General features: G+C 45.0%; 2 protein-coding genes across 5 annotated transcripts; one reads left to right on the top strand and one right to left on the bottom strand.

Moving 5' to 3' along the window:
• Window positions 1-3836: 3836 nt before the first annotated feature.
• LOC308647987 (adenosine deaminase-like) lies at window positions 3837-27302 on the top strand. The gene is given in 12 exon segments (XM_081292627.1): window positions 3837-4020; window positions 13936-13997; window positions 16941-17063; window positions 20850-20993; window positions 21666-21781; window positions 22975-23102; window positions 23661-23732; window positions 23819-23920; window positions 24349-24413; window positions 25786-25915; window positions 26473-26570; window positions 26572-27302. Coding segments are annotated over 12 exon segments (1137 nt in total). The 5' UTR covers window positions 3837-3987; the 3' UTR covers window positions 26636-27302.
• Window positions 27303-27727: 425 nt separating this feature from the next.
• On the bottom strand, window positions 27728-114765 carry PKIG (cAMP-dependent protein kinase inhibitor gamma). 4 transcript variants are annotated; one of them, XM_081292632.1, is made up of 5 exons: window positions 114676-114714; window positions 81009-81106; window positions 56011-56080; window positions 32758-32931; window positions 27728-28463 (listed from the first exon to the last, which is right to left on the bottom strand). In XM_081292632.1, the coding sequence occupies exons 4-5, from the start codon at window positions 32906-32908 to the stop codon at window positions 28384-28386; spliced, it is 231 nt and encodes a 76-aa protein (XP_081148758.1). In that variant the 5' UTR covers window positions 32909-32931; window positions 56011-56080; window positions 81009-81106; window positions 114676-114714; the 3' UTR covers window positions 27728-28383. The 4 variants fall into 4 exon arrangements, with proteins under 4 accessions (XP_081148758.1, XP_081148757.1, XP_081148756.1 ...); XM_081292631.1 differs by lacking the exon at window positions 81009-81106 and having other exon boundaries at window positions 114676-114765; XM_081292630.1 differs by lacking the exons at window positions 81009-81106; window positions 114676-114714 and adding an exon at window positions 65578-65705.
• Between the last annotated feature and the right edge of the window lie 18740 nt (window positions 114766-133505).

Genomic DNA, 133505 nt, shown 5'->3' on the forward strand with positions numbered 1-133505 from the left:
CCAGCTGTCTGTGGACATGTGCCCTCTGTGGGTGACAGAACTCAGTAACTCAGGGTCAGCTTGTCTCACCCAGGGTCCTGATAGGAGCCAGGTGATGCACTACAACAGAAAAAAAAAAAGGAATGTTTAAGGAATTATTTAAAAAGGTGTGGCCAGGGGTGGTGGGTGTGGTCAGTGTCCTACCCAGAGGCTCTCGTGCCCTTGGCATCACTGCTACATGGCAATGGCTACTTATGCTAATGCCTCAGCCTCAATATCTATCATCCACCTATTATCTATCTATCTATCTATCTATCTATCTATCTATCTATCTATCTATCCATCTCTCCCCTCAGGTGTTAACCAGCTATGGGAGTGAGCTTAGCCAGTTATGCTGATCTCACTGAAAGTGCCAGGAAGTTAGTGTCCTGGAAGCAGTCCTAGAAATACAGAGCAGGCCTGGGGGTGGAGCTCAAGGGTGGAGTCCTTGCCCAACATGTGGAGGTCCTGGGTTCAATCCCCAGCACTACACAAAGCAAATACCAGAGTGGGTGGATAAGCCCGCAGCTTCCTGGCCCCTCAGTTGGGGTGACTCAGACACATCGTCCATCATCTCCCAGACTGACCGGGGCCGGGAGCTCCAGGAGCAGAGGTAGTAACCTGCCCCCTGGCTATCCCTCCTGTGTGTCCTGGCATTTCTTCCCAGGTCAACTATTTGCATTCCAAAGTATCTCAGCCTCTGCTTCTGGGGAAACCCTACTCCAGAGAACAGAGTTTAGGGAAAGAACAGGTCATAGAGTAACTGGGGGCTGGTTTAGGAAGGAAGGAAGGAAGGAAGGAAGGAAAGAAGGAAGGAAGGAAGGAAGAAAGGAAGGAAGGAACAAACTAGCTAACTAACTTTACCCTTGGAGAAAGGGCAGGAGGGGACCTGGAGAGGGAGGGGACTGTATGGAGAGGAAGGCCAGCCATCAGCCAGAGCCATGGCAGAGCCATGACCACCCCCATGACTGCAGGGAGGGAGAGAGAATAAACACCTGGCTTCTGCCTCCCTCTCACCCAATCTGCCTGTGCCCATCATTGACCAAATAAAACCAGAAGCCAGAGGGCAAGGGGGCCTGTGGTGTTACCCACAGTGCAAGGCTGGGGCACAGAGCTGTGGCAAAAGGTAGAGTGTGCCTGGAGGACACACAGGGGACCTCAGCACACAGACTCTGCTTTCCTGGGTATCTAGTCTGCCCAGAAAGCAGAATTCCAGTAGCCTAGAATCTGGGACATTGAAATTGCCCCCCTCACCCCCAACATTCCAGCTCAAAAGAACAACCCTCTCTCTAGCTGTCACAATTGTGTAGGCCAGGAGTTGGGGCTGGGCTCAGCTGGGTACTTCTGTTACTTCTGGGTACGCACTGAGGGGAACAGCAAAGAACTCCCTTAACTAACTGCAAGTCATCCAGGTTGACCAGGGTTTCAGGAACATGCCGGGAAGCGCTGGGACTGATTTTGGAGAGATACTTGAATGTCACGACAGGATGAGGAGATGATGATCAGGTGGAGATTCTAGAGTTAAATTCAAATTCAAATCCCAGTTCTGCATTCTACTTACAATGTATGAGCCAGGCATGTTGTTCCCTCTGACTCAGTGTCCTTACCTGTAAAATGAAAACAGTTCCTGCTTTGCAGGGCATCTGGACAGATTAAATGGGATGGTTTGGATAAAGAACTGGGGCCAAGGACATTATCAGCATGGCAGCATGAATATTTATCCTGAATTATACCGAGAGATCTTCACAAAGTGACTCTGGAGCTTTGATAATATACTAGAAAGGATTACTTTAGACTCTCTCTCTCATTCCCATATACAATCCAGCCCCAGGTCCAGCTAATTTTTTTTTTTTTTTTTTTTTTGTACAGAAGATTGAACTCAGGGGCACTGGACTACTGAGCCACACCCCCAGCCCTATTTTGTATTTTATTTAAAGACAGGGTCTCGCTGAGATGCTTAGCACCTCACTTTTGCCGAGGCTGGCTTTGAACTCACTATCCTCCTGCCTCAGCCTCCCAAGGCGCTGAAATTATAGGTCTGCCCACCAAGTTTGGCCCAGGCCCAGCTAATTTTGCTTGAACATATGTAGCTTGAATCTGAGTCTCCCGTCTTCCCTACTGTCACCACCATCTTCCACCCAGACCACAGCTGTTGCTCCTTTCTGGTCTTGGCCTCTTAACTGAATTCCAACAATGAATTCTTCCCTTCATGGCAGGGCACTCAGTCTTCTCAACCTGTGATGTGGACTCAGAATGCCTGATAGTGGCTCCATAGATCTAGAATGGGGTCTGAGAATGTCCATTTCTTTTCTTTTTCTTCTTTTTCCCAGTACTGGGGATTGAACCCAGGAGCACTCTACCACTTAGTTGTATCCAACCCCTTTTTATTTGTTTATTTTGAGACAGGATCTAAGTTGCTGAAGCTGGCCTTCAATTTGCAGTCCTCCTGCCTCAGCCTTCCCATGCACTAACTATGCCTGACTCTGAGAGTGTCCCTTTCTACCCAGCTCCCCTGGGATGGTGATGCTGATGGTTCCCAGGCCATACTTTGAGCAGCTGGAGAATTCCCCCCCAAAAAATGAAAGCTTGATCCTGGCTTGCAAACACTTAAAAACCCTTCATGGATCCCTAGCACTCTCAGGGGAAAGACGAAACCTCACTGTGTCCCACAGGCCCCACATGATCTATTTTGCACCTGACTCTGTAGTCCTTACCCTCTCACGCTCTTTCCCCCTTATTTATGAATTCGTTAATTTATTTATCTATCATTTTGAAGCAAAACCAGCATCCCACCCCAGACTGGAATACTACCAATAACTTGAGCAGCCCTTTGTGCTCCACTCCTGAGATAGTGTTCTTCTAATATTTATGTTTATCTTTCCTTTGCTTTATATTTTTCCTTACTGATGAGTGTATCTAAATATGCATATTATGGGTTTTGCTTTTATTTATTCTAAGAATTGCACATTAGTGTGTGTAGTTTTCGGGATTTTTTTTTTAAACTCACATTATCTATCAGTAGATGTCTGTTTTTCTCTTGCTTTTGTTTTGTTTTTTAAACAGGGATTTGCCTAGACTAACCTCCAACTTGCAATCCTCCTGCCTCAGACTCCAGACTCACTGGAGTCATAGGTGAGCTCAACCACACCCAGCTACCAGATGCCCCTGGTGGGGTCTGTGGCTGAAATGCATTCAGTTTCACTGCTGTAAAGGAGGCCACGGTGTGGATATTTCAGTTGATTTGCTCATTCTCCTGTGAATGGGCCTCAGGGTGCCTCCATTACAGCCAGTGAGGGTGTGAACGTTTGGTTCAGGTCTCTGGGCAGGTTTATCCAGGTAATTGCTCAGACTTACTGTGTCCTGGTCCCCTGGAGGTCTCCAGCCACCCTGGGTTTTCTTTCATCCCCAGCGCCCTGGAGGCTTCTCCACCGTGACCCCTCCATTGGAGCTCTCTAATCACACAGTTCTGTCCAGTGATTCTGCAGCGAGCTTGGATCTAGCAAGTAGACCCAAACCTCCAAGGCTTCCGAAGCTCACGGGTCCCCTCACCCCACCGATCCCCCCCGCACCCCCGCAACCTGGCCGCCTCTAGCTCCAGCCTGCACACAGTAGGCGCCCAGGCAGCAGTGGAAGTGTGGTTTATTGTTGGAAGCGCCGGGGAGGAGGCAGAGCGGCCGAGCCCACAGGTGGCTCTGCACGAGTTTTCGGGTCGGTGACAGCCCTCCAGAACGCGGGGTCCGGATTACCAGGAAATGCGCGGGCCCGGAGGCGGCGAGGCTGGGGCTCCGGGGAGGGGCGGGGCGGGGCCTGGGAGCGGGGGGGCGGGGCGGGGCGGGGCCCGGCCCGGTAAAGAGCAGCGTGGCGGGGAGCCGGCTGTTAGGGCCACCGGGAACTGGACCTGCCACTGAGCCAGAGGAAACCCACCGGCCTTCGGCGGAAGGAGCAGCGCCGGGACGCACGCTTGGCACCATGACCCAGAGGCCCACCTTCGACAAGCCCAAAGTGAGCGCGGGCCGGGGCTCCGGGTTCGGGTCTGGCTCCCGATCTGTCGGGGTTTAGGGGGCCCAGCCGCGGGCGTGCTCGCCCCAGAAGCACCCCGGAGCTCCTGCGGGCGCTTTCTTCCCTAGGATCAAGTCTCGGCTCGCCTCCGGGTGTTCAGTGGGCGGCAATGAGGCAGGGAGCGTCCAGAACCCGCGGGCGTCCCTGGCCGGCCTGCGGTTCTGCTTCTGCCCCTGATTTGTTCTCTGGTCTCAGCCTCCCCGTCTGCCAAATGCGCGCCTCGCGTCGCAGCACTGAGCAGCTGTGTGAACCTAGGCAGGGGCTGGGCGTCTCTGAATCTCAGCGGTATCCTAGTCCTGAGGTCTACATCTGTAGGCACCTAGCTTTGAGCCAGGGCGCACTGAGGATCAAAGCAGCAGTGAACTTTATAATGGCTTTCCCCGCGCCAAGGAGCCCAGGTTTGTGGATGCCCCCATGGGATGAACCCTGAGCCAAGCCAGGAAGGGGAGGGAAGCGAGCGCGGCGCGCCCCTTCCTATGCTGAGGCCAAGGGACTGAGGAACCTGGGCTTCGGGCTGCAGTAGGATTCACTGGGGCCAGGACAGGGCCCCAGGCCCCAAGGGAGAGCCCCTGGTCTCTCCACCCACCAGCTGTGGAGTCTTTGTGGCATCTTGGGAACAGCGGGGAGTCAGGGTGGGTCCCAGTCCACTTGGCCTGCTTTGGAGCCCTACAGATTCTGTACAGGAGGGGCGGGTCCCAGGAGTCCACCAAGTCCTGCGAATCAGCCAATAGGGTGTTGAGACTGAGAGGCCTGGGGACCTAGTCAACTGCAGCTGGTCTCAACTTATCCAAGAGAGGACAGCGGATATCACAAAAATTTTAGTGAGAATCATGGGGGACAGAGTGGGGAGACAGGAGCAGGCAAGCCTGGACCCCATTATTGATGCCCCCACCACAGAAAAAATGCTCCGCTGCACCCTGTCAGAAGTAAGGAGTGTGGGGACAGCCCTCCTGCCCCAACCCAGGCCTCCATAGCGTCTTGTCTAGAAGCCCCAGCCCATCATTGCTGCTCATCAGTGCCTTTTTAAAAATTTATTTTTTATTTTTAAAATGTTTATGCTTTAGATTCCCTCCGCCCTTGGGCTGCGAACCACCATCCCCTGATGTGAATCTAAGGGAATAAGGGTGAAGCCCCTCGATTGGGTGTGAAGTGGAAATTATGGAGCCAATAACAGGTGACACTTCTATAGTGTTTGGTATGCGCACCAATTTGACTCTGGTCATACTTTTGTATCAGTCCTATAGGGAGGCCTCATACTGTGGTTCATGTTCTGGGGTCTCATCCAGTCTCCTCATCTGATTCCTATTGGCAGGTCATTTCTTCCCTCTGAGCCTCAGTTTCCACATCTGAGGAATAGGGCACCATTTGCTTGCATGGGTGTCTGGATGCTTGAGAGTAAAGATGGCATGTCACCTGCCATGTCTGAGATATGATAGATCTTGTGTCATTGAGCTGGCAAGAGGACAGGAAAGGAGCTGCTGTGACTGGGCCTTCCTGTGGGTGATCAGATAATAAGTATGACCACTCGTTATCACAGGAGACACTTACCGAGGGCTGGTTTTTCTGTGCCAGGCACCAGCCTAAACACAGTAACTACGAGAATTTATTGGATACTGGCAATGACCCTGTGAAGCAGCCAGACTCATCCCCATTTAGAGATGAAGAACAGGCACAGAGAACTTAACTAGGCCTGAGTTCAAAGCAGCTGAGTTGAGATCCGAGACCAGGGAAGGTGGCTTTGAAATTCTGTGCCCCTAACCACCTCTCCTGAGCTCTGTTTGTGGGAGCCTTGGGGATGGGGATGCTGGTATCTAGGTGCAGACATCTGGGAGAGGGGCATTTGCTGGGTTCTTTAGCTTCTCAAACCTGTCACTCACTGGGGCCCAGGACCTGGCCAGCTTTAAGAGGGCAGCATGGGTGGTACTTTTCAAACTTCATGTGCACCCAAATCAACTGGCTTTGGGTGTTTGAATATTTGGGCTTTGGTTGGGGACATCTGCCTCTGGTCTACAGACACCTTTAAGAAGCAAGTCCCTCGGATGTGGCTATCCCATTTGATGATCATTCCAAGAAATGCTTCCCAAGAACTTTCTGGGCACCAGAGAAGGAAGCAAGGGGGTAGATGTATGTCCCTTATCACTCTTTGTTCCCAGGAGGCAGGGTTAGAAAATCCTGTGGTCCTCAGGTGTTATTTATCCTGGAGGGCAGGGCTGACCACACACCCATTTTTGTAATTATAAAAATGGCTGTCCTGTGAGTGGCCTTGGGTACCCTCTGGCAATTTTTCCTCAGAATTCTGGATGACCCAACAAGGCAGATGTCTTCATCACCATTTATAGATGAAGAAACTGAGACCTATAGAGGTGAGGGAACTTGCCCAATGCTACACAAAATCTGAGCACCTTGAAGCTGTAGACTGGCATGTGAAGTGCCCAGGCTGGGGAGGGGCTGTGCTATCTCTTCCCCATGCAGAGGGATTGGGACCAAGCACCAGTGTGCTTTTTCTTTCACACACTTAAATATCTACCCTGTACCAGGCACAGTTCTAACTGCTTTGCATATATGTTAACTCATTACATGCTCACATAGCCTTACATATGAGGAAACTGACTCAGAGAGGGGAAGGAACTTGCCAAAGTCACACAGCCAGAAAGCAGCAAAGCTAGATTTGAACCCAGATGGACCTGAAACTCAAGTGAATGCTATTAACTGTTTTCTGTTTTGCTACATTGTCCTCCCCACTTTGTCGGTGGGGGTGGGGGGGTGGAAGGAGGAAGGAGGGTGTGGGCAGAGAAATTAGAATCAGGGTGGCAACTTGGCCTTGCACTTGAGATACACCATTACATCCTCAGATAGGCAAGTCCTGAACCTCAGCTACTTCTTCCATAAAGTGGATTGAAAAATACCAATGTCTTTCTGGGCTTGGGAGCACATACCTGTAATCTGGCTTTAGGAGGCTGAGGCAGGAGGAACATAAGTTTGAGGCCAGCCTGGGCAAGTTAGTTGAACCCCAGTACCAAAAACCAAAACCAAAACAACAACAACAACAAAAGCAAACAAACAAAAAATCCAAAACACAATGTCCTGGGGTTCTTGGGGAAAACTGAGGTGCCAGTGTTTCTTCTGCAGTGATTGGCAGGCCCTCGGGTGTGTGTGTCCTAGCTGTAGGGTCTTTGGAAAGCCTCCCCACCCACAGAATGGCACTCCTTTGTGTCCCTGTGACAAAGCCTCTGATTGCTCTTGTCCTGGCTCTCAGTGCCTTTTAGTAACCAGAGCCACCAGGACAGCCTGCCTACTATGGAGATGAATGAAGGAGACTGGGTTTCATTAAAACCTTTAGTTTGACAGAAAAGGACAAGGACCGGAGAATTGACCCGTGGGTACACAGGGAGCAAGGAGGCCAGCCAGCCTCATGATTCCACATCCAACCTCAGCATGGTGTGGTGGGGGGAGCTGGGAGGACTTGTCCTCCCGCCCAGGCATTCTGAGATGATTTCTATCTTGCCCCTCTCAGGATGCTTGGGTGGGAGGACAAGTCGGGGAAGGTGACAGTATGGTCTGACCTTGGACCACAGTGGTATGGGGGAGCCCGAGGTGAAGTTTGATGGTGCTGAGGGAGGTTCACCCTCACCCCTAAGTGCATCAAGGTCCCAGAGCAGCTGTGGGGGCAGATAGCCACTGTGGTTTTGGTGCCTGTAATCTGGCTTTAGGAGGCTGAGGGAGGTAGAAGAGCTGAGGATTTGATCTTGAGCCCTAGACAGGGCCTGGGTTGCCCAGGTCTGAGTCCTGATCTCCCATTTATTAGTGAGGGAGTTTGAACAAACTACTTCACCGTGCCTCCGTTTTCCCTGTAAAATGGAAATTTTACCCACATGCATCTCACAGACCTCAAGCCTGGGCTCAGCATGGACGCCAGGGCTAGCTGCTGTTGGTTAGTGAGCAGCAGCAGCAGCTGCAGCCTAGTTGTGAGTCGTGCTGCTTGACTTTCCCATGATATACCCAGCCCTGGCCTCACAGGGTGCAGGGGGCTTGTTGCTACAGTGAAAACTTTTGGATTTAGGGTCAAAACAATTTGTGGCCGTGGTATCCATTAGTCTCTAACACTCATCAGTCTTACGTTAATCTCTCTGAGGCTGAGTCTGGTCACCTAAAAAGTGGGAGTAACTGGATCATTTCTAGGCTATGGCCCCACATAGTATCCATTAAGCAGAAAGCACATCTTGCCATCCGGGAAACCTCTGGGGAGGCTCACGGCAGCAACAGAGAGCTCAGCCAGGCGCCAAGGGACTGCTCGGCCAGCACCTTCTACTCTGTATCTAGCAGCTGCAGAAGCCCAGAGTGGGCCGAGCATGAAGGGCTTCCTGGAGGAGGCAGGGCTGAAACTGTGTGGACCCAGGGCTGCTGTCTCCTGAACTGCCCCCCCTAAAAATTCAGTTGAGAGACCATGGGGGCATGAGGCACTGACCCCTGGCACCACCCAGCTGGTTGCCAAGAGCAGAGTTGGGAAGGAAGGGCTCATAGCTGGCAGTCGGCACCTGGGGCTCATCTGGGTTCTGGCTGCAGTGCTGAGGCCCCCAGGGTTGGTCAGGCCCTTTCTTACAGCAAAGGGACGTGGCGCAGGGGAGGAGATGGCAATCACTGGGTCATTTGAGCATGTTTTGTAGTGCCAGGTGCTGTGCCAGCACTGAGGGTGCAGCAAGATGACACAGACAAGGTCCCTGCCATGAGGAGGCGGGGGGGGGGGGGGGAGACAGATGTGTTATATAAATGAGCCAAAGGTCAGCAGATGAGAACAAGACAGAGTTGTTTTGGGATGGGGGAGGGCTCAGAGCCAAGGAGAAGACATCTGATTGCGGCCCGTCCTGCTGTCCCTGTGGTTGTCAGGAGCCTGAGTCAGACCTGGGAGTACCTGGGCAAGGGGTCCAAGACCTGGGTCCTCACTCTGGCTCTGCCATTGACAACTGGTGGCCTAGGGTGATGCAGGGTGGGAATGCTCCTCCCTGGGCCTCACCTGGCTGGCTCGCATGTCTTGAGACAGACATAGTAAGCATCTGCTGCTAACTGAGGCTGCTTCTCTCTGAGCTGAGGCTGCACCTCAGCCCAGGGAAGGTTTCCTGGGCCAGCTGTGGTGAGTGCAGAGGAAGGAGACAGACGTGTTATATAAATGAGCCAAAGGACAGAGGATGAGAACAAGGAAGGAGGGTGAGATTGCTCCCCAGAGAGGTCAGGAGGCCAGGCACAGGCTTGGCAGGAGGGCCAGGGAGGGACTGAGGCCTGTGGGTGGGACTCCAGCTCAGAGGCGGGAGGAGATAGGTTCCAACCTTGCTCTACCATCATCAATCAGTGTGACCCTGGCAAGGTCACTGTGGTCTCCAAGCTGAGCTTGGCCATCACCACGTTGAACATTGTCAGTTGCTGTACCCATTTGAAGAGAGCCCTGGCTCTCTCTTGCATTGACATTTAAACACTTTTCCCAGAAGTCATCTCATGTCTCCTTTCCTGTTCACTGCCCGAGTTCCCTGCTCTCAGAAGCTCTGAGGAAGTAGCCCAACTCCCTGTGGTGGCAGGAGCCCCATCTGGGTGGTCCTGCCTGGCAACATCCCCTGTCCCATGACCCCCTTCTCTGAACCTGAGCTTCAGTTCCTCCATCCGCCCCATTTTCTCTTGCTGCGTAGAATTTGCAGTGCTGTTCCCTGTGCCTGGAATGCTCTTCCTGCCCCTCCCTCTCCTGCGCTGCCTCACTGGCTCCTCTTCATCCTTCAGCATATTGCAGCTGGAGGCCTGCTTTCCTGGGAGGCCACCACTGGCCTCCAGCTGGGCTCAGTTCTTTGGCTGTTGCTCTCCATTTAGGGCTATGTTTGTATTTCCTGAGGGCCATCATGTTTTGAGCCTGCACATTTATCCATGTGACATTTGCCTGACCCCTGTCCCCTGTACTAGACGGCATGTGCCATGGGATCCCCTCCCCCAGCCTCATTTCTCAGCAGCCTCTTACAGCTCTCATCTCTCAGCCTCCATCATCCCCTCCAAGGTTTAGGACCAAATTCAAAGAAAACAAACTTCTCTTGAACCCACATCCACTTCCTGCCCTCTCGCAGTCCATTTGTTTCTCATTCAGGGATAAAATTTATGAAATAGTCAAAAATTTTCCATTTTTTTACTCACCCCCCCTCCCTGTTCAGTATGGATTTGGCCCTTGCTTAGGCCTCTCTAGGGCATTTATTCTCAACTTGACTGCATATTTAAAAAAAAAAAGAGTAGATCTTTAAAGACAGTAGGGCTGGGGTGTAGCTCAAAGGTACAGCACTTAACCTAGCAGGTGGAGGAGACCTGGGTTCAGTCTGCAGCTGAGCCTTTTGTTCACACACACATACACACACACACACACACACACACACACACACACACACACACACAAGCTAGGCCTGAGCCCACCCCCAGTATTGTGATATGAGTGATCTAGGGCCCGAGCATTTGTGACTTTCTAAAGGTCCCCTGGTGCTCCTAATGGGTTGAGAACTACTCCAGGGTCCCTAGTGCCTACATTCTTAAACCAAGGGGTGTTTTCCTGCCCGCGTACCCTTGACTTCTGGGAGGCCTGGCTGTATGTGTTTCCTGTAACAAATTACCACATACCAGGAAGCCTAAAACCACAGAAATTTATTCCCTTATAGTTCTAGAGGCCAGAAGTCCAAAATCAGGGTGGCAGCGGGGCTATTCACCCTCTAAGGACTCAGGGGAACGGAGTCCCATTCTGTATTTTCCAGCCTCAGGAGCACTGGTCTCTGGCTTGGTGATCACAGTGCTACTTCCTGTGGGGTGCATATCTCTGTCTCTGTGATAAGGATACAAGGTTTTATCAAGGCCCACCAGGTTGTCCAGAGAATGTACTTTCTCTCAAGATTTTTGAGAGTCTCATATTCTGACATATAAGGTCATATTTTACAGGTTCTGGGGATTGGGCTATAGACAGCTTTAGGGGAGTCAGCATCGAGATCCCACTATGCTGACCTGGTGGGCACTGCTCCCCCTTGACGTCCCATGGCCAGGCCCTGCTGCTCATCAGGCAACTCTGTCCCTCCTACTTCTGCCTCCCTGGCTCAGCCCTGGAGTGCTGGCCTGTCAAGGCCTGGGCCTAGGCCCAAGCCTCTCCTTCCTTAACATGCTGTCTCTGACTGCAGCTGCAGGTGCCATCTCCCGCCTGGGTCTCAGAGCGCCTCCTGACCCTGGTATCACTCTGTCTGTGAGACAGTTGACAGAGAAGGTGACCTCCCTTCCCTGAGCCTCTGCTTTCTCAAGTGTCTCAAAGGTGGCTCCGGCTGAACCAAGCCAGCCATGCCACTCTCTTCACATCCCTGTCCCCACCCTTAGGATCTGGCTGTCTTCCAGGCTCTCTGCCTTAGGCTGTGGGAATCACCACCCACCCAGGCCTACTCTGAAGTGTATGTTTCCTTTGACAGCTTTCTGTCCCCATTTTCCCCTGTCTACCTCGTGACAGGGGGTCCAACCCTCTCTGTCACCCTCTCCCTCTGGCCAGCTTTGAGCCCTGCATGGCTTCTCCATGGCCTCAGGAGAAAGCCCAGCTCCCTGTGGCTGCAGAGCCTGCCTGGCTGGTCCTGCCCTGCAGTGCCCCTCTCCCGGGACCTCCTTCTCTGAACCTGACCTTCAGTTCCTCCGTACATCCCATTTTCTCTTGTTCTGTCAGCCCAGAATGTTCTTCCTGCCTTCCTCCCCACTCTTGCCTAGTTAGCTCCTCCGTGTGGAGCTCAGGGCCTGTTTCCCTGGGAGGCCACCACCGCTGGCCTCTAGCTGGGCTCAGTTCTTTGGTTTGTTACTCTTGCAGGATTTATGCTTGTGTTTCCTGAGGGGCCGTCTTGGTTTGAGACTGCACATTTATGCACGTGACATTGGTTTGTTACCTCTGTCCCTTGCTGGACCGCATGTGACACAGGAACAAGACTTCATCCCTTTTGCTTTGGTCTGTACCCCTAGCACCCAGCAGTGCTACATGATTTTTATTAATTGATTGATTTTTCTGTTCTGGGGTGCTCTACAACCCAGCTGCATTCCCAGCCCTTTTTAATTTTTTTTAATTTTATTTTGAGACAGGGTCTTACTCTGTTACTCAGGCTGGCCTGGGACCTGTGATCCTCTTGCCTCAGCCTCCTGAGTTGTTGGGACTCCAGGTGTGGTCCACCTAACCTGGCACTGTTTTTTAGTGAAAGGTTGGCGGTGGACTCGTGTTTACATTTTGCTGTGTGTCGCTGTGTGTCAGGTGCTCCAGGTGCATTAATGTGGTTGATCTCATGAAGCCTTAGGAGGAAGGCATATTGTTCTTCCCATTTGACAGATGAGGTTATGGAGACACAGAGAGTGGTGACTTTCTTCAGGTCACACGGGAAGTGAACGGAGAAGCCAGGATGCCAGCTGTCACTGCGTGATGCTCTCAGAGTAGTATAACTGCCTCTGTTATATCTTCCCCATAGCCTTATGAGGGTTAAGGATAAGAAAGTAGAGATTCAGAGAGGGGAGGATACTTGCTCTAGGTCACACAGCTGCTTGGCAGATCTCTGGGCTACAGGGTCCTAATGCTGAGTGTGCTTTAGCCAGGGGTGGGAATTAAATTAGTTGGTCAGGGATCCAACAGCTAACTTGACCCCAAGTCTGGGTGTGAGGACTGCTGTTCCTCACAAGGTGGAAGACCTCAGGAGAGATCTGGGCACCCCGAGTCCTGCCTGTAGGAGGCTTGGCATCTCTGGTCCTTGCCAGTCCTGTGGGTCCCAGCCAAGTCTCCTCTGTAAGGGCCAGCTCCCTAATTGCTGCTTTTCCTCCCCAAGGCACCTCACTTTCTTATCTGGGCCTCCAAGTTCCAGAGGTGGTCCTTTTCTGTGGAGATGTCAGTGGGGATTTTTTTTTTTTTTTATTCTTCCCTGGCCTGAGAAGTTTCCTCTCTGACCTGGAATAGGCAAAGTCCCTTAGCCCACGGTCTCCCGGTGTGCCTCTTACCAGCTCACAGTGAATGCCCTGGTTGAAAGGCAGGGCTGTTCCCCTGGGGCCATACCTGAGTGCCACAATGTCTTTTATAAATCCTTATAATTTTTCTTAGACAAGGCAGTGTAAAGTCCCATTGTTTTTGAATTGAGGAAGCTGAGGCTTAGGAGATATCAAGCACCTTGTCTGAGGTCCCACAGCCAGAGAAGGAGCAGCACTAGAGTAAAGCCAGATGGGTGGTCTCCAAGCCCCTGCTGGTAGTCTTGGCTTTGTGTACAAGATGTGAGATGAGACTGAGTCCATGGGGAGTGATCGCCAAGACCACCAAGTATCCAGTACCCTACCTAGAGTACTAGAAAGACCTCGTGCTGCTGAATATCAGTTCCCCCAACTTGGAGCCTGAACTTTTAAATGTGTTGCAGGTTCTCACTGTGGTATCTGTAGTCCTTAACCCTCTCTGCTGAACTTGGATTTGGAGGTGGCTGAGAGTAGGAGCTATCTGAGAGGTGGCTGGGGCTCAAGGGTTCCCAGGGGACCCTGGCTGGCCTTGTGGTTAAGAGCACAATCTTGGGAATTGGCTCTGCCATTGCCTGGCTGGGTTAGGAGCAGGGCCCTGGGTCAGGTTCCTGTTGACGTTGCTTGCTCCATGGCCTCGGACAAGAAATTTAACCTCTCGGAATCTCAGTGTCCTCAGTTGTGAAAGAGAGATAGCAGCTGGGCCCACCCCATGGTGAGGGTTAAATCAAAGCATGTGGTCAGTGTCCAGGCAGTGGTGGCCAGTGGTCCTCATGGTTGACGTTAACAACCCCTGAAAGTTTCTTCAGGCACCCATGGGTGTTCCCTCTCTCTTCCCTCTGCCCCTTGCAGGTAGAACTGCATGTCCACCTGGATGGAGCCATCAAGCCCGAAACCATCTTATACTACGGCAGGTAAGTCCATAGCCAGGAGCTGCCTCCCCAGAAGTTGAGGGAGTCCATGGCTCCTCAAAATTTCCTAGAAAAGTCCAGGGTCACTGCTTCTTATGGATCTTTGTGGGAATCAAGCCAGCCCATGGGCAGAAAAAGGTGGTCTGTGGAGACATTTTCTCTCTGTGCACTTGGCCTCTATGGGTTGAGGTCAGCTAGGGCCTCCTTCTGGGGCTGTCTGGGAGATGCCCCCACCCCGCCACTCGTCTCTGCATCCTTCATGTGTTTGCTGCCGACTCTCTGTTTGGAGCTGGAAGGACTCAGTTCTCCCCCATGATCTTCAAAAGTTCAGCTCTGGATCTAGACTTGAACGTTCTATCCTGTAAACTAGAATCCTCTCAGGTGTCCAGGCACCTGCCCCTCAGGAGAGAACTAGTGGCCCTTGAGAGTTTGTCCCTGACTCGGGAGCACCTCTTCCACCTCCCCAAGACTGTTCTGGTGAGCCGCTCCCTCCACCTTGGTGCTCTTCCAGTGACCCTTGGCCCTGGGAGGCTGCTGGTGTGATTTCCTTAGCTGTGTAACACGGGCACACTGGCATTGCTGGTGCTCCACCCATTCCCCAGCGCTCTGCCTCATGCTCTCGTGAGGTGGGTACTCTGGTGCCCCACTTCATAGGTGAGGACACAGAGCCATGGCAGGTGCAATAGCTTGCCTGGTAAACACAGGGCAGAGGTTTGAGCAAGAGGTGGACCCAGTCCATGTCCCCCACCATTACACACGCAGCTGGAGGTTTTGGAGAGGTAGCACAGGAAACCCACTTAGCTCAGGGCCTCCCACCCATAAACAGCCCAGGACGATTGTGTTATCAATCAGCACCTCCTGGCTCCAGCGAATGGAGTGAATCATTGGGCTTATTCTGCCTTCCCTTTGCCCACTTGGTGCTGCCAACTATTGCCACAGAGCCCCAGCGAGGTCTTCGGGGTGGGACAATGGGGTTGAATCTGATCACCACTGCGAAGGGGTCAGATAGCGCTCATTAGCGAAAGCATGAAGGCCAGAGCGCAGGGGCAGGGTGTTGGGGAAACGGAGGGAGGAGTCAGTATGGCGGCTGGTCTGATGTCCCTTGTCTCCTGCCACCTCTGTGGACCCTGGAGAGAGGGTGGGCAGGTGCCAGCTGGAGTTTGGCCTGGAGTCAGCAGACAGGGGCCTGGACGTGGGTATGGAGTTCGGAGGGGGAGCCACTAGCCTGTGGCCTGCAGATCCAACCCACGGCGTCTCCTGTCTCGGTGACTCTCTTCTCACCCTTTCTTCTTCCTTCAGCTCCAGGACTCCTTCCGCCTTCTCCAGGGGCCTCTTTCACCTCTTCTCAGTCTCCTTCATGACCTGTCAGCTTTCTCCAAAGCACACTCCGAACCTGGCCACTCTCTCCTCCTGTTGGTGTCCTGCTCTGACTCCCTCCCTTGGCCCTGGGAATGACCTCCCGACTGTGCACAGATGCCTCCAGTGTCCACTCTGGCCTCCCCATCTCCTGAGCAGGGCCACCATCAAAGTCATTGTCTTCACACAGTCTTACGGCTCGTTCGCCCACAGGCTCTGCAGGGTCCAGTGACTGGACATGGACCTATGGAGGTGACCTTGGGGCAAGGTGGCCAGCAGTGGGAGACTCGACACTGGGGGTTATCATAGGGTGCCAGGCATCTGTCCTCTATATACCAGGACCACACAGGGTCACCTTGTCCCCTACAGTAAACAGCCATAGACAGCTGACTGGCAGCCTGGTGGGCACCCACAAGACCTGGGAAGTGCCTAGTGGGTCCCCATAGGGAACTAAGTCTACCAGATAGGAAGGGGCATATTCACAGGGCTTGGGGAATAGGCAGTTACATATGAAAAGACTTTAAAAAGTTCATCTTCAGTGCTGGGGATGCAAATGTGATAGGCAAGCACTCTACCACCGAGCCACCTCCCCAGCCCCTTGAGGTCCCTAAAAAAAAAAAATCTTGCTTCAAGGATGCAGCATCTTCTCAACTCCTTAAGGCCGTTCCCTCTAGATTTTTTTGTATGTCCTCTTCTCTGCTTTGTTCCCTGAGTGACTATTATCTGCTCTTGTTTTGTCTCTCGTGTTGGAAGCATTTCCTTGGTTGTCACTTCTCTCTCTCTCTCTCTCTCTCTCTCTCTCTCTCTCTCTCTCTTGTTCCTTTTATCTTAAAAGTGGGGAAACTGAGGCCTGTGTGCCAGGGTCTGGGTGGGACAGGAGAAGGAGGCAGGAGCACGTGCAGAAGGAGGCGGCCCTGAGCTGGCACCACCTTCCCATAGCCACAGGGGGGCAGGGACACCAGTGGGTAAAGGGGGCTCTGAGCAACAGGGGTATTCTCAGCAGGTTGCCAAGGTCCAGCCTGTGCCGGGAGCTGGGGAAAGGAGGGGACAGAGCTCTACGCTGGATGGCCAGCTCATTGAGCCCTCCCACCTCAGGAGCTGCCACGCACCCCCTCCTAGTGTGCTAGACCAGGCAGGCCACTCTGATGTGCCAGAGGAGGGTGGAGGGGGAAGTCGTGCCCCAATTTCTGCCTCAGGCATTGTGAGGCTGCAGTTATTGCCCCTGATAACCCCTGCCTGGGCACAGGACCAGCTGGCTCTAGTCACTCCTGGGGCTTGGGAAGAAGTCCTGGGCTGGTTCTGGCACTTGCAGATGCTGGCCCAGCAAGGACGTGGAGGGTATGTGACATGGAGACTTCAACCCCTGCTTGTCACTCTTGAGATCTGCTGACTTCCCCTGGCTTAGGGCCAGAAGGTCTGGGAAGAATTCCAGTCCTGGTTCTATAGGGGCTGGACCTCAGTTTTCCCATCCATCTGAGGGAAGGAGTTGGATGGAGAGTCCCTGGGTTTCCTGCTAGGCTCCGAGTGGAGACTTCCATCCCACCCTGTCAGGCCTGGCTGGATCCTCCACCCTCACTGTCTTCTTCTCAGGAAGCGAGGGATCGCCCTCCCAGCCAACACAGCAGAGGAGCTGCAGAACATCATTGGCATGGACAAGCCCCTGTCTCTGCCCGAGTTCTTGAGCAAGTTTGACTACTACATGCCTGCTATCGCGTGAGTGAGCCCAACCCACGGGACCCAGGGCAGGGTGCATCTCTGTGCCTAGCACCAGGTCTAGGCCTCAGCCTCTGGGAACCACAGAGGGGCCTTTTGGACACATCTCTCCAATGTCTTTGGGCCTTGGTTGTCCCTTCTGAAAAGTGGATGTGATGAATGGAAATGCCTGCCATGTCTACAAAAAAGTGGCAGAACATGGGAGTTAAGAACACTGATGCTAATCTCAGACTCTGGGGTGGAGTAACAGCAACACTGGGCAGTTACCTTCTTTGGGCCTCAGTTTTCCCATCTGTATAATAGGGCTGGCATTTGGAAGGGACCCAGCACTGTCCTCAGCAGATCCTTCTCACTTGGAAGATTAGAAGATAATTACTCCCTCTGTAGACACCAGGCACTGGGGCCTGTGTAGTGTAGCTCTCATTGCTTCCTTTTTTGTTTTTGTTTTTGCAGAACTAGTGGTAGAACCCAGAGGCACTCTACCACTGAGCTACATTCCCAACCTTTTTTAAATTTTGAGTCAGGATGTCACTGAATTGCCCAGGCTGATCTTGAACTTGTGATTTTCCTGCCTCAGTCTCCTGCGTAGCTGGGACCACAGGCGTGTGCCACTGTGCCTGACTTGCTTCCATTCTTAACAGCAGAAATCTCTTAGGCAAAGAAGAGTATAATACATGTACAGCTTACAGAATTGGATTTGACTTTGTAAATTGTCAGTAGTCCTGCAAGGTAAACATGGCCCTCATTTGCAGAGGCTCTGGGTGGTGAAGGAGCTTGTCAGGACCACAGAACTGGCCAGGGAGAAGCTACAATTCTTATCCTGGTCATGCCTCGATCCTCATTCTGGTCATGTCTCAGACCTCCTGGCCCGAGGAGAGGGCCCCACAGCAGGCAAGGATCTGCCTTAGCACTCGGTCCTGTAGACTCAGGAGACAAGAGACAGGGTGGGGTGGTCTGGGGAGGCTTCCTAGAGGTGGAAGTGTGGCCTGTTGTGAGGGACAGAGTTGTGGGACATCATGCTAGACTTGAGGAAAGTATTGCAAGATGGGCCAGAGAGGAGGGTGTGTGAGGTGGCCCAGACGGGCTGCTGAGAGACAAGACAGAGCGCAGAATCCGGGGAAGGACGAGGTGGGCCCAGGCTGCTGACTCCTTGCTGGAAGCCTCTGGGCTCAGTGTTGAAGGTACCTCTGCCCTTGCCCATGGCCTGGTGAGCAGACAGGCAGGGACAAGTGTCTCTTCTCCCCACAATACCCCTTTGCCGACCACACAGGTGCATAGGCAGAGCTCCGGCCCACACTGTGGTGCCTCATGAGGCCACCATCTCCCATGCCACTGGGCAGCTCCCATCTCACTAGGCAGAAGAGGCCCAAGTACCTGGAGGCCTGAGTTGGGCAGACCATTAGATACCATCTGTCCAGAGCTGCGTGGTCCCTGAAAGTCTGTCCTCCCTGACTCCCTGCCACCACCACAGATGACAGACAGGGAGCCCCATCTGCACCCTATCTAGACCCAGGGAAACAGGTCCAGAGAAGACATGGGGTCAAAGGCCAGCATGCCATGAATCCAGGGCTCTCTCCCTCAGTTCAGGGTCTTGTGTTGTGAGGCGGAGGCTGGCTTCCGGGGCCTGGGTTCGGGGAAGGGTTTGAGGCTCTTTTTTGCCTGTCTTGACTCAATGAGTGGGTGGGGACATTATTAAGCCATGAAAAGGGTCCAGAGGTGGGCATGGGACAGTGCCAGAGAAGTCTCATTAACCCTTTCGCATCTAAGCCCCTTCCCTGCCCCAGTTCCCTGTCTTCTGTGTCCTTTGGAGTAAAAGCCAAGGGCCCCTGTCAAGGGCACAGCCTGTGTGCTCTGGGTCCTTACCTCCTGACCCCCACCCACCATGTCCCCTGCTCACTCCTCCCCTGTCCTTGGACACCAGGCACACTGTGACCTGGGACTTCTGCCCTTGCTGATCCCTCTGCCTAGAACTCACCTTCTTCACATCTCAGCTCTGATGTCCCTTTCTCAGTGAGGCCTTCCCTGACTACAGTCTTGAGAGTCACAGTGCCTTTTCTGCTTTCTTGGTATCTGTAGAACTGGCAGCCGTGGGGCCTACTGCGCATCACACACTTGCTGGCTGGCCTCTTGCTAGATGGCGGCCTCTCCAGGGCAGGGACCTTCCTTCCTGCCCACAGCACACCCAGTGCCTAGGACCATGTGGCCACAGTGCTGGGACTCAACACCCTCTTGGGGAACGAATGAGTGACAGCTGTGGGGAGGGGCAGTGGCCAGGTGTGTGGGGGTGAGTGAGCAGCCTCCTCCCTAGGGCAGGTCTGAGGCCCAGGGCCCTGGCCTGTCCCCAGAGGAGCCAGCTTCCTGCCTCCTCTGCCTTCAGGACCCCTCCTCCCAGGCAGGGCACACCTTCCCACCTGGGCTCTCAGGCCCTGACCTTCCCTTACTAACCCTTATGTTCCATTCTTCTTGGTGAAAACTTCCAGGTAGGCACAGTTCTCTGGTGTTTGGTCAATGCTCACGAAGGCCCTTGCAGGTGGGTTTATGCCTCACTTCTGGAGCCAATACACGGCAGCAGCAACCAAAATACTTTTAGCATTTGTGGGCTCTGCTCCAAGCACTGGCCTAGGTGAGGTTTATGATGTTGAGCTCTGCCGCAGTCCGGCTGCAGCAAAATAACCGGGGGGTGATGAAAAACTTGTGTAGATTGATACAGCAGGAGTGGGAGCCGTTTATTGTAGGACATGAGGGGTATATATACATTCCACACAGCTTATCTTAATTAACATAAACTAGATACAGCAGTCAACCAATAAGGAATCTCCACACTTAATGGCTCACTGGCGCCACCTCACAAACCACTCCTCCTGGCAAAATGCCAGGCGCCATCCTGACTTGTTTACAGACTCTAGCAGAGCTCATCTGTCTTCATGATAACATTTGATGTGTCAGAGAGGGTGAATAACCAGAGTCACACAGCAGATAAGTCCATGACCGATTCTCTGTAGCTTATAGACTAGATTCTAGTAGGGGAGACAGGAGTGGTTTCTAAAAGCCGTGTGATAAGGGCCGTGGAGAAAAATGAAGGCCAGGGAAGGGGGTGAAGATTGACAGAGGACCCTCCTATAAGCAGGTGGTCAGGGAAGGCCACTGAGGTCAGGAAGCTATAAAAGGATGGAAGAATTACAGGATGGGCCAGGGCAGGGGACTTGCCCTCTGGTGGAGGGGGCTGCTACCCAAAGTCCTGAAGTGGAAATGACCAAGTTTGACTGCCCTTGGCCAGAAAGAAGATCTGGTGGCCTCAGAGAATGAGTGAGAAGCAAGACGCTGGGAAGTCTGGCGAGAGCCAATCGTGCCTGTGGGCTCGGCGTGAATTTGAAGTTCACTCAGGAGACGGAAGCCACCCTGGCTGGAGGAGAGGAGCAATATGCTTTGGTTCCCTTTTTGTCTTTGTGGTGCTGGGAATGGACCTAGGGCCTGGGGGAAGGTAGGCAGGTATTCCACCCCTGAGCTGCACCCCATCCCCGGCTCCATTTTCAAAAGCTTGCTCCAGAGGCTGTGTGGAGAGTGGGGTGCAAGGTAAGCATGGAGACAGGCCAGCCAGCGGCCACAGGTGAAACCAGGGTAGGCGTGGCTTGGAAGTAGAGCTGCAAGTCTGGGATCCTACCCAGCAGACGCCCAGAGCTTGTGGCTGGGGAATGAGGGATTGGGGAGCAGAAAAGGTTGGGGTCAGCCTCATTTGTTCCTGGAGCTCCCAGGGGGCTGGTCCCAACCCTGTTCTTCCCTTCCCAGAGGCTCCAGAGAAGCCATCAAAAGAATTGCCTATGAGTTTGTCGAGATGAAGGCGAAAGAGGGCGTGGTGTATGTGGAGGTGCGCTACAGCCCACACCTGCTGGCCAACTCCAAAGTGGAACCGATTCCCTGGAACCAGGCTGAGTGAGTGACAGCCCTGGAGAGGAGCTGGGATGAGGGGGTCTGTGCCACCAATCTGAGGTCAGAGGGCAGGACCACTGGGAGCTCCTGAACTTGATCTTGGTCTTGATCCATGGCCTCATGAAGATGGGCTTAACTTGGCCATAGAGATATGGTCCCCCTCCCTCAGCTGGAGGTTCATGATTTACCCTGGACAAAAGTGTTGGCTGTGTCTCACGCCCATGGCTCTGGATGCAGGCCTGCTGTCAGGGCAGGCTAACCCACTTAGCCAGCAGCTCTAAAGGTCCTGCTCAATCCCCTGGTAGGAATGAGTCTGGCCTGTTCTTCCCCCACACTGGGCCCCCATGGATTTAGAGTGACATCATGAAGCCCGCTTGCCCCACCTCCAGAGCCTCGATTCTGATCCCCGTGGAAGGCAATAATCCCCAGGCTGAGCTTCGTCATGCTCTCTCTCCACCCAGAGGTGGGGAGGGGTGGCCTACACCCCCACACCGGGATCTAGAAGTGCCCAGACTGCTCTAAGAAAGCTGGCAGGGGGTGCTGGGGCTCGGGGTCATCTCTGTGAGTCTTTCCTCAGAGGCAGTGGGCAGTGGGGGAGACTCCCCCCGACCCCTCAGTGGGGGCTATCCCAGGCCTTCCCTCTGCCTCAGGCTATCACTACTCCTCTCCACACAGAGGGGACCTCACCCCAGATGAAGTGGTGGACATAGTGGGCCAGGGCCTGAAGGAGGGGGAGCAAGCCTTCGGGGTCAAAGTGCGATCCATCCTGTGCTGCATGCGCCACCAGCCCAGTGAGTACCATCAGTGCCTGCCCAGCTGCCCACCTGACCCTGGCCCCAACCTTCTGCTTGGCCATGGGGCCGTACATGGCCTCCTCTGTGCCCCTACCCCATGGTATCCCCTGAGCACATCAGCAGGGTCCTGGAGCTCCCAAAGGCACCAGAGGCCTCCTAGGCTGGCTCCGGACTTCCTGGTGACACCGTCCTCCCAGGGAAAACCAGACCTTGACAACTAACTACATGACCTGCAGAAAGCTCAAAACCAGAGGAGTCTGAACAATTGATAAATAGCCCATAGTTCTCCCATGAGACCCTGTGGGCCCAGCCTCATCCTGTCCAGGCCACAGAACCCTTGCATGGGCCTGTGTTCTGGGATTGCTGAGAGGACGCCCTTGTCCCTGAACCTGATCAAATCTTTAGGGCTTTAGCTTCGTGGAGCAGAGCCCCATTGTGTGCCCTTAAGCAGGCAGGTCACGTCACCTCCCTGGGCCTCAGTGACATGTTATCACAAGAGGATCGTGCTCGTCTCATCCCTCCACCGTAAGAATCTGTGGGAACAAAGCCAAGGGTCAGTGCCAACCTGCAGGGCCCATCCTGGGCAGCAATTCACATGCCTTGTCTCTAGCCCTTGCAGCAGCTCTGAGATGGGACTACCATGGTTTATTCCCATCTGAGGCAGAGAAAGGCGAAGCCTCTTGTCCCCTCAGGAAGGCACAAAGCCCCGAGTTAAATCCAGAACTGTGTGGTTCTGAAGCTTGTGTTCATTTATTCTTTGTCAACAAAACGACGACAGCTGAGGGTACCACATGCATTCGTGGTATGGCTGGCAATACCAGTGTGAGTTGCATTGGAGATACAATGTTAAGCTCTGTGTCCTCCCCTTTAATTGGGGGGACTGGTTGGCACTGAGTGGGGGAACAGCTCAGACTCTGTCCCTGGTACTTTATACATGGCCTCGGCAAAGCCTCGCCAGATCCCTGTGTAGAGGTAGTGGGTTCTCTCTGGGAAGGGAGGAGTCCAAGGCGCGGAGCAGAGCAATTTGACAAAGGCCATGTGGTTGACTCAGCAGCCAGGATTTGAGACAAGACCCTGGGATCTTTGTCCTGTGCTGGCCTCCGATGGGTGCATAGGACAGCAGGTAGAAGGGCTGAGGGATCCCGCTCCACCATGCTGCTGATGGAGCCCTGGTGGGCGTCTCGCCACAGACTGGTCCCTGGAAGTGGTGGAGCTGTGTAAGAAGTACCAGCATCATACTGTGGTGGCCATCGACCTGGCTGGTGATGAGACCATCAAAGGAAGCAGCTACTTCCCGGGGCATGTGGAGGCCTACGAGGTGGGGCTGTGGAAGGGGAGGCTGGCCCTGGGTGAGCTTGTAGGAAGAACTCACACAGATGGGGAGTGTAGGGCCTGCTGCATCCCTGAATGTGTCTTGGCTGGGCTGGGGGCTTGGGATTGGGTATAAAGGAAAGTCCTATGTAGCACTGAAGTCCTGTGTTTAAACCTGCATCTGCCTATGATTTGCTGTGTGACTTTGGGGCAAGACTGTCTCTTCTCTGAGTCACTGTTTCCTTGGTTCCACACTTGCTGGTTGGCCTTCGTCCTTCTACTTAGCTCTTCTGAGCTTGTTTCCCTTGGTAAGATGGGTGTTATAATACTATGACTCTCAGATGGTGTACACAAACCATTTCAAACAGTTCCCGACACATGGTAACTGTGGAAGAACTGAGAGCCACAAGCACTTAGATGGTGATTGGGGGAGTCAAGACCAGGCTGCCCAGTGCTGTAGAAGCAGCCAAGCCTGGTGGTGGGGACAGTTCAACCTGCCCATACTCAAACCCAAAGGGCAGCGAAGGGTGGGCCTGTGGGTCCTGACTGGCTCTTCCCCTTCCAGGAGGCGGTAAGGAGCGGCATCCACCGCACCGTCCATGCCGGAGAGGTGGGATCTGCAGAGGTGGTCCGAGAGGTGAGAGCCACTGGCCCTGGAGTGGCCCTTGTTCCCTGCCTCCCTGTAGCCTCTCTCCCTACTCAGCCCCATCTGCTGCTCCACAGGCTGTGGACACACTCAAGACCGAGAGGGTGGGACATGGCTACCACACCCTGGAGGACGAGGCCCTCTACAACAGGCTGCGGCAGGAAAACATGCACTTTGAGGTGAGGGGGCCAGCAGGTAGGGGGAACCGGCCTTGGCTGTCCCATCCCCTCCTGGACAGAGCAATAGAAAGCCAGGAGAGTGGGTCTGGGGTTGTGGCTCAGTGGTAGAATGCTTGCCTAGCATGTGTGGGGCACTGGGTTCGATCCTCAGCACCACATTAAAAAAAATTAATTTAAATAAAATAAAGTTCTTAAAAAAAAAAACGCAAAACAAAAAGAAAAAGAAAGAAAGCCAGGAGGGTCCCAAGAGCTGAGGAGCAGACTAGCCGGCAGGAGTGGCCAGTGGGTGTTCCAGTGCTAGGCATGGAGGGTTTGTAGGGCTCAGCTACACGGAGGCCAGCAAGAATGGTGACCCTGGCTACCCCAGGGTGCAGGGACAGGGTGGCACAGCCTGGGACTGCCTGCCAGCCACGAACCTGCTCTTGCAGGTCTGCCCCTGGTCTAGCTACCTCACAGGCGCCTGGAATCCAAACACGGAGCACGCTGCCATTCGGTGAGGTCTGGTCCTGGGATCCATTTGATTTTGTTTCTGGGAAACCAAGGATGGGAAGGCAGTGCAGGGCTGGGGACCGGCCCACGCTGTGGGATCCCTTTGGGAAGCAGCTTAGCTGTCCTCACCTTCCACACGGGGAACCTGGAGCTCAGATGTGCTAGAACTTGGCTGAGGTCACCCACCTACCCTCTGGCAGAGCTGGGGCCCATAGCTCCCCCAGTCATGGCAGAAAACGCACAACCTGGAGGAAAACTTCCCCTCTCTTCTTCCTGGGCCTCCAAGGTCAGTCTTGCCTGTGTACGCTGCTCCTGGGGCCTCAGGGTGCTCTTTGGTTCCACTTTCCCGGCTCTCAGGCCAAAGCCCTTCTGTCCTGTGACTGAGTGCTGGGACGTGGTGTCAGACTCTGGGAGAGCCAAGCTGCCTTTTCCTGAGGAGGATGAGGACAGCCATAACTCAGAGTGACTATGGCGGCCAGTGCTGGCCTGCCTGCCACGCTTAGTGAAGGGAAGGAGTGTGTGATGGCGAGGGTCCCCAGCTGGCCTTGGGAATCTGGAGTCGAGGTGCCCCAGTGGGGGCTTTCCGGGGCATGTGGGCAGACAGCCCGCGGGCTACAAAGGCTCAGGAGCCATCTGCAGAGTCATGGTGCCTAAAGGGGAAGCAAAGACACCAGGAGATTGTGGGCCAGAGGCTATGTTCCAGGAGGCCAGGAACATTCAAGGGACAGGAAGAAGACATAGGTAGATGGAAAACCAAAAGTGTCAACAAAAATCTAGGGAAAGCACTTCAAGTAGTGTCAAATTCTGCTACGAAAGAGGGTCTGGGTTATGGCTCAGCAGTACGGCACTCGCCTAGCACCTGCGAGGTTCGATCCCCAGCACCACATAAAAAAATAAATACAACAAAGGTATTAAAAAACTAAAAATTAAAAAAAAAAAGTCAAACAAGGGAACAGCTAGGAAAACTCCATTACATTTAATAAGACAGGGGTCAGGTTAGGGATGCTGCCAAGAGGGGAGTGGAGGGAGGGGACTGAGGACTGGTTGGGGAAGGGTGTGGAGCACCGTCCCTGAGCATGGGCAGGAGGATGGTGGCTGGAGGGCCACTGCTTTCTCAGCGCCCCAGCCCCCACTCTCCCTGCTCTCCCATCAGGCCCCTCCTCTGCCTGGCTCTGGACTGATGGGATACATTAGGGTCTTAAGTTGCTAGTTAGGTGGCTTTGGACAAAGTCCCCTGAGCTCTGTGATGTGTTTCCTACTCTACCAGAATATGCTCCTTCAGGTCTAAGGCTGTGATGATCCATGGGGGCTGGGAACCAACATGCAGGGACCATTCACAGGAGAGTGAGGAGGCTCTTCTCCCTCCCTCACCCCAGGTTCAAGAACGACCAGGCCAACTACTCACTCAACTCAGATGACCCGCTCATCTTCAAGTCCACCCTGGACACTGACTATCACATGACCAAACAGGACATGGGCTTCACTGAGGAGGATTTTAAGCGACTGGTGAGTGATTGTGAGCTGTCACTCTTGCCCTGGGCCTCAGGGCTTTGTAAGGCCTGCAGGTCATGTCCAGGGCTTGGGACCCCCCAGTGGGTGGGAGTGGATTTGTTGATGGGAGTCCACAATAAGCCAAGCCTACTGCCAGCTGCCTTTTGCAGAGGGGACACCTTAGTGGTGGAGTCTTGGGTTTAGCCTCTGCTTGGGCAGAGCATCTTCAAAGACTCCCTTCCCTAGAATGGTGTGCCTAGCTGTAAAAATGTGTTCTTAGATCCCAGGCTGAGCCCGGGATCCTGGGGACATGATGCCATTACTCCCTGCAAGGGTCTCAGGCCCCACACTTCCAAGGATCTTCCAGTCTCCAACATTCTCCGCAGATCCCATATCATGTAGTGCCACTTTAAGAACACTCTGCTCTGGCACTTGCTGCCATGTGACCCAGGACAAGTCCTTCCCCTGAGCTCCCCTGCCGTGCTCTCAGGAGGATGGACTACCAGTAGGTTGCCAAGGGCTTCCTTCCTTGCTGTCTGGTTCTATGTGGTCTGTCACCCTGGCCCTTCTAGAACATCAATGCAGCGAAGTCCAGTTTCCTCCCAGAGGATGAGAAGAAGGAGCTCCTTGACCAGCTCTACAGAGCCTACAAGATGCTGCCAGCTGCCTCTGGTATGTTCCTATCTGGGCGACTGCCTTACCCTGGCTCCTACAACTTTCTGTGACTTCTACTAAGAACTCTTCTTCTCTCAGGCAATAACAAGAATGGGCAATGAGTGCCTGGCTCCTGGGCCAGGGTTGGTGACAGCTTCAACCAATGGGTTTATTTCTGTAGAGCCAGCCCAAGGGCAGACTTGTGAAGGCCAGTCCCAAACTCCAGGCATCTCTAAGGCTGTCTAAAGCCAAAGCCCAGGAGTTTTGGACCAGATCCTGGCTCATTCTGTTCCCTCCTTCCTGTGGCCTTGGAAAGGCATCTTATTCTCCTTGCCATCTACAGAAGGGAGCTCCTTCCTGGTTTTGGAGTTCTCTGAGTTTTACAGTATCCAGGGACTGTGAGTGTTGGCCTGATCTTTCTGCTTCTCTGACCTGACCAGCAGGGCAGAACCCCTGAAGACAGCATGGCCCCCTCTCCAAGCCCTCACCCTGTGGATGGAGTCTTCACAACTCTGGGATCAAGCAACATTCCTACCTGTATTCCTTCCAGGAAGACTGATTTTAAGAGCTACTGATGCTCTCAAGCCTGTATAAACACAGAACTCGGGATGGCTGCATCTCTCTTCTGATTATGTGCCTTGGCCAGGGACCAGGGCCCTTGCCGATGGCATGGATGATTCTGAAACCCTCCCCCTAAGGAAATACTTCTTGAAAATCTGGTGCTCAATAAAGCAGCTGGTGTCTGATATCACGCAGCCTATGGTGTGTGCTCCTGTGGTCTCAGGCGGGTGACCTGATGGTAGGAATGAAAGAAATTCCTGGGACAAGCAGCAGGGCCCAAGGGCCTCATGGAGGCCTCAAATGGGAAGCTGGGGCATCCAGTGCAGGAGCCCAGGTTCTTCCTCCAGAATACACAAGGCTCCCACACTCCCACTCTACTCTAGGATTCAAGGGGAACCATGCTTTCAGGTTCTTGAAGCCGTGAATGGGGTGAAAGAGGGTGAGGCAGAGGAGGACTCATCAGAGGTCACCACCTAGGAGTGTGCTGGCAGCCACATCTTCTCAGTAGCTCACTGGGAGCCTGGGTGGCAAGGGAGCCCAGCTGATTGCAAACCCTGGAAAACAAAGCTTGCTCCTGCTTTGCTGTTTAAAAAAGAGAGTACCTGAAACAAGTCACACAAATCATTATTTATTTCCTGGGGCCTAATTTTCACTTATCTTGGTAAAAAGGGCACAGAATTGCTCATTTAGTTTTGAGCCCAAATTTCTCTAAAACCAGATCTGCGAAGCTCCATGTGGGAAAGCGCAGAGCAACACAGATTGTCAATTGTGCTTAAGATGGCTTCCAGAAAATGTGCAATGATTGTCGGCTCCCTTTCTCTCTCCTGAAAAAAGGTTTGAAGTTTTTAAAAAGTTTAAAAGTATTTTTTAAAAAAGGGATAAGAAGGTCTTGCCTGAGAAGGCTGGGGTTGGAAAGGAGGGGTGCTGGGTAGGATATGGTCCCTGTCCAGGCCCCCCTGAAAGAAGTGTGCCCATGTCGGCTGCTCCCAGGTAGGCAGGATCTGGCCCATGCCCAGTGCCAGCTGAATAAATAACACCCCATGGGTACAGTGTCTCCAGATGTGCCTGGGCTCAGTGAGAAGGAGGGGGACAGGTTGGAGCCCAGGGGTGTGGGCAGAGGGCTTGTCCAGAATAGGGGCCTCTGAGGGGCCTCTCAGGCTAGCCTGTCTGGCCTGGGACATGGGCTCAGAGAAGAGGTTGGGCCAGTGCCAGGGTTCATTCCATAGGGGACAGCAGGCTTTCTCCAGCCTCCATGGATGAGGCTGGACTCAAGGTGAAGCGGTCCCATCGCTGCTTTCAGGTGGCTTGCCGGCCTCCTTGTCTGCGGTGCTGGCCTCTGCCTGACCTTCTGGAGGAGAGAAGAAAGAGTTCATTTTCTCAGGCACTTTTACACACATGGAAAGCACAGAAGGGAACGGCTGGCAAGCTGATAATGGCGGCTAGCCCGGTGGAGTAGGATGAGGATGATGGTGGCCAAAGGGGACTTCAGCCTGCACTGTAATATCTTACATCTCACCACATAAATGCAGTGTCACTAGTGAAATTAAAATTCAATTCGAGCCAGGTGCGTAGTGGCGCACCCAGTAGCTTGGGAGGCTGAGACAAGAGGATTGAGAGTTCAAAGCCAGCCTCAGCAGTGGTGAGGCACTAAGCAACTCAGTAAGACCCTGTCCCTAAATAAAATACAAAATAGGGCTGGAGATGTGGCTCAGTGGTCAATAGCCCCTGACTTCAATCCCTAGTACCACCCCTGACCCCAAAAGAAGAAGAAGAGAAGGTCAATTAGAGGTCAGGATTGTACACCAGTGCTAAGAGCACAAGACAAAAGGCTACTGAGGGTCAATGCACCTGCGCAGTTTCCCAGAGGGAGTAGGTGCCGGTACAGGTGCTCAGCAAATGGGAGCTGGTCCTGAAGGCACTGAACCAGGCCAGCTGAGGAGTGCCAGGGATGGCCTGCATCACGGATTGGGGGGTCTGATGGCACATCCTGGTGTGCATCACACTGCTGGTGACCTCCCCAATTCCCTCACCCCATCCAGCTAGAAACCTGGGCTGGGTGGGGATGAGGGCAGCAGCAGCCTAAGGAGCCACTTGTGCCATGAGGCGGATGTGAGCTGGGTCTCCTGACTCCCAGCTGCTTTTGTCCCACTGTAGAAAGTGGGAGGGGAAGGCCCTGCCAGCACCCCCTTCACCAGCAGCGGAGGTAAAGTACCATTCACTCCCAGTACCCCCAGTCTCTGTGTCCCCGCTAGCAGGGGCCCACATAGGGCTGGTGTGCATGCAAAGCTCAGTCAGTGGTGCAGTTTGTTCTTTTCAATATCAAATGAACCCAGGGCCTCCACGTGTTAGGCGAGTCCTCTACTACTTAGCTCTACCTCCAGCCCCAGTGACGAACTGTGAAAAGTCACCAGGTGCCCTCCAAGCTCACTAAGGGCCTGCACACAAATATAGTCCCATAGGACACACTTCCATCTAGGGCTCTCAGGCTAAGCCCCACCTGTGACTAAGGAGATCCCCCCCCCCTCCAACTCTATGCTAAGTTTTGGGCTCTGCAGGCCACAGGCCCTTCCCCACACGATCCACATGGCGACCTGCAGGTGCAATTACGGTTATGATGTGTGTGAAAAAATGTGGCTCAGAGAGGTGAGCTGCCCTGCCTGGATCAGGGTGGAGAGCACCTGCGTGCCACCAGAGCTGGTAAAATCCACCCTCTAAGAGCACAGTGCTCTGCAGTCCACCAAGGCCAAGGTCTGCATAACCTCACCCTGCCCTCAGGCAGCTTCAGGACAGGAGTGCTAGTTAGGTGGTGACTGTGTGGGCAGAAGGTGGCTGTCTGGCTCTCCAGCCAGTTCTGACCTCTGTCCCTAGGTTCCCTTGCATCCTGTGATGAGATCTAACAAGGGCCTGGCCCTTCAAGGCTCCTCTGGCCTCCAGAAGCCTGACCAACTAGATGGCACTTTAGGTGACATTTCTACCATGTGACGCCTTACTTGGCTCTGAGCTTCCTGCCCTGGTGAACAGGTCCCCCCTGTTCTCTGCTCTGCTATTCCTCTGCTGTGGGACCTCAGACAAGTCACTTGATCTCTTTACGCTCTGCCTCCTGAGCTATAAAGCAGGATGGCGACACTCCACTCAGACCACAGGGGCTGGGGCCGTCCACAGTCATCTGGCATGCGGGAGTGGAATAGGCTCAACCATTGGTGGCTTCATCTGTGCCAGCCTTGGGTCTCTGGCCAAGAGAAGGCTCTCCAGCACTTCCTGTTGCACTAGCACCCCTGGCCTCCCTCAGGAGCAGCTGCAGAGTGGGATCAGGAATGCTGACCATGGAGGGCAAGCATTGGCTTCTCCACGCCTGGCCTGCTGCTTCTCTCATTATTAGGCAAAATAAGGAAACATCTGTGCTCTCTACATAGGAAATACCAAGAAAGACGGAAGGTTTGTGCACAGCTGCTGCCTGGGCTAACATACATGAGCAGGCCCCAGACTTGGGGAGGCCGGGCAGCCCGTCCTAGAGCTTCTTCCCAGCCCTGGCTGCATATTAGCCTCCTGGAAGCTTTAAGCAGGAGAGGCTGCTCTGGGTCCCAGCATGGGCCCGTTGGGTCAGGACCTCTGGAGTAGTGCTTGGAGGCTCTGACTCAGTGAGTCCCAGGACTTAGCTCAGTCCAGACCCGCCTGATGACGCTGCTCACTGAGGCCTCCTGTGGGGGATCTTGGACAGTCACTCCTGCCTGGACTCCACTGTGAGTACTTCACATTCTTACAATGTTCTGTCCTCGTGTCTCCTTCCCAAAGGTCAGTCACTCTGGCAGACAAATGTCATATACTTAAGGACCCAGACACTTCAAGGATTCTGAGTCAGACAGTACAGACCATGTTAGAAGGACCTGGGTGCATGGCAGAGCAGCCACAAGGGCTGGAATGGGGGGGCAGACAAAGTTTACCAGAGCTGAGGGGGAGGACACAGAAGCCTTTAGGGAGCCCCTGGCAATGCGCCCAGCATGACAGTTGAGCATGCCGTCCGTTCAGCTGGCAGGGAGCAGCCACTGAGTAAGCATCTTCCACGTGCTGACCACTGCCAGGCACCGCGAGCACACTGGAGCAGCTTGGTGAAGGGGTGGGGGGCAGCTGTGGTAAGGGGTCTAAGGAGGTTGCCCACACAAGGGGGCCTCTCTCTGAGGGGGATGTGGTCAGGCAAGGCCTCTCAGCAGAGCAGGTGTCTTCACAAGTGAGAAGCAGCCAGGCAGGGGAGGAAGGAAGAGCCAGACAGAGGAGCTGACAGGGCAGTTTTGAAAACAAGCAGTACTTTCCTCTGGCTGGATAGGGAGGAAGTGAGAACTGAGGCTGGAGAGGAGAGCAGGATGGCAGCTGAGGTGGCGTCCACACCTGGGTAAGGCACTTGGGCCACATCACCAGGGAGAGCCTGCAGACCTTCAAACAGGAGGTGTGGGTGCGTGGGGTTCCTGCAGCAGGGGTCAGGGGCTCTTTCTCGAGGTATAAAGACTATCGGGATGACCCTGAGCAGGCCACCCAGCAAGTTAATATAGTTCTCTGGGCCTCAGTTTGTCCACCTATAACATGAGTTAGGTTCTGAAGTCTTCTGTTTTGTCCCTGTAGGTCATTTCTGGGCAGCAAGGACCAAGAACTCTAGGCTGGGGCTCTACAGAGCAAGGCAAGACTATGGCTTCCTCCTGGCCTCCTCGCACCCACTCCCACCCCTCCCCCAGCTTGTTACTGTAGCAAGCAGAGTTCCTTCTAACCATCCTATAAGCACTGCCCTGGAGAGGTGGGTGCAGATAGCCCAAAGCTCCAATGCCCTGTGGGAAGTGATGTGATAGTCATGACCTTGGCCTTGGAGGTGCTATGGAAGCCTTTCTCAGAGGAAAAGGCCCTAGCCAGGGCAGGGGCCAGGGAAGGCTTCCCAGAAGAGCCCAGAGCAGACAGGTTGGACCTGAGCCCAGCAGGGTTTTCTGGGAGGATGGAGGGAGACACAGAGGAAGTGGAGTGTCCCAGACAATACTTGAATGGTGCATGTGACCTTTCCTCTGGGCCTTTCTTGGCCTGTGGTCACCAAGCACCTGCTGTGTGCCAGGCAGAACAGGCCCCTGCTATTTCGGAGCTGCTACAACAAATGAGACCTTATCTGAGGGTGAGGAGAGTCACATGGCTGGGGAGGAGGCTTTAGCTGTTAGGGGCGCCTTTCAGAGCATCTGCCCTCTGAGCCTGGGACCAAGGACAAGAGGACAGCAGCCCCAGCTCCAGGAGAGGGGAGGGAGATGTTCTAAGCTGAAGATGGGTAGAAAGGACCCTGCTGGCTGTAGGGGTGGGCTGGAGAGTGGGGGAGTGGGTACAGGGAGGCCAGGAAGGTGGGTAGTGGCCAGCGCCCAGTGGAGGGAGCTGGATGTATCCTGGAGGAGAATGACAGAACCGGTGAGTGGACTGGGGAGAGGGAAGGGGAGTGCCCTGGATGCCTGGCCAGGGAGTCTCTGGGGCCTGAGATGTTGGCACTGCCAACCTAGAGACTGGCTGGTCTCTGCCACTGACTATCAGCAGGCCTAACTGGAGTGCAGCTGCTTCTCTGAGGAAGAGGGGTAATCTGGGATGGGGGTGCCAGCCTCTCCCCTGCCAGGACCACTGGATCTGACCTGCCCCCTCAAGTGCCAGCTCGCCCATGTCTGCAGCCAGCTTCCGCACGCTCACAGCCTCTGAGTCACCCTGGATGTCAGGGACGGCATTCCGACGGCCCGTCCGGTCACAGGAGATGAAGTCCGAGTAGGAGGACTCGACCTCCATCATGCTTGTTGCATCGCTCCTCGGGCCTGTGGGGACAGAGGACAGGAGGGCAGAGGTGAGGCAGAATGACAGCTACTGCCTTTTTTACTGCAGACAGAGCAGAAAGCACAGAAAATACAAAGAACAAAATCAGCCACCTGTAACCCCTGACACAGCCAACCACCACCACCATCTCAAAGAACACAGCCTTTATTCTAAGGAAACATTGACACACTTATCAGTATCATGTGCCAGGCACTGGCTAGGTGCTATAGATGTAGCAGAAAACAAGTTGGCCATGGTCCCTGCTCTCACAGGGCTTATGATCTACCAGAGGCGGCATCCAACTACCCGGCACCTACATCAGGACCACAGTGCGCAGCCCTGTGAGGGAGAATGCAGGGTGCTGAAGTGACTGGCAGGACCTGACCAAGGCTGGAGTTGGCAAAGTGACATGAACAGACATTTAGATGAAGAGTGAGAGGAAGAGCATCACAGAGAAGGAACATCTTCTCTGTGATGCACCTGTGAAGACTCTGAGGAGGGAGTGTATGGTGGGCTGAAAAGCAAAAGAGCCAGCAGTCTGGAGAATGGTGGGGCAGGGACACTGGGGACAGTGCTGAGGTGGGCAGGGGTCAGACCACATCTGAAACTTGGACTCTGAGGGGTGTCAGGCCAGGTTATGAATGATTAGCTGTGCGTTTCAAAGATGACTCAGGGTTCTAGCTGGAGCTGGGCCTGGAGGGAAGGAAGTCGGGAGACTTCCGCTCGGGTACAAGAAGACAGTGGTGGAGCAAGGCGGTGGCGAGGCCAACTTGAGATGTAATTTGGAGGACAAATCCATAATAGTTATTGTTTGTTGGGGAACTTAGGTTGCGCTTGAATAAATAGGTGGACAGCGGTGTGGCTTCCTCAACAGGGAATGTCAGCAGAGTATCTGGGGAGTGAAGGCGAGTTCTGAGGGTGAAGTTAAGAGTTCTAGTTAGTGATGCCAACCTTGTATGGCCTGTGAGCCCTCCCAGAGGACAGGGGGAGTAGATACAGGGACCAAAGGGGCTGGCGCTCAGAAGAAAGATGGGGTATAAAGGGAGGAAAGAGATGGAAGAAGAAATCATTACTATTGAGATGGGGACTAACAGCCCTCGAGGTTGAGGAACAGCCTAGGAGTGAGAAGAAGACAGCCACAGCTGTAAAGAAGAGCCATATACATTAAGAAGCATATGGCCCTGGGCTTGAAACACACCCAAAAAAAATTATCTGGGGATCATACTACACATTGTGTTTTATAGCCTATTCTTTGGAACAAAGACCTGACTCTCTCTGAGCCTCTTGTTTCCCATCTGTAAAACAAAAGCAGGGCCAAAATTCTGTGTAAGGCGATTTCCCCTTCTATCCAGAAGATGGCGCACCTTGCATATCTTTCTTTGCTGCCTGAGGGGTGGGGGTTCAGGCTCCTCCTCAGCTAAAGGAATTCCCAGAGGCAGTTCCTTCTGTAGGTCACAGTTTCACTTCAACCCTCTCCCTATGGGGAAAGTGCTCAAGTCTTCATATCAGGAGAATGGGCTGCTGTAATAATGGTAACAATAGCATAACCACCAGTCCAAATTATGAGGACAATGCTAATAATAGCAAAGGTAGTGTGACCAGGAATTTATGCTTTGTATACTTCACTTAATGGCTGGCACAGCGTCTGAGCTAAGTTTACAAGCCTGAATGGGAAAGGCCTCAGCAGACCCTCTGGGTCCTAGGCCTAGGCTCTGCTCCCCTTGTATCTGCTGCTCATGGGAAGGGTCTGACCCTGTCAAGCCACTCTGTCCCCTGAAGCCTTGGTTTCTTCAGCTCTTGTTCTCTGGTTAAAGTCAGCTCCATGAAAACAGGAAGCTTCTCACCATGCAAACAGGACCAATCCCAGCAGCTGTGATCTGGCTGCTCCATCCCTGCACACTCCGAGCAGCACCTGGGGGAGAGCAGCTGCTCTGTAACCGCTCCCAGGATCACATTTCATCTGTCTATCCATCCAGGCATCCATCCAGCCCCTCTGCCACCACCTCTCTAGGGATGATGGACTGTCTGCACCTCAGGACCTGGGAAAGGCCTGCATCCTGCAGAGTGCTGCTCTTCTTGTCTGGTATCTCCAGGAGAATACCTTGGGATGGAGTTACAAGCTCATCTAAAAGGCTAGCCTCACTCAGACACCCTGGGGCTTTGCCCCGCCTGACCCTACAAGCTTCCCAGGACAGAAAGCTGCCCAACCTGTCACAGAGAGGGCACTCTGACAAGCTCAAAGCCCAGTCCTGGAACACACCCACCAAGCCATCTGGAGCTCACTCAGCTGCCCCCTCCCCATCCCTGCAGGGCCCTGGGAGCCCTCTGTTCCAAAGCACCAGTGTATCAGATTCTCATTTCTCTTACACATTTGTGCTCGTATGTGCTCATATTCTGCTCTTTAAAGTTAAAAGCAAATGGGAAAATAAAAGAAAGAATCCTCAGAGTGGAATATTGTGCCAGCAAATGGTCACTCTCATTTTAGGGGTTTTGTTTTGTTGTTTGTTGCTAGGGTTGAAACTCAGGGCGTCACACAAAGAAAATGGTTCTTCTCAAATCCTGTCATTGAGAGTGTAAACTACCAAGGACTTCTTTAAAAATGGCTTAACAATAGGAAACAAGAAACCTCAACTTTCTTAATATCCTTGAGCCATTAAGTCAGTTTATAATAATTTATTACAAGAAAATAATCCCAGTTGTGCATGAAAATAAATGTACAAAGATGTTCATTGTAGTAATATTTAAAATTCCAGAACAACCAACTGTAAAATGGAGAAATATATAAATATGCTAATTTATATTCAAATGAAGTATCATTCAGGGATTATGATGTTTGTGAATTTTGGGGGGTGGGGTACCATGGATTAAACACAGGGGCACTTAACCACTGAGCCACATCCCCAGTCCTTTTTATTTTTTATTTTGAGACAGGGTCTCACTAAGTTGCTTAGGGCCTTGCTAAGTTGCTGAGGCAGGCCTTGAACTTTCGATCCTCCTACCTCAGCCTCTCAAGCTACTGGGATTACAGGTGTGTGCCACCATACCCAGCAATATTTTTTAAAGATATGAGGAAATCTTCATATATATTGTCAAATGGGAAAAAAAGCCTCAATTGTATAATCACATATTTAAATTGAGTAATTTTTAAATCTTTTATATTAAAAATTTTTTTACATAAAAGCACTCATATAATTCTTAATTAATTAATTAATTATTGTTGTTCTGGAAACTGAACCCGGGAGCTCACACATGCTGTCATTGAACTACCTCCTTGGCCCCCAAATAATTTTTGTCTATGTGTGAAAGTGGCATAAAGCTCAAAGGGTACAAGAGGAAAGACACAAGTATTCAGAACCCTCCCAGCCTACCCCAGACACCTTCCCCACGCAAGCCCTTTCTTAGATCCTTCCAGTCTATGACATCTCCAAATTCCCTCCTTCTTTCCTTCCCTTTTCTTTTATTGAAAACAATATTTTATTTTCCATCATTCTTTTTTTCAATTAAAAATATGTCTTAGAAACAATCTCCAATCACCTTGAAACCACTGTAGTGTGACTGTATCAAGACACTGGAAATAAATCCTAAGTCCTTATAGAGCTAGATTGTTCTTCCTATTGGCTACAGGGTATTTTGTTGTCTCTCTACTGTAGAATGATTTAATCTCTTTCCTACTGATGGACTTTTTAAGAAAAATTCCTCTTAGTTCATTTTGTGCCACTAAAACAAAATATCTGAGGCTGGACAATTTATAAGGAACAGGAATTTCTTTCTCTCAATTCTGAAGGCTGGGAAATCCAAGATTGAGGTGCGAGCATCCTCAATTTGGGGGTTTTGAGGTGAGGGTTGCTGTCTGCTTCCAAGGTGCTGCCTTGATTGTTGTGTCCTCCGGAGGGGAGGAACAGTGTACCTCACATGTAGGAGGCAGGTAGAAGTGACAAAAGAGGCAGCCCCCGAAAGCCTTTTATAGGGGCATCTAACTCACTCACAAGGAGGGGTCCTCAGGGCCTATCTGCCTCTCCACAGGATCACAGGGCAACACCTGGAAGGTGAACAGACAGGTGCAAAGCACAGCTTTCCCTTCACTGCTCTGTTTCATGGGTACCCTATCCATGACATTTTGTATGGGTTTGTTTGTGACATGAGGGTGACAAACAGGAGCTGGTTCCTGTAGTCTGGGCTGTTCTTGGGAGACTCTGGACAGCTCCCCTCACCTCAGCAACCTGGGAACAAAGCAACATTTAGGAGACAATGATGCTCCAGAGCCTGGTCAGGTGGGGGAGCGGAAGAAGCACGTGATTAATAGAACATTAGTCTGGTCCACTTGAGGGGGGAGAGACTGGGGAAACTGACCTTCTGATGCTTTTCCTCTGTGCTTAAAGGTGCCATTGAGACCAGAACCTATGGGTCCTTCTTCAGTGCCTCACTGAGACCCTTCCCCTTGCCCAGCTTCCTTCCCCACATCTGAATAAGGAAAACTGAAATGTGAGCTTTAAGTCCCTCCCAGCCTTGCCAACTCATTCATTCACTGACCACTAACATCCTCTTCATGCCTTGCCAGGTGTAGGACACACCGGAGCCCAAACAAGACATTTATAGCCTGCTGCTAGAAGAAGGTAAAGAACAAGTAAATTCCTCAATTGTAGCAGATTATGCACGAGCGATAGAAGGACAGGAGAGTGTTCTGCTGTGTGGATGGTTTGGTTAAAGGTGGCATGGTCAGGGAAGGCCTCCTTGAGGAGGTGACTTTGAGCTAAAATGACAGAAAAGGTAGAGTGAGCCAGGAGCCAATCCAGGCAGAGCCCAGAGTCAGTGAGGCTGACATCTCTCACCTCAGCTTGAGCCTCCCGGGCTGCTAAGGAAAGAAGCCTCCTTTTCCTCATCCCTAGTAGGCGGGGCCTTTGTGGGGTCTGAATGCTGGTGGGGCATATGACTGACCTTGGACGTCCAGGATGGAAGGGAAGGTACCCCTGCACTGTACCCCAGCTCTTAGGGTCCTGCAGGTGCTCACTCAGGCATGTCAGGTTTCTCCACAGGAAGCCACTGTTCCCTTGGTCCTACTATTCTCCGCAGCTTTGTAAACTAAAGAGACCCCGGACTCTGCCAAGAGCTACATGGTGTGTTCCAAGTCGGAGCTAGTAGCCCCCACTGCTCAGGCAGATTCCATGACACTTCCAAATTGTTTTCCAAATATACTTCAAAGGTCATTTCCTGTTTTTTTTTAAGTTAAATATTTTCAAAAAACACGCAAAAAGCAAGCAGACTTTTGCAGAGGACACAGCACAGGAGGGCGACTCGGTGCTGTGACGGAGGCCTCCTTGGGATGGGCCAACGCTCCGTGAGGCTTCTCTGAGAGAAGAACGGGCTGTGGACACCTGAGGGCAACACCAGGGTCTACTGAACCAGCCTTCCCCACATTCAAAGAGAGCAGCGGCTTCTCTCTGGGATGGGAGGCCAGAACCAAAGAGGCACTAAGATGGGCAGAAGAGGCAGGGCCCAAGCGCCACACGTTCTGAGGAGCCAGGGCAGGGCAGGGCTGCTGGCTGTTGCCATGTTCAGCCCGCTGGCGGCTGGCACCAAAGCTCTCTCTAGTGCCCTAGGGACACATCAGCACAGCTCCACCAGCACAGGGCCTGCTGCCCATTCAAAGAGTGGCCATGGGTAAGGCAGCCAGCTGGGCCCTGGCCTGCACACCTAGAAGGCCCAGAGCCCTGCAGAGAGGCAGAGCAGGGCAGGTAGCAGTGACAGCTGCTTTGGGAGGTGGCGTGGTGAGAAGGGGAGGCTGGGAGCTGGAGCCAAAGCTCTCAGTGACTTCCATGTTGCCAGTCCCCAAGTCAACTGTCTGTCCTCTTCTGACTGACTTCTTCTCAGACCTTGAGGGCCACCAGACACCACACCCTCTGGCTTCCCTCCAACCTCTCTGGCCACTACACAGTGGCCTCCTCCTCTGGGGACCTTTCTGTCAGAGCCCCTCCCCGAGGACCACAGTCTTATTCTCCATGTGGTCCCTGGGGTAGTTCTTAGCCTATCCCTTAAATAGTGTACATTGTGAACCCCGAGAACTCCAGACTCTCTTAAGACTCTGCATTTGTGACTAACGGCCTCTCTGTGTGGCACTTGGCTACGTCATCAGCACTGCAAGCTTCACCTGTCAAGCCCCAGCCTTCGCCCCTCCAGCCTCCCCAGCTCAGTGAAGGCACCGCCAGCCGCCCAGGCTGCTGGAGCTATAAACCTGGATCTGTTCTTGATCCTCCTCCTCCTTCACCACCCACATACAATTCAGTTTGTCACCAGGTCCTGTCATTCCTACTTGGAAAACAGAGCTTAGATCTGCCCAGCTTTCCCCTCCACGGGCACCACCTGGCTCCCATGACTTCTCACCTGGACCCCTGCAGAGCCCCTCACTGCAGTCCTGCTTCTCTCCCCCTCAGCCCCCGATGGATTCCTACACAGTGCCAGAACAATGTTCTCAAATAGAAACTGGGCCACGTGATACCCGTGCTTCATTCAACCTCTGATGCTTTTCTATTCCATACTGAGCAAACTCCAAACTCTTAAGCCAGCCCCGGAAGTCCCACAGTGATCTGGCCCTACCTCCCTTTGCACTCTTTCCTCTCATTTCCTCTCTAGGCCCATTTTGATCTGGCCATATGGGTCTCTCTTTAATTCCTCAAACATTATTATTTATTTAGGTAGGTAGGTAATAAATAGACTGAAACCAGGAACACTAAACCACTGAGCCACATTCCCAGCCCTTTTCATTCTTCATTTTGAAAAACGGACTTGGGGCTGGGGTTGTGGCTCAGTGGTAGAGCGCTTGCCTCGCACACGGGAGGCATGGGTTCGAACCTCAGCACCACATAAAATAAACATATAAAGATAAAGATGTCATATCCATCTACAATAAAAAATATTTAAAAAGGGAAAAAGGTCTCACTAAGTTGCTTGGGGCCTCACTTATTTGCTGAGGCTGGCCTCAAATAGGAGGCTCGCCTCCTGCCTCAGACTCCTGAGCTGCTCTGATTATAATGTGCAGCACCATACCCAGCTATATCTAATTCAATTCCTGACCTCAGGGCCTTCACTAGAGTAACCCCCATGCCTCCAGCATTCTCTACACCCTGCTCTCTACAGAGTCTGGTGGACACAGAGTACATAGGTGGAAATCTGGCTTTGGATTTTTCAAATGTTCCTGCTCTAGGACTGGCAGGGCCTGAGGTCTCCAGAGTTCCTCTGCCTATCACTATTGCAGGCCAAGGAGGCCCAGGCTCAGACACCTGGAGGCAAATAAGGTGGACACAGGAAGGGCTTTAGAGTCCCAACCTCTATCCCATAGCCCACGGCTGCTGGGAAACCCCCGGCACTGATGACAATTCTATGAAGGAGTGGGGGCGGGGGCCGACAGCTGCCTTAAATGTGACTGTGGGGATTAATCATAGCCCACCTTTAGGGAGGGCTACTCCATGCCAGGCTGTGCCAAGCATCTTACAGCCATTATCTCTTGTAATTTTACACTAACACAACAAAACAGAAAGTATCATTGCTGTTTTACAGAAGAGGCAGCCGAGGCTCAGAGAGCTTAGAAGCTTGCTTGAGGTTGTACACCCAGAGTGTGAAGCAGGATTGAGCCTGTCCTCTTATGTGACAAAGCATGGGACTGAGTTAGCATGTGTGTGGCATCCAGTAAGGGTTTGTTAAACATGCACATTCCTCTTCTGCCTTTCTTTCCCCTCAGTCACAGCCTCATAAGACATAGATGAAGAAAGGGCAAGAAAGCAAGGAAGTCCCCAGAAAACATTCTACTAAGTTGGCAAAAAGAAAAATCAAAACAAAGACAATAATAACAACAACAAAAACGCAGATGCATTTTGTCCACTGATGCAAAATTCTGCTTTGGATTTGCAGCTGGAGTAAAACCTTGTGATGCTGGGCTGAGCCGATGAATTCTGCCAACAAATTTTTGGAATCAAACTCCACAGCAATAGTAAAAACAATTATTTTGAGGTACACATTTGAAAACTCTCACCACAGCTATATCCTGTGGCAGGACAGATTATTGTTTTATATAGGGCTGGTGACTGGAACCATGGTGCAAACTTTCATCCATGACAGCCTGTGCTTCTGTGGAGTCTCGGGAATGAAGAACAGTTCCACTGGACTACTGCTTGGTGGCCAGGCACGCTGGGTCTCCTCAGGCCTGCTGCCATTTTACACATTATCTAAGGGACTCACCTACAAAGCAGAGTTCCCAGAGAGTGGCAGCCTTCATCTACTGTGAAGGGAGGGGCAGGAAGGGAATGTGAGATCACTTCCAAGTAGGCCTGCCAAAAGCCTAGGGGCATGCTGAGCTCCACTCAGCGGATGCCAGGCTGAGTGCCACAGGGTACAGGTCTTCCCCTCCAATCTCAGGGGTTCAAGTGTGAATGAAGGGTTAAACTGCCACTTCTGTGATAGGTTTGAAACATGTCTATAAATTCTTTGTTACTTCTCTGTCAAAAGAATGGAGACTGGGCTGGGGCTGTAGCTCAGTGGCAGAGTGCTTGCCTAGCACGTGAAAGACACTGGGTTCAATCCTCAGCACCACATAAAAATAAATAAAGAAAACAAAGGCATTCTGTCCATCTACAACTACAAAAATTAAAAAAAAAAAAAGAATGGAGGGCTGGGTTGTGGCTCAGAGGTAGAGCACTTGCCTAGCATGAGTAAGGCACTGGGTTCGAGCCACATAAAGTAAAAATAAAGACACTGTGTCCATCTATAATTTAAAAATAAATAAATAAATAAAGAGTGGAGACTAACTTGAATCTCTTTGAACGAGCCAGACTTGGTAACTAGCTTTTTCTTCTTTTTTTCCCTTGGGTACTAGGGACTGGACCCAGGGCTTTGAACATGCTAGGAAAATACTCTACCCCTGAACTGTACCTGCAGACTCTGAGTAATTTCTAACAAATAAAATGCAATGTGAGAGATGCTGTGTGACTTCGAAAATGAAGTTTCCACCTGGTTCTTCGGTGGGACACCTGCCTTTGAAGGTTCAGTTGCATGTTGGAAATCTGAGGCTGCCATGCTGTGAGGAAGCCCAAACTAGCCCCTGAGGTGACCACGTGGAGAAGGCCTGAGCTGGTATGGAGAGAGACTGGCCAGCCTGGCTACACAGGCCCCTCACTGCTCCAACCCTGGCTGCTATCTAACTGCAACTGCATGAGAGATTGAAGCCAGAATTACCTAGTCAATCTGTGCCAAACCCCTCATCCACAGAGACTGAGAGAGAGAATGAATTACTGCTATTGTTTTATACCATGGGGGTGATGTGTTATGCAGCAGTGGATAACTAGAGCAACCTCTATTTACTTCTGTCTCAGGGCTTCCTCTCTAATTTTTCTAGAATTCTATAAAGAGCATCCCCTAAATATACTGTGGATAATGAAAAGCAGATACTATTTCTATAATATTAATTCATTCAACAAAATTTTACTGATCACTCAATCAGTACCAGGCTTAGAACACCATGGATACAAAGCCAGGTCCTTGAGAGAAGTTCACAGCCTAAAAAGGGAGATCAGCTCAAAAATCCTTAACTCTTCACAGGTTGTGGTGATGGGACACTCCTTCCAGTTATTCTCCCAATGACAGGTGGGGATGGGTGTGTGTGTAACACTAGCTCAGGATCACGGCTCTTGTCAGCCTATTACTAAAGGGAGAGTAACAGCCCACAGAGCTGATGAGAAAGACCACTTCAGTATACTGTATATAAATCTTTAAAAACTTCAAAAAATCAGGGCTGAGGTTGTAGCTCAGTGGTAGAGTGCTTGCCTAGCACGTGTGAGGCACTGGGTTCGATCCTCAGCACCACATTAAAGAAATAAATAAAATAAAGGTATTGAATCCATCTACACAACATATATGGGGGCTCCAGGTGTAGGCATTCATATAATTTTAAGGAATTAAAATTCTCTTCCTTTATATTAATTGTTTGGCAGTGAACAAAACATACTCCACCTTCATGAAGTTCATATGCTGGCAGAGCAACTCATACCAACCAATAAACAAAATATTAGGCAGCAAGAGTATTATGGAGGGTATTATGGTTTAGGTATGAGGTGCCCCCCAAAAGTTCATGTATGAGACAATGCAAGAAAGTTTAGAGGTGAAATGATCGGTTATGAGAGCTTTAACCTAATCAATGTATTAATACACTGATATGGATTAATTGGTGGTAATGGCAGGCTGGAGAAGTTGGGTCACTGGGGGCATGCTATTGGGGTTTATTTTTTGTTATCTGTTGAGCAAAGTTCTCTCTCTGCTTCCTTATTGCTATGTCCTGAGCTGCTTTTCTCCACCATGCCCTTATGCCATGATGTTCTGCAGCACCTCCTGCCCAGAGCTATGGAGTTGGCTGTCTATGGACTAAGACCTCTGAAACTGTAAACCAAACTAAATGTTTCCTCCTCTATGCTATTCTTGTCAGGTCTTTTGATCACAGCGACAAAAAGCTGACTAAAACGGAAACTGGTACTGAGAAGTGAGATTGTTGCTATTACTAAATTGACCATGTGGTTCAGAAGCTTTTGGAGCTTTTTGTAATTTGGGGGAGGAATTTTGAAAAGTTTAGAGATGTAAGCTGGAAAAACTGTAGAATGTTGTCAGTGGAGTTTAAGGGGAGATTCTGGTGGAAGCTCAGAAGACCAGAAGGCTGAGAGAACTGTGGAAGTGAAGACTGAGTTCATGAGGTTTCAGAAGAGAAGGAGGACTCTACTGGAAATTGGACTAGTGGCTTTTCATATTACATTCTAGCAAAAAAAAAAAAAAAACTGTCCACATTTTGTCTGTGTCCTGAGACTTCTATGAGGTTGAATTTAAAGGTGATGGAGAAATTATTCTGGCAAAAAAAAATTTCAAGGCAGCACAGAATTCACACAGTGGCAGAGCTTTTAGCTAAGTTTACTGTGAAAATCAAGAGTAGAAAGCAGGGCAGAAAGATCTGAAAACTTGCAGTCTGGCTAAAAATGTGCATGTAAAGCCAGGAGCGGTGGCACACATTTGTAATCCCAGCAACTCGGGAGGCTGAGGCAGGAGGAATACAAGTTCAAGAAAAGCCTCAGCAACTTGGCAAGGCCCTAAGCAAATTAGTGAGACCTTATCTCAAGATAAAAAAATAAAATAAAAAGGGCTAGGTATTTAGCTCAGTGGTAAAGTATCCCTGGGTTCCAAAAACAGTATAAACTGTGGCTAAAAAGCTGTGGTTGTTAAAGAGATCTCAGCCACTAAAGAAAAAAGGAAAGCAAAAGGGCATCTCAGGAATTGGCAAGACCATACCCATCTTAGGCTCAAGGATGTAAAAGTAACTTGAGAAGAGACAGCGGGGCACTCTGCCTGCACAAGGGGGCCTGGGAAGTTGTCTCACCACGCCCAGCCGCCCAGGCATTCAGGGGCTGCTGCAGCCATGGTTCCAGGAGGCTTGGCTACTTCTTGAGATGGTGGCAGACCTTGGTGCCAACCACATGATGCTGGTCCTGCAGGAATGCAGATTGCTGGATTTAGGTGATCATGGAGGCTTCCACTGAGATTTCAAAGGAAGGCCTGGAAGGCCAGGCAAAGTAGAGCAGTGCAGGAGTCCCTGTGGGCAGCACCTGAGAGGGTAATACATGTGAAAGGAAGCTGAAGCTGCAATGGAGACCCCTGAAATTAAGAGATGCCAGTACCATCGGATGTCAATTGAGGAAAACTGCAAGAAACTGAGCAGGAAACAAGCAAAGAGAGAGGTCACATGGGCTACAAACAGCAAGGACATGGGGGTGGGGCCACACTGGTGGAATGGAAATGTTTACTCTGTGCCAATATATATTGGATACATGTAACTTGCTTTTGATTTTTACAGGGACTCTTGCTTAGAGTTTGCCTTGAGTCCCTGGAGACTCTGCACTTGGACTTCTGGGTAATACTGGAAGTGTTAAAGACTGTGGGGACTCCTAGAAATGAATGAGATTTGTATTTTGAATTGTGAGATAGGCATGAGCTTTTGGGGAGCAGGGGTGGAATATTATGGTTTGGATATGTGGTTTCCCCAGAAAGCTCATGTATGAGACAAAGCAAGAATTTTCAGAGGTGAAATTATTAGATTATGAAAGTTGTAACCTAATCAATGGACTGATCCACTAACAAGGATTAATTAGGTGGTAACTATAGGCAGGTAGGGTGTGGCCAGAGGAGCTAGATCACTGGAGGCATGTCTTTGGGGTTTTATTTTGTCACTGGTGAGTGGAGCTCTCTCACTGCTTCCTGATTGCCATGTCCTGAGCTGCTTTCCTTCACCATGCCCTTCTGCCACGATGTTCTGCATCACCTCAGGCCCGGAGTTATCAGCCATCTATGGACCGAGACTTCTGAAACAGTGAGCCAAAAAACTTCTCCACTTCTACACTGTTCTTGTCAAGTCTTTTGGTGAGTGATGAAAAGATGACTAAAACAGAGGATAAGGCAGGAGAGTGAGATTTTCCACTGAGGACAGAGAGTCTCTCTAATAGATCATGGTGACACTGGTGCAGGGCCCTGAAGGAAGTGAGTGGGGAGCCATGCCGGGCATGCCTGGCATTCATAAGATGAACAAGGAGGCCACAGGACTGGAGAAGAGTGAGCAGGAGAGAGAATGAGAGGACTGACCATGGCTGGGGATCTTTCGGGGACCTGGAGAACAAGGGCACACTCCGGATTTTGCTCTCATTTTGATTTACCCTCACTGACATTTCCAACGGAATCCTTCAATGCTTCCTTCCATTGCCAGTTCTCAGAGGCTGCTCTCTAGTGTAAAGTGTGTGACACCTTAGAGGCAATGAGGGGGTCTCATAGGCACAAACATTGTGTGCCCAAGGGCAATGCCAGAAAGGGTTGGGATCTTTCTGTTAAGTTGAAGAAGAACCCAAATTCTCCTTTTCTTTCTACTTCCAGGCAGAAGTAAGGTTCAGAATCCTAAAAACACCATATCAGTAAATAATTAAATAATCACCTCCCTTGGATTTTGGAATAGCAATGTTTGCAAGTCAAGAACTGTTACTACTCAAGCAGACCAGAGACGTCACCTGCACCTTTGGCCCACGTTTAACACAGTTTACATAAGATTCCTGAGTCCTTGGTTCAGCCACCACCCTCCTGATACTGAGTCTTCATGGAACTGCCAGGCAACGGTTCTCCTAGTTCAACAGAAATAAGTCTATGAATGAATTAATGAATAACAAACTGGCCAAGAAAATAAGAATTTAAGAACTATAGCACTCTCTCAATGACTAAAATAACCATCTGAGGGCCAGGGGTGTAGCTCAGTGGTAGAGCATTTGCCTAACATGAATGAGGCCCTGGGTTTGATCCTCAGCACTACAAGAAAACAAAACACACACACACACACACACACACACACACACACACACACACACACACGAGCGCGCGCATGCATGCCCCCAAAAAGAAAAAAAAAAAAACTGAGTTCTGGCTCCTGACCATACAAATAGCAATGACAGTAATAAAATAATTACTATAAATTATTTAAAATTTTAGAAAAACAAATTAAGTAGAAATGGCTTCATTTATATGATTGATATATACATATACTTAATATGGTGACAAATGCTTTTCATGTATCACCTTATTTAAGTTTCACAGTGGTCTTGTAGAATTAGACCCACTTTATACCTAGGTAGAATGAACTGGAACCTAGATTCAAAGTGAAGGAGTGGCTGGCTACTAGGCCCAAGGCCCCCAAGGCAATACTCTCTTGGTACAATCAGAGGAAGTGGAAGCCCTTGAAAAAGGTGAGCTCAAAGTGGCTGAAGTGGCAGGAAGGTCCTGACTGGGGAAAAAAGAGAAGGTCTAGTAGGCTGGCCTGCTAGAGTTATGCTCTACCACTGAAAATTACAAACTTTTCCTTCATTCTGTCAGTCATTCTTTCCACTTTACTAAGTAGGTACTGTTTTCAGCCATGACCTTGAAGGTACTTTTTAGAGGCACTGCATTATTTAATCCTCAAAGTGGAGAGTCCAGGGCTCAGAAGGTGGTTTGGACCACCCACAATCCTCTAATTGGTTAATGCTTGAATCAAGATTTGAACTTGCATTTCCTCAATCCTAATTCACTATCCATTCTTTAGGGTGGTGTGTTCTAACAATGGCTTTGCCCTGAAGTGGATGACACTGCCTCTGTCGCATCTTTGTCCCTCCCGCTGTGGCTTTTCTCATCTTGGCTATTCTGACCTTAACTACCTGGAAGATGACCTTTCAGAGCCCCTCTGGAGCACCTGCACGCTGCTCGGTGTGTAGTGCCCAGGAAGTGTTTTCTAAAAGAATAAAAAAATCGATGAGCCAGGTGAACATACAGTGGGTCTGCCAACGTGAAAGGGCTCAAGAGAGGGTGCAGTTTCATGTCCCCCAGGTGCCTCACAGGATCCTCCCTGTGCTGTTGCCTGAATTTCAAAGAGTGTTGGGCGGGTGCCCTTCACATCAACACAGGGCAAGAACCTGAGCCAGGGATTCAGATGACAGAAAGAAGAGCCTGTGCTGAACCACCACTGGTTCTGATGCCAGTGAAGAAAGATGGCCCCACAAAACTGGCATCACCTTACAGCTGCTCGCTGAGCAGAGCCAGCTTGACGGGAGACGTTAACAGGTAGAAATTACTCTGAAAAAAACTTGCCTCCTGCCTGTGTCAACCCCAAAATAAGGCATATCAGAGACACACTTATAGTTTCTTGGCTAATAAATCCATTTATAAAATACATTAGAGTCAAATTCCATTTGTCTAATTATGCCCTGGGGAACGAGGCACTTGAGCACCAAGATTCCCACCCATCACTCCTGTGGGTATCAAAGCCTCATCTGGAGACAGACAGTAGACTGGTGGCTGCCTAGGACTGGGGCTGGTGGGGTTTAGGGGCTGGCAAAGGAGGCGGGTTTCTTTGTGGGTGAGGACAACATGCTGAAGTCAACTGTGGCAATGACACAGTGAAGCCACTGAACTGCAACATGAGTTCTACCTCAATAAAGCTGTAAGAAATGCTTCCCTGAGAGGCAATGGAGAAACATTCTTCTCATGTCCTGCACTGGGTGTGTTAATGTATTACCCACTAACCCTCCTCAGTGATTTCACCCATGAGTTTTTGTGCCAACTGTGACACCAGGCAATGCTCTTGATGTCACGATACAGGGCTGTATGCCCTACACCAGCCAACTCCATACTTTTTCTGCTTTAGTTTTTCTTAAAATTGCCCTTGACTTTCATCCCAAAGCTTGGAAGTTAAGCTCCTGTGCTTGAGCCAGACACCACTGAATGACTCAGTGGCTGTGTGATCTCTGGAGAGTCACTCAAGCTCTCCATGCCTCGGTTTCCCCATGTGTAAAATAACAGCCTCAGGCATACAGGGGCACATGAGGATTAAAAGAGACAGCATGCACAGGGTGCTGAGTGGGGCCTGGCAAAGCAAGCCATGCTGGCTTGCAGCTCTCAGCACCACTCTCGCTGCCTAGGACTGGGGCCAGTGGGGTTTAGGGGCTGGCGAAGGAGGCGGCCCCTCTGGAAAAAACCAGAAAGCTCATTTGTTCAGGTAGATGAAACGGGCTACATGGTGCAATTTCATGGCTGGACTTTGGGACATCCCATGAGACTACTGTAAGCTTCAATAATATTAGGTAATTTATCTCAGTTCACCACTAAACAGAAAGATCCAGAGGCCTTGTGTGGTCTCCCAAGAGCCCGGCATCTGGGAGGCTAGTGTGCAAGAGGACATAGTAGCCTACGACACTTGGGTTCTCTCTGATTCTGAAAAGTCGGAGGTTACAGGCATATTGGAGACTCTGAGAAAAGTTAGGGACACTTTGCCTAGAAAGTATATATATGTACATACAAAGCTGTGCCCATAATTACAGGGAGCCCTTGAATCCTTAATGCTTACCCATAAACCTCTGCTTAAAACCCCAGTTCTAGGCCACACATGACCAGCGCACTCTCCCACAGAAGATGGAACAGGTTTGCCCTCCTACACTGGCCTTGGCCAGGAAAACAGTCCTAGAGCTGATGGCTGCATCCTAGTCACCGTGAACATCTGCATCCAGGGGATTCCCAGGGGCCCTGAGTCAGAACAGCATGCGAGCCTGGTGGCTTGGGAAGCTACCATAGGGCAAGGCCCAAAGGCTTTACTGATAAGCAGCAGGAGAGTTCCAACCTCAAGGCAGCTTCCTGCCAGTGAGACCTTGCTCTGCCAACAGAGGAGAGGAATCTTAGCCGAGGGGCCGGAGGCAGGGTAGACCAGAAGAGGGAAATTCAAGAGCTGAAAATGCCTTCCACATCCTGGGACTACTAGAGACAGAAATAAGGCTGGAGATTCTACCCCAACTGCAAGGAGGTGGTGCTGAGAGTGTGTGGGAGCACAGTGAACTGTGAATCAGAGGCTGCCTGCACCACGGCTCCATCGGATACTGATTGGGTGATGCTCAGCAAACCATTGAACCTGTCTGGGGCTTGGTTTCTTCATTTGTAAAACAGTTACCAGTAATCCCCAACTCAAGGGGCCTTTGTGAGATTGAAGAAAATACTGCCTTTTTTTTTTTTTTTTTAGACATTTCCTTCTAAGAACCTGGAGAGGTAAGGAATAGAGGAAGTAGAGAGGAAGAATTGAAAGCCCATTCTTGTCTCATGAGACAGTGGAAATCCAGGCTTCATTACTTAGTTAAGGCAAGATTCCTGAGCTCTCAGAACCTCAAGTTCTTCATCTGTGGAATGGGAAGAATAATTCTATGCAAGGTTGTAACAGAATTTGAAATAATAAATACATAACGTTGGGCTGGGGTTGTAGCTCAGTGGCAGAGTGCTTGCCTCCCATGTGTGAGGCACTGGGTTCAATCCTCAGCACCACACAAAAGCAAATAAAATACTGTGTTCATTTACAGTTAAAATAATAATAATAATAACAACAACAACTCCTGGCTCAGAAAAGATGCACAATAAAAGGTGGTAGTACCTTGAGAAGTACCTTGGGTGTTGTTGAAAAAATAAAAGTTGTGGAGCTAAAAAAAAAAAAAAAAAAAAAGACTAGAATGAAAACTTGGTTGTGCCCCTTCCTTTCCAGCTTTGTTTGGCCAAATGATGTCATTTCCAAGAGCCTTCCTTTTCTACTTTACTTATTTAGACACTGCATATAAAAGTCCAGCCCTGGGTTTGGCATAAGAGCACTTAGCACTTATTTACATGCTAAAAGAATAACCGTATCCTTTGGGCTGACACAACAGCTCAGGGTTTGATTAATGGCTTCCAGTGAATCAGGCAGATTTTAATTTTTTTCAGCTTTATTAAGGTATAATTTACAAGTAAAAATTTTATATATTCAAAGCACGATGTTTTGATATGTGTACACACTGTGAAATGATTACCACAATCAAGTTAATTACCATATCTATCATCTCACATCTACCTTTTTTTAATGTGAGAATACTTAAGATCTATACTTTCAGCAAATATCAAGTACACAATATATTATTATTTTTAAAATATTTATTCTTAAGTTTTAGATGGACACAACATCTTTATTTTACATTTATGTGGTGCTGAGGATCGAACCCAGTGCCTCGTGTATGGTAGGCGAGCACTCTACCACTGAGCCACAATCCCAGCTCCACGATATATTATTATTAACTATGGTTACCACACTGTATATTAGGTATCCAGAATTCACTCATCTTATAACTGTAAGTTTAAACATTTTTTAAAAATAATTTTTTAGTTGTAGATGGACACAATACCTTTATATGTTTATTTTTATGTGATGCCATGATCAAACCCAGTGCCTCAGGCATGCTAGGCAAGCACTCTACCACTGAGCCACAACTCTGGCCCCAAGTTTAACATTTTGATCACTATCATCCATGTCACCCTTACCCAGCCCCTGGAACTACCCTTCTACCTCTGTTTCTATGAGTGTCTTCTTTAGATTCTATATAGAAATGAAATCTTGCAGTATTTCTCTTTCTAGCTTATTTCATTAGGATAATGCCCTCCATGTCCATCCATGTTGGTACAAATGGCAGGGTTTCCTTCTTTTTTAAAACAACATTTTCTATGACCATTCATCTGTTGATGGACACTTAGGTTGTAGTTTCCACATTCTGATTATTGTGAGTGACACTGCAGTGAAATGGGAGTGCAGGTGTCTCTTCAGGGTTTTGTTTTGTTTTTCTTTGTGGTAGTGCTGGGATTGAACCCAGAGTCTCACAAATGCTGGGCAAGTGTTCCACCACTGGGCTGTATCCACAGTGATATGGCTTTAAGACAGTGATTTTTATTTCCTTTAGATAAATACCCAGAAGTAGAATTTGTAAATCACAGGTTGAAATTTTAATTTTTCGAGGGAACTCAATCCTATTTTCCATGATGGCTGTATTCATTTACATTTCCACCAACAATGTATATGTGTGCTCTTTCCTCTTTCTTCCTCAATATTTAGCTTTTGATTTTTTTTTTGGGGGGGGATATGGGGATTAAACCCAGGAACACTCAACCACTGAGCCACCTCCCCAGCTCTTTTATTTGTATTTCATTTAGAGACAGGGTCTTACTGTGTTACTTAGGGCCTTGCTAAGGCTGGCTTTGAATTTGCAATCCTCCTGCCTCAGCAGCCTCCTGAGCTGCTGGGATTATAGGCATGCACCACCACTCACTCATAGCCTAGCTTTTGATGTTTTAAAGATAACAGTCTCTAACAGGTATGAGGTGACACCTCACTGTACTTTTAGTTTGCATTTCCCTGATGATTAGTGATGTTGAGTGCCTCTTCATATACCTGCTGTTTTCCTTAGAAAAACATTTACTTAAGTCCTTTCCCATTTTTTAACTGAGTTACTTTTGCTATTGAATTATATAAGTTCCTTATATATATTTGGATATTAAACACATTTGGATATATTGTTTGCAAATATTTTTTTCTCAGTCCAGTTGCCCTTCATTTCTTGCATAAAAACTTTCCAGTTTGGTGGAGTCACACTTGCTTTGGTTTTGTTTTGTTTTTTGGTTTTTTTTTTTCCTGTGCTTTTGGTGTCATGTCCAAAAAATCATAGTCAAAACAAGGCCATGGAGATTTCCCCTATGTTTTCTCCTAGGAATTTTATGGTTCCAGATCTTAAATTTAAAATTCTAATTCATTTTCAGTTAATTTTTTGTGTATGGCGTAAGATCAGGATTTAATGTGGGTTTTTTGTGTGTGGGGATATCCAGTATTCTCAATTATTGAAGGGACTTTCCTTCCTCCCATTGTGTATTTTTGACACCTTTGTCAAATATTTCGTTGATTGTACATGCATGAGTTTATTTCTGAACTTTCTATTCTGTTCCATTGGATTGTATGTTTGTTTTTATGCTGATACCCCATTATTTTGATTACTAGTTTCCTTATCACCCTAATTTAAAATCAGAATGCCTCCAACTTTGCTCGTCTTGCTCAAGACTATTTTATTATTCAGTGTCTATTATGGTTCCATATGAATTTTAGGATTTTTTCTACTTCTGCGAAAAATGCCACTGGAATTTTGATAGGGATTATGTTAAATCTGTAGACTGCCATGGGTAAACACAGACATTCTGATCACATTGATTCTACTGAGAAGATTCTTTAATGGCTTGCTGTGAACACAGTCTCAGTCCTTTCAAGATCTGGGCCTGGGAAGAACGTTCAGTCCAGCAGGTTCTCACCTCCGCTCTCTCCACTCGTTTCACTAGCTCCTCTCAAAGGAGCCCTCCTCATGGCCCTGGCTCCTCGGGGAGATGAGGAGCACCCTCATGTGCAGGCCAGGTTAGAACAGGTGGCAGCAGGCTCAGGGAGGGACTCTCAACAGGCTTCCCCTGTGTGCATGGCCTACTCTCTCTGCTCAGGTGAGAAGGAAAATGACCAGGGACATGAGCAAGCCCATTCCTTGCTGCCAGGCAGTTAGCCCACAGATGGGAAGGTAGAATCCTTTATTTAATGCACTTGGAGAAAAGGGCTGACTGCAGAAACGCTACATGGACATGCTGCCTCCATAACTGTTCCAGATCAGTAGTGGCCAGTGGCCCTGCACAGAATTTTCAAGTTTTGGAAGAGAACAGAGGAGCTGTCCCCCATTTCTCTGTGGCCTCCACAATGTCTGAAAGGTCTGCAGGAGGCCAGCAGAATAGCAAGCTCTATGCACAGGGGTCAGAGCACAGGATCCAGACTCCAGCTCTTCCACGTCCTCCTAACTGTGTCACCATGAGCAAGTGGTCTCATGTCTTTGAGTCTCAGTTTCCTTGTCTATAAAATACATCTATAAAATAATATATATGTACTTCATAAGACTAAACTAAAGGAGATTTTTTTTTTTTTAGAGAGAGAGAGAGGATTTTTTAAATATTTATTTTTTTTTTTAGTTTTCGGCGGACACAACATCTTTCTTTGTTTGTATGTGGTGCTGAGGATCGAACCCGGGCCGCACGCATGCCAGACGAGCGCACTACCGCTTGAGCTACATCCCCAGCCCTAAAGGAGATTTTAAAGTATTTAAGTATTTATCATAATATTTGGCATATGGTTTAAACAAATAGTAGTTCTAGAAGCTCTTCTGCCTGTGAGTGTGGCTGAGTATACACCTGATCCTCATTCAGTGTTTCCTTCCTCCCACCTGCAGTCTAATCACTGCAGGCTGTAGGAAGGAAGAGCTGTGTACTGATTCAAGGCCAAAGCTTCCTCATCACCTTGTCACAGGACAAAGTTACAGCTATAGGACCCCAGTATCTTCTTGAGAGTTTCAACAAATAATTTCATGGCAAGAAAGGCAGAGAGATTCCTCTGGAAGCCCCAGTTGGACATGTAAAGTAACTACTATAAAAGGCAAGAGGAGGAGGTAATACTTCCTCTGCTCTTCAACAGATGATGCTCACACTGTGAAATGACTGTCCAAGGCCACCAGTAATCTTTGCTTTACATTGGATGCCTCTCCCCACCCACCTACCATCACCCCCTTGCTCATCTGCAAGGAGAGACACTATCTGCTCTCAGGCCCTGATCTTTGCCTTTTTTTTTTTTAAAGAGAGAGTGAGAGAGGAGAGAGAGAGAGAGAGAGAGAGAGAGAGAGAGAGAGAGAGAGAGAGAGAGAGAATTTTTAATATTTATTTTTCAGTTCTCGGTGGACACAACATCTTTGTTGGTATGTGGTGCTGAGGATTGAACCCGGGCCGCACGCATGCCAGGCGAGCGCGCTACCGCTTGAGCCACATCCCCAGCCCATGATCTTTGCCTTCTTGAAGGTCCAAGAAAAGGAGTGACAGAGACACTGAGAAGAGAGGTAACAAGAGTAGTCAGGGAAGAGGCTGGGACTCCACTTAGCCTATTACCCAGAGAGTTTCCTTTCTAAGCCCTACTCACTCACACCTCTCTCCTCTAAAAATATCCAGTGACTTTCACACTTAGAGCTATCAAGATAAAGCCCAGGGGCTGGGGATGTGGCTCAAGCGGTAGCGCGCTCGCCTGGCATGCGTGCGCCCGGGTTCGATCCTCAGCACCACATACCAACAAAGATGTTGTGTCTGCTGAGAACTAGAAATAAATATTGAAAATTCTCTCTCTCTCTCTCTCTCTCTCTCTCTCTCTCTCTCTCTCTGTCTCTCTCTCTCCTCTCTCACTCTCTCTTAAAAAAAAAAAAGATTAAAAAAAAAAAAAAAAAGATAAAGCCCAGACTCATTCGTAGCCACCTGAATACTCAACTCTAGCCATGGCCTCTGTTCTGCACTGTGAAGCCCCGAGAAGCACGTGTGGTTCCTGGGGAGTGTGTGCCCTTTCCAGCCCCCAGGCTGTTCCCTTGCTGCCACTAGGCCCGCAGCCTTGCTCTGGCCCACTCCAATCCAGGCCATCTCTAGCATGCCTTTTGGTCTCAGTCCCCTCTGCACCTAGGCAACTGTCACTCATCTACTGACCATTAGCTTCGTGGGTAAAGACTGTGTCTGCCACTTTGCTCTGGTTTGCAGAGTCCGGTTCCCAGGAGATGCTCTATAAACACTGCTGAATAAATGCACAAATGAGAAGCACTTCTCTAGGCCACAGCAGGAATCTACACCAAGCTGCACACCAGACAGAGCTTCACTGTTCTGACCCAGTGCTGAAGACAGAAAACGTCAAGTCCGCTCTCCACACACACTCCTTAATTTAGGCACAAAAGCACAATGGGCTGACAAGCTCTTCAGAGAAAAACTCATCCCCAGGCTTGCTGGCATATTTGTGACGATTCTAGCTATGGAAAAGACCCAGGCAGGTGTAGGCTAGCTGTGTGGCCTTTGGTTCTGATGTCCTTAATGGTTACATCCATGAATGCCTGGGTGGGTGAGAAGACCTCCGTGGACCCTGGACCCTGTACTCCCAACATGACAAGACAGAGATTTACCAGATTCACAGAAGTGCTTTAGATGAAAAGCTAGATATCATGTTACCTTGGATTTAAAATTACTAACTTATGCCAGAAGCATTTAGATAGCATAAAACTATGAACACTGACCCAAGGTGGCCATACTTCCTGGCAGCTGGATGAACTGTTCCAGATGGAACTGTTTCCACATGGAAAGGACCTGCACCATCCCTCCTCACCATACTGCTGGGTCGTGCTCATTTCTTTGGGCTGGGTTTTGTTGCTTTGGTTCCTCTAACACAGCCTTACAATGAAAATTCCTATCATTTGTCCTGGTCTTTGTAAAAATAGCTTTATAACAAATATTAGGTAGAGAAAAAAATCTGGCGTCACACCCAAAGTTGCTCATAACTCTTGTGTATGACTCCATCTGCTCATGTACATGGCTGAAGAAACCCATCAGGCCAGAGGTAGTCTTTCTGATGCTATAAAGAAACTGCCTGTAAATGGAACCATGCCTGTGAAATTGCGGCATGATGTTATATAACTTCTGAAAAGAGCCATCCTGCCTTTTCTTCGTGAGACCAAAATTCTTCTCTAATTTCATTTGAAACCTATTTGTTTTCTTTCTTGAAAAAGAAAAAAGGCACCCAGGCAAAAATTGTGAAGCTATGGTAGAGTGGCATGAACAGTGTGACTACCCACCTGGTTTAGTTTCTTTTTCTTGCTTGCATCTCTTCAGATGTTCCACTCTCGGTTAATCAGTGTGAAAATTCTAAAGAACCAGAAGAAAAGGAGAGATTAGATCCAGACACACTCTGAGCTGTAAACTGAAATAATCTTTCTGGGAGGACAAGTTTGCATTATTGATTTACATATTAAATATGCACATCCTCTGAGACAGCCAAATGTCCAGGATATACCATAGATATAGTCAGAAGACTCTAAAGGAATTCAGCAAAACATTTGTAGTAGCAAACAACAGGTGAAATGACTTAGACAGTTGTTAATAAAGAAAGTTAAGTTGCAGTTAATTGCAGTACAATAAGAAACCATACAGCTATTTCAAAGGAGAAAGATTTCACTGTATTGACATGGAAAGATGTTCATGCTTGATTGTTGAAAAGATATTGTAAGGGCTAGGATTGTGGCTTAGCAGTAGAGCACTCGCCTAGCACGCGCAGGGCCTTGGGTTCATTCCTCAGTACCACATAAAAATAAATGAATGGAATAAAGGTATTGTGTCCAACTAAAAAAATTAATATTAAAAAAAAGTATATTATAAAATTGCATGTATTACTGCTTTTTAATAAAAATATAAATGATTATTATGTTTAGTAAAAGTGAAGCATTTGTGTATATTCACATTTTTAAAAGTATACACACTTGGGGCTGGGGATGTGGCTCAAGCGGTAGCGCGCTCGCCTGGCATGCGTGCGGCCCGGGTTCGATCCTCAGCACCACATACAAACAAAGATGTTGTGACCGCCAAAAACTGAAAAATAAATATCAAAAGTTTCTCTCCTCTCTCTCTCCCTCCCTCCCTCCCTCTCTCTCTCTCTCTCTCTCTCTCTCTCCTCTCTCTTAAAAAAAAAAAAAAGTATACACACTTTATACTTTAAGTTTTAAAATAGGGGATGGGGTTGTGGCTCAGTTGGTAGAGTGCTTGCCTGGCATGTGTGAGACACTGGGTTTGATTCTCAGCACCACATATAAGTAAATAAATAAAGGTCAATCACAACTAAAAAAAAAAAAAAAATTTTTTTTTAAGTTTTAAAATAAACAGCCAGGCATGGTGGTGTATGCCTCTAATCCCTGAGTCACTGGGATTTAAAGTTCCTAATGATTCAGGATAAACATAGAAATATCATTTTACTTTAGATAAATTAATCTAATAATAAATATTAAAATTTTAAAGATAAAAACAAAAAACAGAAATAAAATGCATAGGTGCCAAGTCAGTAGAAAGTTCTTGTCTAGAAAAGGTAATTATCAGGCTAGAGATGTGACTTAGTGGAAGAACACTTACTAGCATGTGCAAGGCCCTGGATTTGAGCCCAGAATAATAAAAAATGGAAAAGACTAATTATGAAAAAAATGTCAATCTTTTCCAAATGACTACATCATTTTTATTAGATTTCAGTCAGAATATCAATACATTTTGGGGAGGGTAACATTAAAGTTCATGTGGAAAAATAAGGATCTCAGAAGACTGGCCAAGAAATAGTCAAGAAAAATGGAGGATTTGTCTTCTGAGACAGTAAAAATTTATTATAAAGACATTAGAATACAAGATCATATATTGACATAAGTATAGACAAACAGAAGTGTGAACTAGAAAAACAGGTCCAGAAATAGATACAATAAAGAAACTTATTTATAAAAATCATAAAATTTTAATGCAAAAGAGAAAAGATGATTTATTTAAGAAATGGTGCTGGCATAACTAGAACAAGCTGGACCACTTCCTCTTACTATATAAACACAAATTCCAAAAAGACTAAAAGTTCTGGATTAAATTAATTATAATGATGAAGGCATTAGAATACAGAGAATAATACTTATTTAACTTTGAGGTTGAAAAGTTTTTCCTAAACAGGCAGATATCATGAAGAGAAAAACATAAAGCTCACATATTTTATAATAAAAATTCAACCCTTTATAATAAAATATGCAAATGAATCAGTTAAAAAATATCTGTGGCACAATGGCATCATCATTAATGAACAAATATATAAAGCAATTTTACAAGTTATTGAGAAAAAGGCAAATAATTCATACAAACAGGTGAAGGGAATTCACAGAAGAGAAAGATGAAGCAGTCAATTAACGTGAAACAACGTTCAACCTCACTAGACGATAAGCAACTATGGGACACCATTTCCCCCCATCAGCCTTGCCATAAAATAAAACAACAGAGATAGAGGAAGAGAGAGGGAGAGAGAGTAGAAGGAAGAAACTAGAAGGAAGAAGGAAGAGAGCATTTAACATTTAACATTAGAAAACTGGAAGTACTCATATACTAGAGAATATAAATTACCATGACTCTTTACAAAGTAGGATGGTATTATCTATTCAATGTCAAATAATACTAGTTTTAAAAAATGCAATCTTTAGAAATAATATTATCAATAAAGTACGATATGAATATAAAGATATTTAGGGCTGGGGTTGTGGCTCGGTGGTAGAGCACTTGCCTAGCACATATGAGGCCCTGGGTTCAATCCTCAGCACCACATAAAAAATTAATTAAATAAATAAAATAATGATTAAATTCTTTAGGAAAAAAGATATTTAATACAACAATATTTTTTAGTGGCAAAAACAGTGTCTTAGTCTGTTTTCTCCTACTATAACAGAATTCCTGAGACTGAATAATTTATAAAGATAAGAGGTCTGATTTGGCACACAGTTCTGAGTCTTCTTGGTTTCTAGTCAGGGCCTCATGGTAGAGAGCAGAAGGGGAGAAGATATATGCAGAAGACAAGGAGGGGACAAAGGAGCTGACCTGCTTTATTACAACCTGCTCTAGAAAGAACTAATCCATTCCCATGAGAACCCAGCCTCTGGAGAAAGACATTAATTCCTCTGAAAGGTTCCACTGGCAAACAGATTTCAACAGAGTTCTGGCAAGACAGAGCACATCCAGACCACAGCAGCCAGGTACATAAATATCTGTCAAAAAAGAAACGGTTGAATATACTGTAGTGTACTCTTCCTTCTATAGCCTAAAGCTATTTAAAGAGTGAACCATTATTATTTAGTGCGAAAAATAAGTTACAAAGTAATGAACAAAGTATGATCCCACTTCTGACAAAACAAATTGCCACATATACATTCAAACCCTATGTCTATTTAAAAAGGAGCTCGGGAAAGTTATGGAAAGATACACACCAAACAAATTACCATCACTGGCTATCGCAGATGAATGGAAATGGAAATGGGGGAAGAGAGCTTGTAAGTTTTTCTTTGAACATCTTCAAATTGTTTAGCGAGGGACAAGAAACACAAAGATTACTTGAAGGAAAATAAAGAAATAAAAACAAACAATAATAAAGAAACAAATAAACCTGTTAGAGCAGAGAAAGAACAGTGGCCAACTATCATCATTACCTGTTTATCTTCATATGGGACAGTAAATTACATTTATTGTCACTTTCTTTTTTGGCCAAAATGGAACAGATCTTCTGCTATTTTGAAAGTTGGAAGCAAAATTAAAAAAAAAAAAAATCCAGGTTAAAGTATACTTTACTGCTAAGCATTTGTGACTTTAAAAGGGGAAAGAATTCTATACTTAAAAAAAAAAAAGAAAAAGAAAAAGAAGTTTCCCTTTAATGTCTAAAAGAAAATCTAAACTGTAAGGTTCCCCCCTCCTCCACCCTGGGAGGGCTGTGTGCTGGAACAGGAGTGTGCACACCAGATGCTCTGGCTTTATGGCAGGGGCAGGAACCCCGATAAGAGAAATGGGATGTTTTGCAAATTATTTGGATGAAAAGAAAAAGGAAAGGAAATGATGAAATAAGGTGGGGGTGGGGAGAGAGGAGGAGGAGGAGGAGGAGGAGGAGGAGGAGGAGGAGGAAGCAGCACAGGCAGAACAGAATGCACTGCAGGCTCCTGAAGGGCTGTGGAACCTGGCATTTTAGTTACCTCGGCTTTGCGTCTCACTTTGCATCTCACTTTTATTTCATGGATAACAAATGTCTCACTGAAATAATAACAATCCCCCCATCTCTACAGGCCTTCTTCTTTCACAAAGCATATTTGCAGCAGGCGCCTCCTCCGCTCCGCTCTTGGCCTTCCAATCCATTCTCAACAGCAGATGTCCATGTCTGTCTGAGGGCCTTGCCTATCCTCAGGCTGCCCGACCCTCATCCACCTCACTCCCCTCCCCTCTCTGGCTCCCTCTCCCTGCTGTGTCATTCTTCCTCATGCCACACCCCCCCTCCCACCTTAGCTCCTGGCATCACTGCCTACTCCACATGTTTAAGCACGAGGAAGCCCCTTAGCCACACCCTATTTATGGGTCCTCTGTCACCCTGTTTATGGGTCCTAACATGGCCATTGGTCCTAGTGAACATCACGTAGGGAGGGGTCATGAAGGACCAGGCCTATTTTATTTCACACCATCCACCTATCATCTTGCCCATACCCTGGCACATGTCAGGTACTCAATTGATACTGGCTGACCACATGAAAAATTTAGTCAAGTAAACTGAAGGCCCGGCTCAAACGCGATGCTTCTCGGCTTTAGCAGGCTCTCCGAGTTCTCAGTGCCGCTACTGGGGCACATTATCACTTGTGTTAAGACTCTTCTTTTTTCTATCAGACTGTGAGCAACTTAGAAGTCTTATTTACCTTGATAATGCACACCTTGCATAAGCCCTAAAGCACAAGGTTTCTTGTTTGTTTTATAGTTCTGGAGACTGAACCCAGGACCTTGTACGTGCTAGACAAACGCATTAAGCTACATTACATGTAGCTACCATTAAGCTGCACCCGCCTCTTAACAGCAGATGAACTCACACACTGCAGGGAAGTACAAGTGGAGGCTGCAGCCTCTAACCAATCACAGATGGCATTTTTTTCTTGCCCAGTGGACCGCAGCACAGAACATGAGCACCTTGGGGATATGCAAATACATATAAGACTCTGCCCATGGAGAAATTAAAATTAGAGCTAAACTTGAAATGTAGCAGTAGTGTGTGGGTGAGGGGACGTGAGGCGGGCCCTTATTCAGAAACCAGAGAAGTGAAATTACTGAGTGGTGATTTATTTTAAGTATGTTTTTCTGTACTGTCTAGCTTTCCTTCCTTGAGTATGTTCTAATTTTATAATCAGGAAAAACAACAATAAGTGTTATAAAAACAAACCAACAGAAAACCCAGCAGGGATTTTAGACTACCAAAATCACCCGTTCCTATGTTTCCTTGCCATGGTTAGGCATTCTGAATTCAGGACCCTCCCAGATGGGGGCCTTGCATTTTTTGAGGAACAGTTCCTTCCATTCCTCTGAAGCATGAGGGACAGGAAGGTGCTAGAAGTGGGCACTTTCTGCTGCTGCAGTAGCTTGCAGTCATTCCCAGTGCAAACAAGGGCAAATCTCAGAGCTCCAGGAACTGGAGGAGTGTGGAAGCGATGACCCAGCTTAAGACCAGCCTCTGCCAGATGTGAGCCACTGTCTGGCATTCTGTAGCCCCTCTGCATATTTCTTCTGTGCTACTTTTCACATTGGGGTTCACTCACCACCTGTCTTCCTGATGCACGGATGAGAGGCTGCATCTGTAATCCTTGCTCCCCTAGCCCAGGGCTTAGTACTAGGAAGCCCTCAAGACACATTCATGGAACAGTGGAGACCACACCTATGAAGTACCAACCACCTATGAAGTACTAAACATAACCAGCCCCAGACCCTGGGACATAAGACTGCATTAACCACAGATACTTCATGTCTTTTGTGCCCTGAAGGTCCATCATTCAGTCCTGAAGAGCAGAGTGGAAGCCAGTCATTTCTTGGAAGATTAATAAGGCTGCTTTTACGTTTGGGAAATCTGGCTTCCTCCAGTAAGAGCAGATTATCTAGTCTGCAGTTTAGAATCATAGCTGACTGCGACTTCCAAAGACACCCCTTCTTGAAGGAGTGAAAGCCTTGCTGAGGGATCTGCAGGAGACAGTGAGCTGGGCCTCAGGTCAGGGTTAATAAAGTGCTTCCAGAAAACTCCAGATTTTCTACTGTCTGCACTCAGGAATCACATCTGACCTCTTGTGAGCTCAACTTGGGGTTCACTGCATGAACTCAATTTCTTGCCACTCACAGCACCTGTTACCAGCCTCTTCCTTAGGTGGCTGGGCCAGGGCCCGCTGGTCCAGGAGAACAGTACCCACTTCTGCTTTCGACCTCTGCGCTGGCTGGCTGATTTGAAATTCAGCATCATCGGAGTAGGTGACAGTAAGCAGCCCAGAGGATGGATATGAAGAGCCAACACAGCCGCTCCAGGCACCCTCACAGGGGTTTTAGAATTGGTGAGTTCGGGGATAACCACAGGTTCCTCACAGAAATGCCACCTTCTGACTGAGCACAGACGCATGCGTACACTGCTAGCACTCTTTCTGAACGTTGTAAAACAATAGTTCAGAGTATGAAGTTTTGTACCTTAGAACTAAGTGCTAATTTGTGAGCTTTATTCCATTTCATCCACACAGTATACTTTGGAGCAGGTATGACTGTGACCCCCCGACTTTACCAAGAGAGGCAGGTTCTGTGTGGCAAGCAGAGCTGTCCAGGATCTGTAAGGCAGGAGGTGATGAGGACAGAGCTTCTACTTGTTCTCCTACCCAGGAGAACCCTCATTGAAGAAACTGACACATACTGCCACCAGTTAATCCCAGGGTCACAAAGACCCACAGGGTTCAGAGGCCCACAGCAAGCCAGGCAGCACAACAGACCAGGCGGGAATGACACACAGGTGATGAGCCGGGAACACACCCGCCTGAGACAGCTGAAATAAGACCCAAACCAAGTTCAACCTTCTTCCTGTAACAGAGACAAGCTGAGATCCAGGGAGCTGATGGAGACAAGGCAGCACAGTGTGGTGGAAAGTTCAAGGGTGACAGGGACAGCCAGTTCTCATTTGGTTCTCCAGCTCTATCAGCTGCCAGACAGTAGACAGGGCGCTTCGTCTCTGTGCGCCTCTTTTCATGTCAAATGGAGCCAATCTCTGTCTCACATAACTACTATTAAGATTTAAAGGAGTCAGTAAATGCAAGATGCCCAGTCTTGTGTGTGACAGTTTTCACAAAGGTATAAAAGTCAAGTAAGAGCTCAGGACACAGTGGTCCCTTTTACAACCTGTCTCCACTCCCAAGATGCCCCAAACTCACTGCTCACTAAGAGGCCAGTGCCTAGTAGAAAGCCTGGCACATGGGTGCAAAGGAGACACAGCTCAGTTTTAATCTAACTCTAGATTTAATCCTAGATCTTAATCCTAGATTTTAGTTTGGTAAGAGAGAAGAAGGGGAACTTTGGTTTGTCCTCGTCCCCTCCTTTAACCTAGACATGCCAAATGCTGCTGGGGAAGGACAAACAAAAGTAAAGGTCGTCTTGGACTTTGACTCTCCGAGTTCCAGGTCTTGTGGATTTAAGGACTCTTTTATCTTGTTGGGTTTTTTGGTTTGTTTGTTTTGTGGTGTTGGGGATGGAACCCAGGGCCTGCACTCAACTACTGAGCTACTCCCAAGCCAGGGCTCTTTATCTTTAAGGCCTTCCCAGACCCTACTCTTGGGAGGATGTGTTATTTAGAAACTATTTGTTCCAATAAGGTCTTGGTTAGCAGGAGGGGGCTCATGGCCCTGTAGCAGGCATATCTTAGAGCTGTGGTCTTCCCCAGTAACAAAGCCCACTGAAGGTAGACTGTTGCTACCATGGAACCAGCCATGGTCCTGGGTAGCCAGAGGCTGGAGCCACCCAGCTCCCTAGGATTGATCTTGAGACTGAATAATCTGGTCATCCTTCTTCCTCAGGTCATGGTGAGGAGGTGATGCCTGAAGGACAGTACCTGGCCTTTGTGATCTCTGCCAGAGGCCAGGTGTGGACAGATGAGGGTGGCCTTAGTTTCTTGTTTTATGCTGTCTTATGTCAGTGCTATTAAAGTATGCTTTTCCAACACACACAACACACACACACACACACACACACACACACACACACACACACCAATGAAACTTTTCCCCCTCTTTATTTGGGAACCCCAAACCCGAATAAAATCATCAAAACTCAGTAGTAACTTCATACTGCCTGTTTCATGTCCTCTAATTGTCCTACAAGTGTCAATTTTAGTCATTCTGGATTACTGAAAACCTAGGGCACTTTGCTTCTAAGGCCATAAGGATCTGCCTCAAAGGGAAAGAAATATGGATGGTTCATTCTAAGCTGCATTTGGAAATATCAAGATCTAGTTCTGTCCCCTCATTTGGCACATGAGGAAAAGGAGGTCCAGAGAGTGCAAAATGCTTGCCCAAGGTCACACAGTTCTAATATGTGCCTGCCTGCCTGCTTGCTCTCCCTCCTCTTTTTAATGGTGATGGGGATCAAACCAGGGTCCTGGCTCATGCTAGGCAATTGCCCTACCACCAACCTATGCCCACAGCCCTTATTTTTATTATTCAAAGCTGACATTCTTCCCCTTTAAGTACAGCTTATTAAGTATATTTAATATAACAGGGGAGAGGGGCCACAGCACCCCATAAGCCATCTCAAGCCGCCCAGCTCCCTAGGATTGATCCTGAGACTGAATAATCTAATCATCCTTCTTCCTCAAGTCATGGTGAGGAGGTGATGCCTGAGGGACAGTACCTGGCCTTTGTGGTCTCTGCCAGAGGCCAGTGTGGACAAATTGAAAACCCTCAGCTCAGGAAGGGAGCTTGGGGCTATAGGGCTCCTTCACTTCCTCTTTGCACAGAGTTGCTTGCTTAGTTTAAAACCCTAAAAACAGATACCAACAAATGGAACGCCTAAGGGCTTACATGTTCTGTTTATTTTCTAAGCATAAACAGCAAATTTAAAAAAGGAAGCAATAAAAAGATCACAAAGGGGGCTGGGGCTGTGGCTCAGTGGTAGTGCACTTGCCTGTATGTGTGAGGCACTGGGTTCGATTCTCAGCACCATGTATAAATAAATAAAAACCTAAAGATCTATCAACAACTAAAAAATATTTTTAAAAAATCACAAAGCCAAAGTTAAAGATTTCCCCTCCTTTCAATCTTGGGAGTCTCCCCATGCCCCCAAAAGTTTCTGCGGTAAGTGATGACTTCAGAAGTTTAACATGTCTGTGTATAAAATTTAACTTATTAATTTTATATTTGTGAGGGGAAGAGTCTAGGGAATTTTCACTTTCAGAGACATTTATTTCTAGAAGGTGTACAATGTTTTGTAACACCTTTGTAATCAGAAAAAAAAATAAAGTTTTCAAATACTAGTTTCAGGATTTACTTTGTCCCCTGTATTTGGGGCAAACTGCTGCTTTTAAAGCTAGGGATACTGTCAAAAGTTCTTTGGGTGAAAAAGTAAACCAGGATCTGAACAGAGCCCTGGGAGGCTCGGGGCTCTGACTCCAGCCCCAGGCAGTTTCAGAGAAAACTGCAATTTTCAGAGCAAGCTCACATATATCAGGACATAAAAATAGACCCTTTGTGACCAATGAGCTAGAAAGCAAGCTCTCCAGAGAGCTCCGCTTCTCCCTGGAGGTGGGGGTGAGGAGGGAGTACAACTCTACTTACGGGAGCAAAGTTCCTCAAACTGCAGAGGTTCCCGGTCAGAAGTGAAGGTGGAATTAAGAAACCAGGTTTGAGAAGGAGCAATCCAGACCCAAGGTTCAGGCAGAAGTCTCTCGGCCCTCTCCCTAAATGAAAAAGCACTTCGAGGTTTTAGTGGGTGTTTCCCACGTCTCCGGCCAACTAAGTCCCCATTTGCTGTAATCCAATGCTCAGGCTGATGATGTCAACCACTTCACTCACTTGCTCAGTTTCTACCTCTCAGTCCACGGGGGAGATCCATTTCCTCTGGACAATGAACTGGGGGGCTGTAACCGCATCCCAGGCTGGTCACATTGGCCTAACATCCTTCCTTCAATTTTCAACCCTGAGGCCCTAGTGACAAAAGGCTTCCTATCTACTCACTCAGCCGGGGCTCCTAGCGTAAATCCTCTGCTTGTTAGTCACTGCCAACTGGGGGCCATCTAGTCTGCTGGGTTGTGTTTTAATTCATTTCTTTGGTGTATAATGTGTCAGGGAGGAAGCCTTCACCCACGCCACAGCTCTCTGCTCAATTCTTCAAGTCACTGAATTTCTCCAGAGTTGCCCAGGTACATAATGGGCACAGTGTCCCTTTGTAGCGAGATGACAGGTCTCTAGGAAAGCACTGGTGTTTTGCCTGGGGAACTCATTTGGGTCTTGGCCACTCCCCCAGCTGTATGAATGGCCTCAAGCAAATCTTCTCCCTATCTGGGCCTCAGTTTCCTCATCAGTAAAATGATGGCATGGGTGTCCTCCCATTTTGAAATTCCATGACTGAAAACCAGTGACTGCTGAGCTTATCAACAAATGCATCCCAAGGCATTTTAACCTCAAGCTAACCAGCCCAGTTGCCTGGCTCTGCTGGCTCCTTTAAGCCCCCTCATGACGAAGTTGACAGGTTTGTCAAGGAGAAAAGCCTAAAGAAGTCACTGAGTGAAGCCAGTCCGGAGGCTGGGGCAGAAGTATTCTAAGTTCTAGGCTAGCCTTGGAAATTCAGCAAGACCTTGTTTCAAAATAAAAAATTAAAAAGGACTAGGGATATAGCTCGGTGGTAAAGCGCCCCTGGGTTCAATCCCCAGTACCAAAGGGGAGGGAAAAAAGAATTCACTGAATGAGTCCCAGGGGAAATTAAAAAAAAGAGGCAGCATAAACTACTAGATAAGATAAACAAGAACAAGTAAGGGAACTCAAATGTCCTTGGGGATCAACAAGAAACAGCAGTGGATAGAGATAACAATAATGCCTTGCATTTGCTGAGTGCTGGACAGTGGAGATATGTAAACCCTCTTTCTCAGATGAAGGAGAAGCAATGATTCTGAGCACTATTCAGGGGAGCCAGAGATGTGTACCTGGGTCCTTTGTGACTTACCACCCTAAATTTTCTGTTCTCTTAACTGTGCTGCCATTCTAGGATTGTGAGAATTAAAAAAATACATGTAAGGGGAATGAAAGTAGTTGGTACATACTTAGTATTAAACCGATGTTAGCTCTCATTTGCGCACATAATCTCATCTGATTCTCATAATACCCCCAGGAGAATTAGGGGCCCAGGGGCTGCATTATTCATCTCTGTTTCCTGGACAGGAAAATGAAACACAGTGAAGCTAAATGACATGCTCAAGGTTGCACAACTCAAAACCAAAAAGTTGGCATTAAAAATGGAGATTCTTCATTCCTGGCTATGTCCGAACACATGCCCCACACCTGCCCCACACCTGCCGATGCTATTTCTCCAAATAACTACTCTATCCAGCCTGGTAAAGGAAACACTTCAGGCCACCAGGTCAGACCGGGGGCTTACTTGTTTTGCTACCAAAACAATGAGTGGCCTAAGGCAAGTCTGGCTGCAACTGCTTCACCCCAAAGGGACAGATCTGATCGGGCTTAATGCTATTTGGATGGGGGCAGGGGTTAGGACTTGAACTCCACTGGGAAAGCAGCTCTTTATCAGCAGGGGCAAGGCTATGGCACTTTGTAACTTAATAAGAATTTTAATTATTTCCCAGAAAACCTTGATGATTATCAGGAAAGGTCCAAGCAAACAGACTCTATTAGGAGGGTGCTTTCCAATCTGAAGGCTTTGAAACAAGGTGGTGGACTGTGGTGTAACAAAACCACCAGCCTGCAAAACCCCAGGGAGCAGCAGTTAGCAGCCCCCAAAGAGCTGAGTTCCTCCTAGCCCTGGACCTCCTCTAGCTGGGCAAGTAGTTCAATGTCTTTATGTCTTGGCTGACAATGTAAGATGAGAATAACAGCATTTACCATTGAAGGTTCTGAATGGGTTAAGTGCCCAGAACATACTTTAAGTTCAAAAACACTTGTAAAAATAAACTACAATAACTTATTGGTAAAACATTATTTTCTAATTCTGACTCAGTTTCGCCATCCTCTGCCCTGATGATGATGTGACACAATAACAAAGTCAAGGATGCTGGAAAGTCAGAAAAAAGGCCTGTATTTCTGCAGAATGTCAGGCTGAGTAATGAACAAAAGCCTACTTCAGAACTGTCAGGCCTGTTCTCAGCAGCAACACTCAGCCTGGAGGGACTGGAGGCTGGGGCCTTTATTCCAGAAGCCTGAGTGGGTGTCAGGAAATGAAGCTGGGCTCTTGAGATGGGTCAGTTAGCTGACATCACCATCGGTGCTTTGAATCATGTTTTGTTAGATGAGCAAAAATAATAGTAAGGAGCTCATTCATAAAACACCATTATTTCTTCGTCTACTTTGCAATACTTGCCTAATAATTCTATATCTATCTGTGTCAGAATCCATGAGGAGAGGGCCCTAAGCACCTCATCCACCACTAACAACCATGGGCACAGTCATTTTGTATCACAACTGAAGACAGTGGATACGGTATATGCACTGGAGCCTTCCTCTGCTCAGCCCTTTGCATACGCCATTTCATGTAATCCCCATGGCGATCAGGTACAGCAGGCATAAATGATACTCACATCTTAACAGCAGTGGGAACAGATACAGGGAGCATGTTTCTGAGCTGTGCAAAGCCCACAGGATAGTGGCAGGGCTGCACTCCAACTCAGGGCAGTTTGGGGCCAGGCCTGGAAACCCCACCCCCCTGGGTAGCACCTCTTACAGGGCCTCCCAGCAGGGAAACCTGGATTGCTCCACAGTAGGCTCCATCTGAAAACTGGAGGAAATGGAGGCAACTTTGGCTGCTGACCTGTGCAGAACTGGCCTGAGGGCTCAGACGCCCCTCCACCATAAATTCCCATACCTACCCCCCACCTAGTCTGAAAGAGCTCTCTCCCTCCTCTGAATTTCCTCAGTTTCTCCTCTGAATTTCTTGGTATCTGCTTCTCTCTTAGGAAAGAATTCTTTAAACTTTTCATCAAGATTCTTTTATTATTTTTTAAAAAATTCTTTTCACTGTTTAATTGTGATTTCAATGGTACATGAATATTTATATAGTTTCCTTTTTTTTTTTTTTCTCCTCATCTCTAGCATTTTTGAAGCCAGTTATTTTACATAGATTAGTTTTTTGGGAACTAGGATGTTTGATTAGTGTATTTTAGTTTTGTTTTATATTCCTTTATTTTTAATTTTTTTAATTTAAATTTAAACTTTATATATATTTTTTCTCCTATTTTCCTTGATTCTCTCTTTTTTTCTAACAGCCAATCTCTATTGTTCTCTTTCAGTCTTCCTTTAATCTTTTACTTCTATCTTCTCTCCTCTTCCCTCATAATCATCACCTCCTATATCACTTCTGTTCTCTCTCCACCATTTTTATCCACATTTTTATCCACATATATGAATACAAATGTGAATATATATGTAAAAATGTAAAATATATAAGTAAAAATGTCCACCATTTGAAAATGTAAACCCTTTTGCAAACTTTCTGTTTTTATTATAGGCAATAACTGATCATATTGTTTCTGTTTATTGCAATAATTAACATTGTAGGTGTCATAGTAGGAACTATTTGGTTTAATGCTGTATATTGTTTGCATTGGCGGTTGTTATTATTTGTCTCCCCCTAAACAGAGAGGTACTGAAAACCTGCAGGGACACTATAAGTCCATAGGGAATAATCTCTACTGCCTCAGATCTAAACTATTAGATGGGTAGACACACAAACAACATGAAAAAGCAAGGGAACAAATCGCCTCAAGCAAACCAAGGAACTCCAGTAACAGAATCCATCAGCACCACACTGGAAGAAATGTCAGAGCAGGAGTTTAGAATGTACATAGTTAAATTGACCTGTAAAGTAAAGGATGGGTGTAAGAGAGCAAACACAGGTAGCAAAAGATCACTTCAATAAAGAGAGAGAGATTCTGGGGGGGAAAAAAAACAAAACAGAAATCCTTGAAATGAAGCAAACAATAAACTAAATTAGGAATTCAACAGAATACATCGCTAACAGACTAGATCACTTGGAAGACTAACCTCAGGCAATGAAGACAAAATATATAATCCTGAAAATAAAGTTGACCACAGAGAGAAGATGTTAAGAAACCACGAACAGACTTTCTAAAAATTATGGGATAACATGAAACTACCAAATTTAGGATTTATCAGGATAGATGAAGGCCCAGATATACAAATCAAAGAACTGCACAATCTTTTCAATGAAATAATATCAGAAAATCTCCCAAATCTAACAAATGAAATGGGAAATCAAATCAAGAGGCCTACAGGACCCTAGTTGTGCAAAAATACAACAGAACCACATCAAGGCACATTATAATAAAAATGCCTAGCATACAGAATAAGAATAGAATTTTAAAGTCTGCAAGATAAAAACATCAGATTACATATAGAGGGAAACAAATATGGATCTCAGCTGATTTCTCAACCCAGGTCCTCAAAGCTAGGAGGTCCTGGAATAACATATTCCGAATTCTGAAAGACAATGGATGCCAACCAAGAATCCAATATCCAGCAAAATTAACCTTCAGATTTGAAGATGAAATAAAAACCTTCCATGATAAACAAAAATTAAAAGAATTTGCTACCAGAAAGGTTGCACTTCAGAATATTCTCAACAAAATATTCCATGAAGATGAAGTGGAAAAAAAAAAGTGAAAATCAGAGAAAGGAGGAACTACACTAAAGAAATAATCAATTAAAGGAGAAACTAATTCAAATTAAAAACTAAACCAAAATGACTGGGAACACAAATCATATCTCAATATTAACCTTGAACATTAATGTCCTAAAATCATCAATCAAAACACAGTTTGGCAGACTGGATTAAGAAATAAGATCCAACAATATGCTATCTCCAAGACTTACCTCGTAGGCAAAGCATTCACATAATAAAGGTAGAAGGATGGGAAAAAACATATCACTCACATGGACTGCATAAACAAGTAGGGGTTTCTATCCTCACATCAGATAAAGTGGACTTCAAGCCAAAGTTAACCAGAAGAAACAAAAGAATGACATTTCATGCCGCCTAAGGAATTGTACATCAACAAGACATAACAATCACAAATACTTATGCCCCAAACAACAGAGTATCTATGTACATCAAACACACCCTTCTCATCTTCAAGAATCAAATAGACCACAACACAATAACACTGGGCTTAAACATTTTTATCCACATATATGAATACAAATGTGAATATATATGTAAAAATATACATGAAAATATTTAAATGGATATGGATTTGCATATAGTTATTTTTATTCTGAGATAGATATTTACAATTTTGGTAAGATATAGGATACAATTATGTAACTGAATACATATGAAAATTTATGGGTAGAATTTTGGTTGCCATTAGGATACATACATATATATGAATGTATACAAATATATATGAAATATATATGGGAAAATATATAGAGATATTCAAAATAATATTTATAATTCTTATTTAAAAGGCTCACAATTATGGACAGAGTTAGGTGTAGTTCTGAGTTATGGTTTTGGTTTAGAAACGGGTTACCATAGGGCTGGGGTTGTGGCTCAGCGGTAAAGCGCTCGCCTCGCACATGTGAGACCTGAGTTCGATCCTCAGCACCACATAAAAATAAACAAAATATAGAAACGGGTTACCTTTGGAACATATATATCAATATATATGAATATAAATATAGAGGTAATATTATATATCAAAACATATATATACTTTTATCTATGGATATTTTTAAGGTAAGCAATATTGTTATATTACGTGTGAAATCTGGGTTATGCCTATGGAAATGAGTATATTTACATTTTGTTTTAGTTATAGTTTATGATTATGTAACTGATATATTTGAAAATGTATGAGTAGGAATTTGGTTGTGTTAGGGGTATATTCATATACATATATGAATATATATAAACATATAAAGGAATATATATGTGAGATATTTTTTAAAAATGAAGAATAACATTTCAATCCAACAGTATATGTTTATTGTAGAAAACATGTTTACTCCTGGGCAGGTCTTATTCCTACACTAGACTGAGCTTCTTAAGGAAAGGATCTATGCCTAAATTTAGTCACATTTGTACATGAGGCACTTAGTAAGGAAATACATAAATGAAAATAAAAACCTTTTACTGAATGCTTACCACATACCAGGTAACTGTCCTACTGCCTTATATAAATCACCTCACTTTAATCTCCACAGGCTCCCCTAAGAGAGATCCCATGGTTAGTCCAGGCACAGATCAGCTGAATCACCTGGTCAGCTAGGAACTGGTGCAATCTCTTGAAAGGAATGGATGAGTGAGTTCTAGCTACAGCTCCCCACTCTCCTAGTCCACACAGCCTCTGTAAAATGCAGTCAGCTCTTCTCGCTATCAAAGGCAAGTTATAGTTGTTGTGACATTTCAAACTCTCTAGCCACTATGCCAGAAAGCCTGGAAGCCCATGCTTTTCCTAGACAATTGAGAACCATGTTGATATTTATAAATAAAAGTAGATTTTGTTATCTTTTCTGATTATTTTTCCATTTGCAATCATAATTTCTGATTGTTAAAAAAAAAAAAGGAAACTACAGAAGAATAGTAAAAAAGGGAGAAAAATCATCCATCATTTTACCACCCACATAAATCGGGGCACCTCCTAGTGTGCAGCCCCAGAGAAGGACCCACACTTACACTCAAAATATTGTTTTGAAACCAGAAACTTAAAGTCATTTGGAGTGGGGAGGGAGGCAGTTTACCCCACCAAAGATAACAAAGACACGTTTAATATGTTCGTTTGGGTTTTTAGAGTTTACGTGGCTGTTTTTTCTTTGGGGTTTGATGTTTAAGGCTCCACTTCCTGGCCCCCTCTGGACTGCTAATGCAGTGTGTCCAAATGGTAGCAGATGAGGTAAGTAGGAGGCACAGCTGGAAGGAGAAGGGAAGCCTGACCCAGTGAGCATGCTCTTAGAAAATGGATTCCACACTGCTCCCACCCAGCCCCTCTTAGCCTTGGGTGGAACTGCTTCCCTCCAGCTAGAGACAGGTTTCAGATTGGGGCAATTACTGGAGAGACAGACTGCCACTTGAGCTAATTCTTCACAATGTGAGAGTCATTGATTTGTACAACTAAAAGAGCATGTAGTCTCCTTTTAGAGTGAGGAATGACAGCCCAGAAGGCGAGGGACTTTCCTGATGCTACATAGCCTGGTCCCATAAGAGTTGGAAGCAGTTCTATTGGTTTGAGGTTCTCATTTGCCACTGCACTTTGAAATTCTAATCTGATCAGCCCTTCCCTCTTGTTTTGGTTACTCAGATCTCAGATCAGGTGTCACTTAGTGAGGCCTCTCTGATCCTTGTTAGTTCCCCATGCTCTTCTGGTCTCCTGGCACCTTCTGGGTCGCCTCTTGCAACCTCAGCATGTTACTATAGGTACGAGCTCACCAGACATGAGCTCCACAAGGTCAATCTTTCTCCCGGTCCTCTGATATGTCTAGTCTAAGTGCCTAGAATAATGCCTGGCACAGAATAGGAATCTCAATAATTATCTTCTAAACATGCATACACTTGGCACACGCAGACATCCTAGAAGTCCAAGCTTGAGGTAAAATAATAGTATATTTAAGAAAAAAAAAAAGCACCACTTCTTCTAAATACAAATCAGGTCTTCCCTCTAGGGGATGATCATTAGAGAAGGGATTTCATTTCAAATAATTTTCTAAAAAATAGAAGAAGTTCATATAGCAGCACGATGATGGAAGCTGAGGTGCTCAGCACTGGGTCAAGAAAGCACCACTGGGGGCTGGGGATGTGGCTCAAGCGGTAGCGCGCTCGCCTGGCATGCGTGCGGCCCGGGTTCGATCCTCAGCACCACATACAAACAAAGATGTTGTGTCCGCCGAAAACTAAAAAATAAATAAATATTTAAAAAAAAAGAAAGAAAGAAAGCACCACTGGAAATGGGAAAGAAGCAGCTGTGTGGAAACCTGGGGAGACTCTGAGCCAGGAGATGGCAGAAATGGAGAAGAGGATTGAGAACCAGGGTGAAAATCAACGCATCCACAGAAGGTCCTGTGCCAGCCAGCTCCTCCCCACTCGGCCTGCAGCTCACAAAAGGCTGACTGCTATACTGAACCACAGGTAAAGGCAGAAGGCTCTTTAAATAAACTGAATGAGGAGCTTGGGGTGAGCTGAGGCTTCCAGGGAGAGACAGGCCTCCTTACTGTGACATCTGAAGGACCCTCAGTCTAACTGCTGGTCCTGCTCACGTCCACTACCATTGGGTATAGAGAGCTTCCAGCAGCTTTCCAGGGCAGAGGCCTGTGGAGTAGACAACCAATTCCAGAGGAAACCAAGTCTATCATTAGTAACTCTTTCATTATTGATTATGAGTGGCCAGAAGAATGTACCACGGGGCATCTGAAAAAACCAACAGCATGGCAAAGACTGAAATAAGAGAATACAAACTCTATAAAGGAAAAGAAAATTTAGACAAATGAGAAGCTTAAAAACATCTCATGTCTTTAGAAATTCTGAAGATATTATCTCCTAACCATGCAGATTTCAAAAGGGAAAAAAAAAAATCCTAAATTTCCAGAGAGGCAAACAGATTGTTTCAAAAGTAAAAAAAATCAGAATGGTCAGCTTCTTCCTAGCAATACTGGTCCCTGAAGACCATGGAGCAATGCTTTCTTTCCATGAGGAAAGCTCAAAAGAAAATGTGTGGAACTCAGAATTCTATACCAAGCAGGCGTGGTAACACATACCTGTATGCCCAGTGGTTTGGGAGGCTGACGCAAGAAGATGGCAAGTTCAAAGTCAGCCTCAGAAACTGTAAGATCCTGTCCCAAAACAAAATATAAAAAGGTGCTGAGTATGTGGTTCAGTGGTTAAGTGCCCTGGGTTCAATCCTCGGTACCAAGAAAAAAAAAAAAAAAAGAATTCTACACTCAACTAGGCAAGAGAAAGACATTTTGGACGTGCCAGGCACTGTTCTCTCAGGGTTCAGTCTCAGAAGGCAGGTCTGAAAAAACAAGGGTGCAACCAGAGGGAGATGGAGGGAATGCAGGGAGTGCAGAACGGCTCTAGGGGCTGAGCTGCGCCACAGGCCTGGAAAGCACCACAGTAACTGGAACAGGAGGACAAGAAGGCTCCAGGGAGGAAGAACTGACTGACTCTCTCTCCCAGGTTTGATGAAAACACTACGGAAAGTCTAAGAGAAAGAGTGAACAGACTGAGCAGCAGGGAGAAAGAAAGCCACGCTTGTCAGAATAAGCACTGTGAAGGCCAAGAAAACAGGCACAGAGAACCGAAAAATAACTAGTGTGTACTGAGTGCACAGTAAACAATAGTTGCGATGTCATAACACGGAAAACACTGCCTCCTAGTTCAACCTGAAACTGTGAAATTGGGAGAAAAGGGGAAGGAAAAGCACAGTGAGTGTAGCTGTAAGTTTATAGAAAAGCTAAAGCCTCACATGTCACAGGTGACACCTGAAACTGACAAGTGAAGAAAGAGCAATATCACCAGGTCTGATGGCACACGCCTGTTATCCCAGCTACTCTGGAGGCTGAGGCAGGAGGGGCACAGTTTGAGGCCAGCTTGGGATATTTAGTGAGACCCTGTCTCAAAAAACAAACAACAACAACAACAAAAAAAAAAAAAAACAAGAGAGAGAGAGAAGAAAACAGAAAGAAAAATGAGTACAAAAATTTGTAGCTTTGATTGCCTCTAACTGGAACAAAACAATATTTAGGTTAATCGGAGATCTTTGCTAATAATAAAGAATTTTTTTTTTTTAGAAAGAAAGAAAGAGAGAGAGGGAGAGAGAATTTTTTAATATTTATTCTTCAGTTTTCGGTGGATACAACATCTTTATTTTTATGTGGTGCTGAGGATCGAACCCAGCGCCCTGTGCATGCCAGGCAAGCGCGCTACCACTTGAGCCACATCCCCAGCCCATAATAAAGAAATTTTAATTATCTTATATGTGATGACAGTAGTATAGTTAATGTAAAGAAAAAAATTGGGGGGAATTGGGTTGTAGCACTGGTCTGCCACATGTGAGCCCCAGGGTGCTATCTGCAGCACTGCAAACAAAAGGAGGTAATATAGTATAGAGAAAGGGAAGAACCAGGGAAGAAGTAAAAGCAGACACACAAACCCGTGGCCTCGGGGCGGGGAGGGTAAGGAGACTCATGCCTGGAGTTGGAACCAACTTTTTTTTAAGTTTTGATTAGAAATCATGTCCGTGTATTTCTTGGATTTTTAAAGTTTTCCTATTATTATCAGGTATTGCAATCAGCTTTTAGAAGGCCTTTTTTGCTATTCCAACATTTATAATCTGAATGTTTCTTCAGAATCCTACATCATCCTAAGTGAGTATCTCCACGTTAAGTTTAGTAATTGCTGCTACTGCCTTTTAACTGTTGTGTGTCCTATCAGTATTTACATGTTATTTCTAGTCCTTTGTTAACACTCTTGCAGAGCCAGTATATGATATTCCCACTTTACAGATATAAAGACTGAGGCTGAGGGACATCAGCATGTGTTTACTTTACAGAGTAGGTGGCCAGGCCCGGAGACCAGCTCCCAAGCCCTTTCCACTACCACTTCTCCTTCACATGCCACTAGCTTGGTGTAATCCACAAAGTACTTTTAAATTTTCTCATCAATCCCATGAAACAGGAGAAATAGGACTATGCTCACTTGACAAATAAAGAAACCAAAGAAAAGTCAGGTAACTTGCCCAATCCAGGCTTCCTGATCCTCAATCCAGTATTCCGTCTACTGTCCCTCAGCATCTGTCCCCTTAACAACATAATATCCAATCATTCACTGCCTCCTTCAGACCTTTGACACAAGAGTCACTATAAATGAATAAAGTTGAAGCAGGAATGGGGGGGGGGGCACTCACACACATTGAGAGTTATTTTTTCCAAAGGAAATCCAATAATAAACCATGTAATGTCCTCAGTTGCTCCGTCAGCATGTTGCCCAAGTGCTCAAAGGGGCTCTGGAAATGCCAGCAGCCGGCCGCCTGGCATCCAGCTCATCAGCTGTTGGCACAGGCAGCCCACAGCAGTTCCCACAACCAGTACCGCTCTTTTTGGCTTCAAAAGAAAGAAACGAGCCATGCGTGCTTCTGCCCTGAAAAGACAACGTCTGTGCCTCCTGAATCTACTTTAGTCAACAGCCATGTGGCCCCAGGCTTTTAACGGTTGCCAGGAATCTCAGCTCGGTACTGCTCAGCTCAGAGGTAAATACATGAAGCTCTACAACAGGCTGGGCAGGAGGGGGAGTCAAAAATGGGAAAAAAGGGTGAACACCTGACCCCCAGTCAACTCAAGTCCTAGCTAGCTGGCTGCTCTGCCGGGAAGAGAATCGGCCCAAGATTTGGGCACAAGCACTTTGGTCTGGTGTGGGATGCTGCTCCAGCCTGTTCTGCATGTGCACAGCCAAGCAGCAGCCAGGGGAAGAGGCTGTTTACTTGAGTTCAAACTATTTATAGCACCAGCAATCTGCACATATTTGGATGACAAATCTCTGGGCTTCAAGTGAGCCGTGCTTTGCTCCTGGACAATTTCACCGAACACATTCCCTCCCCACGCCACCCCCAGGCCCCTTGCTAACACATGTTGCCCTCGGGATGTTTTATTTAAGCTGCTGAGTTTTAAAAGATTATAAAAAGAAATCACATTTTAAAAACATGTGACTTTCAATCCATTTACCTATGAGTTTGAACTGCATATTATTTTAAGATTTCAACCAGAAATTAAATTCTGATATATGTATATTCCTTAAAAATATACAACTATTCCATAAATGAACCAAACAGTACCTGAGTGGTGTCTGGAATTCAACATGTACTGAGCTGTGACGCTGCCGTGCCTGCTCAGGACCTACACTCAGAACGTTTCTCATGGCACAGGATGATAAAAGACTCTCAAAATTGAGATACACACACAATATGTAATTACGTACACATTCCACACGTACAACACAAGTCTTATCACCCACCAATTCCAGGGCAGAAGCAGTTGGAGTACATGGGTGGGACAGTGTCCTGTGCCCTCACTGTATGCCACACAGAAGAGCTGGACGAGGACCAACAGATGGGCAGAGTCTATTTGGTTTTAATTCCCAAAAGGTGGTAGAATCTTGCCAATCAATTTTTTGGAAAAACCAGCCTACCTCTAAAAGCTGTCTTGTTTTTATAGCAAAGCAATATTAGGCCAACTCAGGCACGTACTAATTCTGAAGAAGAGAAAGTGGTTGTTAACCAGCACATCAGTGGGCTACAATGTTGAGGCTTGCAGCCCTGGCACACAATGCAGGCAGAGGCTAGCACAGAGAACAAGGCCAGGGAGCGAGGAGAAAAGTGTACAGTGTCACAGTGATGCCAGAGATGCTGGGCAACCGTTTAGGGAGAGGGAACAGAAGGATTTCTCAGAAGCACTTCCTTGCTTCCTGATCTTTCGCCTTACATTATAATGAAGACAAATGGAAAGGTCCCTAAGACAATCTTTCCACCACCTTCCTTTTTAAAGAATAGTACTAGTGAGAATCAAGAAAAGCAGCAGGTCTACACATACATAGAGGGAACGGAAATGATTTAAAAATCTTTTGCAGGTCAATTTGCCTCTACTATACTGACCAAAATAAATAAATAATAAATAAATAAATAAAAGGAGGGGTAGTCTGGGGATTGAACCCAAGGCCTTGGACACACTGGGCACACGGTCTACCATGTTTTAGGTAGGAATTCAGGGTCCCCAAGATGGCAGAAGCAGAGAACATGCCACTTAAGGACAAGACGGGGAGATGAGTCATCTGTCCCTGTTTACAAAAAGTCTCATTACCATGACAACTCCCACTACTGAGGACTCCTGGCCCATGATAACTCTCTCAACAGGTTCAGTTTTCTGAAATAACCAATGGGAGAAAGTGGACAGTATTCTAATTAAGTTCCTAGAGTAACAAATGGGGGGAGATTGGACACTATTCTAATCAGCATGGGAGCCAATGGGGTAAGATCCCTGATCAGTCTGTTTAGGGAAAGAGAATGCCTCCAGGCTCCGGCTCCATAGAAAACACTAATTTCCAGACGTGGAGTTCTTGAGCGCCCTACCCCCCCCACACACACACACAGAGTGCTACTTTCACCTTCAACTTCAAGAAATCTGTACTCTGCCTGCGGCTTTTATGCATCTTGCTGAATTCTTTGTTAGGACACCAAGGACCTGGACCCCAACTCGACACCCTGACTATAACACAGTGAACTATATTTCCCAGTAACCAAAATTATTATCTCATTTGGTCCTGAGGAAGGAACCCAGGGCCTCACACATGGTAGCAAATGCTCAGGCCTGAGCTACATCCCCAGCCCAGTATGGAATGTTTGATCTCATGATTCTATTTCCAGAAATTCTAGGAATGCAAGAATATCCTTATCATTCAGACCTTAGCTAAAATGTCAATTCTTCAGAAGGACTTCCTCAGCCCACCTAAACTAAGATGAGCACCCAGCCACCTGTCACATCACTTTGTCGGAGTAACACTGCCAGTTTTCTTGTTCATTCATTTACTGCCAGTATCTCACCACTACCTCCCTATTCCATATTAAAATGTCAGTTCTGTAAGGAGTATGGTGTTGTTCTTAGGTACTGGACACTAGCCAAGGAGGCTGCATGCATCATCTCATTTAATCCTTGTGGCCACACCAGGTTTCTGTTATCATCCCATTTCGTTTCATTTTTCATTGGTACTGGGGATTGACTGAACTCAGGGGTACTCTACCATTAAGCTACACCCCCAGCCATTTTAAAATGTATTTTGAGACAGGGTCTCACTAAATTGCCAAGGTTGGCCTCGAGAGCGATCTTCCTGCCTATGCCTCCTGAGTTGCTGGTATTACAGGTGTGTACCACTGTGCCCAGCTGCCATCCCATTTTAGAGATGGGCAAACTGAGGCACAGTTTAAGTCTAGTTAGGCCATTGAAACGCAGAGGGGTGCATTACCACTGAGCTACATCCCAAGCCCTTTTTATTTTTTTGTTTTGAGACAAGGTCTCACTAAATTGCCAAAGATGGCCTTGAAGTTGTGATACTCCTGCCTTAGGCTCCTGAATCACTGGGATTACAGGTGCTTACCACTACACCAGGCTGGCTCCTGTTAATTTTGCATATATGAGAGAATGGAAGAATCAGTCAATGGAAGAATGGAAGAATCTCTAGAGTGATCACTCTCTTAGTTATTTTTCATTTTCTTATTGATACCTCAAATTTTGTTACAAAGCATTATTTTTTTTAAAGAGAGAGTGAGAGAGGAGAGAGAGAGAGAGAGGGAGAGAGAGAGAGAGAGAGAGAATTTTTTAATATTTATTTTTAGTTCTCAGCGGACACAACATCTTTGTTGGTATGTGGTGCTGAGGATCGAACCCGGGCCGCACGCATGCCAGGCGAGCGCGCTACCTCTTGAGCCACATCCCCAGCCCCATTACAAAGCATTATTAAGAATTTTTTTTCAGTTGTAGATACGCACAATACCTTTATTTTATTTATTTTTTATATGGTGCTAAGGATCAAACCCAGTGCCTCACACGTGCTCCACCACTGAGCTCAATCCCAGACCCATAAAGCATTATTTTTATAGTGTAGTATTTACTTCTACAAAAGGAAAAAAATATCAAGAGTTATTTTTAAGTTCTTGGACAATACACATCAAGCACTACAAATATGTGGACACTCTGACTTGTATATGAGGGAAACATTTATAGCAGAACTATTTATAATCGAGAAAAAAAATGAAAACAATTGAAATATCAAACACATTGCCTGGCCCATCAGGCAAGAAGGTTTCCAGGGTCCTCCTCCTCTGCCAGTCTTCAGGGCCGGCCCAGAGGTGTGCTGTTGCTGCCCCCACACGTGCCTGACTTGGGAAGGTGCACAAGCAGCACACACTGGACAAAGACCTCCAAGGGAGTGAATGGGAAGCCCTTGAAGCTGCATCTAAAAATGGGAGGAAATGAGCTCTGACCTCTGCTCAGGTACCTCAGCCCTGAGGCAAGCTTCTTGATGGCAGGAATGACCAAGACAGGCATGAGGACCAAGGAAGGGAAAGGAGCAAAGTAGATCCTGCAAGAAGAAAAGAAAAAGAAAACAGAAAGAAGAAAAAGTTATGAATTTTAGAAAAGCAAGATGCAGATGGTACAGAGTGTGAGACAGGATTCTGTAAGCAGGAAATTCCCTGAGCAGCCTCTGAGCTCCTGAGCCAGAAGAACTCTCCTTCTGAAAGCTCTGATGAGACAATCACAGAACTGGAGAAACCCCAGAATTTTCTTTTCATTTCCTGCTGCTAAGTGTATTGCTCCTGGCAGCTTGATGATCCCTATATACCCAGTGGATTTCAGTACCACGAAATAAAACTTGGAAAACAAGGCTATCAGTCCATGAAAAAAACTAAAGGTAACTTGGAGCTAAATGTTACCAATACTGTGATTTACAACAGAGATCACTTACTAAAAAACTGCCAAGAGGCTACTGTGTCCACAGATGAAAACCCAGAGCCAGGAAAAACTCCAAGCCTAAAGCAGGGATGTCTAAATCAGACTGGCAAAAGATAAAAGGGACCCTCCCCTTCCCCTTGCAGAGAACAAAACCTGCTGGCCCAGAGATAAGAAGACCCCACAGATACTTAAGTCAAAATCTTAAAAAGTCCCCAAAAGGAAAGCAAAAAGAAAAGATGATACACTTGAAGATAAATTTAACCGCACAAATAAGAAACAGCAGGGGCAGCTGGATCACTCCACTTAGGAGACGAGGAGAAGCTGCCAGAACATTCATTAATAGCGGTTTCAAAGAAGGAAATCAGATGGGACAGTAACTTCTTCCTGCACATGCCCTCAGAGGAGAAGCTTGTAAGAGGGGAATAACAATGAGAAGACTTCTGTGTGGGCTGGATATGTTGCCCATGTTCCAAGAAGAGAAGAGGAATAAAGTTCTGCCCGAATTATGGTGCCTACAATTTTTAGTGCCCAACTACAAATTCTATATTTACAAATATTAGCTGGATAATTCCAATTTTGTTGACTCAACTTACAGAGAAGGCTGTGATCTTTCAGTATCCATTAGTTTCTGGCCATATTTCAAGATTATCCACATGCATGGCTAAGAGCTTACTGGATTCCTTCCTTCCTTTCTCTCTTGAATTTATTTATTTATTTATTCATTTGGTACTGGGAATCGAACCCAGTGGCACTGAGCTATATCCCCAGTCCTTTTTATTTTTTGTTTTGAGACAGGGCAAGTTAACAAATACAGGCTTACACCTCACATCAAAAATAGCTGCAGGTGACTCTATCTACAGACACAAATATGAAACCATGTAAGTACCAGAAAAACACACAGCACACTTTATAACCACACAATGGGGAAAGCCTTTCCAAGTATGAGAGAAAATATTGACAAAGTCAATCACATATAATTAAAAATATTCTGCATGGCAAAAATCATCAGGAAAAGTAAAAATCAAAAGTTAACCTGGGGAAAATTGTATTCTATCTCAACAAATAGCTTACTTCCTTAATCTATAAAGAAATTCTGAGAAATTGATGAAGACCCACAATCAAAAAGCTTGATTCCAAGCCCTCTATGAGTCACCCCAGCTGGCAGCACAGACAACACTGGAACAGAGGAGCCATTCTCATTGTGCCTGGTCCAAATTCCCAACCCACAGAACTCCTGGAATTAAAAATGGCTGTTTTAAGCCACAAAATCTTGGTTTATTCTACTATAGTAAGTAGAATATTGGATATTGCATTGCTAATACATAATTTAGAATTTTTCATACTCATAAGTAAAATGGTGCCTGTGAATTTTTCTTCCTCATAAAGTCACTGCTGAATACTAAAATTTTTCTACCTCTTTTTCTGTTCTCAGGAAGTATGTGTGTAATATTAATTCTTTCTCTTTTAAATGCCTGGTATAGGGCTGGGGATGTAGCTTTGATAAGAGAACTTGTCTAGCATGTGTAAGACCCTGGATTCAATCTCCATACCACACAAAAAAAAAATCATAATATTAAGATAATATAAAATAAAAGCTTGGTATAACTTTCTAATGAAGCCACTTGGTCTAGACTTTTCTTCCCTAAGGGAAGATTTTAACTGCTGATTAAATTTTGTTAATAATTGTATTACTAACAAATTTATCTATTCACCTAAATTTTCAAAAATTTTGGTTTAAAATCATTCACATTATCTTATTAATCTTATTATTTTGTTAATGACTATGTACTCTTTTTCACTCTGTGTGTGTGTGTGTGTGTGTGTGTGTGTGTGAGAGAGAGAGAGAGAGAGATAATGGGGATCGAACCCAGGGGTGCCCTTTCACTGAACTACATCCCCAGCTCTTTTTTATTTTTTATTTTGATACAGGGTCTCAATAAATTGTGGAGAATGGCCTCAAACTTCCTCCTGCCTCAGGCTTCCAAATAGATTAGATTACAGGTGTGCACCAGTGCACCAGTGCACCAGTGCGTCCGGCCTTCTCACCCTTGATATAAGTCATCCATGTTCCTCCTTTTCTTCCTTCCTTTTTTTTGATCAACACCATCAGAGAATTACCATTTTTGTTAATTTTTTTTTTCCAAGAACAAACCATTGGCTTCACCAATATTCTGTATTTTACATTTGCTTTATTTATATTTATACTTCACTAATTACTACTCTTCTTATTACTTTCCCTTTATTTTCTTTAGAAGTATTTTGTTGAGTTTTTTTAGACTTCTTAAGATGAGTGCTTGTTCAGTTCTTAGTCTTCCTTCTTTTCTAATATATGCACTTAATTGAGGCTATACATATTTGAATTTGTGAATTCATGTCTTTCAACTGTTCTGGGAAATCTTGAGCTATCACTCTCCACACATTGCTTCTGTGCCATTCTTGCTCCTCTCCTCCTATAATTCCATTATACACAGATTAGACCTTCTCACGGGGTCCTCTTACTTCTCTTACCATCGTTTCTGCATTTTACACATTTTAATCTCCTGGTAGTATAATCTAAATAATTTTCTTCTAATCTTATCTTTTGTTTACTATTTCTTTCTTCAGCTATAAAATCTGCTTTTAAACCTTCCACTGTGTTCTCATTCTTAGTTATGTTGTGGTTACTTTTCTAGAATGTGTATTTTTGTCATTTTTAAAATGTCACTTTTGACAGTATCTACTTTTCTTTCAAAATAAAAAATAATCTTAGCTCCCATTTCTTTCTTTCTTGTCTGACAGTACTGGGGATTGAATACCTGGACGGTCTCGAATTTGTGATCCTCCTGCCTCAGCCTCCCAGTCACTAGGATTAATAGGCATGCACCAACACACCTGGTTTGGCTTCTATTGCTTCTTGAAAATAAATGTAGTTGTTTTATAGTCTAAAATTCCTAAATCTCATGACTTTAAGAATGCTTTTGTTATGTATTGTTTGTGCTAATTCTTTTTTTTTTTTAAACGACATACATTTTTTTTTAATATTTATTTTTCAGTTCTCAGCAGACACAACATCTTTGTTTGTATGTGGTGCTGAGGATCGAACCCAGGCCGCACGCATGCCAGGCAAGCGTGCTACCGCCTGAGCCACATTCCCCAGCCCCTGTGCTAATTCTTTTCATAGTGTTTTATTTCCTTGTAAACCTTTTTTTTCCTATTAAAAAAAAAAGGAGAAAAAAAATACTCAGAAGACAAGCACAATGGCCCACATCTGTAATCCCAGCTCAGGAGGCTGAGACAGAGGATCATAAATTTGAAACCAACTTCAGCAACATAGCAAGACCCTGCTCAAAATAAAAAATTAAATGAGGGCTGTGGATGTGGCTCTCACTGGCAGAGGACCTCTGGGTTCAGTATCCAATACAAACAAACAAAGTAAACAAACAACAACAATAACAACAAAAAAAAAGACCCTTAGAAGATTATTTTGATGCCCAGGATGTAACCTCTTCCTCCAGAGAGAATTCTCACTTGCTGACTGATAGTACTTTGTGCAAGTTCTATCACTTTCTTTCTGTTTAAGAGAAAAGTGCAGAGTGCTCTGCTCACTCTGACCCACCCAAATAAAGATTTCTCCAAGCAGAAAGGCCCGTTCCTAAGCACTAATAAAGACATTTCAACTTTTAAGAGAAGGATTTGATTAGCTAATTACATTTTTCCATAAAGAAACCAATGTGTTCATCAATACTCAAAGATGTTTCCTATAGATGTTCTATGAGATATAAAAGGTAAATCAATTTCCCATTTCTTTCTTTCTCCTTACTATATCTCTATTTTCCTCAATACTGTATCTCTTCACCATTCTACTACTTATCTCTTCAAAATGTGATGTATTTATTTGAACAGGTCATACCACTCCATGGTACAAAATTCACAAAATTGCTAAATGGTATATGGTAGAATTCTAGTTCCAGTGATGGTGGACTAGGTAGCCTGAGTCAGTCAATATGCTAAAGACAAAGACGTTTTCATAAGAGATTCAAAAAGTACATTTTAAAGTAACCAATAGTTCTTATGCTTATGTTCAAATATGTATAATTTTTATAGAATAATCTAGGAAATAGTTAGTAATAGTTACTTCTATAAAGTGAGGATGAGGAAATGGGAGAATAAAGTTTACTTACAATATTCTTTATTTTAAAAAATTATTTTTCTTTTTAAAAACAATTTATTTTTAAAAGGGGTCTTACTGTATTGCTCAGTGGTAGAGTGCTTGTTTTGTTTGTATACATGAAGGCTGCAAAACAACAAAAAACTAAGTCTCTTGTAAATGTTAATTACTGGGGTTGGGTTTGTGTCTCAGTGGTGGAGTGCTTACTTAGCAATGTGTAAGGCACTGGGTTCAATTCTCAGCACTGAAAACAAGATCCATTGGAAAAAAAATTTTAAAAATGTTAATTACTAATGGTACTATCATTATATATATATAAAATGATAGTACCATTAGTAATATATATATAATATAATATATATATATAATATACTACCATGATAATATACTATTACTACAATGAAGTGTATTGCAAAAAGAATCAAGTAATATCTTAAGTAGTCTATCTTTCAGAAACACAGTTTATGGGAAGTGGTAGCAAAAAGTATATATTTTTATTCTCCTATATTAGAATATTGTGGTCATTTAAGAAATGGCAGCTTTGCTCCTAATGGCTCATTAGTTTACAGGAGTGACCTTGCAGTTAACTTTGGGAAAACATCCTTCTGCTGTGCAGTGACTCCTTCCTGAGTTCTCCATCTTGAAAAGGTCTTTGGAATCTAAAAGAACACCACATCTCATGTTTGTACCCCATGTGCCATCATAGATCTTTTATATAGTTTTAGGGTAGAGTTTCCCTTTTTGTGTGTGTGATGGTACTAGGAATTGAATCCCAGTGGTGCTCTACCACTGAGCTACATCTCCAATCCTTTTTATTTGAGACAAGGTCTCTCTAAATTGTCCAAGTTGATCTTGAACTTGCAATCTTCCTACCTCAGCCTTCTGAGTTAGCTGGGATTACAGGTGTGTACCATCATTCCTGGCTCTTTTAATAGAGCTTCTTTCAAACACATATTATTGGGGAAAGGGTGTGGAATTGATTGGTAAAATAGTATAAAGAAATGAAAAGTGCCAGTCCCTTTCACTAAGTATAGATTACTCTAAATATACTGAGCGTTCCAATAAAATCATTTGACCTTAACAGTGTAGGTGAAGATTCACGGTCTCCTCCTTAATTTTAATGAAGCATTCATCGTGCAAGATATATACAACCCAGCAGTTATTCTGGAACTGCAAACAATTCTGGAAGGCTTAAAGAAGAATGAGATTGCCAAATTTTTGATTCCACTATTATATAAATAATGAGCATAAAGTAGGGCATATTCCAAAGACTTAGCAAAAAGGAAACCATACCCAGGAGTCTTAAACCACACATCTAGTATGATTTCATACACCAATTACGAAAACTAGTAAAAAACAAACAAGTACCTCTGAAGTCTCTGCTCTGCTATAAATAAAAATGATTTACTTGAAATCGAAATTTAGTACAGGTCTTCATAAACTTAGTATTATTGTTACTTGTTAGTTTTCTGTCACTATAACAAATATCCAAGATAATCAACTGCTGAGAGCCATAGCCAAGTAGGAATGAGTCATGGCATTTTGGGTTGAAAGGTGACCCTGCTCAGGGATTAGGGTGGCTCCCGTTTAGGGTGGATCCTTCTGGGAATAGGGCGGCTCCAGGTTTAGGGTGGATCCTGCTGGGAATAGGGCGGCTCCAGGATTAGGGCAGATCCTACTGGGATTAGGGCGTATCCTGCTGCCTCAGGCACCCGCTCCTTTGGAGTTCCCATTGAGTTCTCTCAAAGGGTTCTGAGAATTGGTGTGTGGAGCCGGGTGGAGGCAGGGTGTTCACGGAAGTGTGGGTAGAGTGTCGGTGAGAGTTCGGGAATAAAGAGTTGCTGTTTGAATCTACAAGGCTTTGTGGTGGCTCGGTTATTTTGTGCCCAGACTGCGGCAATCAACTTATAAAACAAAAGGTTTATTTTGGCTCACAGTTATAGAGGTTTTAGTCCATGATCAGTTGACCTGGTTGCTTTGGGCTTGTGGTGGCACATCATGGCAGGAACATGTGACAGAGCAAAACTGCAGGCCAGCAAGCAAAGGAAAGAGAAGGAAGGTCTGGGTTCTCTGGATCCCATTCAAGGGCACACCTGCAATGACCTTAATGGCTCCACCTCTTAATGGTTCCAAAACTTCCCAACAGCCCAAGTTGGGGGTCAAGCCCGTAACACATGGGCCTCTGGGGGATTCTCAAGTCCACAACTGTAGGGTGTGGGGTGCAGCTCATGCTTCATATACTTGAGGCCCTGGGTTCAATCCATCAGCACCACCAAAAAGAAAGTCTGGGGGTTGCGGGGCTGGGGATGAAGCTCAGTGGTAGAGTACTTGCCTAGCCTACACAAGGGCCTAGGTCTGATCCCCAGAACCACAGAAGGAAAAAAAAAAAAAATCTAATCCATAACATTAGCCAAAAGACATTACGATGGCTAGCAATTAAGTTTCAGTGTGACATATGGGAGATAAAGCATTATCAACAGAGATACATAAGCAAAACATTTTTTAATGCTTTAGTTATTCACAGTAATAAACTGGCAATAAACTTTATAATTTAAAGTCTCCAATATACCTTCCAACTCTTGCGTTCTATGACTTTATCATGCAACAAGTATTTCCTTTTTAGAAAAAAACATAAGAGGAATAATATCTACATGTACTCACACAATGGGTGGGAGTACGAAAATGAAAGAAATATTTTCAGAGTATAAATAGAATATTTTCAGATGAAATCCTCAAGTATCACTGAAGAATTGTGGCTGAGCTTAAATCACATGGGCTTAAACTACTCCATAATTTATCTAAAACCAACAGGATGGTATCTCTGAATTTAAATGCAGAAAGATACAAGGCAGTTTAGTTAGATTTAGTTTGAGGCCAATGTGTACAAAAATATTTATATACTTATATAAAACCTATGGAGTTTGGCAAACTTTGGGAAACAAACATAAATAAATCTGCTGAGAAATGAACTTTTTGTAAATATATTTCAGAGTGTTTTGGCAGGAAACTACTTTTAAACACTATTCTTTAAAGTTCTTTTTTAAAAGGAAGAAAAGAACTGAAAGCTATAGTGAAGGCTATAATTTCAGCTACTCAGAAGGCTAAGACAGGAGTATCTCAAGTTGGAGGCCAGCCTGAACAATTTAGCAAGACCCCGTCTCAAAAATATTAAAGGGCTTGGGGATGTAACTCAGTGGTAGAGCACTTACCTAGCATGTGTGAGACCCTGGATTCAATCCCAGCATCAAAAAATAATAATAATAATAATTAGTCCTAGATCTCGCAATACATTTTTACATTTGCTTATTTGTTTTTAAAACAGAAATTAAAATATTTCCTAGTTAAAAACACCAAGAATAGTTCTTTTTTTTTTTTTAATACTGGGGATTGAACCCAGAGACACTTAAACACTGAGCCACACCCCCAATTGTTTTTTTTAAATATTTTTAGTTGTAGATGGACACAATATCTTTATTTGTTTTTTTTTGTTTGTTTGTTTGTTTGTTTTTATGTGGTGCTAAGGATCAAACCCAGTGCCTCACACATGCTAGGCAAGCGCTCTACCACTAAGCCACAACACCAACCCCCCAATTCTTTTTTATTTTGAAACAAAGTCTTACTAAGTTGCTTAGGGCTTCACTAAGTCACTAAAGCTAGCTTCAAAATTGTAATCCTCCTGCCTCCCAAATCACTGGGATTATAGGCATATGCCATGGTGCCCAGTGAAATACTGAGGATAATTCTATCTATAATACCTTTCTTTCAACCTTTCTTTGAGAATAACAATGTCAATAAAAACATGATTTCTGAACCACATCAAAAATCCAGATATTAAAATAGAACACTTAAGTGATACTAAGTTTGAGAAAATCCCTAAAACCCCAATTGCAACTCTCTCTATTGCATATACTCCATCCCCTGTCATGGTTGTCTGGGGATTAAATGCAGGGCCTCATGAATGCTAGGCCATCATTCTACCACCAAGCTACATGCCCAGTCCTTTATATATTATTTTAAGGCAGGGTCTCACTAAATTGCCCAAGCTGCCTTCGAATTTTTCAATCCTCCTGCCTCAGCACCCCCAATTCCTGTCTGAACTGGGATTACAGGTATATGTCACCACACCTAGCCTGCAACAATATTTTTAATACCCTATTCACAGAAAAGTAAAAAAGCTGCATATGATGTAGGTGACAAAAATAAATCAGTGATTCTTGTTCTGTTTCATCAATTAAATTGGAAGAAGTCCTGTTTCTGTAGCTCTCTCACCACCCGCTGTTTGGGAGACTCTAAAATGCAGGCAGCCTGGAAGTCTTCCCATGGAGAGCTTGAGAAACCAGTCTACGGTGCTCTACTAGGCACTCAGGATCCTACAAAGCACTTAGGGGTTTGTCCTGGAAACATCATAGGACACCACGACCCTGGTGTATTCTTAAGCTGGGTGGCCCTACCCACCAGTGAATTATACCTATTCCAGCCCTGTCCCTCCTAATGCCCCCACTCCTAGTTTGTGGCTAACAATTAGTATTGAATCTGAATCCCTCCCTCCTGTTGCTTTTAGAATCAAGTTAAAAGTCCTTATTCTCACTAGAATGTGATTACATGAATGTGTACATTTGTCATGAGCATTTCATTCAATGTAAAATCTACCTGGGTTAATAAAATTTTGTTTAAATAGTGAGCTGGTCTACAATGCTCTGCATGATCTGGCCCTGCTAGCTTCTCCAATGTATCTTGATCCTGATTTACTCCCCACCGTCCTTTGGTCACACCGGTATTCTTTCAGTTCCTCTAAGAAAAAGCTCTTTCCCTACCTCAAGGTCACCAAAATCAAGGCTTTTTCAGCCTTGAACACTCTTCAGCCAACCCTGCTCAACCCTAACCCCTCTCTCCTAGTTAACCCTACTCACTCCACTAGCCTCAACTTGTGTGCCTTTTCCTCCAGGAAGCCTTCCTTCCTCCCCTCAATCAAGTGCAAAAGCACATGCTCGAATGTGCAGACTAAGGCACCTCTACCTCATTTCTCTTATTGTTGTAGCCCCTGGCACTTGGCAAACCAAAGATGATCTGAAGATACTCATTTAATAAATGACAAATGAAGGCACAGGTATTAGTCATTCTGATCTAATAAGCCTTCCCACTTTGCTGAATCTTGTACACTGTGGGGTTCAGTGTCTGCCACCTCAACTCCACCTGCAAAGGCCTCACAGCCCTGGCTCGGATTCTGCTTGAGTTTCCTATCTCAGAAGAAATCATCAAGGTTCAACAGAGTTTTAGTAAACAACAAGTTTCAAAGAGCAAGACAGGTTTACTCTCAACATGTATTCTATAGGCTCCTGTCTGACCTCTCAGCCAACAGAACTGGTGCGGCTGAAAGTTCTATGTGCGATGTTCAGCTCATGGCACTGGTCATACTGGCCACTCTAGGGCAGCACCAACTTAAGCCTCTCCTGAGATTAAATCAATGCTGTGACACCTTCAAGCTTTCAACTTTGGAAAGTTAAAAAAAAAAATAAGTAAGCAAGCCAAATGAATTCCCCCTAAATTTTTTCCCTTGCAAGGTTGCTATGAGGCGGTGGGAAGGAAAATGAGAAGATGAGTCAGTGTGAGTCAGTGTGAAGAAAAAAGCTCCGCTTCTGGTAAACACTTTGCTCTTTTGCAGACAGGATTAGGATTACCCGACTCCCGCTCTAAAAATACACAAATAACAGGTGGTATACATTATATAAGTAGTTCCAAAACAGAGTCGGATCACTGACTCTAAAGAAGGGAACAGTTAATCAGCCTTGGGCCAGACCTTCCCCAGAGCCTACTCTTCTTGGAGCAGCCTCAAAACCAAATAAATGTTTCCTTTAAAACAATTAAGACCCTAAGTGCTCCCACTGCTCTCTCAAGTGACCTGAAGGAACGACTGAGCCTCCTTTATGTTAACTACCACTTCATGAGCCCTGGTCATGTGACAATAACTCCAGCACTTCATACAATTCTTCTCTAAACGTCACAAAAATTCTGTAAGATATGTGTTATTGGAAACATTTCATAGATAAGGAACCTGGAGCTCACAAGGCTAAGTGATTTTCCAAGGCTGTCTGGTGGTGGTGCCAGCATCTGAACTCTGATCTGATATGGAAATGCTTGTTTCACTCTATTCCAACTGAATTTGGATATACCACATGCAAGGCAGCGTACCCAGAACCACAGGGGATACTAGAAAGAAGAGGTCATTCTAATCATCAAGAAAATAAGAGGATGATTAGACGATTTAGGAGAGATCCATCTATTTCCCCCCTTGAACAAGGCATATCACATGGAACTGCCTGGGAAATGATTACTGAAATATATGTGGCAGAGAAACACACAATCAAAAGAAACCCAGGGTAGTCTCGGGTTACATTCACAAGAGACAATGTACTGAGGAGCCTCTGGGGAAAGTTCACTAACAGCTGGCATTAGAGCTAAATTTGACAAATGCATTTTGATAGGCAATAGTGAAAAGTAAAGGGATCAGTGGAATACAGGGAGCAGCACAATTGGAACAAAACTTTCAGTACCCTAGCAAACCAGGGAGAGAAAACAAGTCAATACTGTGAGCCCTGAGTCGGCTTCAAGTCCCTTTACATGAAAAAGCATAGGAATTATAAACATTTCCTAGTCAGTTCGGATACATGGAAGCCACATTTAATGGTTACGTGGATCAAGATCTGCCATACAGCAGGTAGTGATTGGGTGTAATGAAATAAATAATGTATATAATCAAATCTAAAACATATGTGGTTGTGTAACAAAAGAAGCATTACAGGTAAGTTCTACCACCTTCATTACCTCAATACAAATCATTATACTAAGGTTTCTGTGAGCATTTCTTCTATTTTAGCCTATAGCTCCTTATTGAGGGGATTTATTAAGTCAATGGCACCCAACAGGTACAGTCTACTAGAGGGTTTTCTGGAAACATGGGGGAAAAGGATAATTGTTGGTTTTGGTACTGGAGATTGAACCCAGGGATGCTTTACCACTGAGCTACCTCCATAGCCCTTTTTATTTTTTATTTTGAGGCAGGGTCTAAATTGCTGAGGCTAGTCTCAAACTTGTCATCCTCCTATCTCGGCCTCCCAAATTGCTGGGATTACAAGCTAACACCTGGCTTCAGGAGGGAATTTTTGGTTGTTATGATATTTGATTGCCTCCTCAGTCAAATGGGCACTGAGTAGGTGAGGACCAGGAGGTTGAACATCCAGCAACTTGTAGGGCAGACTTAGGGAAACAAAAATTGTTCCTACCCTGCTTAATTCTCAAATACCAAGAAACTGATGTAAGTGAAAACCTCATCTCTGAGACAAGAACTCTTTTTAAATATGTAAAAAGTACCTGGGCATGGCTTTAGAGGCAATGCATTTTACAAGAATGTACCTGCTATGTACAAGAAAGATGAATCTTTGTATTTATTTGTTTGTTTGTTTGTTTGTTTATTTATTTATTTATTGGTGCTGGAAATCAAACCTAGGGCCTTACACATAATAGGCAAGGACTCTTTCTTTCACTGAGTTATATCGCCTTTTTTGCTTTTAGGGGTGAATTATCATATCTGTAACATATTTTCAAATAGTCCAGCAAAAAGTTGGAACAGATAAATCTATACATAGTAAATGCTAAAACTATACATAGTAAATGTTTTATACAGATGTTAATAGAGAGGCTTATTGTGCTTAATTTCTGTATATTTGAAATTATTCATCATAAAAAGCCAGGGAAGGGGGCTGGAGTTCTGGCTCAGTGGTAGAGTGCTTGCCTAGAACATGTGAGGCACTGGGTTCGATCCTCAGCACCACATAAAAATAAATAAATAAAGTGAAAATATTGTGTACATCTACAAAACAAAAAAGAAGCCAGGGGAGGGGGACCCCACCTGACCCTAATGAAGTATAACCTCATTAAGAGGTCACAATAGAGGTTCTACGCACTGACTCAAGAACTCATGACCTTGTGCAGGTTGTTTCCTTCCCCATGCATCAGTTCCCCCTTCTATAACTCAAGGATAATAGTAGTATGAACCTCATAGGGCTGTTAGAGGAATGAATAAATGGAAGTTAATAAATTGAAGCTGCTTAGAGCACAGCCTGGCACAGACAAGGCACTACTGAAGTCACAGCTGCTCTCATCAGATCTCAGTAAATAGTAACTCACACCCCTGCCCCTCTTCCCACTTAGTTATCTGTACAAGTAGAAAGGTTGGAAATTATGGGTCAGGAGGCATTTCACAGTTTCCTTCCAAAAAGATCCTTTCCAGTTGTCCTCCTTTTTTGACTATGCTCCAGCTGGAGAGATCTTAGCTAATACCTCCAACACTAGGTGCATCTTTCTTTTTTCCCCCTCTAATAGCTCATGACCGTCTCTCCCCATCCCACTAGAACACCTCTCCTTCTCCATTGCTCCTAATTCTTATTCATCCTTCAGGATGCTGGCCGAGCACCAGTTCCTCTGTGAGCCTTGCCAGACTCAGCCATCAGTTGGCTGCGCTCTTCTGGAGCCCTTCTCCTGGGAACTTGACCCAGGACTGCCTCCAAGTGTCAATTACTGTCCAATTTGTAGAACTTATTAAGCAGACTTTAAACTCTGAGGACAAGGGCTGTGGTCTTGTATATTTCCCTAGACTTCTGACGGCCTCTCACAAAAGATAGATAAAGAAATTTTTCTCTGATCTAGGCTGCTGCATATGCTCTCTAAAGAAGTTGCTTGTGTTTTTAATGCTCCCTCAGATAAAATCTGATCCAAAGGCTTTGCCCCCAACACAGTGCTTCAGTTGGGACCACAAGGGTGGTCCCAACGAATTCCCAGCTGCATATGCTACATGATCGCCAGAAGCCAGGACATGCAGAAGGACTGACTGATCCTCATGGTGCTTCTCCCAAACATATCCACAGGTCAGCACATGCTATGTCTTCCTTTCCCTCCCAGCAAATCCATCATTCTTCCTAAATTTCCTATCGGAAGGACTAATGTGATGTGATCTTATGTATGTGTTTTGAAAGTAACAGAACCAGCATCCTTTGCCTGAAATAGTTTCCACATGAAATGTATACAGAGGGCTGAGGGTGTAGCTCAGTGGTAGAGCATTTGCCTAGCATGTGTGAGGCCCTGGGTTCCACACCAGCACCACACACACACACACACACACACACACACACACACACACATATGAAGGAAAAGAAAAGCATTGTTCCAGACTGAGATTTTGGCCCCAGCACCAAAGGAGAGTCTCAGAGAGGTCAGCAGGTCCACGTTGTTCACGGCATCCCCATGCTTACAGCCTGCCAATCCTACCCAATGTGCTTAGAACGAGGCCCGCACTCCTCGTCAAGGACTACAAGGCCTAATGCAACATAGGCATTGACCATGTCTTTAGTCTGAATCATGCCATTTTCCCTCTCATAGTCTGTTCCCTACCTCATGGACCTCTCTGTTCTCTGAAAAGGTCAAATTTAACTACCTTAGGACCTTTGTGCCTGGGGTACTCAGCTGTGGCTCTGAGACTTACCAGTCATGTGACCTGTGAGTGAATCACTTGGAAGCTCAGCTTCCTCACTCATTCATTCATTCAAGAAATATTTATCCAGTACATGCCATGTCCTGCTCTAGGCACTGGAGATACATCAATGCCCACCCAGACAAGGTACCCACTCTTCAGCTTACCTTCCACTGGACAAAGAGCAATTGAGCGAATAAATAAGTAGCAAGCTTTGTGAAGAGACATAACAGAGTAACAGACAGGTGAATTAAAGAGGGTAGGGAGCTGCCTTAGAGTGGCCAGAGGCTGCTTTCAAAAGGTGACATTTAAGGGCTGGAGTTGTAGCTCAGTGGTACAGCGTTTGCCTCACACAGGTGAGGCCCTGGGTTCTATCCTCAGCACCACAAAAGCAAATAAAAATAAAGATATTGTGTCCATCTACAACTTTAAAAATATTTTTAAAAAAAAGAAGAAGAAGAAGAAGACAGCAGCAGGTGAAACGCTAGGCAGGGTTCCCAGGCAGACAGAAAGGAGCTCAACTGCCCTGAGGCTCAAGCCAGGGTGGAAGTTCTGGGAGAAGGACTGGGGGCTGGCTGGAAGCTAGTGAGCAAGGAGAGCAATGCAGCCCAGAGGCAGGTAGGAGGTGGTCCCACAGGGCTGAGAGAGCCAGGTGAAATTTGGATTTTAATCCACATGCAATGGAAAGCCACTGAAGTGCTTTAAACTGGAATGGCATGATCAAATTGGTTTTTCAAACATTATCTTGTGGAAAATTTCAAAATCCTGCTTGTGAAAACTGGATTATAGCTTTACAAGATGATATTATTAAGGGAAACTAAGTAAAGGATACCCAGGTTCTTCCAGTATGATTTCTTAAAACTGCATGTGGTCAGTCATGGTAGTATATACCTATAATCCCAGCAACTCAGGGTTACTGTTTGAGGCCAGTAACCTCAGCAACTTAGAGACCCTCTCTCAAAATGAAAAATTAAAAGGGCTAGCGATATAGCTTATTTGTAAAAAGTCCGTGGGTTCAGTCCTCTAGTACTAAAATTAAGTTAAACTGAATTAAAAACAATTACCTCAAATAGATTTTTTTTCAAACATACATTTTAAAAAAGTCACCCTCGCTTCTATGAGAACAGACATATATGCACATAACGACCTGTCTGTATGTGTGTCTATATATAAATCTTAAAAGGAAGGCAACAAAGAGGATCAGGAGGTCAGTGAGGAGGCTGCTACCACTATCTGATGACTGGCCAGTCAGCACAGGATTTGTTTTGCTGCTAAGACAATGTCATCAACTGGACTGAATGTTGATAGGAGAGAGATTAAGGGTAAAATTGAGTTTTTTAGCTTAAAACAACTGGGTAATCATATCTTACCTAACAAAGTTCTTGTGAGAAGTAAATTAACTCATGTATGTCAAACACAATATAATGCTAAGCACACTGATGCTCAGTATTTGTTTATTTACCTCTTTATTTATTTGAACACTTTCTAAAAACTTTTTTGGCACAGTCTCCCTGTGTTGCTTAGGTTTGCCTTGAACTTGCAATCCTCCTGCTTCACCTCTAGAAACTAAAACTACTTCTCAATTCCACTTCCCAGTGATAAATGAGGGACATCAGGAGTACATTCGGACCCCCTTTAACTTCTTTATCACTGAAAGAGGCATACAATGTATCAGAGAAAAGTACAAGCCTCCCATAACTATGAAAATTCAGAGTTGCCAGGCCCAGTGGTGCATGCCTATAATCCCAGCAATTTGGGAGGCTGAGGCAGAAAGATTGCAAGTCCAGGCCAGCCTCGGAAACTCAACAAGATCCTGTCTCAAATTTTTTTAAAAAACAGTGGCTGGAGGACTGGGGCTTGCCTGGCATGCGTGAGGCACACGGTTCAAACCTTAGCACCACATAAAAATAAATAAAATAAAGGCATTCTATCCATCTACAAGTCAGATAAGTAAATAAATAAATAAGTGGCTGGAAATGTAGCTTAGTGTTTGGAGATGAAGCTCAGTGTTAGAGTGTCCCTGGGTTCAATCTCTAGTACCAAAAAAAAAAAAAAGTTTTTCAAAGTTTTCCTGGCAACCTTTTCAAATGAAAGTTTAAATTAGAAGTAACACATCATCTAATACAACACTGGCTAGATGACTATTAGAGATGATTTGTGCCAAATCCTTTAAAAAGAAATTAACAACAAAAATCTAGTGAAATTAATGAAAAATAATTTAAAAAGGAGAGACTACATAATAAAATATTTAAATAGAACAGTCTATGGGAAAAAAATTAAGAGTTCACATGTCATTGGTGCTAAATGGCAGCATTAGGACATTGGTCTTTTTGAGATAAAACTTACTTTAAACTTGTTGTGTTACTTGGGGGAACAAAGTTGGGGTTTAGCTTGTTTGAAGAAGTTTATAAAAGTACAAGATGCTCTAAATCATGATTATTAGGAAGACAGAAATTTACTATCTAAAACAACAAAAAAATCAAATGTTTAAAAGTCAAACCTAAATGGCAAGAGGTGGTTTTACAGAGAAATTTTTTAAAGTTTAAAAATTTCCTGAGAATTTAAGTCTAGGGCATTGGCTTTTTGACCTGGGTTTATGTAACTCAAACCCAGGGGACGTGAGAGCTGACTGTCCCGCCTGAACAAACACTGCAAAAGTTTATTATAGCTATCAGGGATACTCCATTTCTCTTCCCACAGATCTAATTCTTATCTCAGACAGATAAGTCTGTGCATGGTTTGGATGAATGGTCCACATACTTAGAATTCTTTGCAGTCCTGAGGATAAGGCAAAAATGTTTAAAACTTAAGTCTTCATAGTCTTCATTTAAAAGAAAAGAAAACTGATTTTCTAGAGAAATTCTGACTTTGGGAAAGTGGCTAAATAATGTAGATTAAAGCACTATCTTTAATTAGGAGTTGAACAAATTGTGATAAAAATCTAAATAAATAAAGATACTGTTTATGTTTCAAAGATGGTAAAGATTCTGCTAAAAAAAATTTCCAACAGTAATCCTCAGCCAAGGACTCTTTAGGAAAACTATTTTTATCCCTTTATCAACTTGGTTGGTAAGTATTTCAGCTCCAGTTCATATATGGAAAAGCTATATAAAGGGAAATTGTTTTCATGCCTTATTGTATGATATGTACACATTTGGATTCATTGTGATATATATATATAAGCATAATTTGGTAATTTTGTTCTCCATAACAAACATTTTGCAAATAGAAACAAAGCTTATTATGCTATAATGTTTATTTGCTAGGCTGACAAATAACTCTGGAATATCATGAAGTCTCAGAATGAAAAGCACACCAAGGAATTGCCTTGACTCTCAAAAACTCCAGGAATATGGTTCCTCTAGACCAGAACAACACTGGAATATTATAACTTATAACACATTTACGTGTATTATTTCACAGCTCTGTGTTGTATAAGATGCTATTATTTCCATTTTTCACAGTTAAGAAAGATTGGTGTTCAAGGTCACCAAGTTGGTGTCAAAGCTACCACAGTCAGTTCTCCTAAACTATGCAGTGAAGAAAAGACATCAATGGCACCGGCGGCAGCAGCAGCAGCGACACCACGTACTCACCATGCATTGGGCATTGTTCTCTGTACTTTCATATGTCAACTCACATGATCCTTACAATTACCTTAGAGTAAATGTAGGCAGGTTTGTCTACAGGCCACCAGCCGCCTCATTCTCTATCCTGCCCACTCTACATGCTCTACTTCTCTCCTTGGAAATCAGAATGGGTGTTCCACGGTCCTCAGGTCCCCTCTACTGTATCCCAAATAAAATATCTGTTCTAAAATGTTGATAATTGCCAGGTACAGTAGCACTTGCCTGTAATCCCAGCTACTCCAGAGGCTGAGGCAAAAGAATCCCAAGTTTGAGGCTGGCCTGGGCAACTCAGCGAAACTCTGTCTCCAATTAAAAATTTGAAAAGGTTTGGAGTGGTGGGCTGGGGTGTAGCTCAGCAGTAGGTAGAGCACTCGCCTAGCACGTGCAAGGCCCTGGGTTCGATCCTCAGTACAACATAAAAAAATAAATAAGTGAAATAAAGGTATTGTGTCCAACCACACTAAAAAAATAAATATTAAAAAAAAAGGTTTGGGGGTGGTACAGTGTTTGCCTATATGCATGAGGCTGTGGGTTCAATTCCTAGTACTGCAAAAAAATTAATAAAAATTAAAAGTTGACAATTACTGGAGCTGAATGACAAGTAATAAGAATTTTATACTATTTCTCTACCTTTATTAATGTTTAAAATTATCTTATAATTTAATATTTGCAATATAAACATTTTTAGCTCTAACATGGAATCTGACCTGTTGGAGTGACTAGAAGACTAGCCTCCAATAACAATGAATTCAGAGAAAGTGTTACGGCAGGTGCCTAATAATGACAAAAGAGAGTAACACTGATTCATTCACTAAGTCCATGAACAAAAATTGAGCACCCATTATGTGTTAGAACATGTAAAGGTCCCATGAAGGACTCTTGTCCTCACTGAGCTAAGAGTTTGGTAGTGTACACAAAGCAAATGCAAAAGGAATTATGAGGAGGACTATTTATGAGAAACGCTATAAAAAGAAAAGTTCCAACAAAGTGCTATGTGAGTTGGAAAAAAAAGTCAACTTAGAACAAATTCCATTACACAGAACTCTCTGGGATGGTCCAAACTTTTTGATATATTAAACATTATTTAAAATCAACAAGTGGCCACAGAAGACAGGGAGCTAAATCCAAAAACAAAATTAGGTCTGAAATGCTACATGCTCTCTTTTATGGTATTATAATGGTTCCCAGACTGAAACCCAGGCCCCCCCAGTAAGGAGAGCAAGAATTCCTCTCAAGTCCTTGGATCAAAACATACTGATTAGAGAAGTTTCAGCTGGAAAGAAACTTGCCAGAGCACTATTTATAATACTTAAAACTGAAAAACAACATAAATGTTCTACAATAGGGCATAGTAATGTTATTCATTTGTAAACCATATATCATCATTTAAGAAATAGAGGCTCTCTATTTTTTAAATGATGATGGGATCAGGACTAATAGTGGTGGCTTTTTGTTTTTTTGTTTTTTGCAATACTGGGGATTGAATCCAGGGCACTCTATCCCACCTTTTCTTTATTTTCTTTTTCTCTTTTTTGAAATAGTTTCAGTTTCTTCATCTGAAAAATGGGAATAATAATAATAGCATTTTTTTGAAATAGGGTCTCACTAAGTTACTGAGGCTGGTCTTAAACTTTGAATTTGCTGTCCTCTTTTTTTTTTTTTTTTTTAGTGAGAGAGAGAGAGAGAGAGAGAGAGAGAGAGAGAGAGAGAATTTTTAATATTTTTATTTTTTAGTTATCGGCGGACACAACATCTTTGTTGGTATGTGGTGCTGAGGATCGAACCCGGGCCGCACGCATGCCAGGCGAGCGCGCTACCGCTGAGCCACATCTCCAGCCCTTTGCTGTCCTCTTGCCTCAACCTCTAAAGTAGCTGGAATTACACCCAGTAACTATAATTAATATGTAAAAATACCATTAAATTATATATACATACACACACACACACATATATATATATATATATATATATATATGTATATGTATAAATTTGCTGAATACTTCATGAGGGACCAACACCTTTTCTTTTCTTTTTTTTTTTTAATATTTATTTATTTATTTTAGTTCTCGGCGGACACAACATCTTTGTTGGTATGTGGTGCTGAGGATCGAACCCGGGGCGCATGCATGCCAGGCGAGCGCGCTACCGCTTGAGCCACATTCCCAGCCCCCTTTTCTTTTCTTTTAAGAGTGAGAGAGAGAGAGAGAGAGAGAGAGGGAGAGAGAGAGAGAGAGAGAGAGAGAATTTTAATATTTATTTTTTAGTTTTCGGCGGACACAACATCTTTGTATGTGGTGCTGAGGATCAAACCTGGGCCGCACGCTTAAGCACGATACCGTTTGAGCCACATCCCCAGCCCCCCAACACCTTTTCTTTAAAAATAGTTTCTAGGAGCCTGGGCTAGGGCTCAGAACAAAAATTGAGCACCCATTATGTGTTAGAATATGTAAAGGTCCCATGAAGGACCTTTACATATTCTAACACATACCTTTACATGATAGAGTGCTTGCCTAGCATGTGTGAGGCACTAGGTTCAATCCTCACCACTACATAAAAAAAATAATTAATTAATTAATTAATTAGAAAAAATAAAATAGGTTCTAGTAATTAAGAGTTTCTGCATGAACCATGTCCACAAATCATGTCTATAATTTCCAGTTCAAATTGGAAAGATACTCATAAAACATCCTGAAAGCAGAGTTCTAAATTTTGATAACTTTTTCTTCAGTATTTCCATAGGCTTCTTCCACCTCTAATCTGACCATAACTTTTTTTTAGCCATTTGCCTTTTTCAGAACTTTCCAACACATTCAACTTATTTTTCACAAAAGCAATGTCTTTTTTCCTTTTTATCCTCATATTTTGTTAGTTAATGCAATCTTTAATGATGTAATTATAATAACAAGTAAATTAAAATAAACAGGCTTGGGAACAAACCCAAATTAACTGTTGCTCATCATCATCAACATCATGGCAAACACTTACTATGTGTTTGTATCTGCCAGGTCCTGTTCTAAACACTCTGTGGATATTAGGTCCTTTAATCCTTACAGTCTACATACCACTCTGATCACTATTTTACACATATGGAAACAGAGGCTCAGAGAGGTCAAAGAGCTTTCCTGAGGACACACACTAGTAAATGGCAGAGTAAGAAAATCCTAAGTGGTCCAGTGCTATAGCTCCCACCTGTTCCAGCTCCCTAAAGCTGAGTAAAGTCACCACCTTGATGTGCTACAGCAGAGCATGCCCACAGAAGTTTCCACAACAATGGAAATGTTCTACATGTGAGCTGCTCGATTCGGTAACCACTGGTAACACATGGCTCATGAGACTGAGAAACTGGATGTTTAATTTAATTTTAATTAATTTAAATTTAAGCAGCCATTGCCCTGGTAGCTATTGCCCTGGACAGGATGGTAGAACAGAGTCCATTAGCAGAGAACACTCAGAGGGCATGGGAATTAAACACTAAGTTTTAGAGTGAGAATAGAGAGGATCTGTTTATCTAGCATTTATTAAATGGAGATTGGTTAAGAAGCTTCTACTGTGTGTTAACCCATGTGTAAAAACAATTCATGTAGTTAAATGAGACATATGAATTAAGAAACATTAAGTACAGTATGATCCCATTTTTTGGTTAAAAAATCACACCTAGAAAGATAGTAAACCAGCTGGGGATGTAGCTCAGTGGTAGAGCACTTGCCGAACACGTGTGAGGCTCTGGATTCAATCACCAGTAGAAGATGGAAAACAAAAAAAAAAAAACGGAGAAACTGTAAGCATATAAACACTTGCTTTTCTCAACTGAAGGGCTTAGGGGGCATTGCTAGCAGCCTTCTGTTGCAGGTACTGTACACTGCTAGGCCTATGTTCATTTTCCTTTTCTTCCATAGCAACAGAATGCCTGGATTGTTGGGAAAGGCAATGTATCCAACAGAACTTTCATTTCCCAGCCAGGCACTGTGGTTCACGCCTGTAATCCCAGTGGCTCCAGAGACTGAGACAGGAGGATTGCAAGTTCAAAGCCAGACTCAGCAAAGGCGAGGTTCTAAGCAACTCAGTGAAACCCTGTCTCTAAATAAAATACAAAATAGGGCTGGGGATGTCGCTCAGTGGTTGAATGCTCCTGAGTTCAATCCCCAGAAGCCCCCAACCCCCTCGAAAAAAGAAATTCCATTTCCCAGCCTCCTTCATGGTAGGAGTGGGCAGTGAGATCTAAACTGAATGCAGTGGTTGGGGGTTAAGAAACTTTAAAGGGTTTCCTTTGCCTTCCTCTTTCCTGCTTCTTCCTACCTCAAGAATTGTTCAGTTAGAGCTGGGTACAATGGTGCATGCTTTTAATCCCAGCTACTTGGGAGGCCAAGGCAGGACTACTATGAGTTTGAGGCCAGCCTGGGCAATGAAGAGAGACTGACGCAAAACAAAGAACCTTTAGCTAGAAAGCCTGGCTACAAAGAAGCCTGGCTACAAAGCCACTTTGTGGCTACAAAGTGACCGTAAGAGTGCAAGCTGTGTAATAGGGATGATGAAGCAGAGAGAAAACTCTGGACTGCTTGATGCCACTGTGACACTGACATATTGTTTGCTTTGGACTTATTTAAAGCATTGTTATCAGCAACCAACACAATTCCTAATTGACCAATCTACTCAGCACACTGTTCTCCCACCTCACCCTCTCTAACAGAAATACAATTCTGTTTCTGATTGGCCTAAAGATAATTGTGCCCTCTTGTAAATGACTTGCTCAAAAACCAGGCCTAGCCAAGCAGGGTATGGTACTGATTGGTTCAGGAATGGGCACATGACTCACTTCAGGCCAATCAGATTCTTACTTTTCTGGGTTCTTCTAAGAAAAATTCTCACTCTTAGGAGAACAAAGGAAACAGAACATAATGTTTCCATTTCCTTGGCAGGTGCCATATAATGCATTGGGGGCCTAAAACTGCTAAGGCTAGAATTTCACCAGGAGCCTCAGGAGGAAACCAATACTCTGAGAAGCTTAGATAACACAGCCTGTGCGATGGATTAAGCTAATTGTAAGCCCACCCTACCTTTTATCCTACCTCTAGGATAAGTATAATTTCCATAAGCCAAAAAATATCCACATAGGAAAGATCATATTAGAAGCAGCAGAACAGGTGGTAAGGGTTATTCAAATACTTTGGGAAGGCAAGGAAGTCAGGTCTTCCTAGTGAGTATTCAAGGCTGGGCATGGGGTCTTCAAAATTTTGCTGTCTTTTCCATAAAGAAGTTATTATACGGAAAGTTCCCAAACACTGAGTTACAGGAGCTATTTGTACAGGCTTCCACAAAACATATTAATAAATAGATGTACATATTTCAAAAGACTCATAATAAACACAGCAGTTAACATTTATACTTCAAATACTTCTACCCTCCCAAGACTATGCTAAGCCCTTTATTCATGCAATCCTCACAAAAAACAAGGAAGTCTCATTACATACATTTTCAAGGAGCAAACTAAACTCTGATGCTTAGAAAAATAAATGTAGCTTGTGCATGAAAGCAGTAGTTCTAGGCCAAGATGAGAATTCAAGTCTTCCTTTAACCATAACCTCGTACTTCTTTTTTACATATAAATTAAAGCACATCTATAATTTATTTCTCTGGGGCTTCACCACCTACTTCAAAATATTCTGTTCCCTGTATCCTCTAAGGGTACTGTACTCATCACACCACAAGTCCTAATACTTTTAGAAAATATAGTCAGTACATTTAATATGTAACACATATAACAGCTGAGATCATAAAAACAACACTGAAAGTTAAACCTTATGTATGTGGACAGCAAAAGAATTATATTGTTTAATTGACATTGACGATTAGGATTAGTCCACCTGTCTTTTTTTTTTTTTTTAAGAGTTTTCTTTTGGCCACACGTGGTGGTGCATGCCTGTAATCCCAGCAACTCAGGAGGCTGAGGCAGGAGAATGGTGAGTTCAAACTCAGCCTCAGCAACTTAGGGAGGCCCTAAGCAACTCAGCAAGACCCTGTCTCTAATAAAAAAAAAAAAAAAAAAAAGGACTGGAGATGTGACTCAGTGGTTAAATGCCCCTGGGTTTATCCCTGGTACCAAAAAAAAAAAAAAAAGTTTTCTTTTTGGTAATAAGTACAATAGAATAGAATACGCAGGTTTACAGAATGAAGACTATAAGAGGGCTAGGACTGTAGTTCAGTGGTAGAATGTTTATCTCGCATGTGTGAAGCACTGGGTTTGATCCTCAGCACCATAAATAAATAAATGAAGACATTATGTCCATCTACGACTATAAAAATATTTTTTTAAAAAAACAGACTATAAGAAAAGTTGGCCACTATAAAACTTAGTGGCCAAGTTATATAATGGCTAACTTTCAAATGACTTTCATCAGACTCTGAGACTATTTTTGGTGGTGGTAGGCAGTACTGGGGATTGAACCCAAGGAAACTTCGCCACTCACTGAGCTACATCTCCAGCTGAGGCTGGCCTTGAATTTGCAATCCTCCTGTCTGGAGGATTACACTGGGTTTACAGGTGTGCACCAGTACACCTGGCCCTCATGAGTCATTTTATAGATGAGGGAACCTAGATTCAGAGACCTTGCCCAAGGTTACCCTATTCTGCTTCTGCCTGAAACCCAAGTTCACATACTTCCCTTAATGTAATTCTGCATTCCTCTGAGTTTTATTCTAACACCTTCCAAGGATTGACTAACATAGAACAATGACCCAGAAGCTATAGGAAAGCTATGCTAATATATATAATTTTAATTAAGCTTTTGCTAAACTTTCAGTTACGATACCTGAAATATTAACCATAAGGAAACAATATACAATGGAAGATCCAGTGTCTCAGCTTTTAATTTATAAACCACAAAGAAATAGATATTATATTTCAAACTAATTTTAAACAATACATGTATATTAAGTAGTAAAAACAATCAGTACGCAGGAGAATGCTAAGCTTTAGGGCAAATATTCAAATAAAAGCACACTGCCTCTGGGCATGGTGGTACACATGTACATCCCAGCTATTTGGGAGGCTAAGACAGGAAGACCACAAGTTTAAGGTCAGCATTGACAACTTAGCAAGACCCTGTTTTGAGGGTTAGGAATATGGCTCAGTGGTAAAGCCCTTGCATTGCATGTGAAAGGCCCCAAGTTGGGTCCCCAGCACTACTGTATGTCTTCCCTAAACTCATCATTTCCAGAGCCACCCCAACCAGGTGCTAATCTCTAACACAGGAAACTTTCTGCTAATCACTTCTTAATAAAATAGGTTTAGGATTGGGCATGTGCCTCAATGGTAGAGCATTTACCTAGTATGTGTGAGGCCCTGGGTTCAATCCCTAGCATCAAAAAATAAATAAATAAAAATAAAGCTAAAATATAGAAAGTAAGAAAATCTGGGGGCTGGGGATGTGGCTCAAGCAGTAGCGTGCTCGCCTGGCATGCGTGCGGCCCGGGTTCGATCCTCAGCACCACACACCAACAAAGATGTTGTGTCTGCCGAAAACTAAAAAATAAATATTAAAATTCTCTCTCTCTCTCTCTCTCTTTAAAAAAAAAGAAAATCTGAATTTAAACTCCAGGATTTATCAGATACAGCATCTGGGAGGAGTCTCTTGAACACTCTGATCTTTAATTTTCTCATCTGAAAATGGGAATGATAATCCCTAACTCACAGAATTGTCGGGAGGACCGAAATGAGATCGAGGATTTGTATCTTTTAGAAATCCAGCTCTTAGGAAGCGCAGAGCTATCTACAAATGCTAGCACAATACTCTCTCACTCTTTCTCTCTCTCTCGGTAATGCCCTGGAAGCAGAGGGAGATTACATATTTGTGCGAACAGAGAGAGGTGATGGGCCAAAATCATCCAGGCCCTGAGAATTTTTGTTTTATAACAATTCCTTAATATAATAGTGTACTTTATACTGGCCCTTTTCTCTCAAAAAGAAGGTGTCAAAGATATTCTCAATTAATTGGTGTTTTCTAACTTGAATTATTTTTACTTCCTGTTTACTTTCCCAATTATTCACATTTCCTTAGTAAAGATAGATGACAGGAGATGACATTGTTGAGACACAACTGAACACAAACAGGACTTTCTTTAAAATACAACAGGCATTTCAGTACTAACATTTCATCTCAAATAAAAGGAAATTAACAGAAGTTCAAGTCTAAGTAATAAATATTTGGCACTATCTGGCTTCAGTTTGCAGAATGGGCTGAAGGGAACTGGGCAATTTCTTTTATCTTCTAATATTTATAGATTTCTAACATAATCAACACAATAATTGTACAAATTAACGGGATTCACTGATATTTCCATACATGCATACATATTGCAGAGATCATGTTCCTCCACCCATCTTCTACCCTTTCCTCCTCCTCCCTCTGCCCCAGCCCCCATACACATCACCTTCCTAGTCCTTAATCACTCTTTTACTTTTAGGTTGACTTTTTTTTTTTTTTTTAAGTTTCCACATATGGGAGAAAACATGCAAAGCTTGTAGTTCTGTGTCTGCTTATTTCACCTAATGTGATATCCTCCAGTTCCATCCATCTCCCTGAAAATGAGAAAATTTCATTCTTTATGGTTGAATAATACGCCATTGTGAGTATGTACCATATTTTCTTTACCCATTCATCTGTCAATAGACACCTAGGCTGATACCATCTCTTGGATCTAGTGATACCCAAGATTTTTTTTTTGTGGTGCTGGGGACTGAACCCAGGCCTTGTGCATGGGAGGCAAGCATTCTGCCATCTGAGCTCTATCCCCAGCCCTGTTGTTTTCTTTTTGATAATAGCCCTTCTAACTGGGTTGGATGGTATCTTGTAGTTTTGATTTGCATTTCCCTGACAGCTAATGATATTTAGCATTTTTTCACATATTTATTGGCCATTTTTATTTCTTCTTCTGAGAAAGGTCTATTCAGATCATTTGCCCACCTTTAAGTTGGATTACTTGTGCTTCTGTCCTTAAGGTTTTTTTTTTTTTTAATTCTTTATATATTCTGGATATTAACCCTTTGTCAGATAAATAGCTGGCAAACATTTTCTCCCATAATGATTGTCTCTTCATTCTATGACTGCTGCCCTTGGTGTGCAGAGGTAGTAGGATGTGGTTCCATTTGTCAATTTTTTTTCTTTTTTTGGTGGTACTAGGGATGGAACCCAGGGCCTCACATATGCTAGGTATGCAAATGCTCTATCACTGAGCTACATCCTGAGCTGCTTTTTTTTTTTTTTTTTTTTAAGATAGGGTCTTGCTAAGTTGCCCATGCTGGCCTCAAACTTTGATCCTCCTACTTCAGCCTCCAGAGTAGTTAGAATTACAAGTTTGTACCACTTGGGGCTGGGGATGTGGCTCGCCTGGCATGCGTGCGGCCCAGGTTCGATCCTCAGCACCATATACCAACAAAGATGTTGTGTCCGCTGAGAACTAAAAATAAATATTAAAAATTCTCTCTCTCTCTCTCTCTCTCTCTCTCTCTCTCTCTCTCTCTCCTCTCTCACTCTCTCTTTAAAAAAAAAAAAAAAAAAAAAAGTTTGTACCACTGTGCCCAGCTCCATTTGTCAATTTTGGCTTTTGTTTCCTGTAGTTTTGAAGTCCTAGCTAAAAAAATCATCGCCTATACAAGTATCTTGAAGAGCTTTCCCTATATTTTCCTCTAGAAGTTTCATTTCAGGTCTTACACTAAAGTCCTTTTTGATCCAATTTGAGTTGATTTCTGTACATGTGAGAGAAAGAGGTCAAGTTTCAATCTTCTGTCAAGTAACCTTTTTCTTTTGGGAGGGTAGGGGATGGAAACACAAGGGATTGAACCCAGCAGCATTCTACCAATCCAAACTCAAGTCATTTTTTATTTTTTATTTTTTTTTTAGAAGAGTCTCACTAGGTTTCCCAGGCTGGCCTTCAATTTGTCATCCTCCTGCCTCAGCCTCCAAAGTAGCTGGAATACAGGCTTGCCCCACTGCCCTGCCTAGCTGCTAGGTAATCTTATGCAAATCTGATCTTGTCATTTCCCGGTGTTTTGTTTTTGTTTTTCAGGGCCTCACAGTGCTAGGTGAGTGTTCAGGCCCCAGACCCATTTATTTCCTTTCCTTTCAATGGCTTCTCTTTGGAAGGAGAAGAGCCTTTTAGAAAAAGTTCAGGGCTGGGGATGTGGCTCAAGTGGTAGCACGCTCGCCTGGCATGCGTGCGGCCCGGGTTCGATCCTCAGCACCACATACAAACAAAGATGTTGTGTCTGCCAAAAACTAAAATATAAATATTAAAATTCTCTCTCTCTCTCTCTCCCTCTCTCTCACTCTCTCTTTAAAAAAATAAAAAAAAGAAAGAAAGAAAGAAAAAAAAAAAGAAAAAGTTCAAACTACTGAACAAAGGCTCAGGTTGTTTCCTCCCCTAGTCCAGCCCATCAGGACTAGCATTCTCTCCCACCTCTCTCCCCCTTACCTCTTAATCTTCATGTCCTGCTGATTCTGAGGTTCTCTCAAAGACACCCTCTCCATCCTATTCTGGCTGCTACTGCCCCTTTTTCTACTCCCCCATCCCTCTGAAGAGCATATATCCTGACTGCTTTCTAATTATGAAAGCAATTTGTGGTCATAAAAAAATAAAATAAAGAGGGCTGGGGGAGGTGGCTCAAGCAGTAACGTGCTCGCCTGGCATGAGCAGGGCGCTGGGTTCAATCCTCAGCACCACATAAAAATAAAAAATATTAAGATGTTGTGTCCACCAAAAACTAAAAAATAAATATTAAAAAATTCTCTCTCTCTCTCCCTCTCTAAAATAAATAAATAAATAAATAAAAGCAATTCATGCTCATAAAAAAATAAGGCAATGAGGAAAGGAATAAGCATTTCCCCCATGATCTCACTAACAGATGTAAAGAGCTTATCTTTTTTTTTTTTTAAAGAGAAAGAGAGAAAATTTTTTTAATATATATATATATATATTTTTTTTTAGTTTTTGGTGGACACAACATCTTTATTTTATTTTTATGTGGTGCTGAGGATCGAACCCAGCGCCCCCGCTTGAGCCACACCCGCGGCCCCAAGAGCTTATCTTTCAAACACTCTTGTTTTTCACAGCAGCAATATTCATAATAGCCAGGTGATGAATGCAACCAAGTGCCCAGCAATGGACACACAGAAAATCAAAATGTGGTGAAAGGGGCTGGGGCTGGAGCTCAGTGGCAGAGCACTTGCCTAACATATGTGGGGCACTGGGCTCGAGCCTTAGCACCACATAAAAAAATAAATTAAATAAAGGCATGCTGTCCATCTACAACTACAAAAATTTATTTTAAAATGTGGTAAAAGCATGTAACAGAATTATTATTCAGCCTGAAAAATGAAGAAAATTCTGACACATGCTATAAGGATGAGCCTTGAGGACACGGCGCTAAGTGAAATAAATCATTCACAAAAAACAGAACACTGAACCGTTCCACTTACACGAGGGGACTAGAGCAAATTCAGAGAAAGAGAGTTGGGGCTGCCAAGAGCTGGGAATTGCTTAAGAACAGAATTTCAGTTTTGTAAGATGAAAAAGTTCTGGAGACTTGTTGCACAACAATGTGAATATATGTAATACTACTCTACTGGACATTTAAAAATGGTTAAAATGGTAAATTTCATATGTACTTTACCACATTTAAACATTTAAAAATTTTTTTACTTATTTATTTTTATGTGGTACTGAGGCTCGAACCCAGTGCCTTGCACATGCTAGGCAAGCGCTCTACCACTGAGCCACAACCCCAGCCCCTTAAAAAATTTTAAAGTAACTAACACTTCCAGACATTTTTCATATATATATATATGTATGTATATATGAGCATATATATATATATATATATATATATTCTAAAAAATGGGAACATACTGTACTGTAATCTACTTTTTACACCTAACCATACGATGCAAAGATCTTTCTATGCATAGAGAAACATAACCATAAACATCTTTTTATATATATCTTACTATATATAGCTCCCACCTAATGCTTTTTTAATGGCTGAAGTAACCATCGCATGACTGCACCATAATTCAACCAGTCTGCTTTCAGTTTTTCAATATTATAAATACATCACCGGCAACATCTTTGCATACTTTTTCATAATGGCCTATTACAGATCCCTATTTACCTGCCCCTTTTCTGATATTAATAGTCTTAATTTCCCCACTGGAAAACTAACTCCTCTTCATCCTAATATCCTTCCTATCCTCCCACCCCACCTCCAGCCAACCTCTATTCTATGTGGCACCTATTTGTAAGTTTATTCATGTTTTTTTCCTGTTCCTATTGTCATTTATTCTATAATTACATCTTCTAATTCTTATTGCTTGCATAAAGCTATTGCTTTTTAGGGTGAGGGGTACAGCTCAGTGGTAGAACATGCACTTAGCATGCTTGAAACCCTGGGTTATAGCCCCAGCACCCAAAAAATAAATAAATAAAAATAAGAAAGAAAAAGCCATCACTGGTTCTCTGTCTTGTAGCTGCTTGTTCATTCAACCTTATTATATCTAGGTATTTTTAACTTAATTTTCTTAGCATATAATCATATCACAGGTAGAGAATTATATCACATAAGTAGTGATTAAGAGTAAAAGCTCTAGGCTCAGGCAGAGTAAAATATAGGATTCAAATACAGTCTGACTATGGGTAAGCATTTTACCTTAGTTTCCTCATCCATAAACTGGAGATCAAAATAGGGCCTATCTCACAGGATTACTGTAAAGATCATGTTATTGAGCTGGGTGTGGCAACACATACCTATAATCCCAGCTACTCCAGAGGTTGAGGCAGGGGGAAGATCGCAAGTTCAAGGCCAACCTGGGTAATTTAGTGAAACCCTGTCTCAAAATAAAAAATAAAATGGGCTGGGGATGGAGCTCAAAGGAAAAATGCCCCTGGGTTCAATCCCCAGCACAGGGAAGGAGGGATGATATTGAAATTAGTGTATGAAAAGTATTTAACACAATATTAGTTCAATAAATACCTGCTGCCTACCAATTACAAAAATGTGACTTTCTTTCCACGGTAATATTTTTTATTCATATATTTTTGTTGCATGACACTGGTGCACTTCTGTTGGCAATGAACTCTCTCCCCAATTCTCCCAAAAGAGTAAACCATGAGATAATTAGCAAGGACCGCTGCTATGGAGCTCCCACTCCCACCTTCTCAGCAAAGTTGTGCTCTCAGTTTTTCTCTTTGGCTCCTGCATCTCCTCAGCCTGTCCCTCCTACTGGCTTGTTGCCAACAGCATTTAAGCTCTCTCTCATGCTTAAAAAAAAAAAAAAAAAAAAAACCTTCACCTTATTCCTCAATCACTCTCCAGCCTTCTCCTCCTCCCTGCTCAGCCGAACATTTTCGAGCTGCCTACACTTTGTCTTTTTTCTCACATCCCACTCTGACCTCATCCTACTGATACATTACACTGAACCTTTGAAGGCTGTGGCTATTATAGATTCTGCCTCCACCATTTCACCAAATCTGCTCAATGAGGTCCCTAGTAACCTCTGCTACTTATTTATTTACAGAACACATTTTAATTTTTGCCTCATCTTACTTGACATCTAGCAGCCACTAGCAAAGCTGACTCTTCCTCTGGCCTTCGTTACTACATCTCCTGCTTTCCCTCCTACTTCTCCAACCTGTTCTCCTCAGTGTAGCCTAACTGAACAGGTTCTTCCCAGAGTGTGCAGTGCAGTAGCTCTGAATGATCTAGCCATTTCCTCTCTTTAATCTCTCTGATGGATTTCTTTCATAATTGATTTTTAAGTTCCTGCTGGAGCAGACTGGTTTCATTTCCATGAATGTTCTTTTGAACATGTTTGGAATACTATTCTTTTACATCCCCCCACATATATCTAACTCACACTACTCCCTCAGGTCTTTTATCAAGACCCTCCCTGAACCTTCAAACTAGGTTGGATTCACCTTAACACAAGCCCCATTTCATAACCCTCACCACACTTAAAACCACCTGACGCATATTTTCCTCACCAGTCTGTGATCTCCATGAGAGCAGAGATCAGTTTCCTTACCACCTACACAGTGCCTGGCACATAATAAGACACTTGCTATGGTTTGGATATGGTGTGCATGTGTTACCCAACGGTTCATATGATGAAACTGAATCTCCACTGTGAGATATTAAGAGGGTATTGTTCAGAAGTGGGGCCTTTGGGATGATTAGATTAGATAAAATTGTCAAGGAGCAGCTCCCATGACTGCTTAATGGTAGCAAAGAGGGAGACAGACCAGAAGACATACCTCTGCTCTCTGTCTCCTGCCACATGGTGCCTTGAGCTACCCCCTGATTCTGCCAGTAAGGCCATTGTCAAGTTAGGCATAGTAGTGCATGCTTACAATCCAAGCTGGTAAGGAGACTGAGGCAGGAGAACTGCAAGTTCAAGATTAACATAGGCAACTTGGCAAAACTCTGTCTCAAAATAAAAAAAAAAAAATTAAAAGAGGAATATAGCTCAATGGCAGTGTTTTCCTGGGTTCAATATCCAGTTACCCTTTCCCATAGAAGGTCATTGCCTAGAACTTCCAGAACTGTGAGCTAAATAAACTTTCTTTATAAAATTACCCAGCTTTAGGTGAAAATATGGTCTAAGACAATATTCAATAACTAGTTTTTGAACCACCATAAATGAATAGCTGTGAAGAGGAAAAATAAACGAGGAGTGACAAGACTAAAAACAAACAAACAAACAAAAAACCTGATTTTTCTGGAACCATACCTCTGAAGGAGCATGTACCTGCATGTACACTCGAGTGCAAACACACACACATACACACACACACACACACACACACACACACCTATTAAAACCCTTTGATGACTTCCTCTCCCCCCAAATAAAGTCCAACTCTTCAAACTGGTAAAGAAAGTCTTACAAAAGGGGCAACTGCTTATCTCTCAAACATCAACTAGCTAGACCACCTCCACTCTCAGAATCTTGTCTCCAGGCAGCATGAAATCCCTACAAATTCCCAAGAAGGCTGCACTCTCTCCCTGGGGCTCTGCACTGGCTGTCCTGCCTACACACTACACTGCACCTTTCCAGCCTCATCTTCTGACCTATACCAAGGCGGCCTTCATGTCTATTCTGGAAGTCCCCTTCTTTTAGAACCTTTGACCATCATCATCTCTGAAAAATCTAGATCCACTGCCTTTCCTGTGCATTCAGTTCTCAGTATGTCCAAAATCACAGCTCAAATCACAATGAGTTCCTGTTTATGAGTCTGTCTCTGTGAAACTGCAGAGTTCCCTGAGGACAAGATTTCTCATTCATTTTTTTAACCCTGGCTATCAGCCCAGGCCCTGGCTCACAATAAATGCTCAATGATGCTCCTTGTAGTAGTAGTGACAATAAAAGCTCCCGAGTATTAAGGACTTACCTGCAAGGATTTTAAACATAAATTTACTCTGCAATAACCTTATAAGACAGGTGCTATCATTATTCCCATTTTGCAGGTAAGAAAACTAATGAAGAAGTAAAACCTCTCTGGCCCCAGAAGAGTCACACACGCGTACATTTTCTGCAGTTTTGAATTATTCCCTGGTTCCCAAAATAATAAGGGTCTTTAAAAAAAAAGAAAGAAAGACACTTTCTTTCGAAAGCGGTCAAGCAATGCACAAAAATATAGCCAACCGCCCAAAGCTCACTCCACCCGAACGCGGGACGAGGTCAAAGGGCATAAAAGGCACCACTCCCGGCGCGGTTGAGGGGGGCAAAAGTCTGGCCCCTGCGTCCTTCCCCGCGGTCCCCCGCGGCCCAGCACCTCGCCCACAGCGACGAGTTCACTTCACACCTGGCTGGGGGCGTTAGGGCCGCGGCTGTCCGCTGGTCCCCGCTCACCTGCTGTCTCGCCGCCTCGCCGTGTGGGACCGCCGGCGCGCAGCGCCTCCCCGGGGCGGCCAGGCGCCCGCAGCCCGCAGCGGAGCCGTTGCCTTGGCGACCGGGGCTGAGAACTCCAGCGGGGCTCGCGCTACGGCGGCTCGGAAGGGACCTGGAAGATTCGCGTCGCTTTCCGCAGCCGCGGTGCGGGCGGAAGAAGGAGAAGAGGGTGGGGATCGGGATCCGGAGTCTCGAGCCACCTGGTTAGGTTTGTCAGCCCGGAATTTGGTCCCCGGGAAGATGCGAGAAGAGGGACACAGAGGCCAGGGGCTGGACTTCTGGTTCTGGAGCGGCTTTTGTCTGTTAATCTCTCTGTAACCCGATAAGGGGACCGTTTGGGAAGGAGAGGGACCCTCAGGCACAAGCTTGCCGGACAGAGAATGTTTTTAAAAAGACTGGAAAATTAATTTGGGAGGAATGGTGGATTCCTGTCTTATAATCTCTGAAGTTGGGAGCAAGGAGTAAATAAACTTATTTCTTTGGCTGAGAATTTACTCACCAGAGTCAATTTCAATATGGGAAATAATGTATTTTAACTTATGGTCGGATTACACTTCCTGGAACAATGCTGCAGAATACTGGAACCTGAACACAAAGAATGTTCCTTTCTTTATTGTAAAAGCAAAAGGATTGAAACCGACCTATGTCCATCAATAGGAGGTTTGAGTAAATAGATTCTGGTACATTCCTAAAATAGATGACTCTTGCAAGAATTTAAAGGGTCCGGGGAAAGTTACAGCTGGAGATACAGTTTAGATAATAGACCTATCTTGTTAACTAGTCCTGCTTCTACTCTTAGACATCCTCCTTCCCTGTGTAATTTTCGAACTGACTTAGCCGGTTGTGTGCTGTAAAATACAGAAGAAATATATGATAAAAGACAACTTTTAAAGGGCATTTCAAAATGGAGGGGACCAGAGTCTATATGTGTATTAGACTACAATCTGCTGGGAAAGTGAATTCTTGAACTGACCAAGAAAACAATTACAAGGAAGAGGAAGTATGTGATCTTTACTCCAACCAGTGTCCAGAAATGATCCTTTTAAAGTGTAAATAGGATCATGATGTTACCACTGTTTACAGGTGACCAGTCCTTGCTTCCCCGAATGCTGAAGTATAACACCAGAGAAGCATGCCCATGTAAGTTTAGAGTGGAAACCAGAAGCTTTATAAAGGACAGCAGAAAAGCCTTCCCCCACCCCCCAGGAGGAGGAGGAAGAAGGGGACCCAAAAGGTGGAATCCCTGGAAGGGGGACGTCTTCCCTTTTTTATAGCTAAGGTCTTCTTTTAGCTTTCCCACGCTCCTGTCCTATGTTTCCTTTTGTCTTGCAGTGATAGAATGCAGGTGGGAAGGCCCTAAAGGTGGGAGATAGGTGGGCTGAAGGAGTAATCTGGGCAGGAAGGGCCTGGGGTGGTTTGATTAGCACCTCCCTGTTTGCTGGGAGCTGCTTCATTAATAGTTCCTTAGGGTGAATTCCAGGCCTTGGGGACATTAACATTTCAATTTACCCAAGTGCTTCTATGGTCTTGTCTTGTTTTTGTGGGTTTTGATGGCTTGGCTTTTGCTGCTACACACTGGGACCAGCATTCCTCCACATAGCCCTATCTCATGTGTCCTCTCTTCCTTCATGTCTCTGCTCCCATCCCATCCCATCCCCCAAAAGACATGACCTGCCTCCTCTTTTGCAGTACTAGGAATTTGTGTATGTGATTTAAGAATTTTACCACTATGCTATAATCTCAGCCCCTGACCTCTCTTTAAACTAGTAAACTAATGAGCCAGGTATGGAAGCACATGCCTGTAGTCTCAGCCACTCAGTGAAGCTAAGGCAAGAGGGCTTCTGGTTAAAGTCCAGCCTGTACAACACAGCAATATCCAGTCTCAAAGGAAAAAAAAAAAAAGTAGATCCCCACAAATCTGAATTCTCTTTTTCTTCTTTTCTTTCTTCACTAATCTTGTTAACGTCTGATGGTTATGTTTCTTTATTACTTATCTCTTCACTAGGGTTAAGTTTGTTTTAAGGTTAGGTACTTTTTAAAAAAATATTTTTATGAGTTCTTGATGGACCTATAATTTTATTTATTTATTTACATGCAGTGCTGAGAATCAAACCCAGTGCCTTACACTTACTAGGCAAACGCTCTACTGCTGAGCCACAATCCCAGCCCATGAAGTACTTTGTTTTGTTCCTGTTTTCTTATCACTGGAAATAGTGCCTGATACATAGTAAGAGCTTGGTAAATATTTATTGAATGAATAAGTTAAGTGAATAAAAGCAATGTACAGCACCATGAATTTGGAATAGTACCATGTCTAAAAAGGTGTAGTAGATAATGCTAGCATAATTATACACAAACTTTGGAAGGAGATCTGGAAGATTGGGAGTGGTAAGATGGGAAGGACACTTTATTTCACTGTATACTCTTTTATGCAGTTTAAAAAAAAATGTAAGGAGCTTCCTTGGTTGTCAGTGAATCCTATATCCTATAAGGGATGCTGAGGGGGTCCTGCATGAGGTGGTAAATTGAAGTAGATGATCTCAAAGATCTACCCTTCAGATTTTTGACAACTAGAGTAGGCCCACAACTATCTAAAGACCAGAAGCACTAAAGAGATGGATGGTATCATATATATGGGAGTATAAACACTTGCAGTTAAGAAAATGAAAAATGAGGGCTGGGCCTGTAGTTCAGTGGTATAGCGCTTGCCTAGCATGTGTGAGGCCCTGGTTTAAATCCTCAACACCATGTAAAAATAAATAAATAAAATGTATTTTATTTATGTAAAAAATATGTAAATGTAAAAAGAATATGTAAACATAAAAAAAAGAAAGAAAATGAAAAATGAAGGCTGGGGCTATAGGTCAGTGGTGGAGCGCTTGCCTAATGTGCATGAGGCTCTGATTTCCATCCCCACCACTGCAAAAAGTCAAAAACAAAACAATTAAAAAAACTATTCTGCTGGCAGCTAGGCCCAATGTCCTAACTGAACATAAATAGTGATCACAAAATATAAACAAATGCCAGATAAGGTTACTCTGTAGTCGAAACTAGAGCCAAGACCATTCTGGCCCCATAAATATAACTATATATCTCCTCTTGTAACATGACTGGGTTCTGCTGCTTTTCCAACTTTTAATCCTCCTACCTCCTGGATAAAAATGATTAGATACCTAGTCACTGAACTGCCCCACCTACTTGACCGTGTCCAGTGCAAAACAGATCCCTATTTCCTTAGCATTAGCTGCATAAACACAAGTCCTAAAATAAACTCCTCCCACTAACATCTTACCAAGACATCTCCTAGTGTCTCTGGTGTGTGTTCTCCCTTGCTGAATAAGCTCAATGAACCTAATTCGGGGGAGAAGTGTCAGAATCCAATTCAGGGCCTTGCACGTGTGTGGAAAGCTCTCTACCACTGAGCTATACCTTCAGTCCAGTAATGTCCCTACCGACAGGACATATCAACGTGGGCAGCGAACCTAGATGGGGAGGAATGAAGGGACAAGAGACACGAAAGGTGACAGCAAGACAGGAGTTCTGATCAAGCTGCAAACTTTTATTGTTCACACAGGGGTATTTATGTGCTGGGGATGGGGAAGCTCTCTTATGGGCAGTTGTTGGATGTCTTCACAAGGAGAGATAATGCAGGATGTTTCAGGAAGACAGATGGCCGCAGGATGTCTCAGGGAGAAAGATGGCTGCAAGATGTCTCCCAGGCAGGATGTAACTTGTAACTGTCAGGCTATTCTTTGAAGGAGAATGCCCTTCTAGTCCCTGGCATCTCCCCCTTACTTATATAAAATATTTGACCATGTTTTTTATGGGGTGATAGAGGCTCTGTTCCTCTAGGAGGCCTTAGAATATCTCCTGATCCGACCATACTAGCAAACATTAAGCCTACCTGTGTAGGTTAGAAATAAAGGCCTTAGGGCTGGGGATGTGGCTCAAGCGGTAGCGCGCTCGCCTGGCATGCGTGCGGCCTGGGTTCGATCCTCAGCACCACATACCAACAAAGATGTTGTGTTCGCCGAGAACTAAAAAATAAATATTAAAAATTCTCTCTCTCTCCTCTCTCTTAAAAAAAAAAAAAGAAAAAAAAAAGAAAAAGAAATAAAGGCCTTAAACTAAAAACTACTCTGGCAGTCCCTTTTGATAGTTATCAGGCATTCGGTCTGAGAATCTCTTTTGCAGCCTCCAGTTTACTTATACTTGGAAGTTACATTTAACTATTATTATCATTTAAAATGTCCAGGAACAGCTGTGTTTTGGCTTTGACTGTCTTTGCTAAGTGTTTAAGATGAAGCGAGTCAAACTGACTTTTGTTTCTATCTATTGTTAACAGTCAGCTGAGTTTCCCTGGGCGTCCTCGGGGAACTTACAACAGCTTCTCAGTTCCGCTAGTGCCATTTGCGCTGCTAGTGCCATTTGCGCTAGGATGGGTCCAGGCCTTGCTTGACCATGTGGCTTCCCTTGGAAGCATCAGGGATGTCTCCCTTTTCTGATGACCCTCCTCTTTACAGCAAATGCACTGATTGGCTTTCTGTCCTCCACTGGTCTCATTAATCTCCCTGATGGGGAAGTTATGTGGCCCAGAGTTGCAAAGCTCTTTGGAGAAGTCCCCTATTCCCTGACTCAGAAGGCAAGAGCCAAATGTTGGTTTTCTTGGCCCTTTTAATTTAACTAATTTTAAAACTTAATCTTAAACATCCAGCAAATAAATTTCAACAGCCTTATATTAAGAGTACTGGGATTGGGCTGGGGATGTGGCTCAAGCGGTAGCGTGCTCGCCTGGCATGCGTGCGGCCCGGGTTCAATCCTCGGCACCACATACCAACAAAGATGTTGTGTCCGCCGAGAACTAAAAAATAAATATTAAAAATTCTCTCTCTCTCTCACTCTCTCTTTAAAAAAAAAAAAAGAGTACTGGGCTTTAATATCTATCTCTCTATCCTGTAGGTGATAACTCATTATAACTCATTATCTTAAATTAACCCAGGTTGTGAGTTTTTAAAGTAGTACCTCTGCAAAACAACAGGCAATCTTAAATCATTTATAAGAAAACTACAAAATAAAATTATCAAGAGTAAAAACATTTAGTTCACATAATAGCTACCTTGAGTTTTGGTGGAGTATATCCCCTATTTGAGATCCTGACAATCGTGACAAAAACCAGCTTTTGGACACAACTTTAAATGTACTGAAATCTGGCCTACTTCTTTCATAGTCTCTTTCACAAGCAGTGAGATGGGACATAGAGCCTTATCTCAAGTGAGGCGGGGCTCTTCATAAATCTTATGTACTATAATTCTGAAGCTGATCTTTGCTTTTTAGACATCATTTTACAAAGCTTACATAAATTGTTGTTCAAGTTTACATGAATATTGGCTAACACAACATAATATCACATCTAAAACATGAATTAAAGGCTGAAAACTTTTAACCTTTTATAGAAAAGTAGCAAAGTACTTTTGTGTTTTACAATAAAACCTTCACACAGATTAGGCTCTCATTAACTTAAAAATACATTTAAATTGTATCTCAGTGTAAAAAGTAACATGGAACTGTACATATCTTATTGATAATAAGTCCAGTTATAGAACACAAATGATATAAATAAATCTCCAACATGTTTTTCTTTTAAGCCTAAAATTACCATACAATTTCAGAACACCAGCTTGATATAATGCTCTTTTGAAGCTTCTACCTTACAGACTTGTATACCTGGAAGATATGAATTAATAGCACCATAATTACATTGATGATTTTATATTAACCAAGTTTAGCTCTTAAAGAAATAACATTACAATATTGAAAAATAACAGTTGTTGTTTAACCATAGTTATATAATTTTTAATTTCTTTAAGATTACTTGTTAAAAAACTTACACATATAACCAATTTACACAGACCTTTTTTATCACTTCCTTAAACCCTTTTATTAACTTAATCACATAGACTTTTTTTATCCAGAAACACATTTTCCCTCTATTTAATTCATATCTAGAACCTTTTAGTTTTTCTTTTCCATCTGTTAACCTTCTTTTTTGTTCACATTTTGAAACAATACTTGTAAATTTGTGAATTTAAGCAATTATTTCATAGACATCAACATTTTATTAGGTTAGAAAAACTTATAAGCTTAATTTTAAAGACATCTTTACTTTTATCTGTTTACCCAATTTAAATTGAACCATTTGAATCACGTGAATCAAAGATATTTGGATCCATTTTTTTTTGAGTGCTCCTCGTATATCTGCCAATTGTCATATAACTGCATGATATATGGACATACACACATACAAACATACCCACATACAACACATAACACAAGTGTGCACACATATATACAAGGCCTTGTAGCTGTTTTTTGAGGTGAAATCTCCATTGCAATGTTTAAAAACTCCACAGTTGATCAAAAATAGAACTGATCAGAAAACATTAACTTGTCTGTAGGATCAAAATCATGAGCTGAAGAAAAAAATACAGAATCTAAGAAAAAGCAAGAGTCCTAAAAAAGATGACTGGCCAGTAATTAGTAAATACCATATAATTTACTTTTTGGTTTGGTCTAGTTTGAGTTCAGGTAAAAAGACACTTTTAAGAAAGGGGGATCTGTGGGGATGTAAACTTAAGAAATAAGCCTGTGAGGGCTGGCGATGTGGCTCAAGCGGTAGCGCGCTCGCCTAGCGTGCGTGCGGCCCGGGTTCGATCCTCAGCACCACATACCAACAAAGATGTTGTGTCCGCCGAGAACTAAGAAAAAGTAAATAAATGTTAAAATTCTCTCTCTCTCTGTCCCCCTCTCTCACTCTCTCTTTAAAAAAAAAAAAAAAAAAAGAAATAAGCCTGTGAGAAGGGTAGAACATCCTTTTAAATGTTGGCAGCGCGGTCTTCCATCTCCAGACGATGATAGTGGACCTGTATGGGCTTAGAGGCCAAAATATTGTTTTTTAATAAATTGTATCAGTCTGTTTATAATGCAGGGTCCTATGGATACCATTAAAAGTAAACCCAACAAAGGGCCTAATAGTGGAAGAAGGTAGGGTAGAAATCCATTAAGCCCAGTCCAGAGGGGATTTTCAAATAGTTCCCTTCGTCACTTTTCTAAATCTTCTTGAAGCTGCTTAATTTTAGTCCGTACTATGCCTGATTTATTGGCATAAAAGCAGCATCGTTCCCCTAAGGCCAAGCAAATACCTCCCTGGTTAGCTGTCAGCAAATCTAAGCCTTGTCTGTTTTGAAGGACCACTTCTGCCAGGGAGTCTATTTGGGCCTGTAAATCTTTAATGGTTCCTGATAGAGTTTGTACATCATTTATAAGTTGTTGAGACAGGCAACGGTAAGAGTGTATAGTCGCGGGGCTGGGGATGTGGCTCAAGCGGTAGCGCGCTCACCTTGCATGCGTGCGGCCCGGGTTCGATCCTCAGCACCACATACAAACAAAGATGTTGTGTCCGCCAAATACTAAAAAATAAATATTAAAATTCTCTCTCCCTCTCTCTCGCTCTCTCTCTCTCTCCCCTCTCTCACTCTCTCTTTAAAAAAAAAAAAAAGAGTGTATAGTCGCGCCTAAGCCAGCTGTACCTGTGCCCACAGTAGCTGTTATTCCAAGGCTGGCAAGGAGTGGTAAGGCCTGTATTGCCCGCCTGTGTCTTGTGACTAAGGTGTCTAGGCTAGGAATGGGTAGAGGTTCATCTCCTGGGACAATAGTTATATCAGGGAGTAATAAGGCAAGAACACAGCCACCGGTCCAATTCGCTGGAAGCCTGGGGAAGGCTGAGTTTCCTCCACACATAAAAACTGTGCCATTGGGGGGACAAAGAGATGGGGTGGGTGAGGAATAATTTTGTACTGTTGAGCAATTTCCAAAGGAAGTAACTCCAACATCAATATCATAGGTATTATTCTGCATCGCGCCTAAAAGACATGATGTAAAAGTGCCTATAGGCTGTACTTTAAAAGGAAATCCGGGTTGGCATGTATTATCCTTGTCTATGATAGAATTAATAGGAACCGCCATAGGCATGACTGCCCCTGTTGTCATGCAGAGCCACAATCACCAGCAAGCGTGGGGCTGGAATTATTAAGCAAGGAAAAGGTAGTTTCCAAAATATCTAATGTATTGGTTTCTAAATCTGGGAGCTGGGATTTAGGCAGCATTAAGGGAGATATGTGAGCTCAGGGATTTGTGGTTTCAAAAGTTTGATTATCTGAAGATGCTTGACAGCATCAGTGGGTCCTCCACCATCAGAGACCCCTGTAGGGGCCTTAATGGGCCAACAGGAGGGTTTACCGAGAGTGCCTTGGCATCCAGCTGACTGTAACTTGGTGTATATGCCTTCTCCTCCCTGGTCAAAGAGAACGGGAGTATAATGAATAGTGGTCCCCTCTGCTGCATGAGTTTTGGTTAGGGTGGCTTCAAAAAATTGTTCTCCCTGCTTGTTAACACAAATTGAGGCTGACGCATAACAAGAGACATGCATCGCCTGGGTATGCATACAAGTTGCAGAACAATTTTGGAGAGCTTTACTTGTACTGGGGGGAATAATCTTTGGCTTGTTAACACATACCCATTCAGGCTGATGAACTCCTCCGAGTTTATGGTCAACCTCGGCACGGAGGTAAGCCACCTTAGTCACGCAGTCAGCAGTCTGGGTACAACTAGTGGGAGCCTGAGTCCAAGATCCTCCCCTGCATTCGCAGGGGGGGCCAAAAAGGTACTCCCTGATGTTGGAAGGTGGAGGGCCAAGGCCTCCGTGTACAAACCTGTTCAGCAGAAGTGCCTTAAGCAGGATCCTCACACAGATTATTGGCTGCATCTGAAAAAGAGGAAAATTTGTCCTCAGGGGGAGGGTCTCCATCCCTGGGTGGAGGTAAGTCATTAACCTGTTTAACCAGGCGTTCTGGTAACCATCTTGGGGCTGCTTGCTCTTGGTCCAAAATACAAGCTGAGCCTTGTCCCCAGATGAGGACAGGATCTGGGCCTTTCCATTTATTTGTAAGGGGATCACGCCACATAACAGGTGGGCAAACAGAATTGGACGAGGGATGCCAGTGTCTGTCTGTGGCTGAATGGCCTTCACTGTCTAGGGTAAGAAAATTAAGGGCAAATAAAGCATGGTTAAGGCGATCCCTGGGAGTGGTAAATACAAGGGCGGAAGCCTTGTATTTAGCCAAGTCTTTAAGGTAAGGTGGGCACATTCCACAATGCCTTGGTCCTGAGGGTTGTATGGAATTCCGGTAGTATGACAAATTTGCAAGGTAGCACAAAACTGTTTAAACTTGGCACTGGTATACGCAGGACCATTATCTGTTTTATTTTTTTTATTTTTTTATTTTTATTTTTTTAAAGAGAGAGTGAGAGAGGAGAGAGAGAGAGAGAGAGAGAGAGAGAGAGAGAGAGAGAGAATTTTTAATATTTATTTTTTAGTTCTCGGTGGACACAACATCTTTGTTGGTACGTGGTGCTGAGGATCGAACCCGGGCCGCATGCATGCCAGGCGAGCGTGCTACCGCTTGAGCCACATCCCCAGCCCCATTATCTGTTTTAATATGTATTGGTTTACCCATTATGGAAAAGGCTGAAACAAAACGAGAAAGGACATCTTTGGTAGCCTCTCCGGAATGTGGTGATGCAAAAATAAAGCCACTGAAGGTATCTATAGAAACGTGTATATATTTGGTTTTTCCAAATTCAGGAAAATGAGTAACATCCATTTGCCAAACCTGATTGGGCAGTAATCCTCGGGGGTTAACTCCCAAGTATTGAATGGGGAGGGAGACAGCGCAAGCAGGACATGCTTTTATTATTATTTCTCGTGCCTGTTGCCTGGTAATTTTACAAAGTAATCGAAGGCTCTGGGAATTTAGATGGTGAAGATTGTGTAACTCTGTGGACTTTTGAATGGAGCCAACAAAAATTGGAAAGATGGAACAAGTTGCTGCATCAGCTTGGGCATTACCTTGTGTTAGAGGGCCGGGAAGATCAGAGTGTGCCCTGATGTGTCCTAAGAAAAATGGGTGTTGTCTGGCCTGAATTAGCTGGTGAAACAGAAAGGCCGCATTGGAAGAAGCCTTAATGGTGGGTGAAATCTCCAGCAGGGGCACAGAGTGAGCAATGTAGGCACTGTCTGTATAAATATTAACAGGCTTATCGAAAAATGTTATAAAAACTTGTGTTATGGCAAACAGTTCCACAAGCTGTGCTGACTGATAGACAGTATCAAACGTGGTAGGCTGGTTATTGACAACAAAGACCACACGGCCATTACTGGAACCGTCTGTAAAGACAGTAAGGGCTTGAGGAATGGGAGTCTTTTGAGTAATTTTGGGAAAAATAAATGGATGTAATTGGGCAAAATGTCAAAGGGGGTCATTGGGGAGGTGGTTATCAATTGTTCCCAAAAAGCCTGATAGGGCAATACCCCATTCATCCCCCGTCTGTAGTAAAAATTGGGTTTGGTCCTTAGTGTATGGAATTAAAATATTATCAGGGTCTTTGCCAAAATGTTGTCGAGAAAGCAAGCGACCTTTGATAATAATAGAAGCTACCTGAGCAGGATAAACAGTAATAACCTTGGAGGATGTGGTGGGTAAATGGACCCAAAGCAAGGGGCAGCCTTTATTTTTAAAATGTGGATCCCGCTGCCAAAATATTCCTGTGGGTGTATGAGGAGTATGTAAAATAACCAGAACCAGAGGAAGGTTATAAGAAATTTGTGTAACAAACTGTTGGTCAATGGCTTCTGTGACTTGGTTTAATGCCTGTCGTGCCTCGGGAGTAAGCTTTTGAGGGGAGGAGGGGTGGGAATCACCTCTCAAAATGTCATTAAGGGGCAAAAGTACACAAGTGGGTAATTTTAAATATGGTCTTAGCCATTGAATATCCCCCAATAATTTTTGAAAATCATTAAGGGTGTGAAGATGGTCCACACGTAGTTGTATTTTAGGAATTTGGATCTGATTATCTTGAAGTTTAAGGCCCAAATAGGTATAAGGGTCCTGTGTTTGAACCTTATCAGGAGCTATCTGTAGTCCCAAGGTAGTGAGGGCTTTATAAGGGTCCAAGTAACAATTATTAAGATCATGGGTATTAGGTGCGGCAATTAACAAATCATCCATATAATGTAAAACATAAATTTGTGGCCATCGCTCTCTCACAGGGTCTACTGCTTGAGCCACGTATTTTTGGCAAAGACTAGGGCTGTTGGCCATACCTTGGGGAAGAACCTTCCATTGAAATCTCTGTATAGGGCCCTGAAAATTAATGCGAGGGAGACTAAAGGCAAAATAGGGTCTATCCTCAGGATGTAAAGGAATGGTAAAAAAGCAATCTTTTAAGTTAATAACCATTTTACAATAGTTTTTGGGAATAGCCACTGGTGTGGGAATGCCTGGCTGTAGTGCTCCCATCGGGCGCATAACTTTATTAATGGCACACAAATCTTGTAAAAGGCGCCACTTGCCTGATTTTTTCTTGATAACAAAAATAGGAGTATTCCATGGTGAGGTTGAGGGCTCTACATGGCCGGCTGCCAGCTGTTCCTGTACTAACATGGAGGCAGCCTCCAATTTTTCTTGGGTAAGGGGCCACTGATCCACCCACACAGGAGTCTGAGTCTCCCAAATAATCTTATCTGCATGGGGTACAGGAGGGTCAGGGACCGACACTAAAAATCCGAATACCCAAGTCCATGCGTATTTGTTTTTTGTATGGGTTGTATAGGCTCAACCTGTCCTTGTCTCAGTCTCCCAAGGCCTGTACCAGGGACAAAATTCATAGGAAGCATTTGATGAGTCACCATGGAATTGGGACTGGCAAGAATAACTTCCATTTGACTCAAAATATCTCGGCCCCATAGGTTAACAGGGAGGTCAGGAACAACGAAAGGAGTGACAGTTCCCTTATTACCCTCTTTATCAGTCCAGCTAAGAGCCCTAGAGCTGACCAGAGGATTTTTTGACTGTCCTATCCCTTTAAGGTCAGTCAAGGATGGGGTGAGGGGCCAGCCTGATGGCCAGTACTTTTGAGAGATAATTGTGGCATCAGCCCCAGTATCTAGAATTCCTTGGAATTCCTTTCCTTCAATAAGTAAGGTAAGGGTGGGTCTATTGTGAGAAATGGACTGAACCCAATACGCATCAGAGGAGCCCAAGGAGGCAGTCCCCCACGGTAGGGTTTGGGTGGTGGAAGTGCCTCCTGAATCTAAGGGAAGGAGTATTAATTGTGCAAGTCTTGTTCCTGCTGGGATGGCCGCAACTCCATTAATAGCTGTGGCCAGTATTTTTATTTCTCCAGTAAAATCATTATCAATAATTGCTGAGGGCCATTACCAAGTAGGAATGACGCATCGAAATTTCCTTGCCAGCGTACCCCATGTTAATTTCGCTGTTGACCTTGCATGTGTGTTTGAGAAAGGTGACCCTGCTCAACGACCAGGGAGGATCCAGGATTAGGGTGTGTCCTGCAGTTTGAGGAAGTATCCCGCTCCTTGGGTTAAGGGCGTTCCCAGTTTAAGACCTTGGGTTTTAGGGAAGTTCGATGTTGAGGATTATTGCTGCTGGAATTAGGGCGTTCCTCCTGCCTGAGCTCCCGTTGAGTTCTCGTGAGATTCAGAGAGCATTTTTGGGAAAAAAGCCTCGTGGAGTAGGTGAATTGTGTGAACTGGGATTGCGAGAGAACGTGTGTGGAGGCCGGTGTGAGTTCGGGAATAAAGAATTGCTGTTTGAATCTACAAAGCTGTGTGGTGGCTCGTGATTCTGTGCCCAGCCAAGACTGCAGCAAATAATACCAGGGAAGACCTGAACACCTTGTAAGGTAGTAGAGGCTCTTCCAAGGATAAGGGCACACGTATGAGATGGAGGGGGACCCATAATTCCAGTGGGTATTATCTGGGGCCCTTGCATGGAGTCTAATATTGTATTGGTGGTGGCACAGAGGTCCAATCCTGCGCTGCCTGGGGTGGCTCGTTGGAGGGAGGCAATCGTGGAGAAGGATTTTGAGGTAGGTTGGGAGTTTGGGAGGGAACAAACCTTATTGCCCCTGGGTTTGTCCTGGGGGATGTGGGGGGGGGGCTGGCCCCGCAGGGAGGAAACCCCCGAGAAGCGGGAAGAAATAGGCTGTCCAAGGGCATTTGTCTTAGATCTACACTCACTGGCCCAGTGACGACCTTTACCACATCTAGGGCAAAGGGTGGCTGGGGGCGGTTTAGCCCTGGTTTGAGGACACATTATCCTTAGGCTTTGTTTGCCTGTCGGACACTCGTGTGCAAAATGGCCAGGTTGTTTACAAGTAAAGCAAGTACGTGAGCCAGGATTGCGAAAGGCCTTGGTAAAGGCAGCACCTATGGCCAGACCCATGGCTTGGACTGCACCCACCCCGGCACAGAGTCTAATAAAGTCAGAAAGTTCCCCTTTGTCCTTATGTGGTTGAAGAACATCCTGACGTGCCGGGTTGGCCTTTTCAAAGGCAAGATGTTTTACAAAGGTGCTTTCGCTTTCGCTTGGTCCAAGCAGGCGCTCCGTGGCTAGGTTGAGCCGGGCAACAAAGTCGCTATAACGCTCGTCAGGCCCTTGTCGAATTTTTGCTAGGGAAGTGGTAGCCTAGCCCTTTTGAGGGAGGCGTCTCCAAGCATGTAAGCCAGCCATCTGGATCTGCGCCAAAAGTCCAGCAGGGAAACGCGCTTGTTTAGGGTTAGTGTCAAAAGGCGCATTGCCCACTAGCTTGACATAAGTCCAGGATTTAGAGGAGGCCTTAGTTAAATTTTTTTGAGCAGTTTCCCGACAGTGCTCTTTGAAATCTGCATTCCATAACAGGAAATCTCCGGCGCTGAGGGTAGCTCGGGCTAAAAATTTCCAATCATTGGGAGTAAGCCATTGTGCGCTGTGACTCTCTCTAGTAAAGCCAATGTGTAGGGCGCAGTGGGTCCATAGTGAGCACAAGCCTTTTTAAGTTTTTCAAGAAAGCGCAGGCTTAATTTTTTGTAGACACTCTGGGTTCCTTCCTGGCTAGGGGTGAACTCCTCATCCTCTGAGTCCTGATCTTTCTCTTGCCATTCCCCCACCTCTTCCCCTTGATCCTTTCCTCTGCTTCCTCCTCTTGACCCTCCTCTTTGTCCTCTGCCAGGGCGGGCTTATCTGTCTGACAGCGGGTGACTGGGAAGGCGAGAACAGGCCAATGATGGCGCAGCTTAGCCTTTGTATTAGACCGCCTTGGGCCAGCTCAGGTTGACTCCGTGCCTAAGGCTAACAAGCGGAGCTCAGAGTCAAGGGATCTTAAATCTTTTAAAAGTTGGATCTGTTCCCGTGTATGTTGGAGAGATTCTTGCAAGGGAGCCAGGTTAGGCAAGGGAAGTGGAGAAAAAATATCTGAGGGGCAGTTGGCCCCTGAAGGGCCTGAGCACAAAAGACAAGAGGGATATAGGAGGGAGGTGGATGTGTAAGTCCTATAGACTGTGGCAGGGTCCTGAGAGGTAGCAGGTCTTATGAATGGTAGCGAGCTGCTTCCTTCTCCAAGGTAGCCTCCTCCCCAGGGGTCAATGTGTCTCCAGGATTTAAAACTGGATAAAGGTGGTTGGTAACCATTGGAGCCTTATTTATTAGGGTGGGATTTTGAGCGGGACAAGGAAGGTTCCCAGGGTCCTGGGGAGACTGAGAAGGATCTGTGTCTATACTAACTGAAGGGCATGCCGAGGGGGGACAAGAGGTCTTTTGCATAGCCTCTTCCCCAATACTGACAAGTTTTAAGGTACCATTGTCAAAGGGTGAACTTTTAAGAATTTCATTAATTAAGTTCCAGTAAGAAAAGGTGGGAACAGGCACCTTTTCTGGGCCAAAGGATTCATAATAATTTTTTTAAACAGTCTCCTACTCTAAGCCATCTTTTACCACCAATGGTCCCTTCAAGGGGAAACCATGGACACAATTCTCCTATGTATGAAAAGAATAATTTTAAGTCCTTTTTCTTAACACGCCCCCCCCCCCCCCCCGTGTCTTTAACACAACTCATGTGACGAAACTGCTTGTCCCATGGTGGGTCACTCACCGTGCGTCGTCCCCACTCTCCTCCTGGATCGGTCTCTCGGTCGTGTCTGCCGAGGCGATCGCAAGCTCCGCTTGGCCAAGTCTTCCCGGATGATGGCGTTCCTTCTCAGTCAAAGGCTCGAGCCCCACACTGGGCGCCAAATGTCCCGACCGAAAGGACACATCAACGTGGGCAGCGAACCTAGATGGGGAGGAATGAAGGGACAAGAGACACGAAAGGTGACAGCAAGACAGGAGTTCTGACCAAGCTGCAAACTTTTATTGTTCACACAGGGGTATTTATGTGCTGGGGATGGGGAAGCTCTCTTATGGGCAGTTGCTGGATGTCTTCACAAGGTGAGATAACGCAGGATGTTTCAGGAAGACAGATGGCCGCAGGATGTCTCAGGGAGATAGATGGCTGCAGGATGTCTCCCAGGCGGGATGTTTCCCAGGGGGCTGTTTCTTGTAACTGTCAGGCTATTCTTTGAAGGAGAACTCCCTTCTAGTCCCTGGCACAGTAAAGCTAATTAGTTTTGACTACAGCTTTGTTCCCATAACAGATAGTGTCACTGGAGTCCTAGGCCAGAGGCCTGACTCTGGTAGTCCCAACAAATTCGGTCTTGCCACTTCCCCCCTCCCCAAAACACACACACAAACAAAAATAATGATGAAATAGGAAAGAATTTAATCAATCTAGCTACATTGAGAAGACAAGAGAGAACAGGAGTCTGTAGTCATGTCTTTGGGGGTGCTGACATGAGCTAAGTTTAAATAGAGGAAGAACTGGGGCAGGGAGTGAGAAGTGTGCATAATTAAGCAGTCTTGGTCCTGCTGATCATTATCTCAGTTTTTTTGTTCTGCAAGGTGGCTCCAGGAGAAGTCTTTATTGTTTTAAGGGACAATCCAGTTCTTGTGAGATGACTGTTCCTGCTTAGGAGAGCAGCCTAAATTCCTGTCATGGGGTAATTGCTCCCCCTTGGGGAGGTGATCTTATCATGGGGTGATCTGCTTACAAGGCTCTGCTGTTCCTGGAATCCAATGTGACTGAGTAAGTTTAGGGTAATGACTGAAGACCTCTGGGCACCTCTCCAGAGGGACTGGACAGGACCTTATAAAAGCTGATTGTTGAATGTCCTTGCAAATCTTAAAAATGCCTTACTCTTATCTTGATGTCTTCAGTCTTGAAGGGGGACTAGATATGTTATATAAATATAGGGGTCACAAACCTAGAAATACCAATTTTTAGACAGACTTAAGTGATTAACCTGCCTACATGTGTAAGGGTCCGGTGAAACGTCGGAGAAGGAGAGACCACACGAGACTAGCTCCATGCAATGGCAAGGGGGATTTATTAGGGATCCGTTCCAGCGCACTGGGGCTCTGTGCTCACTCAAGAAGGGAGAGCAGCCCAGAGCCCAGAGCAGAGGTCAAGCAGAGCTTAAGTACACTTTTTGGAGAGGGTGGGGGGCTTTGCATACATCAGAACAAATCATCATGAGGCGCGGGAAAATTGAACAACAACTCTGATACATGATTAGTCCATTCATTGGCGGGAACAGGCTGGGCAGGGGTGATTGGTCACTTCTAAACTGGGTACACATTCAAACTGATTGGTTCGGGCCCTGTGACAAACTGCACAGGGCCCTAGGCTGAATGGCCAGTAGGGCGTTGTCTTAACTATCTCAGGAATCTGGGTGTAACAGAGGAATTTAATAATACCTAATCTTTTACATTTTAATTCAAGCTTTCCAGCTTAGAAACTTTACCCTTTCACATGCAGAGCTGAGCAGTAATCTGACCCAAAGTTTAAGGTAGCAAGGCAGGAAGACACAAAATGAAGGTGGAGATACCAGGCTTAATCCTGCTCTTAGTTACATTTGCAGGCCCAACTGAAGAGTCAGTGCTTTGTAGCAAAAGCCGCTTCTAAGATTCTGTTACAATTGCCCTAGCAATTAATCATGCATAGCCTAGTAATGTACTGCTTGGTACTGTACTTGCCCTCATCAGATACCTGTGTAATTGTTACCAGGGTCCCAGATAGAAGCTGAACTCCAGGATCCCTGATGACTTGGTCTGGCCACTCAAACCCCCAGGAAAAAAGGTGGAGAAGTTGATGGTGAAGCAGGAAAAGGAACCATTAATTCCAGTATGTCACACCTGGAAGACAGATTTATGGGCATTGGGTGTTGCAGCAGGCTTGGGATCAAAGGGGGAAAAGAATAAAGGTGAAAGTTGAGGAATTTGTACAGTACACAGAGCTTTGTCAAGTGGCAAGGAGGTTGCCACTGAGGGGACTCTCCATTTGGTGCCCAGGAGTTGCAGCTGCTCAGGAGGGTATCTCTACTTGCTTTGTAGGATGCTTATCTGTTAAGCCTGTGTTCCTAGAAGGGGGAAATCTCAATTTGCTTGAAACATGTTTATTTATCGGATCAGTGATGATTCCTAGTTGCCATGTGGCTGCTTTCCTGTGCTGTGCCCTTCTGTCATTATATTCTGCTTCATCTTGGGTGTATTTCACTATGGACTTGTAAAGGTAAAATTTCTAAGCTGCAAAAGTCTGAGTTAAAGTGTAAAAGACTAGGGCATTGTAAAGCTTCTAGATTACAAGGCCTGGGCTAAAAGGTAGAAGTTTATTGTTACAATTCCCCTGCTATCCCCAGAACCTGCAATCTCTGTAAACTTGTTAGGACAATGCGGGACCTGCTCAGTAAATATCTCCATTGATTCCCTGGTTGTTTAATAGCTAAGGGCTCCAGGTAACATGGCACGTAGGCATCCAGGCCCCAGAACCAATCAGTTTGAATGTGTACCCCACTTAGAAGTGACCAATCACCCCTACCCAAACTGTTCCTGCCAATGAATGGACAAATCATGTATCAGAATTGTTGTTCAATTTCCCCGCGCCTCATGATGATTTGTTCTGATGTATGCAAAGCCCGCCGCCCTCTCCAAAAAGTGTACTTAAGCTCTGCTTGACCTCTGCTCTGGGCTCCGGGCTGCTCTCCCTTCTTGAGTGAGCACGGAGCCCTAGCGCGCTGGAACGGATCCCTAATAAATCCCCCTTGCCATTGCATGGAGCTAGTCTCGTGTGGTCTCTTTCTCCGACGCTTCGCCGGACCCTTACCGACTCAACCTCTGAAACCCTACAAAGCTTGCCAGTTTTCACTGTTTACCAGGATTGATCATTTGTAGCTTCATTAACTTCACTTGACCCTTCCAGAAGAAAACATTGAACCATAATCTCAGAACCCACAAGAAGGCATGTTTTCTAACAGCTCCAACTTCTGCCATCTGTCTTTACTCTTCATAGAAAGTTCAGTTTATGACCACCAAAAAACATAATGACGTTGTTTTTTCCCCCAGTACTGAATTGAACCCAGAATTGTCCTTTGACATAGGAAACATTTCTTGGATCCATCCTTCTGTTCACAAGTCAAATATAAATTACTCAGAAAAGACTTCTATGACTACTTCCCAACTAAACTATATTTCCCTTATAAAGTGGGCACTTAAATATATATTTAATTATACATATAATTTTATAAAATACATACAACTTATATACAAATATAATATATATAATTATGCATTTTCTCCCCGGTGCTGTGTATCCAACCCAGAGTACTCTACCACTAAGCTATTCTTTTATTGAAAAAATATTCCCTATACTATTTCTTCACAGTATTCATCACACTATGGCTTGATGCATTTATGTTCATCGTCAGTCTCCTCAACCTAGGTCACAAGTTCTACGAGGGTAGACAA

The sequence above is a fragment of the Spermophilus citellus genome, assembly GCF_964194105.1.
Source record: "Spermophilus citellus genome assembly, chromosome: 4".
NCBI classification, from domain to species: Eukaryota; Metazoa; Chordata; class Mammalia; order Rodentia; family Sciuridae; genus Spermophilus; species Spermophilus citellus.

What these genes read in the sequence shown, in the direction of transcription:
- PKIG (XM_081292631.1), bottom strand. Translation starts at nt 32,908, where the DNA reads ATGATGGAGGTCGAGTCCTCCTACTCGGACTTCATCTCCTGTGACCGG. An exon ending in GCTGGCACTTGAGGGGGCAG is followed by an intron (nt 28,464 to 32,757) that starts GTCAGATCCAGT and finishes TCTCTCCTCCAG; the next exon opens with AAGGTCAGGCAGAGGCCAGC.